This window comes from Anomaloglossus baeobatrachus, chromosome 4, assembly GCF_048569485.1.
Source record: "Anomaloglossus baeobatrachus isolate aAnoBae1 chromosome 4, aAnoBae1.hap1, whole genome shotgun sequence".
Taxonomy (NCBI): Eukaryota; Metazoa; Chordata; class Amphibia; order Anura; family Aromobatidae; genus Anomaloglossus; species Anomaloglossus baeobatrachus.
In genome coordinates this window covers 698,498,006-698,642,184 of record NC_134356.1, presented here as the reverse complement: position 1 = coordinate 698,642,184, position 144,179 = coordinate 698,498,006, and the positions used below count along the sequence as shown (strand labels likewise).

Sequence of the window (144,179 nt, the reverse complement as noted above, 5' to 3'; positions counted from 1 at the left end):
GTCCATTGTTCCCACATCATCTAATCTCCATATCACAGGAGATGGCCATGGAGGTGTAAGTGGAACACAGACCAGTTCCTTTGACACCTATCTGCTAAACAAACCGTTTATCCCTGTGGTAAATTTTCTGATTGAAGGAGTTGTGTGAAGGAAAGGGGGGGTGACACCAGGAGAGGGCTTCCTGACATAACTTGAATATCATGATTTATCGTCATATCTCCGGATTTACCTCACACCTCCCCCCTTTTGAGGGCGCTAGGGGGCAGCACACTCCGGTGTTCCCCCGTGCGCCCGTCCGCGACCTCTCCTTGTCGGGACAGCCCGTCTGCGTTACCGTGGTCACGGCCCCTTTTGTGTCGAATGGTGAAGTTGTATTGCTGGAGCGCCAGGCTCCATCGCAACAACCTGCCATTCGTCCCGGAGACAGTGTGTAACCAGCTGAGGGGATTGTGGTCCGTCTCCACGATGAAGTGGCGCCCGTATAGATAGGGTTGCAGACGCTGCAGGGCCCACACTATGGCCAGGCACTCCTTTTCCATCGTGGAATAGGCCACTTCCCTTGGTAACAGCTTCCTGCTCAGGTACAAGACTGGGTGCTCTTGGCTCGCAGAGTCCACCTGGCTGAGCACCGCACCGAGGCCGAAGTCACTGGCGTCGGTCTGTACTACAAACGGCCGCGTGAAGTCGGCTGCCTGTAGCACGGGCGGGCTGGACAGGGCGTCCTTTAGGGCCCGGAAGGCTGTCTCGCAGTCCATTGTCCAATCGACTGCAGAGGGCAGCTTCTTCTTGGTGAGGTCCGTCAAGGGCTTTGCCAGGCTACTATAGCATGGAACAAACCTCCTATAGTACCCAGCGGTCCCCAAGAAGGACATCACCTGCTTCTTGGTCCTGGGGGTGGGCCAGGACGCGATGGCCTCAACTTTCTCAGGCTCGGGCTTCAGTGTTCTCCCGCCTACCCGGTGACCGAGGTACTGGACCTCGCTCATGGCCAGCTGACACTTTCCCGGCTTGATGGTCAAACCTGCCTGGTGGATCCGCCTGAGCACCTGTGCTAGATGCTCTAGGTGATCTTCCCAGGTGGGACTGAAGACGGCAATGTCATCCAGGTACGCGGCCGCGTACCCTTCAAGTCCCTTGAGCAGGGTGTTGACCATCCGCTGGAAAGTGGCAGGGGCATTCCTCATCCCGAATGGCATCACCGTGGACTCGTACAGTCCAAATGGGGTAATAAAGGCAGAGCGTTCCCTGGCCTTTCGAGTCAGGGGGATCTGCCAATATCCCCGGCTCAGATCCATGATGGTCAGGTACTGAGCCCCGGCCAACTGATCGAGCAGGTCATCGATGCGTGGCATTGGGTACGCATCGGCGACCGTGACAGCATTGAGCCCCCTGTAGTCCACGCAGAACCGAGTGGTTCGGTCCTTCTTAGGGACGAGGACTACAGGCGAGGCCCAAGCGCTGTTGGATGTCCGGATCACCCCCAGCTTCAGCATCTCGTCAATCTCCTGGCGCATGTGTTGCTGCACCTCCAGGGAAACCCGATATGCTGAACGCCGGATCGGGGGATGATCCCCAGTGTCCACGTGATGGACAGCCAAGTCAGTCCTTCCGGGCTGGTTGGTAAACAACCCCCGGAAGGGGTGTAGGGTGGCCCACAGCTGGGACCGTTGGTCCTCCAAGAGCTGGTGGCCAACCTCCACATCCTCAATGGATCCGCCTGCCCTAACCTGGGCTAGCATATCCAAGAGGGTTTCCGCTTCTCCCTCCTCGGGCAGGTTGCACACGGGGAGCGCACATGCCTCCCGCTCATGATGTGCCTTCATCATGTTCACATGGAAGGGCTTCCGCCTTCCACGGGCAGGGTCCAGGGTGACCAGGTACGTCACGGGGTTGAGCTGCTGGTACACGAGGTATGGGCCTTCCCAGGCTGCCTGAAGCTTGTCCTGTGGTACGGGGACCAGTACCCACACCTTTTGACCCACTTGGTAGGTCCTCTCACAAGCGTTCTGGTCGTACCAACGCTTCTGATCGGCCTGGGCTTGAGCCATATTGTCGTGTACCAGTTGCGTCACGGCCTGCATTTTGTCCCGGAAGCGCATGACATACTCGATAACCGACACTCCAGGGGTGGCCAAATCCCCTTCCCAAGCCTCTTTCACCAGAGCCAGGGGGCCCCGCACACGTCGCCCGTACAGGAGCTCAAACGGTGAGAATCCCGTTGAGGCCTGTGGAACCTCCCGGTAAGCAAATAACAGGTGTGGGAGATACCGCTCCCAGTCACGCCCGTGGGAGTCGACCAACATCTTAAGCATCTGCTTTAAGGTGCCATTGAACCGCTCGCACAGGCCATTAGTCTGTGGATGGTACGGGCTGGCCACCAGATGTCGCACCTGGACTTGCTTACAGAGGGCCTCCATCAGCTGGGACATGAATTGGGTCCCCCGGTCAGTGAGCATTTCCTGGGGAAAACCCACTCGGGAGAAAATCTCCAGCAATGCGGTGGCCACCTTGTCAGCCCGAATGGACGACAAGGCCACTGCTTCTGGGTACCGGGTGGCATAGTCCACTACCGTCAGTATGAAGCGTTTTCCGGAGCTGCTGGGGATGGCCAGCGGGCCGACCAGATCCACAGCCACCCTCCTGAAAGGCTCATCGATGATTGGCAGAGATACCAGTGGGGCTTTGGGGTGTGGCCCCGCCTTCCCCACTCTCTGACAGGTTTCACACGAACGGCAGTAGGCAACCACATCGGCCCCCATTTTTGGCCAGTAGAAATGCTGGTTTAACCTGGCCTTGGTCTTAGCGATCCCTAGGTGTCCGGCCATCGGAATCTCATGTGCGATCCGCAACAACTCCGTCCGGAACGGATAGGGTACCACCAACTGTCGGTCCCTGGGCCACGCCTCCGGTGAACCCTGCTGGACCGTGACCCGGTACAGCCGTCCTTGGTCCCAGACCACTCGCTCCGGGTCCGAGTCCGAGGGAGGCTGTGCCGCCTGCACCTTTAGAGCTTTCAGGCTGTCGTCAGCTTCTAACGCTGCCTGAAACCCCTGACTAGATGTGGCCAGAATCGACGAGACTGTCACATCTTCGGTCAGTACCCCAGGACCTGTGTCCTGGCCTCCACCTGACTCGGCTGCCACTTGGTCAGAAGGGGAAGAGCTATCGGACCTCCGGGAGGCCCCTTGGCTTCCAGCACTCCCACTGCGGGTGACAGCGGCCACAGCTGCTGCGACCGTGGGTCGTGCCTGCTCCTCCTCCGTTCCTGACCAAGTCGCCGGTTCAGGCAGACCTACCTGGCTTCCTGACACCCCGGTTGTGGGGGAACCCTGCACCGAGATCTTACCTGGGAGCACTTCCGCTCCGGGACCGGCCCCAATCTCACCTGCCTGTTCCCCCCCTGCAGCAACAGAACCCCGCTGTGAAATCTCTGGGGACCCCACATTTGCTGTGGTAGCCCCCACCCCACACACTGGTCCTCCCCCTGCAGCACCCTGCTCTCTGCTTATCCCTGCAGAGGGCAACAGATCCCAGCTCACTGGCTGATCACTTGTAGAGGCATTGTCACACCTTTCTCTGACCCCCTCCCCTGTCACAGCTGCAGCTGAGTGTGTGTCTATGGTGTCTATGCAAGCAGAAATATCAGAGTTCACTCCCCCCTCCCTTACATCATTCATAGAGAACACATTAACATTGTCCGGAGGCACGTCAGTACTGGCTGAAGGTTCAGCCCTTGGGGGGGGCCCAAACTGGGAGGTTATCTGCCCCAAATCTGTCCCAAGTAGCACGTTTGCGGGGATCCGATCAGTTACCCCCACCTCTCTCACCCCTCGCCCTGCGCCCCAGTCCACATAAATGCCAGCAACAGGCAGCGCCGGGTCAATGCCTCCAATCCCGGAGACAGCGAGGGTTTTTCCAGGTATCAAGTCTTGGGGGGACACCATCTCAGGCCGCACCAGAGTCACCTCCGAGGCGCTGTCTCGCAGTCCTATGGTCACAGACTGGCCGACGGTGACAGGTTGGAAGCTGTCCAGGGACCTACCACCACCCCCACCCACACAATACACCTTGGGCGGCCCTTGGGACGGGGACGGAGCCGGGGCCTTGGGACGCTGAGGGCACATGGCCTTGAAGTGTCCAGGTAAGTTGCACTGGTGGCACCGTCTTGGCTCTGCCACGGGCCTGGAGAGGGGAGTTGAGGGGGACACCCCCTGCAGTCTAGGGGCAGGTGGGGCAGTCGTAGAATTCATCTTACCCCCTCTCCAGGTGCTGCTGGTGGCTGCTCTCCTGGCCTCAGGAGCCCGATTGTTGGTGTAGTCATCGGCCAGGGCAGCTGTAGCCATGGACCCCTTTGGCTTCTGGTCTCGGATGAACTGGCGGAGATCCTCAGGGCAGTTCCACAAGAGTTGCTCCGTGATGAACAAGTCCAGGATCTCCGGTCCGGTGGAAAGCTGCAGGCCTTGGGTCCAGTGGTCGGCAGCTCGGGCAAGTGCCCGCCGGTGGTCAGCCCAGGAGTCCTTTGGTCCCTTCTGTAGGCTCCGGAACTTCTTGCGGTAGGACTCTGGAGTGAGGTTGTACTGTTGGATCAGGGCCCGCTTGATGGTGTCGTAGCCCTGATCTGCCTCAGCAGGCAAGTCCCCAAGGATATCCAGGGCCTTACCCCTTAAACGGGGGGTCAGGTATTTGGCCCACTGGTCCTTGTCCAGATGGTGCTGCAGGCAAGTCCGTTCAAAAGCAGTCAAGAAAGAGTCCAAGTCTCCATCCTTCTCCAGCACTGGGAAGTCCTCAACACGGACCTTTGGAAGTTTGGTGTCTTGAAGGTCACGTGTGGCTGATGAGGGCCGGAGCTGAGCTAGCTGCAGCTGGTGGTCACGGTCTGCCTGTTGCCGTCGCTCCGCAGCCTCACGCTCTGCCTGGCGCTCTTCACGCGCTGCCTGCCGCTCTGCCCTGCGCTCTGCCAGGAGTTCCTTGTAGCCCTCCTGGTCTCCAGCCATAAGCCTGGCCAAGGCAGCTTGAAGGAGGGCCTCTGCACCTCTCAGGCCGGAGGGATTGGCAAGTGGTGATCTGCGGCACGCTGCAGAGCCAGGTGATTCACTGTCCATTTCAGAGCGGAGGACTGGCATCTGGCTCGTTGAGGACCCTTGGGCGAGCTCCTCCTCATCTTGTCCAGCAGTGCCAGGTTGTGCAATGTCCTCTGCAGAGCTGTTCTCTGGCGTCGGGCTCTTGGAGGGCTCGTGGACAACCTCCTCATCGTCTCTGGCCTGAGCATCGGCCATTCCTTTGGCTTTGCTCCTGGTGCCATCAGCCATTCTTGCAGACTTTTGGTCACTGACACAGAACTGACACCTGATGCACCCACACACCTTACAGTATCTGCACTCTGACACTCTAGTGTTGAGCTAGTCTGAAGACCCCAGCAGCCACAGCTGCTGCAGGCAGTCTTTAGTGTCTGGGAGTATGGGTCTCACACTCACACACACTATTATCTCGATCCCACCGCTTGCCACCAATATGTCACGAACCACCGGGAGGGTCACTCAGAAATCCCCCGCGCTGGCTACCAGTACGTCACAATCGGGGGGTAACAAGTGGGGGGTCACCCCTCCTTTATACCTCCCGACCGACAGACAGAGCACGTGACGCGCTCTCTAGCGCCCCTCTTATAGTCAGGCCAATTATGGAATTGCCCGACAATAAGCAAGGAGGCCGCTATACTACTTATGCCGATTATTGAAGGGTCCCCGGTGAGAGTAGGGTATATATTCCCCCGACCTCCGCGGGCGGACTATATAAAACCTCCCCGAATCTCACTGGCCTCCCCACAATAATCCTTGGCACAACTCGCTGCCACCAACCGCTTCACGGTAACTATTAGCCGAACACACAGACGTGGGATTCAAGATCGAGATAACAGAACAGCCCAAGATTAATTATATAATTTAATCAGCCTAAAGCACACTAGAAACTACAATATATACAATAGGGGATCTACAGAATATACATAGGTCAGAGTACAGTTACAGATAAAGCATGGTTTACAAACAGGCATACACAGTTCCAGCAGTTACCTTGTGCGTCTGGCCACAGGGGGGCGCTGTAAACCAGGTTTCCAGGATCTTTCCCACAGATGTTTCCTACACGTGACCCCCAGCGAAAGAACACTGGAAAATGGCCGAAGTAGGGTTATCAACCTGGGCAAATCCAGGTCCCCTCCTACCTTAGTGACCTCAGAGGGAGCACTGCTCCACCCCTGGCTGGAGTTATGGACAATATCCACAACATGGAATATGGGCCATAACTTTGCCTGGGAGCGTCGTAGGCGGACGCCAACGCTCTCATTGTGACAGTTATGAATTTAGCTACAGAACGAGAGGACTCATGACTTGTCTACTAGTTCCCCATTGGCTGATATCACGCCTGGGGTACTTCCCAATGTCCCACTTCCATAAAAAAGGTGTGCCAGCATCGTCCGCATGCGCAAACACCATTTTTATGGTTGCCATATTTATCGGAACTATGGCTTGCGAGATATGAACCATATTTTACTGGAGTCGTCCTGTCTGGATACTTCCATAGCCTTGCTAATTAGATAGCAGCCCCTACCACAGGGTCACGGCAGGGAGTCATCCTGTGTCCATTGTTCCCACATCATCTAATCTCCATATCACAGGAGATGGCCATGGAGGTGTAAGTGGAACACAGACCAGTTCCTTTGACACCTATCTGCTAAACAAACCGTTTATCCCTGTGGTAAATTTTCTGATTGAAGGAGTTGTGTGAAGGAAAGGGGGGGTGACACCAGGAGAGGGCTTCCTGAAATAACTTGAATATCATGATTTATCGTCATATCTCCGGATTTACCTCACAAAATAGCATTAGGAAAACCAAGGAACCCACCAGACAGGTGAGGGATCAACCAGCATCATAAAAACCAAGGGACTCACCAGACAGGTCATAGATCAAAGACGATCATGAAAACGAAGGAATCCAAGAGACAGATCAGGGATAAAGAGAAAAGGAAAGCTGGGTTAGATCATAGAAAAGAGCCCAAGTGCTGAACATCTCATGAGGTTCTGATCAAACCATCATCCAAAAATGGAAGGCATACGGCACAACTACAAACCTACAAGACCAAGATATGGCGTCCACCGAAACTGACATCCCAAGAAGGAGAGCCGCAATAAGAAGCCATGTAGGGGCCACAACGAGCAGTGGAGGAATGGGCTTTGGTGAGCAGAAACCTAACCTTGCACATCCCCCTGAGATCACCATCCCCACAGTCACATGGTGGAGGTAGCATCCTGCAGTGGGGAGGCTTTTCTTCAGCAGGGGCAGAGAAGCCAGTCAGAGGTGAAGATGGATGGAACTAAATACGGGACAATCCTGGAGGAAATCTGTTAAACACTGCAGAAGACGTGAGACCGGGGCGTAGGTTCACCTTCCATAATGACCCTAAACATCCTGCAGATCTACAATGGAGGGTTCAGATCAGCGCATAGTCCTGTGTGTGAGCGGCCAAGTCACAGTCCAGACCCAAATCCACCAAGATCACAGACGTCTCCGTCCAATCTCACCGATCACAGACGTCTCCGTCCAATCTCACCGATCACAGACGCCTCCATCCAACCTTACTGATCGCAGACCTCTCCATCCAACCTTACTGATCGCAGACGTCTCCGTCCAATCTCACCGATCACAGACGTCTCCATCCAATCTCACCGATCACAGAAGTCTCCATCCAATCTCACCGATCGCAGAAGTCTCCATCCAATCTCACCGATCGCAGAAGTCTCCATCCAATCTCACCGATCGCAGAAGTCTCCATCCAATCTCACCGATCGCAGAAGTCTCCGTCCAATCTCACCGATTGCAGAAGTCTCCGTCCAATCTCACCGATCGCAGAAGTCTCCGTCCAATCTCACCGATCGCAGACGTCTCCGTCCAATCTCACCGATGGCAGACGTCTCCGTCCAATCTCACCGATCGCAGAAGTCTCCGTCCAATCTCACCGATCGCAGAAGTCTCCGTCCAATCTCACCGATCGCAGAAGTCTCCGTCCAATCTCACCGATCGCAGAAGTCTCCGTCCAATCTCACCGATCGCAGACGTCTCCGTCCAATCTCACCGATCGCAGACGTCTCCGTCCAATCTCACCGATCGCAGACGTCTCCGTCCAATCTCACCGATCGCAGACGTCTCCGTCCAATCTCACCGATCGCAGACGTCTCCGTCCAATCTCACCGATCGCAGACGTCTCCGTCCAATCTCACCGATCGCAGACGTCTCCGTCCAATCTCACCGATCGCAGACGTCTCCGTCCAATCTCACCGATCGCAGACGTCTCCTTCCAATCTCACCGATCGCAGACGTCTCCTTCCAATCTCACCGATCGCAGACGTCTCCGTCCAATCTCACCGATCACAGATGTCTCCATCCAATCTCACCGATCACAGACGTCTCCTTCCAATCTCACCGATCACAGACGTCTCCTTCCAATCTCACCGATCACAGACGTCTCCTTCCAATCTCACCGATCACAGACGTCTCCTTCCAATTTCACCGATCACAGACGCCTCCTTCCAATCTCACTGAGAAAGAGAGGAGGAAAATGTCACCTCTAGATGAGCAAAGCTGGAGAGACTCCAAAAGACAAAGGAAGGTGGTCCTACAAAGTGCTGACTCCGGGGGCTGAATACTAATGCAAGACAGAGAAAGGTAGTCCTATAAAGTACTGAATCTGGGGCATGAATACAAACACAAGACAGGAAAATGGTCCTACAAAGTGCTGACTCTTGGGGCTGAATACAAACGCAAGACGGAGGAAGGTGGTCCTACAATGTGCTGACTCCAGGGGCTGAATACTATCCGGCAAACCAGAAAACCCGGCATCATTTCCTTACACCTCACAGATACTTGTCCTCCGTGTTGGTGTCACAGGAAATCTCAATGAATACATTTACATTTGTGGGTGTAACGTCATTACGTCATTACTGAATGGTTCCATCTCCACCACGTGCACCATTTTCTAGTTGTATGAAAAAATATTTACAGTCCTCTCCCCATCCCAAAAACCCTATTTGATGTAAACCATTAAATAAAGGAGGAAGAGGATTCAACTGCAAAACGATTGTCTGGGAGAAGGGGGATGCAGCTGCAGTATACAGTGTAATCATCAGCGGAGGGGACTTTTATGTGTGTGGATTCCTCCATCTTTGGCCAACAACCGAAGTGAGATATTTCCTCAGGTCCGCTGGTGGCCTCACCCAAATTCTGCTTACTGTCAAGGGGAGCATGAGGTTGTGGTATGGGCCACCATTCTCATTGTAGTCGCCTCTCACTGAGTTGTTGGGTTACATTCATTTTGGGGAGAAACCTCTAGGGCCAGTGAGCCCGGAATCCCAGTTGCCTCAGGGAGGTTTCTGCATGGTCTCTATGATCACCCGTTTCATCTCCTGGTCCGTAAGCTGTATATTAGACGGTTCAGCATTGGTATTCTGACCTAGTGGAAGATGGAGATCACCTTGTCCCATTTCCTAAAGGCTGTGACTGGAGGACAAAGATTCATGAAGACCTTCCCGTAGAAGATGAAGATGCATGTGAGGTGGGAAAACCATGTACTGAAGACCTTCCTCTGGCCCTCGGTGGACTTCATGCTTGGGATAGAGGAGATTAATCAGAGTGTAGGAAACCAAGATTGTAACCAAAGAGCTGATCACAAAGGAGCAGGTGAAGAAGATGGTCACCAGGTCATATAGTAGGGTCTAGAGCAAGACAGAGAGCCCAGTGGAAGGATGTCACACTTAAAATGCTCCAGAAGGTTCGGTCCATGGAATTGGAAATGGAAGATGCAGCCGGTTTGCACTGTTGACTGCAAGAAACCAATAAACGAGGCAAAGAGAACAAGACTGATTCATTATTCAGATGTAGTGGAGAGGAGGACAGATGGCCACATACCGGTTGTACAACATACTCGAGAGTAGTAGAGCTTCAGTGATCACTAGGGCGGCAAAGAAGATCTCTAGAGCTGCTGAACAAGATAGACTTCACCGAAGAAAGCAGGAAGAAAAGCGTCTTGGGAGTCACCACTGAGGAGTAGTGGAGGTCAACCATGGAGAGATTATACAGGAAGTAGTATATGATACACACTACAGTCACTGTGTAGACCACCAAGAAAGGCGTGAAGAAGAATGCGACACGCCTCTTGTCTGTCAGCCCAGAAAATAGGAAAATTACAATTGTGCCTGGTTGGAGGCGTCCATTGTCCTCTGTGATGGTGGGAAATACTCATCTATGAAGGACATACCTGTCTGTGTGGGTGATGAGCCTTGCAATTTTCCACTGTGCAGGTTACAGGCCGTAAAACTCATCAGGTTGGGTGGCGAGCTCTATGATTTCTAGCTAAGAATCACAGGGCTGTCGCCTACACTGTTCAGGGTCCCAGGGCCCATCCTACACTGCCAAGAGTCGTAAGGTCTAACAGCTACACCACTGATAGTCATAGTGCCTGTCACCATCACAGGGCTCGTGCCCCTTACCGCTAAGAGTCATAGGGGCCATCACCCACACCAATGACTTACAGTACTCCTCATCCATACCACTCACAGGGCCCAAAGTCAACAGCACCAAGAATCACGGCCTGTCGCATACACCTCTAAGTCATGACTGGCTGTGTGATTCTTCAAGTGTGGGTGACAGGCTGTGTGATTCCTCCTGTGTGGGTGACGGGCTGTGTGATTCCTCCTGTGTGGGTGACGGGCTGTGTGATTTCCTCCTGTGTGGGTGACGGGCTGTGTGATTCCTCCTGTGTGGGTGACGGGCTGTGTGATCCCTCCTGTGTGGGTGACGGCCTGTGTGATCCCTCCTGTGTGGGTGACGGGCTGTGTGATTCCTCCTGTGTGGGTGACGGGCTGTGTGATTCCTCCTGTGTGGGTGACGGGCTGTGTGATTCCTCCTGTGTGAGTGACAGGCTGTGTGATTCCTCCTGTGTGGATGACGGGCTGTGTGATTCCTCCTGTGTGAGTGACGGGCTGTGTGATCCCTCCTGTGTGGGTGACGGCCTGTGTGATCCCTCCTGTGTGGGTGACGGGCTGTGTGATTCCTCCTGTGTGGGTGACGGGCTGTGTGATTCCTCCTGTGTGGGTGACGGGCTGTGTGATTCCTCCTGTGTGAGTGACAGGCTGTGTGATTCCTCCTGTGTGGATGACGGGCTGTGTGATTCCTCCTGTGTGAGTGACGGGCTGTGTGATTCCTCCTGTGTGGATGACGGGCTGTGTGAATCCTCCTGTGTGGGTGACGACCTGTGTGATTCCTCCTGTGTGGGTGACTGGCTGTGTGATTCCTCATTTGTGGGTGGCGGGCTGTGTGATTCCTCCTTTGTGAGTGACGGGCTGTGTGATTCCTAATTTGTGGGTAATAGGCTGTGTGTTTCCTCCTGTGTGGGTGATGACCTGTGTGATTCCTCCTGTGTGGGTGACGACCTGTGTGATCCCTCCTGTGTGGGTGACAGGCTGTGTGATTCCTCCTGTGTGGGTGACGGGCTGTGTGATTCCTCCTGTGTGGGTGACGGGTTGTATGATTCCTCCTGTGTGGGTGACGGGCTGTGTGATTCCTCCTGTGTGGGTGACGGGCTGTGTGATTCCTCCTGTGTGGGTGATGGGCTGTGTGATTCCTCCTGTGTGGGTGACGGGCTGTGTGATTCCTCCTGTGTGGGTGACGGGCTGTGTGATTCCTCCTGTGTGGGTGATGGGCTGTGTGATTCCTCCTGTGTGGGTGACTGGCTGTTTGATTCCTCCTATGTGGGTGACGGGTTGTATGATTCCTCCTGTGTGGGTGATGGGCTGTGTGATCCCTCCTATGTGGGTGACGGCCTGTGTGATTCCTCCTGTGTGGGTGACTGGCTGTTTGATTCCTCCTATGTGGGTGACGGGTTGTATGATTCCTCCTGTGTGGGTGACGGGCTGTGTGATTCCTCCTGTCTGGGTGATGGGTTGTGTTATTCCTCCTGTGTGATTCCTCCTGTGTGGGTGACGGCCTGTGTGATTCCTACTGTGTGGGTGACGGCCTGTGTGATTCCTCTTAGGTTCTTAAGTGGCCTTGTCCTGACGATGTTAAGGCAATCCAGTGGTTTCTAGGATTCGCCAACTACTACTGCCAATTAATTCACATTTTTCATCCCAAACTGTTCCTATTACTGTCATTATTCACAAGGGGGCGAATCCGAATATGTGGACTCTGAGGGCTGAGAACACATTTCTCTCCCTGAAGCAGGCCTTCTCTTCGGCTCCGGTGCTGCATAGACCTGAGATCAACCAACAGATTTTTTTGGAAGTGTATTCTTCTTCCTTTGCGGCTGCTGTTGTTCTCATGCAGAAATCTCCTGACCAAATGGTAACCTTCTTTTCCAAGGCCTTCTCAGTCCCAGGGCACAACTAGCTGATTGGTAACCAAGAGATGTTAACAATTAAATGGTGTTGGAGGCGTGGTGGTATCTACTTGATGAAACAGTCCACCCTGTCGTCAATTAACCGACCATAAGAATTTTGGCCTACTACAGTCTGCACAGAGATTAAATCCGCACCAGGCTAGGTGGTCTCTGTTCTTTGGCCGCTTTGACTTCATGCTCTATTTTCAGATGGCGGACAAGAACGTCAAGGAGGATGCACTTTCAAGATCCTTTTTGTCAATTGACCAGGAGGAGGAGCCTCAGTTCATCATTGAGCCATCCAAGATGCTTACTGTGGCTCTGGTAAGCTTATCTTGGGTTTCTTACGGAAAGACCTTCATCGCAGAAGCTGACAGGAAGCTAGTTTTACAGTGGGGTCACTTGTCTAAGTTGGCTGGCCATACTGGACAGAAGAAAACTTATTTTCTCATCTCACAACATTACTGGAGGCAATCCCCACCTAAAGACATTATGGACTTTGTTTCTGCCTGCCCATCATGTGCCTGGAAGAAGACTCCAAAACAGCATCCATCAGGTCAGTTTACCTCAACCTGTGCCATCTGCTCCCTGGCAGCACACCAGTATGGACCATTAGGAAAGTCAGCCCTGGCCCACCCCACACAAGACTCTGTAGGAAGGAGTCTCTCGCACGTGTCCTGGTGGGACCTCGCGAATTGCAGCTGGAATATATAGAGCTTGTTCCCCCGGATTAACCCGTGAGGACCTATTTCTGCCCTTTGTGGACTCAGATAAATGGATGTTGTGCTTGGCCTGCGTGATCTCGACCTGCGTGATCTCGGCCTGTGTGTGAGCTCGGCCTGCGTGGGCTCGGCCTGCGTGGGCTCGGCCTGCGTGATCTCGGCCTGCATGGCTCAGCCTGCATGGGCTCAGTCTGCACGAGCTCGGTTTGCGTGTGCTTGGCATCTTGACTTTTTATGCTTTTTTTTATGTTGAACTACCTAGATTGCTCTGTGACATATACAATGGCGTCATTAACCCTATGAGCATTTTCTTCTTGCTTTTTGCGGCACCATTTGTCTCCTCTGGGGTTGGCACATCTCCGGATTTTTTGTACACCAGGGATAAGTATTCTATGTTTTCCTCATTCTGCAGGGGAAGCTTTGCTTCTGTATACACTGGGATTACCCCACTCGGCCTCTTCCTACATTATATTCTGTTTCTTTGGTGTAAATGCCTAATTACTGTTAGTATAATATGGGCTTAGTAGTTTCCGGTGTCAGTGTCTCGGGTGGGAGAGGACAGCCTCCATATTATAACTTAGCATCAGAGATTATACTATTCCCATACCTGAGAGATGTCCCTACCTGTAAAAGAATGTGGAGTTATTGTAGTCCATACTCCATTCAATCAAAAAATTTTTGGTGTTGACTAGTGATGAGCGAGCTCTTCCATGCTTCAGTGTTGAGTATTCGAGACGAGCAGGTCGGACGCTCGAACGGGCGGGACTCGAGTGCCAAGCATAATGGAAGTCAAAGTGAAGCTCAAGCATTTTTTTGGAAGATCTTCTGGAAAAATGTTTGAGTTTCTCATTGACTTGCATTAAGCTTGATGCTCGAGTGGTACCCGCCCGAGCATCCAACCTGCTCGTTTCAAATACCGAGCACCTGAGCTTGGTAGTGCTTGCTCATCACTTGTGTTGACTATGTGGACACTCTTGGGGGCTTAGGTTTTCAAAGTTTGATCTTTCTGGCCTAGAAGGATCTTCTAAGATCTAAACTAATGAGATAGGAGGCAGTGTCAAGATTCTGCGATTCAAAGCTCTTCTGTCCGGGATCTCTTTGGCTCTTCACAACTTGACTAATCTAGTGTTCGCTCTACAGCTCTGCACATAAGAGGCACCTGCAACTCACAGAACTTCTCTTTCCAATATATTTTTCCCTTACTCCTGTACTCTAGATAGGAACCTTGATAATAGGCTGTTCTTGGCTTTATGTCATGACATCTTTTTGGAATCTGCACCACTGCAAAATTAGTATCTTTGAGCACTCTGCCAGGACGGGAGCAGATTCCGCCAGACATGCTTAAGTCTATCCAGCTCCTATAATGATCTACTGTGCTCTCGGATAAGGTAAGTAGGTCCTTGTCATAGCAAGGTCTCAACCCACCAAGATGGCTTCCAGCAACATGGAGTTGTCTGTTCATCTAAATGTTCCTCTAAGAGAGTGATGAATGCAAATAACAAGATGGTAATTTTCATGCAAGACCATAAAGATCGAAACCTCAGCCCTGTCTGATTTTGGGTAGACTCTTGTGTAAGGCTCTTGGGGGAGGTAGCCTGAATCCATCTACTAGAAGAAGACTTTCCATCCTTAGACCTGTGGTAAGCTAGTACCTTGACTGAATCCTGAAAATGCATGCACTCCCTCTGAATCTCTGGAAGAATATGTTCGAATGGACCTTCTATCCCCATTCTTGTGAGGGAATAGACCTTTTCATTAGAGCCTTTGAGAAAACAAGTCTTGAAACAGTCTACTAAAGAAGCCCCATAAGCGTTAATGCACAAGCCAATATTGACTGGATTGGTCAACAGACTAATATTCATGGGGGCCATAAACAACTGATTGTCGGGGAATATGTCACTCGGGCATGTCTGATTTTGTGGTCCCGAAAATAAACTGTTGCCAGATATGTCAGCTTTCTTATAGAGGCTATAGGAGGTATCATCTGAATAGGAGCTCCTGTGTATGGGAGAGCCATCCAACTGATCGAACTAAGCTTTGTTTGGCCGACAGTCATCTAATATGTATGGTGGGCCTAAGGGCTCCCATAAACATTAGACTAGTGTTGGCTGAACCCAACAATATTGGCCAAAGTCTAATCTGTATTGGGGTCCCAGACAACTGATCGTCAGAGGACATGTCTGACTTCGGACTTCTGATCATATTGTCTCCCAGAGGTGATGTTTGGTGGCAGCTCTTTCATAGGAAGCACAGGAGAATTTGTTCCAGTGACGTTCTTGGTAATGCGAGAGGCGGCTGAGATGGCTGTCAGCTGTATGATCGGCCAAAGCTTTATTCGGCTAACAGCCATCTTTAGTCTGATCCCGCTGGATTAGATTTACTGTGCAGCTTGTCTTGACCAGTCTTGACTATATTTTCTCTGTAAGAATGGATTTTTGAGTTCCTTCAGTCAGAGAGCTGTCAGTGTGCAGTTTTCGCTTACTAAACCCCCATTGTTGTGCTGCTGTTAGGAACAAGTGAACAGATTAACATAAAAAGTCCACAAATCTGGATGGCTAATATTTGCATCAGATGTTAATGTGATAAAGGGGCTTTAGACCCCAAACCATTCCACCCACTGGTAGGATGATCGATAGGAGGGGCTGCATTACCCCAGCTATCATTCACATTTGTCACCACTTCACAAAAGTGACTACACTGGTCTGGTGGATCAATGATGAAATGCTTTTGTCCCTTAAACCTTTTAAATGACCCAATAAAACATAGGGCCAAACTCACAAAACCCTAAATCAAACAATGGGTCCATGAGCAACAACTACGTTCATCAAGTTCAACCAGAAGAGGTTGTCATGGGAAGTGAATCGTCTGCAATGGAGTCTTCTAATTGGCAAGTTTTCGAGTTCTTGGTGCTGCCCTCATGAGAGCCCTCTTCACCTCTTGGTTTCTCATACTGTAGATTAGTGGGTTCAACATGGGCATTATCACAGTGTAGAAAATAGAGACCACCTTGTCCCGCTCACCAAAGTTACTGGAGGATGATCGTAGGTAGACAAAAAAGACGGAGCCGTACAAGATGGTGACTGACGTGATATGAGCAGAACAAGTACCGAAGGCCTTCTGTCTGCTCGCAGCTGACTTCATATGAAAAATAGAAGGAGGCTGTGGACAAAAAAGTGCAAATAGAGTCTTACCCCGATATATGTGGGGTGGGGAAGGGGGAGTAAACTCACTCACCTGATGTAGTTGTGACAGTCACAACTACTATAAGTGCATGTAAAACAAGATCCACGGCTGCAGCCACCCAGTGGCAGACATCAGAGAGCAATTGAGAAGGGTGTTCAATTGCCGCGCCAACAGATCACTCATTCAGATGATGAAGACCAATGTCACTTTATTTTCATACAGGTCTACGCGTTTCTGGAGCACCTGCTCCCTTCCTCAGGACCATCAGGTAAAAATAACATCAAATCTGTTCCACAGAGATCAGACACATCATAAGTAGTGAAAATGACATCATAGGGACCACCCCCTTCAGAAAAAAACGGCGGGAAAAGGCTGCCACGTTGTCAGCTATGACGTTTACATAGAAACAAAAAAAAAAAAAACATCAAACACATGAATGTCAAAAAACACCTCTGTAAATTGTGAATCACACCCATTACATGTTGCATGAAAAAACGGGATGTGTGTAAAAAATAAAATACATAATGATAATAATTAAACCGTGTATATGCATGACATGTCCATATAATATGAAAAAATGAACATGAAACAGTGTAGAACCCGGAGAAGTACGGGTGCATGAAACATCAAGTGCATACTGTGCTTAAGCAGAGATGGAAGAGCGTCAGCATCAGTCTCTGCCGCCACCAAAGGGGAATGAAAATCAAGTGAAAACCGATGTGGATTGAACCTCAGGTAAGAGCAAGTGTAGTTGAGTGTGCAAAACATGGGAACATAGAAACCCCGACAGCAATAGCTCACGGGCAAAGGCTCATGACCGCAGTGTACTATAGGGCAAGAGCGTGGGAAAAAAAGGTCTGAGCATGCGCCCAGGATAAGTATCAGGAACCGACAGGTCAAACAAGTTCAAAACCGTGGGAACCAATCTACAGCGCATGCGTGGCAGCCGAAAAATAAAACAGATACCGAGAAATATAGATAAAAAGAGGGGAAAAAATCCCAGGGACACCAACAATACAAAAATAGAATTAATATATAAGGAATTGAAAAATTGGAGAAAAAGGAAGGAAGCAGAAGAAACCAAAAAATCCTTTGATGTCATGAAATCACAGATAGATCAATCTGTTGAGTCCCATCACCCAAGAGAAATCAACACCGTGAATAAGAGGGATCTAATCAAAAAATACCCTACAACCATATATATACACATAAAAACAGAAAAAAACAGAGAAAAAGAACGGGACAAAATGCATATATACATCTGACTGTATATATGAAAAACTATATAACCACAATAGTGTAAAAACATATGTACACCTATATAATTGCATATGTCATATAACACATACTATAATAAGAGGCCCAAATATAGAGCACATGGGCCCAGGTCCATAGAGGACAATGATAATGAAAACTATGATCAAAAATATGTATATAAAAATATATATATTTTAAATGTATAAAAATATATATAATAAAATTAAATAAATATTAAATAAATATTAATATCCCATATCTGAACGGCCAAAGGTGAGATATGTATAAATTATCGTAGATAAGAAAATACAAGATAAAAATAGTTAAAATTGCATAAAAGGAAGGGAGGTAAAAAAATCCATATGTATATATGTGGAAAATAAATACAGTTTAAAAACATGATAAACAATGTCAGTTAAATAAATCAGTTACCTCATTAAGGCCCCGAGGTTTTAAGGTGTTGAGTTTGTAGATCCAGTAGGTTTCTTTTTTATTTAAGATCTCCATCCTATTGGGATTATGGGTGGGTATCTGCTCGATTGGAGTGACTTTTAACTCAATTTTTTTGTTATGATATATAGTAGTGTGCCGGGATAATCCATGTAGCATATATCCCACCTTGATATTGTGCCTGTGAGAATTAATTCTATTATGCAGGGCTTGGGTCGTCCTCCCCACATACCGCTTATTGCAATCACACTCGATCAAATAGATAACATAATCTGATTGACAGTTAAGGTGTCCTTGTATAGGGAAAAAAGTATCTCCCAGGTCAGACCCAAAACTGACCCTACCATGTTGTATCGATTTACAGCATAAACAATTTTTAGCCATACATCTATAGCTTCCCAAAGGTTTACTGGTACTGATAATGTTGGAAGGACTCCTCAATCTACTTGGTGCCAACTGGTTCTTTAAGTTGGAGGCCCTACGAAACGTGATTCCAGGGAGGGGGGGTAAAACATTCTTGAGATTCTTGAGATTCCTCAAGAATGTTTTACCCCCCCTCCCTGGAATCACGTTTCGTAGGGCCTCCAACTTAAAGAACCAGTTGGCACCAAGTAGATTGAGGAGTCCTTCCAACATTATCAGTACCAGTAAACCTTTGGGAAGCTATAGATGTATGGCTAAAAATTGTTTATGCTGTAAATCGATACAACATGGTAGGGTCAGTTTTGGGTCTGACCTGGGAGATACTTTTTTCCCTATACAAGGACACCTTAACTGTCAATCAGATTATGTTATCTATTTGATCGAGTGTGATTGCAATAAGCGGTATGTGGGGAGGACGACCCAAGCCCTGCATAATAGAATTAATTCTCACAGGCACAATATCAAGGTGGGATATATGCTACATGGATTATCCCGGCACACTACTATATATCATAACAAAAAAATTGAGTTAAAAGTCACTCCAATCGAGCAGATACCCACCCATAATCCCAATAGGATGGAGATCTTAAATAAAAAAAGAAACCTACTGGATCTACAAACTCAACACCTTAAAACCTCGGGGCCTTAATGAGGTAACTGATTTATTTAACTGACATTGTTTATCATGTTTTTAAACTGTATTTATTTTCCACATATATACATATGGATTTTTTTACCTCCCTTCCTTTTATGCAATTTTAACTATTTTTATCTTGTATTTTCTTATCTACGATAATTTATACATATCTCACCTTTGGCCGTTCAGATATGGGATATTAATATTTATTTAATATTTATTTAATTTTATTATATATATTTTTATACATTTAAAATATATATATTTTTATATACATATTTTTGATCATAGTTTTCATTATCATTGTCCTCTATGGACCTGGGCCCATGTGCTCTATATTTGGGCCTCTTATTATAGTATGTGTTATATGACATATGCAATTATATAGGTGTACATATGTTTTTACACTATTGTGGTTATATAGTTTTTCATATATACAGTCAGATGTATATATGCATTTTGTCCCGTTCTTTTTCTCTGTTTTTTTCTGTGTTTTTATGTGTATATATATGGTTGTAGGGTATTTTTTGATTAGATCCCTCTTATTCACGGTGTTGATTTCTCTTGGGTGATGGGACTCATCAGATTGATCTATCTGTGATTTCATGACATCAAAGGATTTTTTGGTTTCTTCTGCTTCCTTCCTTTTTCTCCAATTTTTCAATTCCTTATATATTAATTCTATTTTTGTATTGTTGGTGTCCCTGGGATTTTTTCCCCTCTTTTTATCTATATTTCTCGGTATCTGTTTTATTTTTCGGCTGCCACGCATGCGCTGTAGATTGGTTCCCACGGTTTTGAACTTGTTTGACCTATCGGTTCCTGATACTTATCCTGGGCGCATGCTCAGACCTTTTTTTCCCACGCTCTTGCCCTATAGTACACTGCGGTCATGAGCCTTTGCCCGTGAGCTATTGCTGTCGGGGTTTCTATGTTCCCATGTTTTGCACACTCAACTACACTTGCTCTTACCTGAGGTTCAATCCACATCGGTTTTCACTTGATTTTCATTCCCCTTTGGTGGCGGCAGAGACTGATGCTGACGCTCTTCCATCTCTGCTTAAGCACAGTATGCACTTGATGTTTCATGCACCCGTACTTCTCCGGGTTCTACACTGTTTCATGTTCATTTTTTCATATTATATGGACATGTCATGCATATACACGGTTTAATTATTATCATTATGTATTTTATTTTTTACACACATCCCGTTTTTCATGCAACATGTAATGGGTGTGATTCACAATTTACAGAGGTGTTTTTTGACATTCATGTGTTTGATGTTTTTTTTTTTTTGTTTCTATGTAAACGTCATAGCTGACAACGTGGCAGCCTTTTCCCGCCGTTTTTTTCTGAAGGGGGTGGTCCCTATGATGTCATTTTCACTACTTATGATGTGTCTGATCTCTGTGGAACAGATTTGATGTTATTTTTAACCTGATGGTCCTGAGGAAGGGAGCAGGTGCTCCAGAAACGCGTAGACCTGTATGAAAATAAAGTGACATTGGTCTTCATCATCTGAATGAGTGATCTGTTGGCGCGGCAATTGAACACCCTTCATACGAAAAATGGAAGAAACAATAAATGTGTAAGAGACCAAGATACTTAAAAAGGACCCAACGCCACCTGAAGAGATGATGAAAATGGTCACCATGTCGCAGGTGAAAGTGTTGGAGCAGGACAGTTTGAGCAGGGGACGGACATCACAGTAAAAATGGGTTATGTGGTTGGACCTGCAGAAGTTCAGACTAAATACACAACTGGTCTGTGCCGATGACTGCAAGAAGCCGACCGTGAAGGAGATGAAGACCAGACACCAACATTTCTTCTTGGTCATTATGGTGATGTAGTGAAGCGGATGGCAGATAGCAGCATATCGGTCATAAGACATGCTGGAGAGAAGAAAAGCCTCGGTAGCTGCCATGGCGGCAAAGAAGAACTGGAGACTGCACCCAGTGAAGGAAATTGTCTTCATTGTAGAGATAAGGTCTGAAAGCATCTTGGGAGTTATGATTGTGGAGTAGAGGAGGTCCACCACGGAGAGGTATGGAAAAATATTGGAATATACAATGAAAAATGCTACTTGCTAATTTGAACATGTGAATAATGAATTGCATACCTGCCATGAATATTAGGAAAAAGGAGATATTTAGCAATCGCATTGATCAATGTAACTGAGCCCCAAGGCCTCGTCAAGGCATATCTCTATATTGGGGTCCCTAGCTCTGTGACCCTAACTGTGTGTCATCTCATTGCAATTAAAAACTGCTATGGGTGGAGAGGGGTAACTAAGGACTTTCTTATATAGGAGATGGAAAAAACATGGCCGAAAGGGGCGGAGCTGTGTTCACATTCAGAAAAAAACTACATATAACTGAATAGGATAACTGAAGTGAGCACTAATATACATATATATGAGTGCAAGCCAAAAAATACATACTATATAAGAATAAGGCTGCACATCAAACTTAGATAATGGTATAATGCCTCAAGCATATGGAAAAATATTGGAATATACAATGAAAAATGCTACTTGCTAATTTGAACATGTGAATAATGAATTGCATACCTGCCATGAATATTAGGAAAAAGGAGATATTTAGCAATCGCATTGATCAATGTAACTGAGCCCCAAGGCCTCGTCAAGGCATATCTCTATATTGGGGTCCCTAGCTCTGTGACCCTAACTGTGTGTCATCTCATTGCAATTAAAAACTGCTATGGGTGGAGAGGGGTAACTAAGGACTTTCTTATATAGTATGTATTTTTTGGCTTGCACTCATATATATGTATATTAGTGCTCACTTCAGTTATCCTATTCAGTTATATGTAGTTTTTTTCTGAATGTGAACACAGCTCCGCCCCTTTCGGCCATGTTTTTTCCATCTCCTATATAAGAAAGTCCTTAGTTACCCCTCTCCACCCATAGCAGTTTTTAATTGCAATGAGATGACACACAGTTAGGGTCACAGAGCTAGGGACCCCAATATAGAGATATGCCTTGACGAGGCCTTGGGGCTCAGTTACATTGATCAATGCGATTGCTAAATATCTCCTTTTTCCTAATATTCATGGCAGGTATGCAATTCATTATTCACATGTTCAAATTAGCAAGTAGCATTTTTCATTGTATATTCCAATATTTTTCCATATGCTTGAGGCATTATACCATTATCTAAGTTTGATGTGCAGCCTTATTCTTATATAGTATGTATTTTTTGGCTTGCACTCATATATATGTATATTAGTGCTCACTTCAGTTATCCTATTCAGTCACCACGGAGAGGTGACTCAAGAAGAAGTACATTGGAGTGTGGAGTTTGGGGGATTTCAGGACAAGGGCAACCATGCCAAGGTTGCCCACTATTGTCATCAAGTAGACCTTCAAGAAAAACACAAATAGAATCGGGACCAGAGTGACGTCATCAGTTATTCCTGCAAACGAGAACTCCTCTATGTGGGTCCTGTTAGTGGTGTCCATTGTGCTAAGGTTTCTGTAAGAGTAGATAGAAATGGTGTATAAATATCCGTAAACCTATCAACGTCTACAGCATAGGTGCACAAACTTCTCCGGGTCAACACTCCGAAGGAAAGGAAGTTTTCTAATCTACAGGATATAAAATCTGATGGATGTGGTTTCCTGCTCTAGGACCCAAGCTTACTGGTAGACTGGAGGTCCCCATTCCCTGTTCCGCTCTTTGAGGAGGAGGTAGCCGTGTCTGTTGTAGTTTAGAGGGGTTTTAGAGTACTCCGGAGACGTAAAAATTGAACCTTCATGTATCACTCAATTCTGGCTCTCTGTACATGTCTCATACTTATTTGAACACATGGATTACACCCCTGATCATGTTCCTTAGAGACAGTGTAGTGACTGTTATGGTGACGAGGGTCTGGTGGAAGGCTAATCTGCTGCATTCTTGGCAGGTTCTAATAGCTCGAGAAGCTTCAGATCTATTGTTGTAGGATATTTGAGGGGCAGGTAAGGGACCATTTAAAAGAGCATGTGGTGGAAAATGCACTGATCGAGAGACACTGAAACATCACAATATACAGTGACCACAAGTTACAGGGAAATCACCTGTCCACAGAGGAAGCAGAAGCATTTGTGAATCAATGTCACTGATTTTCGGGCAAATGAAAGTAACAATAGGCATCACAGAGAAGAAGAGCAAGAAGACCCCAAAAGGGAATGTGCAGGAGGTGGCCACAGACAAGTCCTCTCCTGATCCGTCCTGACTGATTCTGTTCTGCTTTTGCATTTTCCCAGTGTCCTTGTCACTCCTGCTAGTCAGTGGTGGGTCCTGCAGTCCATCAGTTCATACAGTTAGTCCGGTTCATGCTGACAGCTTATCCATACGTGAGGTCACACAAGAAGGTTTGCGGAGGCTCCCAGGCTCCCACAAGGAGAACAAGACATGGCTGTAGAGGAGCATCACTGAGCAACCGGACCAGGAGGAGCACATCCCAAGCCCTGCAAAATGACCACCAGCAACTACTGGTGGGCCACGAACTGTTAAAAAGAGACTCGATCAAGGTGGTTTAATGAGTCCTGAGATGACAGCCCGGTATGATTGGCATTCGGCAGAGAACAGCAGAATCCGCAGGTCGGCCATAGCTGTTCTCTTTACAGATGAGATTGTGGTATCCCACAAAATGGCCATCTCCATGGAATACTAGAAGTATATGGTGCTTCAAACAAATGTTGTCATTTTCTATGTATATAGTACACTGTAGAAAAAAAACTGTTCCTTTCCAAACCCCCACTAATTTTGGAATGGCACAGATTGCAAATGCATTTTTTTTTATCATCTGCATTTTCCTTAAAAAGGCGCGACACTGGGGAATACCTAATGCTTGGCCTGGGAACATTTTGCATGTGGGTGCTTTGGGGAATAGTTGCCCACCTTCTCCCTCTGGCCACCCCACTGCCTTTTGGATGCTGCTGTGCTGCAGATCAGTCCCCCTCTAAGCTGCTCTGCATGGCACCTTCCCAGGTTGGGTCAGTGACTTCATCGTCCACCACCTCGTCTTCCACTTCTGCACTATGGTCCTTCTGACATGGACAACCAAAAGCCAAATAGCGTTGGGATAGTCAAAAATCTGTTTTACCGTGAACAAAACAAATCCCTTTAAAACATCTTTATTTCAATCTTCAATATTAAAATTTGCCCAGGTGAACACCCGCCCACACATATATGTTTAATGAAGGGGAGTAGGTTATTTCGAAAGGTATTATCAATATCATAAAGGGATCATTATGATAGCCCTGTATAATTACCTAAGACTGACCCCTACCTGTCAACGGAGAGTATAACACCCTAACTTGACCGGGCGCCTCCGTTCCTCGTCGACTTGTAGCGCCCCTGACTATATCAGGGTGCTACAGGGAGCTGCATCCTTTCCCTAGGATGCAGGACATACCCCCCATGGTTCCAGGTTCCCAACAATCGGTGTCACCTCCATCAGCACCACAAATCCCAACCACACCTCACATCATGACCTGTCAGACACAACAGTGGGTTGGTCTAGCTGGAACAGGGCCACCCACCGAGGGGTCAGGCAGACTGGTGGGAGGGGACAAAGAAAGTCGAGTGAGAGCCCTCAAAGAGAGAGGAGCTGGTAGTAGTAGCTCCCAGAGAGCGAGACCAAGGTTGGGTTGCAGACGGTGGTCCGGGACCAGAGGAGTCGGGGACCGGTAGCAGGGACGTTGGACAGGGGTGTTACGAATATAGTCTTGGAGGACTGTCGGCACCAGAAAGCCCAATAACTAGACCAGTACCGAGCACGTGGGGGTACAGGACCCTATGTCAGGAGCCTTTTCAATGTCCTGGCAATTAACCTGCAGAGGCAGGAGACCTTCAGGGACCTTCTCAGAGCTCAGAGATTGAAGGCATCAGCACAACGCGGGGGACAGGATTTTCCAGCCAAAAGCAGCCCACTGAAGTCCCAAGTGCCAGCTCCCAAGAGCACAGCTACACTACACATAGTGAGCGGGGCCCTAACAGCTTTATAAACCTCATCCAGCACCACGACTGATCCCTGAACCCTGATCCCTGCTCCCTGCCTTCCTAAATAACCACCAAACACCCTGAGCCCGGGGCCTTCCCTACCTGCGGAGGGACTGATACCTTGCTGCCCCACACCATCTGCCCCGGTACTCCCTCCAGCAGCGGCGGTACTCCCATTACCGCAACCCGCAGGTGGTGTCACGAACTTTTCCCTTGTAAATAACCCCTTCTAAAGTTTTGAGTGCTCGCTGAGCCCGGGTCCGCACTCCTCGAGCCATGACCACCCCGGATCCGAGCACCCCGGTCGTCACCGGGGCGGCACAGACTCCCCCTCACTCACGCTTCACTTACCCTATCATGACAGACTATAATACGCTACTTAAATATTAATACAAATGACTATACCTATACCACAGCCAATGTACATAAATCATACAAAATCAATTGGAATAAATACTAAACCATCAGGGTGTGATCACAATGCACATTGATAAAACGCCCTAAATATTATTGGCTGCTATTAAATCCAAACAATAGCCAAATGTATGTGGCGTACACAAAAATCGGTCCTAAAACCGTCTGGCATTGTACAGATAAGATGCAGACATGAAACACAAAAAATCACTTTCCCTGAAAAATGGTGCATGCTGCGCTATCACTATGCACTGATCATAAGCCAGTCCAGTGTTGCATGCGTGGTACTTGAGCGCTCCTGTGATGACGATGTTGGTTCAGGTGATGGCTCCAAAGACGCAACATATTCCTTGAGAAAAGACCCGTGAAAAACATTATGGACTGATGTGCTCAAGACCAAAGGCCACAAAATTATTAACAGCGATCGATTGTACGGACCAATGAACCCAGGACCTAGTTTCCAAGAATAAATATTCAACTAAATATTTCTGGTGCATAGCCATACGTAATCATTCATACACAGGTCCCGACCAGCCATGCGTTTGTATCTGTCCCCCATAAACTTTAGGTTGTTCTTAACCCCTTGCCATACAGAGGAGAGTGACAAAGAAAATCGTTCCTGCCCCGGAGACCCCGAACACCCATCTCTACTAAAAGCACAGAACTGAGGGTGGAAGCCGTATGTGTCGGGGGCGGGGGCCAGTTTCCCCGTCGCGGGGGCTGCTTGGGGAGATCGCGCTCGGATCCAGTGCCTTCTCCTCGGTGGCTCGAGTGGGCTGGATCCGGGACTCGAGCAGCGCTCCTTGCCCACGAGTGAAAAAGAGGAGGAATTGGATTTTTGGGATATATAGAGTTCGTGACGCCACCTACGGGTTGTGGTGATGGTGGGCACCACCGCTGCTGGTGACGGGGTTCCCGGGAGGGATGGTAGGGAGCAGCTAGGTGTTGACCCCTCCGTGGGTAGGGGCTGTTGGTCCCGGGGCCCGGTAGGAGGGAGGGTTCCGTAGGATGGGTTTGCAGGGTGCAACGTTACGGTGCAGCGCAGCGCGGTGCCGGATGGCACAGGTGTACTCACTCAGACACAGATGGACAGAGTCTCTGGTAAACCAAACGGCTGGATGGACGGGGCCCGCAGCCGGCTGCAGTGTTCTCCCTGGATGGGTTGATGGTGGCTGTGTTCTGTATCTTGACTCCAATGCATGGGCACCGGTAGTCCGCTCCCCGGCGTATACGTGTCGGAGGAGCCCGTTTGCCCGCAGACGCTGGCCCTATGGATCTCTGGCCCTTGGCGGTGGCGCTTATCCGGAACGATTGAGCTGTTGCCTTCAATCGGGACTTGGGTGGGAATGAACCCCTGAGGTCCAGACCGCAAACAGTAAATTACACTAAAGGTCGGCTTCAAGCCTAGTCGGGGTCTGAGTACCCTGCCTGGTGCTTGGCTCCAATCGGCTCCCTGGTTCGGTACCGGTGGGCCACCGCCCGACCCCGGTCCTACAGTTCCGCTGACCGTCACCAACTCCTGCAGACGGCCACCACCGTCTGTCTACCTTGCTGGAAGTGCCTGGGCTCCGACCCAGACACCCACAGTTTCACTCCTCACTCTCTACCGACCACAACTGGACTCACTACTGTGTTTTCCCGTCTCCAGGCCTGTGAACTCCTCGGTGGGCGGGGTCAACCACCTGGCTCCACCCCACCTGGTGTGGACATCAACCCTGGAGGGTGGCAACAAGGATTTAATGTGTGACTAGTGTGACCTGTCCAGGGAAGGGGGGGTGTATGATGTTGTGTCTGTGACTACCTGGCTAGGCTAGGGCGTCACATATGCACCAAAATACGATAACCTACTAGTAGACTCAGTGCAACAACTGTTTACTGCAAACTCAGCCAAGGCTAAGTAAGATGCCCAAACTTCCCGGGTATCAGACACAAAGCAGCTAAACTACATCTCTAGACTTTAATTCTGATGTTCTCTCTGACCATTATGTGCCGCCCCCGTGCCAGCAGCCGAGCTACTAGGATCCGGGTTCTCAGTGGCTCGAGGGTCTCCGGACCTGGGGGTCGTGCGGCCACTCAAATGAAGGGGGGTATTTACAAGAGATAATAGAGTTCGTGACGCCACCTGTGGTGTGTGGTAATTTGGGAAGTACCGCCGCTGACGCTGGGGAGTACCCGGGGTAATGAAGTGAGGCAGCCAGGTGTGGTAACCCTCCATGGGTAGAGGGGATACCCCAGGACTCGGTGGTAGGGGAGTCGTGGGATGCAGGGGTCACTCTCGTACTCACTCAGTCCATTAAGCAGACACCGACAACTGGTAAAACAAGTCTCTGGACACCGCTGCCGCTGAGGGGAGCTTAGTTCGGGTCCCGTCCCCAATGGTGCTACCTGGTGATCTGTGACCTGCCTCCTGGCACTAAGTTTACTTCTCTGGTCCTGGTAGTGTGAAACTTGCCAGGTCCCTCTCCCCACTATGGCTAAGTGTGGGAGCTTGCACTCAGGGCTCACGCTTGGGATTTTCTGGACCGTTTTGGATGGAAAGTCATATCCCCCTCGTTGCGATAGTACCCCGATTTTGGAGAGGTTGGGAACTAATCTTGAAGGCTCCGTTCTCCTCGTGTAAATTATCGGGTTGCCTGAAGCTACTCCCCGACCTAGGGTCCACGTACCCCGTCGTGCCTCGGTCCGAACCAGTGATGGTCCAAGGCCGCCGGCTGTCCTCCTTGACAGATCCGTGCCCCTTGCCCCGATCCCCTGCGACCGGGAGTCCGACTCCTCTAGGCCCAGACCACCGTCTGCAACCTAGACAGCTTTCCAGGAGCCTCGCTCCCGACCTCCTCTCACTTTCACCAATCTCCACTCTACACTCCTACACTCCACTTACTACAGTCCTCACCTCCCCTCTCTAACCCCCCAGGTGGGCGACTTTAATCCACTCTAGCCGTCCACTGGTGTGTTTGGTGGGTGTGGGGTGTATCTAGGATTTGATTAGCTGATGGAGGTAACACCATATGGTTAGGCACCCATAACCAAGAGGGAGGTGGATACTGCACGGGAGGGTAGATTGTGCAATACCCTGTGACGACCCGATAGTCCAGGGGCGTCACACTTTAAATTCACTTCACTGAAAACCACAAATGTATTCCTCCCCCCAGAAAACCTGACAGGGAGGCCTACTGTATCTTGGGCTCTGCTTGAGTTTGGCTGCACAACCTGTGAACGCTACCCCATCACTTCCGGAGATATACTCTGCATCTGTTGTGCAAGAGCCATGACTGGATACATAACAAAATACTGACATTTTTTGGGATGGGCTAAAATGTCACAATGTGACTGTAGGTGTCATGCCAGGTAAGAGAAGACTCCCGGTGACCGGCGCAACACAGAGGGAAAACCAGGGAAGTGCTACACCGGAAGACGCCAGGTAGAGGTGTTACCTCCTAACTTTCACCTGAGGCTGATTCCTGAACTCCCTAACGTCCTTAGATGGGTCTCTCCTTCCATGCACTGTTACATGCCTAGGTGCCCTCACTGGCCCTGAACTCACCCTGACTAGTGAAGGCCAGGGACACATTAGTCTCGCCACTGCAATAAGACAACACGAGGAAGGAAAGACAAATAGGTGGGGAAAGACACAGCAAAAAGCACTCCACAGCTTCTCCAGCAGGAAACTTCCCAGCTGCAACAGAAGTGACACCTCAGCTTCTCCAAAGACTGGCTCCATCAAAGTGGACAGCACACAGAGACATGTAACAACTTGGGCACCCCTGATCAAAATTACTGTTATTGTGAACTGTAGCGCCCAGGGAATGGAGTACTCGGCCCCGGGCAGACTCTGCATGTGGGAATGTTACAGAACAATTAAGGAAGTTGAAGATTCTATTATTATTAATATTTATTTATAGAGCACCGTTAATTCCAGATGAAATGATCTATAAAAGGCAGAAAGTTACAGATGACACATTTCAATTATATTTTAGGCAAAAAAAATAATATTTTCATCCTTTAACAGCACAATGTCAATTGGCTGCTTCTAAAGCCGTCAACTGCCCGATCCACCCCAACTTTTTCTCTGTGGGCCGCTCCCACACATAAGATGCCGGCCAGCCTTTCTGGAATCAGTTGGATTGGTTTACCTTCATGTAATGTGTATAGGGACTTCAAGGTGAGCAAGAGATGCCATATTATACTAGAGGCATTAACTTGCAGGAAAGGGATGTAATTCACAAAGCGAAGAAGAGCCATAAAATTGGGAAGGGCCCCAAAGATCTATTTTATGTGGAAAAATTCAAAGACTTAAATCTATGCAAATTGTACACCCCCTTAACAACAATGGGGCGCTCCCACCAGCTGGAGAAGAAAAGTGTCCAAGAGAAGCAAAGAGCTGGTGGGTTATTGCCATCTGGGACACTTGTGGCACAACCACAGTATCAGCTGCACATAGATGTAGACGGGTCCTGTGAGCATCCACCAGAAGGACCTTATCGAGAGCATCTATGGACCATGCACCCCTGATCTACAGGATCCTACAGATGTGTCCTTCCTTAACTCTAATCCCAACATATTCTGAGATGTTATAATAAAATAGCGCCCCACCGATACGAGCTTCGGTAGACACCAACTGTTGGCCAATTGTGTAGCTTGATGAAAATCAAGAAGGGTTAAGGGTGAAGACATCTGTACTTACAGAATCATGGATGGAGGTCAGGTAATGCTCGGCTGAAATCTTGTGTAGCACCTGTTTGGTTCCTCTGTGTTGTTGCCGTTGTGCACTGTGGGGTTTACCTACTGAATCAGAGATTTTATCACACTGGATCATTTTGGAGAATGATAAGGTGGAAACATCTGCAGACAACGAGCTGGACAAGAAGCAGAGGATTGTCCAGTTTCTAGTTGTATGTGTGCACAAAGTTTTCTAAGGAGTTTTTGCATAACAGAAACTGAGCAGAAACTTTCCAAAACATCTACAAAAACTCAAAAGTCCTCAAAAAGTCTGTTTGCACATACCATAAACCGTAAGCAGGCAGTTTCGGGAGTTGTAGTTGACCAGACTATATTCTTTTCTTACCTCAGCCCATATGAATAGCTGCACAGGATTTTCTGAGGTTAAAATTGCCAGTGACTGGGAACCAATTTTGAGGCTTGGCCAGTAAATTTTCCATTGGACTTCCGGTGTTTTCTGGTTTTGGCAACTTTTGATTGGTACTATCTATAAGGTGCTCTACCCATACCCCCTCCTCCCGTCCTGGATATGTTATAAGCTCTGTACCATTTCTGATATACCGTGACCATAGAAATAGATGGGATCTGATTATGGCTCGGGTGATTTGACTCATGATGGATCTAATGATGTTGGATGGGACGATGTTGAATATGATGGGGCTAATGATGAGTGTGATGTTGGATCTGATTATGTTGGAGGTTATGTTGGATCTGATGTTGGGACCTAGATGGACCTAGGTCTTTTTTCTTTATGTAACTATGACTGATGATGAGACTGATTATAGACTTAATGATGAGTATGGTGATGTGATGTGATGATGGCTCAGATGATGGATTTAATGTTGGATGTAATAATGGGTCTAATGATGGGTTTAATGATGGATCTGATGATAGACTTGATGGGCCTGATGATGGATTTCGAGATGGGTCTGATGATGAATTTGATTATGCTGAATGTGATGCTGGGTCTGAGGATGAATTTGATGATGGGTCTGATAATTGATTTGATGTTGGATGTAATGATGGGTCTATTGATGGGTTTGATGAGGGATCCGATGGTATTGAATGTGATGATGGATATGATGGATCTGTTGAGATGATGGGTCTGATGATGGATATGATGATGCTGGATGTGATGATGGGTCTGTTGATGGATCTGATGATGGGTCTAGTGATGGATCTGATGATGTTGGAAGGGATAATGGATCTGATGATGTTGGAAGGGATGATGGATCTGATGGTGGATCTGACGATGCTGGATGTGATGACGGGTCTGATGGTGGATCTGATGATGCTGGATGGGATGACGGGTCTGATGGTGGATCTGATGATGCTGGATGGGATGATGGGTCTGATGGTGGATCTGATGATGGTGGATGTGATGATGGGTCTGATGGATCTGATGATGCTGGATGTGATGATGGGTCTGATGGATCTGATGATGCTGGATGTGATGATGGGTCTGATGGTGGATCTGATGATGCTGGATGTGATGATGGACCTGATGATGCTGGATGTGATGATGGGTTTGATGGTGGATCTGATGATGCTGGATGTGATGATGCATCTGACGATGCTGGATGTGTTGAGGATCTGATGATGGATCTGATGATGCTGCATGTGTTGATGAGTCTGAGAATGAATTTGATGATGGGTCTGATGATGGATCTGATGATGCTGGATGTGATGATGGGTCTGATGGTGGATCTGATGATGCTGGATGGGATGATGGGTCTGATGGTGGATCTGATGATGCTGAATGTGATGATGGGTCTGATGGATCTGACGATGCTGGATGTGATGATGGGTTTGATGGTGGATCTGATGATGTTGGATATGATGATGGACCTGATGATGCTGGATGTGATGATGGGTCTGATGGTGGATATGATGATGTTGGATGTGATGATGGACCCGATGATGCTGGATGTGATGATGGGTTTGATGGTGGATATGATGATGCTGCATGTGTTGATGAGTCTGAGAATGAATTTGATGATGGGTCTGATGATGGATTTGATGATAGGTCACATGATGGATCCACTTCTTCATTCTCATTTTATATTGGATGAACCAAGGGATCTTTGTACTACATAGATGGCACCTACCTAGCTGGCTGGACTTTACATTTCCAGGCTGTGTAATGTTCAGTCATACAATGCTCTTCTGTAGGAGCTTTTCTCTGTATCATCTCTCTCCTTATTTATAACCAGCGCTGTGTCCCAGGGGCAGGAACATCCACAGCTCCAGGGAGTTACTAATAATTGTAGAATGAATCCAATTAGTGACGCGATCCCTGTGATCATTAGATCATCTATAACTGGGAATATTCTCCTAGTTCCACTTTTACAAACCTCAGACAATGGTTGTTGAATTACTAGAAATTTGTACCCAAAGTTTAGAAAAGCTTTGGGTACAAATGGTATGCAAAGTGTGAAGTTGGGACAATCCTCCCACACCGTGGCTTCTGTGACCCATGGCTGTGTTTAGGTGATCAGTTCCGGGCACGTCCTGGAAAGTCAGAGACCACTACAACCCCATAGTGCACTAACATTGAGGACTAGGATCACTTGACCCCCCCCATAGTTACACTTCAGTCTGCTCTTCACCCTTTTACGTTTGGCATGGATAAGCTTAGGCTTATTTGATTTCCAAAGATGATCAGTACTCCGCAGCTAGTGCCTGGTTCCTGGGAAAAAGTTAGGAGTATGCAGTTCCTCAAAGCACCGGTCATACTGGCCCAGTAAGAATTTCCTCCAGGGAATGAGCCCGTCCCTCAGTTATACTGATTCAGCATTCAGTCCATGAACTAAGAGCCATAATTCAAGAAACTCCTCCCTGATAAAACCCATATGGTTTTGCAAAGCACCTAAAATTTGTATCCTCCCGAAACAACCTGAAGTGGACAGACCTGACTGCAGTGCCAGCGATACTCTGCAGGACAAGACTCAAAGGAGCCAAGTTCAGTTTTTCATCAGTGCATGTATGTTAAATGCCACTTTCAGAGGTTGACAGTGGCATTTCACAGGTTAACAGCTGTGGGCGGATCTCTGCTCTTCACAAGGATGGTAGAGGCAGATGATGGCTGATTAAATCAGCCATCATCTGCCAGGAAAGATGCTGGCTCGATGTGTGAGCCCGAATCAAAGTAAGGGACAAAACATTTGACTTAATGGTATGTCATATGTCCTAAAGGACATAAAAAGTGGATTCGGGAACCATTACGTATTTTTTACAATGACTTATATTAGAAAAAGCACCAGGTTGGTTAGCTTCTCTGTAAGGCCTTTATTCTTCAAAATAGTACAAACCTATTTCAGCAGGAGCGACCAACTGTCTACTATGTATGGTTCTCCCCATCCTCCCCTGATAAGAGGGTTGATTCACGGATCCTTTTTTACCCCCGATCTGCGGTGTTTGGCAGAGTTTACGCTCCTTGCGCCGTTCAGAACACACGCAATATATCATGGGCCCCAATAAGGATGTTCTGTAGTTTGGCTGAAAAGGATGTTACAGGATTATATGAAATTTTTTTTATAAGTGGCCTTATCTCTATGTTATCTGTAAGCCTCTTTTTTGTATTTCCAGGTGGGTCAGGGATTGATGGACTATGTGACCCCATCTGTAGGTTTATTGAATTTTATCTAAAACCTCTTTTGGAATTGTTACCGTCCTTTGTGAAAGGAACGGATGTCCTCACCAGGATTGACGACATCTTTATGGAGACTGATATGCTAATTGTCACCATGGATGTCAAGTCGCTTTATACCTGTGTTCTGCCCCCGTGTCAGCAGCCGAGATGCTCGGATCCGGGTTCTCAGTGGCTCGAGGGTCTCCGGACCTGGGGGTACGCGGCTTCTCAAATGAAGGGGGTATTTACAAGAGATAGTATAAAGTTCGTGACACCACCTGTGGTATGTGGTAATTAGGAGTACCACCGCTGCAGTTGGGGAATACCCGGGGTGATGGAATGGGACAGCCAGGTGTTAGAACCCTCCACGGGTAGGGGGGATACCCCGGGACTCGGTGGTTGAGGGGGATGCCGTTGGGTGCAAGGGGAGTCACTCTGGTACTCATTCAGTCCATTAAGCAGACACCGACAACTGGTAAACCAAGTCTCTGGACACCTCTGCCGCTGAGGGGAGCTTAGTTTGGGTCCCGTCCCCAATGGTGCTGCCTGGTGATCCGTGACCTGCTTCCTGGTACTAAGTTTACTTCTCTGGTGATCCCAGTAGTGTGAAACTTGCCGGGTCCCACTCCCCACTATGGCTAAGTGTGGGAGCTTACTCTCAGGGCTCACGCTTGGGATTTTCTGGACCGCTTTGGATTGGAAAGTCCTATCCCCCTCGTTGCGCTAGTGCCCCGATTTTGGAGCAGTTTGAAATGGATCTTGAAGGCCTGTTCTCCTGGGGTAAATAATCAAGTTGCCTGAAGCTACTCCACGACCTAGGGTCCACGTACCCTGTCGTGCCTCGGTCCCGGACTGGTGATAGTGCAAGGCCGCCAGCTGTCCTCCTCGACAGATCTGTGCCCCTTGCCACGATCCCCTGCGACCTCGGGTCCGTCTCCTCTAGGCCCAGACCACCGACTGCAACCTAGACAGCTTTTCAGGAGCCCCGCTCCCGACCTCCTCTAAGCTCCTCACAGCTCGAGGGTTACTTTCTCACTCCACCACTCCTAACTCCAACTGACTACTCACTCCTCACCTCCCCTCCCTAACCTCCCAGGTGGGCGACTCTATTCCACTCAAGCCGTCCACTGGTGTGTCTGGTGTGTGTGGTGCAGGGTGTATCTAGGATTTGATTCGCTGATGTAGGCAACACCATATAGTTAGGGACCCAAAACCAAGAAGAAGGTGAATACTGCACGGAGGGCAGATTGTGCAATATCCTGTGACGACCCGATAGTCCAGGGGCGTCACACCTGCATCCATCATGAGGATGACATTAATGTGGTTTGCTGCTGGACGGGACAGGGACTTGAGCGAACTTATTGTTGACCTGCTCCACTTTGCAACTGTCACACCATTTCTTCACCTTCAAGGATTTATATTACTTTCAGGTACACGGCACTGCGATGGGTGCGGCCTGTGCGCCCTTGTATGCTAACCTCATCTTAAGTTATAGGGAAAGGCAGATTATTGGTGATGGGGCGTGCAGGCCGTTGATCGTGTGCAGTGCTGACTTCGGTACATCGATGACATCTTGATGTTCTGGCATGGCATGGTGGAGCAGCTTGAGGTGTTTAATTAGTGTCTTAATTCCAACAATTACAACATCAAGATAGATACAGCAACAGTAGGATCAATTTCCTACATATAAATTTGGAGATTGATGCAAATTAATGGGTGCAAACCGATGTTTTCAGGAAAACTACATGGGTCAATGCACTTCTTGACACCTCCTCTGGTCATAACAGGTTTACAATTAATGCTGTCCCGACTGGTCAGTTCTTCAGGATGCAATGCATTTGCTCCTCTGACTAAATTTGAACTGCGGACAAACTATTGAAAAAACAGATTTGAAGACAGGGAATATAGCCATCACTGTATCAAGAAAGGGTATTTAAGAGCCCAAATTACCAATAGATCTCTCTTATTACATTGACCCTCAAAACCAGTTAGTAGGGATTCTAACCCACTCTTTATTTTTACTTTCAATCATGAGTGGCAGACCATGCGTTCCATTTTGCGGAGACATTGGTCTCTTGGTCATTCTTTCTAACTCTCCATCAGCATTCCCTTCGATAACCTCTAGAAGGGTGAAAAATGTGAAGGACTATTTAGTCCACAGCTATTTTATGACACGGCCATCCAATCCATTCAATTCACGAGGTTCTACCTTGGGCTGCTTTCCCTGCCGACACTGTCCTGTCTGCGCCAATGTCCTCTGCTGTGATTCCTTCACAAGCTCTAATGTCAAATGGAGTTTCATGATTAATCATCGTATCTCATGTAGCACTGTGAATGTGATATATTGTGCCACTTGTGATTGCCCGTATTTTTACATTGGCTTAATATCAAGAGAATGATGGGTGTGAATGAGGGAACACGTGAGGGACATTGGCGCGGCCAAGACAGTGGGCAATATTTCATTATTGAAAACACTACCCTGTCACTTTAGGAGACGTCATGGGTGTAACGCAAAGTCCCTGAAGATTAGAGGGATTGATGTGATCTATTGCAGGGTACATGGGGGTAACATCAAAAAGATGCTAGCCCAAAGAGAAACTAAGTGGATCTGTCAAGCTTCCACTAAGGGGCGCAAGGACTCAGTGGAGATTGAACTCCAAAGAGCAGTAATGCAAAATCCCACCGGAGGTTGCTAGCACAAGGGAAAGAGTAGTCAGAGAAGTCAAAGTCTAACCTGGATGTCATGTCAATACAGGGGAGTGAGCAAGCCGAAGTCAGATGGAAGCAAGGGGGTCAGAAGCCGAGAAATCATGTAAGGAGCCTAGAAGCAGCAGAGCGGTAGTCAGGGGATGATACCAAGGTCAGAGGCCGGGAGAGCACGTAAGTACAAAGGTGGGGGTGGAGGCAGAGACACGGGACGAGACCAGGGTTAGATAGACAGGGCAGACAGACAGTATAGGTTGAATGGAGGTCAGGGAAAAGGTAAGCTGGATAGCGGGACAGATCAGAGCTAGCTCACAGGAACCAGTGTGCACGCTGCAAAGCACGAACTATAACTGACGGCGTTCTCCACCTCTACCTTTGGTGGAGGTCTCCACACCAAAATAAAGTGGTGAGAGTCCTGGAACGAGGCTCAACCGAACAGACCCCTCACACCTGACTTAACCACATCAGAGCAAAGCAATAGTTATGACAGGATTGTTGCCTTGGATACCGTCGCTCCACATGGCCTTTATGAGGCATTAAGCCTCATTTCTGTGACCGGTTTTATTTTTATTGTTTTCCTACTCCTTTGATTTATTTCTTCCTGTGAATTTCTGTCATTTGTCATCTGGTTTATGTGCGTCTTGTCGTCTGTGCGGTGTAGTTGTCCGTGTGGTGTAGTTGTCCGTGCGGTGTAGTTGGCCGTGCGGTGTAGTTGTCCGTGTGGTGTAGTTGTCCGTGTGGTGTAGTTGTCCGTGCGGTGTAGTTGGCCGTGCGGTGTAGTTGTCCGTGCGGTATAGTTGTCCGTGCGGTATAGTTGTCCGTGCGGTGTAGTTGCACTTACTCATCCCCTGTGGCCCGAATCTGATGTTGCATTAATCATGTTACCATTTATCTTCTGACTGGCCTTCATGAGCAATTCTGAAGAGATATTTGACTATTCTCGCTGGATTGGATTTGTAATCATTCTGTTTTTTACCTTATACTAGACATAAGTGCTGTTTACTGTGGAAACTGAACTACTGCTGATCCTATATTTATACATATATTCGTCTTTTATATCTGTGTCCAGTGGCTCTCCTATTTTGTCTATGTCCCGCCGGGGTGACTGCACCTCTGTGTCTGTGGTGCCCCACACTCTGTGGTGCACTCCGGCATCTCCCATCGTATTTACGCACATGTCGGAGCCATGGTGCCACGTCCCTGCTCCTGCGCGTGCACCCTGGCGTGTTGATTGCCTAGTTTGCGTCATGTGAGCTGCTTTTTCTCATTAGACACGAAGGGAATGCAGCCAGTGTACTTCCAGCCGCGGCAGTACTTGAGGGCTACACACAGGATGTGTGCCTTGCCCTGCACCCTCCCCTGATGAAACGTGCGTTGGGGCACTTGTACACCGGATCCTGTGGGTAATACTCGCTTTACAGGTAATATTCTACATCATTTGTGGGATTCTTCTCTTTTTCAGCAATTAATTTTTCTGCTGGTCTTGCGATTTGAGCACCTGTCTTATGGCTGAAATGAAAAACAGCTCTTTGTTGTATATTGTATAGTGTAGTGTCGCGGGCGGAGGAGGGGACGCCGCGCTCTCCCACACTGCTCGGGTCCGGCTGCCGCTGCGGCTGCTGCGGCCTGCTGCTGCTGCTCGGTGGCTCGAGCAATGGGCCGGATCCCGGGGACTCGAGCGGCGCTCCTCGCCCGTGAGTGAAAGGGGATTGGGATTTGGGATAGTTTATTGTCCGTGACGCCACCCACGGTTGTGGTGATTTGTTGACACCATCGCTGCTCTGTATGGGGATCCCGGGAGTGATGGTATGCAGCAGCTAGATGTTAGTCCTCCCCTCCGTGGGTAGGGGGTTGGTTGTCCCGGGGCCCAGTGATGAGGTGGGAGATGCAGGGCTTGGTGGGGTGCAGGGACGCGGGGGGGCAGCGCTGTGCCTTGCGGCACTGTGGTATTCACTCAGCCTGAGACGATGACACAGTTCTCGGTAAAACACACGGCTGGAAAGACGGTTCCCATGGACGGCTGCACTTGCTTTCCCCAGTAGTTGACGGTGACGGTCCCTTTTTCCTGCACCTAAGATGATGATGGTTGCGATGGGTTCCCACCGGTAACCCGCTCCCCGGCTTGGATATGGGCCGGAGGAGCCCTACTTTTCCCGCAGACGCTGGCCCTGAGAAACTGGTGCCCTGGCGGTGGCGGTGTCTCTCTGTTACGGTTGGACTGTTGCCTTCAATCGGGACTTGCTTGTTGGGAGACCCAGAGGTCCCCTTCACTAACGGATTTGGCAAATTCACGGCGACTCCTAGCCTTGCCGGGATCCGAAAGGCCCCTGCCACTGGTGCTGACTGCTCTTCGTATACCGCTCCGGTACCGCCGTGCCACCACCCGTCCGCGGTCCTTCCAGCAACCTCCAAGCAGTCACCCCTGCGGACAGTCACCGCCGTCTGCTGACCTTGCTGTCTCTCAGTCCGGGGCACACACCCGGACCAACTTCAGGCTGTACAAACTGTCACTTTCCCTTTTCTCAGCTTCTCTCTTTTGCTCCTCTACCACTTCCTTCCACTTCCTTCTTCTAAACTCATCAGCTTGTTTACTCCTTCACTTCCCTAGCTGATCTGTTCAAACTCCAAACTCTATCTGCCTGGTTTTCCTGCCTCCAGAGCTGTGAACTCCTTGGTGGGTGGAGCCAACCGCCTGGCCCACCCCCTGGTGTGGACATCAGCCCCTGGAGGAAGGCAACAAGGATTTTTGGTTAGCCTAGGTGTTCCTAACTGGGGTGTAGGGTGTGGTGGTGTTATGACCTGTGACCCCTGGCTTGCCCAGGGCGTCACAGTAGCATATGATGAAAATCTGTTGACAGGCAGCACTCAGAGAGTTAAGCTTCCCATGTGCAGACAGCCAATGACTGCAGCTGTATGAGTCACATGTATGTGGGAGGAGATAACTCAGCTACAGTGAAGGATAGAGTCAGCTGGGAATCGGCAGTTGGAGGGAAAAAAAGGGAGGTGACAGCCTCGATTTTGAGAGGATTTCTAATACATCGCCAGAAGGATAAGTTGCCTTGGAGGTGAAGTACAACTCAGCCCAAAATAAGGAAAGTTTTCCCTCAGAATTGTGCCTGTCTGTATGTGTGGGAACCTTCACCTGTAAGTGTGGAAAACACCAACCAGCGATTGCTACCTGTAAATACGGTAGGTATCCATCTTGTTATCACCATTAAAGAGAATGTTCATTCATCACCACCATCAGATTCTACCTGAAGTGGCAGCGACTGCGCAAACCCTACATCCCACTGTTATATTCCATTTCTATTGGGGGACTTTGTGTGTGTGCAAGTTTGAGAGGACCCACTGTCACCGTAAACGCTCGGCCAACGTGAGGCGAATTACAGACCACCGGGAGCACAACATGAAGTTGCCACACTAGCTTTCTCGTGGCATCTTGCACTTTCGTGGTGATACAGGCTGAGATGGGTTGTAGGACCAGGTTTGCAGTGATCCCACAACCCAGAAGTTTCTGTCCAACTTTTTCCCTCTGAACGTTTTGGCAGTAATATATTTCGAAAAAAATCCACCAATTTTTTTAAACAAAAAACACAACTCCTCATTATTGATAGATCATCTTTAACTTAAATTGTCTTGATAAGAAATCCCAACAATGCAATTTCATATCGACATCATGAAGAACTGAACACAAGTCCCAAAGCTGGAGAGAATTTACATTCTTTTACTACATAGACCATGGAATATTTGGACAATGACGTTTCTCACCTCCTGGTTCCTCAGGCTGTAAACAAGAGGATTCAACATTGGCGTCATGACGGAATAGAAGATGGAAGCCACCTTACTTTGGTTATTGACGGAAGGAGGGTGTAAGTAAGTGAGGAACACGGACATAAAGAAGATGGAGGAACAGATGATGTGTGAGGAGCAAGTGCTGAACGCTTTCTGTCTGCCTTTGGCCGAATTAATCTTGAGAATGGCAATGATGATGAAAAGATATGAAATCAAGATGGCAGTCAGTGAACCGATACCGTACATTCCAATGAGGAACATGATGACCATGTCACACATGACAATATCCGAGCAGGACAGCTTTAGCAGTGGAGGGATGTCACAGTAAAAGTGGTCGATAACATTTGAGCCACAGTATTGAAGACTAAACATACAGCTGGTCTGTGCTGCTGACTGCAAAAAGCCAAGAGCAAAAGCTATGAGAACCATACACAGACATCTTGTCTTGGTCATCATGGACACATAATGTAGAGGATGACAAATAGCGGCATACCGGTCATAGGACATGTTCGAGAGCAGATGAACGTCGGTACTGGCCAAAGCAGCAAAGAAGTAGAACTGAAGTGCACAACCATGAAATGAGATGACCTTCCTCCTAGAAACAAGGTCCGAAATCATTTTAGGTACAATAACTGAGGAGTAGAAGAGGTCGACCACAGAGAGGTAACTGAGAAAAAAATACATTGGGGTGTGCAGGGCCGGCGTCTTATGGACAGTGATGAACAACCCAGCATTAGCAACCACAGTTATCATGTAAACCAGGAGGAAGAATACGAAGAGGAAGATGGCGAGAGCTGTGTCATCAGTCAGTCCGGAAAACTGGAACATTGTGGGTCGACTTTGATTTATCTGAGAAAACATTGAGAATGGTGTAAAATCAGGAAGAACACAACACAAACTCTTTTGGGGCAGGTAGAGGGTCATATCTGTGACAGTTTACCCAAATTATCCAGATCCATCCAAATCACCTCTGTATTGGCCGGTGTTGGCTGATTATGCAGGACTTTGAGTATTGTGGACCTACTACCATCATTGTATGGTAAGCAGTAGATGGAATATAAACCAAAGCCTGAATTTGATCAATTTTTATTGAATGTTTTTGGTAACAAAATAAAAATCAAACATTTAAAGCCCCATCAGCATAACACCATTGATATCAGTCTAAATGTTTATGGGGGTCGCTGACCAACCGATTGTCAGAGAAGATGTCCATCTAGTATGTCCGAATTCGTACTCCCAAACACATTATTACCCATAAGATGCGTCACTGGCCAATGAGTCAGCTTTCTAATAGAGACCAGAGGAGCACTCGGCCTGTGTATTATGCTTCACACAGAGACTCTGTAGGCTTCATTCAGGTGAACGGCTCTGTCAGGGTTTCCATCAGAAGACAGTTTCTTGTGGATTCCAGTGGAAACCCCAACATAATGTTTGGCGTAGAGACCTGTGTAGTGTGATCCAAGCCTCAGACAGAATTTCAGGTTCTCCCCAGAACTCATAGCCGATTGATCTGCCATTTTACATACAGTAGAAGTGACATTTCCGGTTGTCGCTCTACGATTGAAGAGACTGCAGTACCATTGGCCTGGAATAACTGTCCTACAGCTGTCAGACAATACTGTAATAATTTTTTTCTTATTGAAACCAAATAGATCGCTGGAGTATTGAGAGAACAACTAGACCAATATTTTTTTTATCATCTGTGAGTTAAGGAGTTGCTTATTTGAAAAACTTGGCTTAAAACCAGGGCATCTCCACCATACATGGGAAACTGTCCAAAAACACAACTCCGAGACATGGGGGAAGATCGCAGGTCATCACAAAGGGAACTGGTACCTTCTTCTTAGTGTTTAGAAGTTTTTCTTTTGTTGACATTTCATGGGTATATACAGTATAAAATATTTCTATCATGGCAGAAGAGAGATCTCCAAGCCCAGGTCCCTCTCCCGTGCCCAAATGTTCCCCGCATTACCACCATCTAATTCTCGAATAAGAAGAGAAAGAAATGAGTTGTGCAGGTGTAACTTCTGGTGATGTTTCTGCAGAACTGCCAGTCTTCTGTTTGGGTAATCAGATCTGATTATTTGTCAGGATAAGGCTGGAGCCACACAGGGACTTTGACCAAGACACAAGCTAAGGCCAAAGATGAAACCAAAAAGACTATTTTCCCAAAATTGGAAAGATAAAGCACAATTAGTAAACCAAAAGAAAAAAAAAATATGATGAAGGTGATGTGAAGAGGCAAAGACTCATTTTTGGGGTCCTCGTGCATTAGACTGTTGATCGCATCTATCGATATAGGCGAGTTCAACTGTCTGTAATGTAATGTGTATGGGGGCTGTACAGCCCTTGCAGTAATAACATACTGGGGTCATAGATGTTTATTGACTGTTCTATGTATCTATAGACCAATAATGTAACTCTGAACCCAAAGTCCAGGCTCGTGGTGTAGTAATGACTGTAGATGGACCTTGTTACAATGTCTGGCCTCATTCCTAATTTAATACATGAATATGTAGTCCAATGTGGTGATTCTCCCTAGTAGCACTGATGGATAAGAGTTTACGTGGAGTCAGAACCTTAATATTATCCTAAACACTGGGATCAGATAATCCTCTGTGGGCTGGAGAAGACAAGATGTTGGGTTGAGGTCCTCCTGATCTGTGAATGACTCTTTGTGGTCTTTGGGGTAGATAAGGGTAATGAAGGACTCTGTGGTGGGATTTTCTTACCTCTAGGACATGTAGACAGCCCATATCTGTTCTCTTCCACTCACTCTGTAAATCTAGACCATGATTTATACTAAATCTGGTGCCACTGAGGAAGGCACCCTGCTGTCCTGGAGGATAGGTGATTATTGTAGGATGGAGCTGAGACTATTCTCTTGGTAATTTCTACTTTACACAAGTGGATAAAATTACTCATCTGGAAACAAATCATAAATATTTGCTTATATAAAATAAAAATAATCACTTTCTATGCATGTAATAATTCGGGGATGTTGATCTGTTGGACATTTGTTGGATTGGTGCTGACCACCTTGAAGCCTTTTGTAAGGAGCTGGCGGCTGACTAAAGACTATTGGACAATGGACTTAGAGCTGAGTCCACGTCTCTAACTTCTTACTCCACTGAGCGCTAGTTTTATCGATCATATTGTTGTGTTTTAGAGATTTGTTTGCTTGTTAATTTAAGTTCACTTGTCTGTACACAATTAAAAGGGGAAGGAGTTGTAAGGCTATGTTCACACAGGGCTTTTTTGGTAAGTTTTTGCCTGGTTTTTAGCTGCACATTTGCCTTGGTTTTATGCAAATCCATGCTAATAAAAAGCTGCTTTTTACAGTGCCAGCAAAGTCTATGAGATTTCTGATATCTCATGCACACACACACAAACACCTGCAGATTTTTTCCTGACTATTTTGTCAAATACCTGCGTTTTTGCTGCAGTTTCAAAGAATGAGCATGTCAATTCTTTGCAGCGTTTTTGGGCTATGTTCACACAGGACGTTTTTGCAGTGTTTTTTTCCTGACCAAAACATGACCTTGTGGCAGGATGTCTCCTGGGAGTCATCTGCAGTGTCAAGACCCGCAAGGGTTCAAGAGTACCAAATTGCTGGGCCGGTCCGGTATTGACCTGGATCCGGTACTCGGGTAGTAAAAAAAAATAGTAGGGAAAAAAAAAAAAGTAAAGCAAGCGCACTATACTTACCAGTCTCTGGTAGATATTAGAGTGTATGGACTCCTTCCAGGTATGACGTCTTCAACAGGCCCCTATCACATGAGGGGCAGGGGGGTGAAGCCTGATTGTAGTGGAAGGAAGAAAACATGGTTAAACTCACTAACCGAGCTGGTTATGCCCAGTAACCAACCTGGTCATTCCCACTGTTAGGACCGGGAGGACTGGTAGGCCCAGGAGGTGGATCCACTGGGCTGAACACCTCACCGAGGGCGAGGTGCCCGGTAGCCGGAGCACTATGGGTAGCAGGACAGTCCGTTCAGAGGAGTGGAGTGAATAAGTCCCTGGGACCACGGAGTCTCTGCAGGCAGTCCGGCTGACGGAGCTCAGGTTCGGAGGCCGAGATGATGGCAGGCAGAATCCGGAACCAACGGAGCGAGGAGGTGGGTCACCACACGGATCCGGAGACGGTAGGGACTGACGAGACGGCGCACAGTCACCGTTCGTGGTTCAGGAATCGTCAGGAGCGGTTGGCGAGGCAGGAACGACTCTACAAGAGAGATATGTGAGTACGAGGCAAAACACAGGAAGACCTGACTCCTAGCTTAGGAAACACGAAGAACAGGCCCCGCCCACTTGGAAAGGAACCCCCTATATACTCTGCACCTGAATCTTCAATATCCTGTTGGAGGACGCTGGCCCTTTAAGAGAGGGTCAATGAACGCGCGCGCGCCCTAATGCGCATGCGCGAGGCCCGGGTGCCAGAAGCCAGAGCAGGGAGCGGTGCACAGGAGGCAAGAGCGTTCAGCATCGCAGATGGGCGCCGGGACCGAGGATCGGGTTGCCTGGAGGACGCAGGTGAGTATGCAGGGAGGCCGTGGAGCGGGGGACGCCTTGCAAAGGAGCCGGGGAGCGTGGCAGGGGAGCCGGGGAGCGTGGCCGGGGAGCCGGGGAGCGTGGAAGGGGAGCCGGTGAGCATGGCAGGGGGGCCGGTGAGCGTGACACCCACTAACCCAGCTGGTCACACCCACTAACCTGGAAGGAGCCCATACATTCTAGGATCATTCGTATCTGCTCCCGCGGCCCCTCCTACTTTCGGTGATGCTTATTAGCCTCATGCATATTCACTGCTCCCCTCTCTCCCACTGGAGTCTGCGGATCTATTGTACAGTACAAAATAAATAAATAAAAAAAATGACGTAGGGTCCCCCCACATTATGATACCCAGCACAGATAAAGCCTACAGCTACAGGCTGCAACCCCCAGCTGTGGGCTTTATTTTGGCATGGTATCAAAATAAGAGGGCCACACTCTGTTTTTTAATTATTTAAATAAATAATTAAAAATAAAACAGCGTGCGGTCCCCACAATATTGATACCCAGCCAAGATAAACCCCACAGCTGGGGGCTGGTATTCTCAGGCTGGAGAGACCCAGCCTAAAAATATGAGCCTGTAGCCGCCCAGGATTGTCGCATCCATTAGATGCGACAATCCCAGCACTTTACCCGGCTCTTCCCGAATTGCCCTGGTGTGTTGGCAATTGGGGTAATAAGGGGTAAATCGCAGCTCATAGTTGCCACTAAGCCCTAGATTGGTAATGACAGGCATCTATGAGACACCCGCATCACCAAACACCGGAAAAGTCCTTTATTTGAAATAAAATACAAAAGTCCCCTCTTTCACCACTTTATTAACCCCATAATCATCCCTGCAGGTCCGACGTAATCCATATGAGGTCCCACGACGATTCAGCTCTGCTACATCTGAAGATCACAGCGATTGGCCATAGAACAAGACTGCCCGCTGTGAGCTCCAGAGAATGAATGAGCTGCATGATCAGCGATCACTTCACTCAGGTGATTCCTGGTCACAGCTGACGACAACTGTGACCGGGAATAGTCTGAGTGCGGTCACCGCTGATCGAGCGGCTCACTCACGCTCTGTATAGACCCGCAGGCCAGGTCTGTGATTGGTTGCAGTCAGATGCTGGGGGCGCGTCTGACTGCAACCAATCACAGATGAAAGCAGTGAATATGGAATGAACGGGGAAATGGAGGAGTCGCGGAAGTCACCACCATTTAAGTGCCGGCCAGATACCGTGGATCAATTCCGGGTATCTAGTGACAGGTGGACTCGCAGGGTATCTGTGGGTACACCTGTCACTAGGGAGCAAACCGTAGCAAAAGCGCTGAAAAGAATTGACATGTTCATTCTTTTCAGAATGCAGCAAAACCGGAGGTAGTTCACAAAACCGTCAGAAAAAAATCCGGACGTGTTTGTGTGTGTGTGCATGAGATTTCAGAAATCTCATAAACTTTGCTGGAACTGTAATAAGTAGCGTTTTATCAGCATGGATTTGCATAAAACCAAGGCAAATCTGCAGCTAAAAAACGCTGTAAAAATGCCCAGTGTGAACATAGCCTTGCAACATTTTTTCATTGATACAAGCCATTTTGTAGAAAAAACGCACCAAAATGCAGCAAACATGTTCCAAAAATGCAGATGACTCAAAAGAGATTTCCTGCCACAAGATCAGGTTTTGGTCAGGAAAACAATGCACCAAAAAAGCCCTGTGTGAACATAGCCTAAGGGCGGCTTTGCACGTTGCGACATTGCACGTGCGATGTCGGTGGGGTCAAATCGAAAGTGACGCACATCCAGCGTCGCAGTCGATATCGCAACGTGTAAAACCTTTTTGATACGATGAACGAGAGCAAAAGCGTCGTTATCGTATCATCGCTGCAGCCTCCGACATTTCCATAATGCCGGTGCAGCGACAGGTGCGATGTTGTTCCTCGCTCCTGCGGCAGCACACATCGCTGTGTATGAAGCCGCAGGAGCGAGGAACTTCACCTTACCTGCCACCGGCTGCAATGAGAAGGACGGAGGTGGGCGGGATGTTTACATCCTGCTCATCTCCGCCCCTCCACTTCAATTGGCCGCCTGCCGTGTGACGTCGCTGTGACGCCGCACGACCCGCCCCCTTAGGAAGGAGGCGGGTCGCCGGCCAGAGGGACGTCGCACGGCAGGTATGTGCGTGTGAAACTGCCGTAGCGATAATAATCGCTACGGCAGCTTTCACTAGATATTGCACGTGCGACGGGGGCGGGACTATCGCTGCAGCATCGGTAACACATTGTTACCGATGTCGCAGCGTGCAAAGCCCGCCTAACACTTTGTCATCCTAGTTGGCCTCCTTGAAAGCTGAAGTTATCAGGCCTACAGTAGGATTCATTGTCCTGCATCTGGTTGGAGGTTGTGCATCTTTGTTCCTCTCTGCAGGAGGTTTCCCCAATACACATCTTTTCAGACTGGGCTTCTGGACCCTTCTGCATGCTTGAGTTACATGTGTCAATTGTTTAAAGGGGTGGGATGTGATCACCTCTTCTAAACCAGGGGGCTGATGTCAGAAGAGGTGGAAAAGTGAGCCACATGCTTAATTAGTAGTTGGTGCTGTGACGTGGAGGGGCGAGAAGTAGCCAGGTCCTGTTGACTATGAATGGACTATAGAGATTGGAGCTGGATACACATGCTATGGATGAGATATCTGTTGTTTGGATTTGAGGAGCTATCGTAAGGATTATTGTTCATATCCGTTGTCTGTATTTGAGGATCCTAATGAAAATTGTTCATATCCGTTGTCTGGATTTGAGGAACTATCCTTAGGACTATTGTTCATGTCCATCGTCTGGATTTGAAGAACTATCCTTAGGACTATTGTTCATGTCCATCGTCTGGATTTGAAGAACTATCCTTAGGACTATTGTTCATGTCCATCGTCTGGATTTCAAGAACTATCCTTAGGACTATTGTTCATGTCCATCGTCTGGATTTGAGGAACTATCTTTAGGACTATTGTTCATGTCCATCGTCTGGATTTGAAGAACTATCCTTAGGACTATTGTTCATGTCCATCGTCTGGATTTCAAGAACTATCCTTAGGACTACTGTTCATGTCCATCGTCTGGATTTGAGGAACTATCCTATGGACTGTTTTGAAATCCATCGTTTGGAGGAGCATAAGGACTATTGCAAATAAAATTTGTTGCATCGATAACCTGCCTAATTGATTAATACAACCCACAACCTCAGATCTTCCCATGTTTGTATACACCTGAATCTCCTGCAAAGAGGTTTTCAGTTTCCAGGGCTGGACGTCTTTGGAATGAGCCATAAGGAGCTCACTAGAACTGGCTGCACAATTGGGAAAGGAAGTAACAAGACAACCATAAGAAATATGGCAAGGTGGCCAATATTTGAAGAATGGTTGGGGTCACCTAAGTAAGATGATCATTGGCCTGAGCATTGTGACTGAGCTGGAATAATGGTATCTGCTTGACCTCAACTAAAAATGTGACCTTTTGCTTTGGCATATTGATTGTCCGTTAGACCAGGCCTGGGCACAGTGAGGCCTGCACGCCACATCCTGCCCTCTGGCTGTTCCAATCCGGCCCACGGACAGAAGATAGTTGAAAGGCTGAAAGTAGTGAATCACAGGTTGTACCATGCTGTCCGTTGCTGCTGCCTGCCACCCGATGTCACCACTATCTGCATCCTCAGGATGTGGACAGCCGTAAAGACATTGGTGGAGGAGGGGCTGCTGACTCTTTATTCCACCAATCAGTTTGTGAGACAGCAGTCGCGATGTCACTTCAGAGCACCTGCTATGCGGAGGGTCGGTGTAGCAGGGTGCTGAGGGAACATGAGTGAGTATGGGATGGTTTTTTTTCCATAGGTGTGTAGGAGGCTACACGAGTGTAACGTGGCGCATGGTAATAGTCTTGGGCAAGGTAGTCATCTGCCACATCCCAGCACACTACATGAAGATGGAGGTCTTGGCTGGGTGTGTGGTGCTGCACTCCGGAGCAGGGTGTGTGGTGCTACACTGCGGAGGCGATACACCTTAGTAGGCCACATGTTGCCGATGATTTTGGCCGGCCAGGACCAGATGGTGCATAATTCATTGAGGGAGAGCACAAGTTCATTAAAAATCTAGTTTTACTGAACATAAACTTGAATACGATGTACATTGAAAAGCGCACACAAATCTCCTCGTACTTTCATTGTCACAGGGCATCACATCAGTTTTTCCAACCTCCATTAGTCCTCTTCTTCCCAATACTACCAAGCCTAGTCCTACATCACAGTCTCTGAAAGTCATTCTCCTCCTCAATCAGTTCCATGCCAATGTGGCCGGAATGAGCTATAAGCTACTGAAGATGCCTCGGGGACACCCACTCAAGACACTCACTCCATTCCTTGTCCTGCTCTGTCGTGCACCAGGACTCGTCTCTCTCGGTATCTTCGGTCAGAGCGCTGACCAGGCTCCACTACATCACTCCGTGTCTGAGTGACCTTCTCTTTCTCAGTTGTTCCATCTTTTCCTCAGTCACACTATCCTCTGTAATGGTCTCCCTCTCTCCAGGACACCCACGTCATGTGGCTCTGCTGTAACTTAGACCTGAGGCCTATCTGTCTCTGTCACAGCCTGGGCCCTGTTTGTATTCCAAGCTGGAGTGTGTCCTTTCCCTAGGGGCTGCTCCCACAGATTAACTGTTTCTTGCCCTGTAGTCTGTTACCAGGCAGCCTATCTTACCAAAACATCCTACATACCTTTTACCTATATTCTTATAATGTCTGGCCACTAGATGGCGACGTTTACTTGCAGACACAATACATCAATATACATTGCTGAAGCAGCACTGCTACATCTATACATTACACTACATCTTATGCATTTCTTTACCGTACATTACATTCCTACATAACATTATTTTACATTTTATCACACCTATATATTTAAGATCACTTTATGTCTTCAGGGCATCTAGGAATTCACTGTGTTGAGCGCCTTTGCTGGCTGCTGGCAGTGTTTTCTCTGGATGGTCTCCCCGAGATCAGTGATTGTTTTGTCTTCAAGGGTAGGAACTCGACCACCATATTATTAGAGGGCTCATGCTGTATATAGGAGGCTATGTGGAGTCTCACTGTATATAGGAGGATGTGTGGGGGCTCATGTTGTATATAGAGGGGCTATGTGGGGGGTTGTATTGTATATAGAGGGTTATATGGAGTCTCATACTGTGTACAGGGGGTTATATGGGGGCTTATACTGTATATAGGGGGTTTTGTGTGGCCTCATACTGTATATAGGGGGTGTCAGCATACTTACCGTATTTTTCGGACTATAAGACGCACCTGACCATAAGACGTACCCTGGTTTTAGAGGAGGAAAATAGGAAAATAAAATTTTAACCAAAAAATATGGTCATGACACACTGTTATGGGGCGAGGATCTGCTGCTGACACTGTTATGGGGGTAATGTCCCCAAATTCTCTACTAAGGTACCCCATTCTGATAAGAATCCTGCTGCCTTGTATATGATCCTGCTCATATACCCCCCCCATCCTGCTAATAATATACCCCCCATCCATCCTGCTAATAATATACCTTCCATCCATCCTGCTCATGATATGCCCCCATCCATCCTGCTCATGATATGCCCCCATCCATCCTGCTAATAATATACCCCCCATCCATCCTGCTAATAATATACCTTCCATCCATCCTGCTCATGATATGCCCCCATCCATCCTGCTCATGGTATACCCCCATCCATCCTGCTCATGATATGCCCCCATCCATCCTGCTCATGATATACCCCCCATCCATCCTGCTCATGTTATGCCCCCATCCATCCTGCTCATGAAATACCCCCATCCATCCTGCTCATGATATGCCCCCATCCATCCTGCTCATGATATGCCCCCATCCTTCCTGCTCATGTTATTCCCCCATCCATCCTGCTCATGAAATGCCCCCATCCATCCTGGTCATGATATGCCCCCATCCATCCTGCTCATGATATGCCCCCATCCATCCTGCTCATGATATGCCCCCATCCATCCTGCTCATGAAATGCCCCCATCCATCCTGCTCATGAAATACCCCCATCCATCCTGCTCATGATATGCCCCCATCCATCCTGCTCATGATATGCCCCCATCCATCCTGCTCATGATATGCCCCCATCCATCCTGCTCATGATATGCCCCCATCCATCCTGCTCATGAAATGCCCCCATCCATCCTGCTCATGATATACCCCCATCCATCCTGCTCATGATATGCCCCCATCCATCCTGCTCATGATATGCCCCCATCCATCCTGCTCATGATATGCCCCCATCCATCCTGCTCATGATATGCCCCCATCCATCCTGCTCATGAAATGCCCCCATCCATCCTGCTCATGATATGCCCCCATCCATCCTGCTCATGATATGCCCCCATCCATCCTGCTCATGATATGCCCCCATCCATCCTGCTCATGATATGCCCCCATCCATCCTGCTCATGATATGCCCCCATCCATCCTGCTCATGATATGCCCCCATCCATCCTGCTCATGATATGCCCCCATCCATCCTGCTCATGAAATGCCCCCATCCATCCTGCTCATGATATGCCCCCATCCATCCTGCTCATGATATACCCCCATCCATCCTGCTCATGAAATGCCCCCATCCATCCTGCTCATGATATGCCCCCATCCATCCTGCTCATGAAATGCCCCCATCCATCCTGCTCATGATATGCCCCCATCCATCCTGCTCATGAAATGCCCCCATCCATCCTGCTCATGATATGCCCCCATCCATCCTGCTCATGATATGCCCCCATCCATCCTGCTCATGAAATGCCCCCATCCATCCTGCTCATGATATGCCCCCATCCATCCTGCTCATGAAATGCCCCCATCCATCCTGCTCATGGTATGCCCCCATCCATCCTGCTCATGAAATGCCCCCATCCATCCTGCTTATGATATACCCCCATCCATCCTGCTCATGAAATGCCCCCATCCATCCTGCTCATGGTATGCCCCCATCCATCCTGCTCATGAAATGCCCCCATCCATCCTGCTCATGAAATGCCCCCATCCATCCTGCTCATGATATGCCCCCATCCATCCTGCTCATGATATGCCCCCATCCATCCTGCTCATGAAATGCCCCCATCCATCCTGCTCATGAAATGCCCCCATCCATCCTGCTCATGAAATGCTCCCATCCATCCTGCTCATGATATGCCCCCATCCATCCTGCTCATGTTATACCCCCATCCATCCTGCTCATGATATGCCCCCATCCATCCTGCTCATGAAATGCCCCCATCCATCCTGCTCATGATATGCCCCCATCCATCCTGCTCATGTTATACCCCCATCCATCCTGCTCATGTTATACCCCCATCCATCCTGCTCATGATATGCCCCCATCCATCCTGCTCATGAAATGCCCCCATCCATCCTGCTCATGATATGCCCCCATCCATCCTGCTCATGAAATGCCCCCATCCATCCTGCTCATGATATGCCCCCATCCATCCTGCTCATGAAATGCCCCCATCCATCCTGCTCATGATATGCCCCCATCCATCCTGCTCATGATATGCCCCCATCCATCCTGCTCATGATATGCCCCCATCCATCCTGCTCATGATATGCCCCCATCCATCCTGCTCATGAAATGCCCCCATCCATCCTGCTCATGATATGCCCCCATCCATCCTGCTCATGATATGCCCCCATCCATCCTGCTCATGAAATGCCCCCATCCATCCTGCTCATGAAATGCCCCCATCCATCCTGCTCATGAAATGCCCCCATCCATCCTGCTCATGATATGCCCCCATCCATCCTGCTCATGATATACCCCCCATCCATCCTGCTCATGTTATGCCCCCATCCATCCTGCTCATGAAATACCCCCATCCATCCTGCTCATGATATGCCCCCATCCATCCTGCTCATGATATGCCCCCATCCTTCCTGCTCATGTTATTCCCCCATCCATCCTGCTCATGAAATGCCCCCATCCATCCTGGTCATGATATGCCCCCATCCATCCTGCTCATGATATGCCCCCATCCATCCTGCTCATGAAATGCCCCCATCCATCCTGCTCATGATATACCCCCATCCATCCTGCTCATGATATGCCCCCATCCATCCTGCTCATGATATGCCCCCATCCATCCTGCTCATGATATGCCCCCATCCATCCTGCTCATGATATGCCCCCATCCATCCTGCTCATGAAATGCCCCCATCCATCCTGCTCATGATATGCCCCCATCCATCCTGCTCATGATATGCCCCCATCCATCCTGCTCATGATATGCCCCCATCCATCCTGCTCATGATATGCCCCCATCCATCCTGCTCATGATATGCCCCCATCCATCCTGCTCATGATATGCCCCCATCCATCCTGCTCATGATATGCCCCCATCCATCCTGCTCATGAAATGCCCCCATCCATCCTGCTCATGATATGCCCCCATCCATCCTGCTCATGATATACCCCCATCCATCCTGCTCATGAAATGCCCCCATCCATCCTGCTCATGATATGCCCCCATCCATCCTGCTCATGAAATGCCCCCATCCATCCTGCTCATGATATGCCCCCATCCATCCTGCTCATGAAATGCCCCCATCCATCCTGCTCATGATATGCCCCCATCCATCCTGCTCATGATATGCCCCCATCCATCCTGCTCATGAAATGCCCCCATCCATCCTGCTCATGATATGCCCCCATCCATCCTGCTCATGAAATGCCCCCATCCATCCTGCTCATGGTATGCCCCCATCCATCCTGCTCATGAAATGCCCCCATCCATCCTGCTCATGATATACCCCCATCCATCCTGCTCATGAAATGCCCCCATCCATCCTGCTCATGGTATGCCCCCATCCATCCTGCTCATGAAATGCCCCCATCCATCCTGCTCATGAAATGCCCCCATCCATCCTGCTCATGATATGCCCCCATCCATCCTGCTCATGATATGCCCCCATCCATCCTGCTCATGAAATGCCCCCATCCATCCTGCTCATGAAATGCCCCCATCCATCCTGCTCATGAAATGCTCCCATCCATCCTGCTCATGATATGCCCCCATCCATCCTGCTCATGTTATACCCCCATCCATCCTGCTCATGATATGCCCCCATCCATCCTGCTCATGAAATGCCCCCATCCATCCTGCTCATGATATGCCCCCATCCATCCTGCTCATGTTATACCCCCATCCATCCTGCTCATGTTATACCCCCATCCATCCTGCTCATGATATGCCCCCATCCATCCTGCTCATGAAATGCCCCCATCCATCCTGCTCATGATATGCCCCCATCCATCCTGCTCATGAAATGCCCCCATCCATCCTGCTCATGATATGCCCCCATCCATCCTGCTCATGAAATGCCCCCATCCATCCTGCTCATGATATGCCCCCATCCATCCTGCTCATGATATGCCCCCATCCATCCTGCTCATGATATGCCCCCATCCATCCTGCTCATGATATGCCCCCATCCATCCTGCTCATGAAATGCCCCCATCCATCCTGCTCATGATATGCCCCCATCCATCCTGCTCATGATATGCCCCCATCCATCCTGCTCATGAAATGCCCCCATCCATCCTGCTCATGAAATGCCCCCATCCATCCTGCTCATGAAATGCCCCCATCCATCCTGCTCATGAAATGCCCCCATCCATCCTGCTCATGAAATGCCCCCATCCATCCTGCTCATGATATGCCCCCATCCATCCTGCTCATGAAATGCCCCCATCCATCCTGCTCATGAAATGCCCCCCATCCATCCTGCTCATGAAATGCCCCCATCCATCCTGCTCATGAAATGCCCCCATCCATCCTGCCCATGAAATGCCCCCATCCATCCTGCTCATGAAATGCCCCATCCATCCTGCTCATGAAATGCCCCCATCCATCCTGCTCATGATATGCCCCCATCCATCCTGCTCATGATATGCCCCCATCCATCCTGCTCATGAAATGCCCCCATCCATCCTGCTCATGAAATGCCCCCATCCATCCTGCTCATGATATGCCCCCATCCATCCTGCTCATGATATGCCCCCATCTATCCTGCTCATGATATGCCCCCATCCATCCTGCTCATGAAATGCCCCCATCCATTCTGCTCATGTTATTCCCCCATCCATCCTGCTCATGATATGCCCCCATCCATCCTGCTCATGGTATACCCCCATCCATCCTGCTCATGTTATACCCCCATCCATCCTGCTCATGGTATACCCCCATCCATCCTGCTCATGATATGCCCCCATCCATCCTGCTCATGATATGCCCCCATCCATCCTGCTCATGATATGCCCCCATCCATCCTGCTCATGAAATGCCCCCATCCATCCTGCTCATGAAATGCCCCCATCCATCCTGCTCATGATATGCCCCCATCCATCCTGCTCATGATATGCCCCCATCCATCCTGCTCAAGAAATGCCCCCATCCATCCTGCTCATGATATGCCCCCATCCATCCTGCTCATGATATGCCCCCATCCATCCTGATCATGGTATGCCCCCATCCATCCTGCTCATGAAATGCCCCCATCCATCCTGCTCATGATATGCCCCCCATCCATCCTGCTCATGATATGCCCCCATCCATCCTGCTCATGATATGTCCCCATCCATCCTGCTCATGAAATGCCCCCATCCATCCTGCTCATGATATGCCCCCATCCATCCTGCTCATGAAATGCCCCCATCCATCCTGCTCATGAAATGCCCCCATCCATCCTGCTCATGGTATGCCCCCATCCATCCTGCTCATGAAATGCCCCCATCCATCCTGCTCATGGTATGCCCCCATCCATCCTGCTCATGAAATGCCCCCATCCATCCTGCTCAAGATATGCCCCCATCCATCCTGCTCATGATATGCCCCCATCCATCCTGCTCATGAAATGCCCCCATCCATCCTGCTCATGGTATACCCCCATCCATCCTGCTCATGAAATGCCCCCATCCATCCTGCTCATGATATGCCCCCATCCATCCTGCTCATGATATGCCCCCATCCATCCTGCTCATGATATGCCCCCATCCATCCTGCTCATGATATGCCCCCATCCATCCTGCTCATGAAATGCCCCCATCCATCCTGCTCATGGTATGCCCCCATCCATCCTGCTCATGGTATGCCCCCATCCATCCTGCTCATGATATGCCCCCATCCATCCTGATCATGGTATGCCCCCATCCATCCTGCTCATGAAATGCCCCCATCCATCCTGCTCATGGTATGCCCCCATCCATCCTGCTCATGAAATGCCCCCATCCATCCTGCTCATGAAATGCCCCCATCCATCCTGCTCATGATATGCCCCCATCCATCCTGCTCATGGTATGCCCCCATCCATCCTGCTCATGATATGCCCCCATACATCCTGCTCATGATATGCCCCCATCCATCCTGCTCATGGTATGCCCCCATCCATCCTGCTCATGATATGCCCCCATCCATCCTGCTCATGATATACCCCCATCCATCCTGCTCATGAAATGCCCCCATCCATCCTGCTCATGATATGCCCCCATCCATCCTGCTCATGGTATGCCCCCATCCATCCTGCTCATGATATGCCCCCATCCATCCTGCTCATGGTATGCCCCCATCCATCCTGCTCATGATATGCCCCCATCCATCCTGCTCATGATATGCCCCCATCCATCCTGCTCATGATATGCCCCCATCCATCCTGCTCATGATATACCCCCATCCATCCTGCTCATGAAATGCCCCCATCCATCCTGCTCATGATATGCCCCCATCCATCCTGCTCATGATATACCCCCCATCCATCCTGCTCATGAAATGACCCCATCCATCTTGCTCATGATATGCCTCCATCCATCCTGCTCATGATATACCCCCATCCATCCTGCTCATGATATGCCCCCATCCATCCTGCTCATGATATGCCCCCATCCATCCTGCTCATGATATGCCCCCATCCATCCTGCTCATGATATGCCCCCATCCATCCTGCTCATGATATGCCCCCATCCATCCTGCTCATGATATGCCCCCATCCATCCTGCTCATGAAATGCCCCCATCCATCTTGCTCATGGTATGCCCCCATCCATCCTGCTCATGATATACCCCCATCCATCCTGCTCATGATATGCCCCCATCCATCCTGCTCATGAAATGCCCCCATCCATCCTGCTCATGATATGCCCCCATCCATCCTGCTCATGAAATGCCCCCATCCATCCTGCTCATGATATGCCCCCATCCATCCTGCTCATGAAATGCCCCCATCCATCTTGCTCATGGTATGCCCCCATCCATCCTGCTCATGAAATGCCCCCATCCATCCTGCTCATGATATGCCCCCATCCATCCTGCTCATGATATGCCCCCATCCATCCTGCTCATGATATGCCCCCATCCATCCTGCTCATGGTATGCTCCCATCCATCCTGCTCATGATATGCCCCCATCCATCCTGCTCATGATATACCCCCATCCATCCTGCTCATGATATACCCCCATCCATCCTGCTCATGAAATGCCCCCATCCATCCTGCTCATGAAATGCCCCCATCCATCCTGCTCATGATATGCCCCCATCCATCCTGCTCATGATATACCCCCATCCTGGTAAATGGCGTGTATCCTGTGGCACAGGAAAAAAAAAAAATAAACGTTTATATTTACCCTTCCTCACTCCCTGAAGCACCGATCTCTGTCTCAGCTGCAGCGCCGCTGTGTGGAGCCGTCACCGTGTGTGGAGCCGTCACCGTTGTCTGCAGCATCGCGTCTTCCTGTCTGTGCCGGCGGTCAGCTGATCTGGACACTAGCTGGTGGATACTAGCGGCGCGCACCGCGATAACGTCATCGCTGTGCGCGCCGCTAGTATCCACCAGCTAGTGTCCAGATCAGCTGACCGCCGGCACAGACAGGAAGACGCGATGCTGCAGGGGGGCGGCTCCACACACGGTGACGGGTGAGTACACTGATTCACTGCACCCCGCGCTGATAATGATGCACGGGGGGCAGTGAATACAGCCGCACTTGATCACTCCAGGCTGTAGTTGCCAGGGGTGATCACGGCCGGCTGCTAATTATGCACACCCCCCCCCTTCCCGCCCATCACCCCGCCCACCTGTCAGCGCCGGTTTCGCTGAGAGATGATGGGCGGGAGGATGGGCGTGCATATGTAATGAGCGGGCCCACGTGGTCACGGCAGGCTGCTACAGCCTGCTCGTGCCGCCGATGACCCGCTCCACCGCGGCACCCTCATTCCCCGCACCCGCAACCTTATAGTCAGACCATAAGACGCACCCCCCACTTTCCCCCAACATTTGGGGGGAAAAAAGTGCGTCTTATGGTCCGAAAAATACGGTAATTCTCATCAACATTAAGTGATATAATTAATATTTCTATACAATAATAATTATAATTAATATGTTAATATTAATATTGAGCAGAATTAATTTCAGCCTATTGGTTCTTCCCCACACCTGTCAGTGTCTCTCATATGGCCCCTCAGGAAAATTTATTTGCCCCCCCCCCCCCCCCGCTCTAGACCAATCATGGTCATTCAATGGTTGTTGAACCATTACTTATCAATCATGTATGGCTACCTTACAAAGGATTTTTTTGGAAGCACATGGCTGTACAAAGTCACATAAAGTGGTGTACCTGTCATTTATAGGAGCAGTTTGGTCCTGTGGAGGCATGGAATGGCCAACATGGCTATACGAAATATAGGCATATACCTTAGATAACTCTTTGCCCACCACTATCTCTCCTGACTCCTCCACACAAGTTTAGAAGTGAGAATTAATATCAGATCCCTTTGGTGGCAACTTACGAGCCACAGTCGGGGGAGACAAGTCAGGAAATGTTGCAGCCATGGGAGTCAAGTACAGAGACGCAGGAGCCATGAGAGACAGGTCTGGAGATGCTGAAACTGGGGGAGGCAAGTCCTGAGATGCTGCAGCTAATGGAGACAAGCTCAGAGACACTGCAGCCAGTGAAGCAAAATCGGGAGACGCTGCAGCCAGGGGAGACAAGTCCAGAGACACTGCAGCCACAGGAGACAAGTCTGGAGACATTGCAGCCATGGGAGACAAGTCCTGAGATGCTGCTGCCACAGGAGACAAGGCCAGAGATGCTGCAGACATGGCAGGCAAGTCCGGAGATGCTGTAGCCGAGGGGGCCAAGTCCGGAGATGCTGCAGCCATGAGAGACAAGTCCAGAGACACTTAAGCTGGGGGAGACAAGTCTAAATACGCTGCAGCCACAGGAGACAAGTCCAGAGATGCTGCAGCCACAAGAGGCAAGTCCAGAGACGCTGCAGCCACAGGAGACAAGTCCAGAGATGATATAGCCACAGGAGACAAGTCCAGAGATGCTGCAGCCACAGGAGACAAGTCCAGAGATGCTGCAGCCACAGGACACAAGTCCAGAGATGATGTAGCCACAGGAGACAAGTCCAGAGATGCTGCAGCCACAAGAGGCAAGTCCAGAGACGCTGCAGCCACAGGACACAAGTCCAGAGATGCTGCAGCCACAGGAGACATGTCCAGAGATGCTGCAGCCACAAGAGGCAAGTACAGAGACGCTGCAGCCACAGGACACAAGTCCAGAGATGCTGCAGCCACAGGAGACAAGTCTAGAGATGCTGCAGCCACAGGAGACAAGTCGGGAGAGGCTGCTGGTGTGCCTGTCTATTGAATTTGTTAAGTTCTGTGTTCTCATCATTTGTTTATCTTCCCTTTTCTAATCTACTTCCATTTTTTGGATTTTTATTCATCTTGTCTTTCATCTTTTTTGTTTTCATACATTGAAGTCAGTCATTTTGTGTATTTATTATTAAAATACATTTACATTTTACAGGGTTGTCTGGTTAGAGTAAAAGGAAAATATACATTTTAAACCTCTGTTCTAGGATCTATGGGGAACGGAACAGAACCTAGATGAGGTCTAGCTGCCACACAAACAACACATGATGACCTATTGTTACTGGTTGCAGTGTACCTATGCCATGCTAACCATCTTTCTTAGTTATAGCACCTTGACCAACAAGACAAACAATACCAAGAAGCTCAGGTATCAGGAAAAAGATATGTATCAGGTAGAAGAGGTGAGACAGCCATCTCCTGGTCCCAGGTCCGGCATCTTTTTGCAATGGAATGCATGGATCCATGTGAGTCTTCATTCAACTTTTTATAGCAGTGGTGGTCATCAGGACAACTTGGAGAGGCCCATCATATCTGGTTTCAGGGCTTGTCTGGTCTCCTGATGAGGACCCAGTTTCCTGGTTGGGTTCTGGTGGGAGCCATCTAAGTCTTGATGATCTGGGACGAAGGAGAAAACTCATGGACATATATTAGTTAAATGTTTAGTTAATTCAACAACAACTTTAATTATAGTGTCACACTGTAAAGTCAACTATTGTGGGAAGTACAACCCTAGTCTGGGGCACTTCCAAACAAAATCTCATAGGGACTCAATTTGGTGGTCCCTGCAGGGGTGTGTCGGACACTAAACAGAACAAGGCGAAGACTCTCATGCCATGGTTTCCCTGTTCCCTGCGCTGCCTCAACCTCTCAACCTTCCCACTACTCTGCAGATCTGCAGAAGGTATGGCGTGTGTAAGTCTAACTCTGTCCCCAAAGCCTGCCGTGTCTCTTTGGTTGGGGAGTGAAAGTAGTTACTTGATCACCTTCTATGGTCTCCAGGAGTCCATAGCCACACACTATTTCTGTGAGAAGTTTCTAGTTATGTATGGCTCCATCCTGGATCCACTTGTCCTTTTCTTCTTTTGAGACTTGGTTTTGGATGGTCAAGAACATGTTTTCCCAAGACTTTCCATCTTTTTCTTTCGTTTTCACATCGGGGTCACTTAAGGAGCACAGATTGACTGTTTTCATGGTAATTGGTTGCATTGCTGCTTCTTTGGCTGTTTTCTCAGCGAGGGCATTTCCTACTGCTTACCTTGAGGTTCCTCCAATGTGGGCCTCAACCCTGAACACCGCGACTCTGTCTGGCAATAGCAAAGCAGTTCTTCTATGGCCTTATGGTGAAGTACAGGTGTTCCATTTGCAGTGATGAAGTCTCTTGCCTTCCATACAAAGTGGATGTTGGCTGCTTTCTGCCAGCCATCTTGCAGGCTTCAGTGAGAGCACATACAGTACCTCTGCTTCTTGTGCTGACAGAGATATGGGTAGCGGCTGTGCTATCAGCACTGCCTCTTCTGTTATCATCGCCATACCTGTGTTTAACCGTCCTTCTTGATCTGCATATCTTTATCCATCCACGAAGAGGGTTAAGCTAGGGTCTTCCAAGGGTGTATCCATCACTGTATCAAATATAGAGGTTTCCTGCTTCATGAGAGAAAGGCAATCATGTAGGACTATGCCAGAGTCGACTACCTCTTCCACCAAGGTGTCAGAAGTGAGACATTCTCCCTTTGGAAGAGGGAGGAGTGTAGCAGGGTTAAGGACCGCACACCGGCAGATGGTGAATACTGAAGCTGGGTAGGATTCCGAGGAATCTTCTCCACTGCTGACTTCCTATCTTCAGTGAGATGTTTTGTCTGATGGGATATACAGTGTCTTATACACACAATTCTTTCCAGACAGGACTACAGCTTCTCTTTTGAGGCTTTGCACATGTTGTGTGCTAAGAACTGTAGCAATGCAATCAAGAGTTATGCTGGGCTTCTTCTAAAGAGTCTGCGTATGGGCTCTCGGAGACCTGAGACAAAGGATTGTACCTGGGTTTGTATAGAAAGGCATTGGGTGTAAATCGGGGTCAGGAAGACTACTCACTAGGACTAGAAAAAAAATACATAGAAATAAATTCTTATATGTAAAAAATCTGCTCTGAACTAAGGTATATCTGTATTTTCTATTTTTTTTTCATTTCTACTTACAGAATGGGAATATTCTTCAGTTAAAAAGTTGCAAAAAAATAGTACATAAATCATATAAATTTGCACAAAAGTAAGATAGATACTCAAAAAAACTCTGAAAAAACTCTATAAAACTCTGTAAAAATGTGGAGCCCCTTTTGAGAAAAGATAAAAAAAATTTTTGTTGAAGAAGGGGTTGAATGTTTTCTACAAATAAATGAATAAATAAATCCGGAGATGTCCAGGAGTTCCACAAAGATATGGTCCGTTCTAGTATCAAACAGTATAAATATTCTTTGTTATTATTGAAAATTCACAATAGAAATGAATGTCTTGCAATTCCTCATAAATCCTTCAAATATTGCAGTGAAACAAGCGCTCCACTTGAACCCCGCTCTCCTTGGTGGGTTTGAATCTTCCCGCACTCCTAGCGTGTTAACCCGCTGCAGTCACACAGAAGTGTAGCAGGAATGCAATGGTACACCGGGCGCCCAAGATGGGTGTCCAGTGCAAGTTACCTGATAAACGGCCCTCCTTGAGGAAGGGGATTGTTAATGCCTCTGAAACGCGCGTTGGATTAAGCTCAGCATACAGTTTCTATTCACTTGCGGTGAAGGCTTAATTGTCTGATTCATCTAAACTTCAAACTTGTCTAACGGGTGGACGACTAAGATAGCTCCTGCATCCGTGCCCCGGTAGGACCTCTAACCCCGGAACCTAACTACGTGTCTGACTTCCCAGAGCAGAACTGTGACCTGACACAACCATGTTGATATTCAAATCTCCAGGCATCAAGGGTTTTATACAGAGGAGACCTGGCGTAACCCTGCTAAAATTGCCGTGTTCAGGCACCAAGAATATATACTGTACAGCGCAGAGACCACATTGCTACTGGAATCTCCAGACTGGTGGCCGTTTATCAGGTAACTTGCACCGGACACCCATCACGGGCGCCCGGTGTAACGTTGCATTCCTGCTACACTTCTGTGTGACTGCAGCGGGTTAACATGCTAGGAGTGCGGGAAGATTCAAACCCACCAAAGAGAGCGGGGTTCAAGTGGAGCGCTTGTTTCACTGCAATATTTGAAGGATTTTTGAGGAATTGCAGGACATTAATTTCTACTGTGAATTTTCAATAAGAACAAAGAATATTTATACTTTTTGATACTAGAATGGACCATATCTTTGTGGAACTCCTGGACGTCTCCGGATTTATTTATTCATTCATTTGTAGAAAACATTCAAAAATGTTTTTTTATCTTTTCTCAAACAATAGGTGGTAGCTGCTGGCCGAGGCTCCACACTTTTATAGAGTTTTATAGAGTTTTTTCAGAGGTTTATTCAGTATCTATCTTACTTTTGTGCAAATTTATGTGATTTATGTACTATTTTCTTGTAACTTTTTAACTGAAAAATATTTCCATTCTATGAGTAGAAATAAAAATAATAATACAGATATACCTTAGTTCAGCGCAGATTTTTTACATATAAGAATTTATTTCTATGTATTTTTATTTAGTTCAACGCCAGGCAAATTAAGGGGTTTTATTGCCCTAAAAATCTAGCTGCAGAATTACAGTAACATTGGGTCTTAGCGCTGACCTCCATCCTTACGGATATATACCCATTTATTCACTAGGACTGCAGCTTCCTGGGCCTTCAATGTAATATATCTGGAAGGACCTTGTCTGGGACTGCCAGGGGCAGGGGTGGGCTGACATAATTGAATAAGGATAGTACTGGTGGGTTATCTTTGGAGGTTGTGGGCTTGGTATCTAAGCTAATTTGGAGGTTGGGTGTAGATGTGAGGTCTTTATCTTCATGCCCCTCCTCAGCAGCTTCTGCTGCACCAGCAATAAACAGACCAGTGGCTTTGGGTCCTAAGATGGCTGAAAAAAGGAACTATGTGTTGGCTGGGCTGAGGAAGTAGGTATTGACTGAGTTAAAAGGGCTGCCAAAGGGGAACTAGGTGTTGGAGGGGCTGAGGAAGTAGGTATTGACTGAGTTAAAAGGGCTGCCAAAGGGGAACTAGGTGTTGGGAGGGCTAAAATGGCCTTCAAAGAGGCTGGGGAGGAAGGAACATAGGGCGTTCCATCTACATTCAGGACAAGCAATAATGTGGTGGGCCGAGGTGGACGTGGGGCCCCACACACTGCACACGTTTCATGCTAGTCAGAAATTTAAGTTAGACAGACTTCGCAAGTCCAACCCTCTGCGGACAGCTTATAGGGTGGAGGGCGTTGCTTTCTAATGGGCCTGGGAGAAGCCATTTCTTGTGGTGACATTTTCACAGATGGGCAATATACATGTATTTAATAGATTCAGAATTACATTTCTTCAATCCATCTCTATCTCTTCACTTCCCTTAGCATTCTATACCACGCCTCAGCATCTTGTAAAACCCTTTTGCTCAATATCACATCCTTTCTATTTCTTCTCATCTTATCTCCCCCCGGGCAGCCATTCCTACCACCCTGAGGAGAATTTTCCATATTATCAACATACATACCTTCACTCTCACGTACTAATTCCTTCGTGCTAACCTTGCTGGGTATTGTCGACTGATTTGACCCCATCTTACAGAGGTGTGTAACCTAAGGCCAACGCCTCAATTTGTGCGATTTCAACGTATTTCTCAGGCGTTCCCATATTCCTTCCTTCTAGATTCGACCTTAGTAAGCAACAAACCCACAGCAATACATACAATACATACATGAACGTTGAGTCTGAACACCTTTGCTTCAGGAAAAAAAATACCAGAGTGTGTCACAAAGCCAGTATCACGTGGGTGGCAGAGAACTTCATTCACCCTCACTATACACCAACCATCTAAACCACCTACGGAGATTGCAAGTTCCAAAGTCTGTTTATACTGCAGACACCTCATAGAGATGAGACAGTCACAGCAATCTAATCAATTTAATGCTATCCTCCCTCCGGGTCTTGAAAGAACACATTCACTATTCACCAGGGTACAGCCTACAAACACAAACTCGATAACCGCTGAGAAACCAAAAACCTCAGCCTCCTCTTTTGAGACTGGAACCAGTTGTTGGACTGTCCCGCTTTCAATGCAGCAACAGTTAAACAGTTCTCCAAACCAGCACTTCAGCACTTTCACTTTATCTCTATGCAGCTGTTCACAGCAATAACTCAATAATTCAACACAGTTTACTTTCACTTTCCAAAGGCAATTATGCTCAGACCACAACACACAGAACAGATAAAAACCATTATGCAGATGTTTAAGGGATATTATGAATGGATTCAAACTAGGACTTATCTCACAGAGATCGGTATTCAGGTGTCTGGACTCTGGCAGCCGACAACTCACTCCCACATAGAGACACAGGAGGGTTTTTAAGAGACAAGATAAAGAATTTTCTTACCTCTTTTGATGGAGTTGCGCAATCTCCTCCCTTGTGCATGGTTCGCTTGGGAAATGGAGGCAATGTCACGGCTGTCCTTCGTCTAGATGTTTTGGTTTTGTCCTAGCCCCACATTAGGCGCAAACTGGTAACGAGAATTTGGAATGATGCAATTCACGTCTTAAATGTCTGCAGGTCAAATCATGAGTCAAATGTCAGGCATGCATGCAATATATCTACAGAGACCAGAGATGAACCATGGGTCCAAGTAGAAGGATGTCTACTTTATTTAAGGGAGTACAGGAATAATATAAAAAGTCACTTGGATAGAATCCATGAATGTGTACACTTCTTCTATTGGGCAAACAGCAAAAAGAGCTGATTCTGATATATATATATATATATATATATATATATATATATACAGTGCCTACAAGTAGTATTCAACCCCCTGCAGATTTAGCAGGTTTGATAAGATGCAAATAAGTTAGAGCCTGCAAACTTCAAACAAGAGCAGGATTTATTAACAGATGCATAAATCTTACAAACCAACAAGTTTTGTTGCTCAGTTAAATTTTAATAAATTTTCAACATAAAAGTGTGGGTCAATTATTATTCAACCCCTAGGTTTAATATTTTGTGGAATAACCCTTGTTTGCAATTACAGCTAATAATCGTCTTTTATAAGACCTGATCAGGCCGACACAGGTCTCTGGAGTTATCTTGGCCCACTCCTCCATGCAGATCTTCTCCAAGTTATCTAGGTTCTTTGGGTGTCTCATGTGGACTTTAATCTTGAGCTCCTTCCACAAGTTTTCAATTGGGTTAAGGTCAGGAGACTGACTAGGCAACTGCAACACCTTGATTTTTTCCCTCTTGAACCAGGCCTTGGTTTTCTTGGCTGTGTGCTTTGGGTCGTTGTCTTGTTGGAAGATGAAATGACGACCCATCTTAACATTCTTGATGGAGGAGCGGAGGTTCTTGGCCAAAATCTCCAGGTAGGCCGTGCTTTCCATCTTCCTATGGATGCGGACCAGATGGCCAGGCCCCTTGGCTGAGAAACAGCCCCACAGCATGATGCTGCCACCACCATGCTTGACTGTAGGGATGGTATTCTTGGGGTCGTATGCAGTGCCATCCAGTCTCCAAACGTCACGTGTGTGGTTGGCACAAAAGATCTCGATCTTGGTCTCATCAGACCAGAGAACCTTGAACCAGTCTGTCTCAGAGTCCTCCAAGTGATCATAAGCAAACTGTAGACAAGCCTTGATATGACGCTTTGAAAGTAAAGGTACCTTACGGGCTCGTCTGGAACGGAGACCATTGCGGTGGAGTACGTTACTTATGGTATTGACTGAAACCAATGTCCCCACTGCCATGAGATCTTCCCGGAGCTCCTTCCTTGTTGTCCTTGGGTTAGCCTTGACTCTTCGGACAAGCCTGGCCTCGGCACGGGTGGAAACTTTCAAAGGCTGTCCAGGCCGTGGAAGGCTAACAGTAGTTCCATAAGCCTTCCACTTCCGGATGATGCTCCCAACAGTGGAGACAGGTAGGCCCAACTCCTTGGAAAGGGTTTTGTACCCCTTGCCAGCCTTGTGACCCTCCACGATCTTGTCTCTGATGGCCTTGGAATGCTCCTTTGTCTTTCCCATGTTGACCATGTATGAGTGCTGTTCACAAGTTTGGGGAGGGTCTTAATTAGTCAGAAAAGGCTGGAAAAAGAGATAATTAATCCAAACATGTGAAGCTCATTGTTCTTTGTGCCTGAAATACTTCTTAATACTTTAGGGGAACCAAACAGAATTCTGGTGGTTTGAGGGGTTGAATAATAAATGACCTCTGAATAAACTTTTCACAATTTAAAAAAAAAATAAAAAAATAAATAACAATCTTTTTTGCTGCATTTCACACTTCCAGGCTGATCTACAGTCCAAATGTCACAATGCCAAGTTATTCCGAATGTGTAAACCTGCTAAATCTGCAGGGGGTTGAATACTACTTGTAGGCACTGTATATATATATATATATATATATATATATATATGTATTTTAGCATTTTATATTAAGCTAATTCAGCATGAATCACGAATGTCTTATGATGTCTGAGTACAGACATGGGTGCGGTACACAGTTCAAATGCCATTTTGAGTCCTGATAGACTTAGCATAAGAAGACCACCACGACCATCACCAGAATTGCCATTTGCTTCAATTTCAGGGCTCTAAAATGAATACGGTTAGAATGAAGTGTAAGGAACAAGAAATGTTCCATATTGTAGGACTGTGCCTTCAAAGCTCTGAAAACAGTGCCTCATGGCACTCCATATCTCTGGACTTACCAAAGAAGAATGGCTTAGGACAAATAGGACAGGTCTCACCCTGTCTACTGGGACATCCCTTGGTACTACCAGGATGTTATTAAATTTCTGGCCGTGTGAAAACCCAAGACTATCCACAATCCAACCCAAACAATGGTCTAAACCAAGTCTATTACTATTATCTAGTAGTAATGCATCTTATTGTTGGGTACTTTATGGACTTTTCCTTAAGATCCACACAAGATCCACACAATTGAGTCTAACTGATCAAATGGCCTTCTTCATTGTCTGTCCGGACAGGCTACGAGTCTTGGTGCCCCTCTGCTCTTTGTCTTGCATTTCCGTAAAGCTTTGGACCTCTAATCTCGCTTCTTCTCCTCTTTTCCCACCCCCATCACCCACTACTGAACTGCTGCTTTTTGATTAGCATGTGATCTATTATTTCCCATATAACTAGTGATGCCAACAGATATTCCCAATTTTATTTAAGAGTTTGGAGGACATTGACCTCCATGATTTCCAAAATATAATACACTGTAAAAGAGTAGATTACAAGTCATTGGCCAGGCGAGACGTGTCACACGTCTGCATTTATTTAGTGTTGAGATCTTCATTTCCAGTTGCTATTGGCCCTTTATACACTAGGACATCTATGACATATTAGATGTTTTACTGATATACGGTAACTGGTCATGTCATGGTTACTGAACATCAGACAGAGCGACCTTACGCTGAACAATAATTCCACCATTTTTTGATGTTGACAAAATTGTTTGAAGTATTTTAATATAGGAGAAATAAAATGAATGAAAAATAGAGAAATATTAAGTTACAGCTTACAAAGAACGACAAATTGTGCATCTCACCAATGGAGGCTGGAGACCGTCCTCCTCAACTAGAACTGTCCTGGTCAATCAATGTGATCTCATGTCCTAATAGTACTGGCAAAATCTAGGAAAATAAAGTTCATTGTTAACCATATTTTACTGGAGGGGTCTAGACCTGGAAAGTCGGCAAGGAACAGAACATCTAGTCATTAATGTATTGTCTAATATTGAAGGTTCGAATGTCCATCATCCTATTTTTTGACTCCTATAATAAGTGTTGTAGGTGGTTGAGGCCACACTTTTACTTCCTTCCATAACATGGTTGAAGAAGACCTGCAGAAAGACCTTGAACTTGGTAAAATGATTGTATTATGATTCCCCTCACACGTTGGTTCCTCAGACTATATATCAGGGGGTTCAGTATTGGAGTAACAGCCGTGTAGAAGATAGAAGCCACCTTGTCTCGCACAGTAAAGGCACTGGAATGAGGACGCATGTAAGTGAACAGCACAGTGCCATAGAAGATGAAGACACACATGAGGTGTGAAGAGCAGGTGCTGAAGGCTTTCCTCCTTCCTTCTGTGGATTTTATGTTTATAACTGAAAAGATAATTAGGGTGTAGGAGAAAAGGATAGTAATCAATGAACTTGAGGCCACAGAAGCTACTGTGTAAACAGTAACCAGGTCACAGGTAGATGTGTCCGAGCAGGACAGTCTGACGACCAGAGGGGCATCACAGTAGAAGTGGTCGATGAGGTTGGGCCCACAGAATCGAAGAGAGAATGCACAGCTGGTCTGTACTGAGGACTGTAAGAAGCCAACGGAGAAGGAAAGAAGAACAAGGCATAGACATTTCTTCTTAGTCATTGTGGAGACATAATGGAGAGGGTGGCAGATGGCAACATAACGGTCATAGGACATGGTGGAAAGGAGAAATGACTCTGTAGATGCCAGAGCAGCATAGAAGTAAAATTGGAGAGCACAACCTTCAAAGGAGATGATCTTAACCAAACACTTAAGGTCCACCAGCATCTTAGGGGTAGTGGTAGAGGAATAGAAGACGTCCACCAGAGAGAGGTAACTCAGGAAGTAATACATTGGATTCTGAAGGTTTGACGTGTTTCTGACAATAGCCACCAGGCCAACATTGGCCACTATGGTCACAATGTAGACATGCAGGATGAGTATGAAGAGGAAGGGCTTCAGCTTCTCATTATCAGTCAGTCCAGTAAACACAAATTCTGTGACTTTTGTCTGGTTTGTGATGTCCATGAAAATGATTTTCTTCACTGGTGAAATAAAGATAGAGGTCACATAGATCAAATAGATTCCAGTTCTAGAATATTCTCCAAGAACAAAGACACAACCTCAGCCTGGAAATATCAATCACCAATTCAATATTATGACATAGATAGTTTAGTAAGGATTCATAGTTCACCCTTGACACTTGACACCCTGTTTTGAGTTATGGACTTCTTTGTCAATTTATTTCGTCCTTCCTTATTCTACTGCTGTCCTTTAAAGCAGCCGATTGTCATTGAGCTAGTATGTGACCTTCTTTACCAGAGACTCTCCTAGTTTTTCTCTCCAGTGCTTCTCCTTGGTTAAGTTCTGTGTTTTTATCTAGAGATGTCTTACCTGATGTATGTAGAGATGTCTCTTTTGTATGCCACATAGCATGTCTTGAGATACCAGGATTAGCGTGGAGTTTCTTCTGTGTAAATCACGATCTTTTAAAAGAAAACCTGAATACCACAGAGAATGTCTCTCCTCTACCACATGGTCCCGAGGCTACTCATTATGGGAGGAGACCTCAGGGAATGACTTCTCTGTTGTTTAATTTCTATAGAGGTAATTATTTATTACATTTTTGTTGTTTTGCCCTGATTTCCCGTATAAGCCACACTTTCATTTGGATCAGCGTCCACAGGTTGTTGATACAGTTGAATCCTATAGGCAGTCAGTTGACATTTTTTTCTGAGTTGGGCACTGTCTTCCAACAGACTTGAAAGAGTTCCCAGAGATGCTTAGCATTTGTTGGCCCTTTTGCCTTCAGTCTGTGGTCCAGCTCACCCCAAACCATCTCGATTGGGTTCAGGTCTGGTGACTGTGGAGACCAGGTCATCTGGCGTAGCACCCCATCACTCTCCTTCTTAGTCAAATTGCCCTTACACAGCCTGGAGGTGTGTTTGGGGTAATTGTCCTGTTGAAAAATAAATGATGGTCCAACTAAATGCAAACTGGATGGAATAGCAGCCGCTGCAAGATGCTGTGGTAGCCATGCTGGTTCTGTATGCCTTCAATTTTGAATAAATCCCCAACAGTGTCACCACCAAAGCCCCCCCACACCATCACACCTCCTCCTCCATGCTTCACGGTGGGAACCAGGCATGTAGAGTCCATCCGTTCACCTTTTCTACAAAGACACGGTGGTTGGATCCAAAGATCTCAAATTTGGACTCATCAGACCAAAGCACAGATTTCCACTGGTCTAATGTCCATTCCTTATCGTCTTTAGCCTAAACAAGTCTCTTCTGCTTGTTGCCTGTCCTTAGCAGTGGTTTCCTAGCAGCAATTTTACCATGAAGTCCTGCTGCACAACGTCTCCTCTTAGCAGTTGTTCTAGAGATGTGTCTGCTGCTAGAACTCTGTGTGGCATTGACCTGGTCTCTAATCTGAGCTGCTGTTAACCTGCGATTTCTGAGGCTAGTGACTCGAATTAACTTATCCTTCGCAGCAGAGGTGACTCTTGGTCTTCCTGTCCTGGGGCGGTCCTCATGTTTCTTTGTAGCGTTTGATGGTTTTTGCCACTGCACTTGGGGACACTTTCAAAGTTTTCCCAATTTTTCGGACTGACTGACCTTCATTTCTTAAAGTAATGATGACCACTCGTTTTTCTTTACTTAGCTGCTTTTTTCTTGCCATAATACAAATTCTAACAGTCTATTCAGTAGGACTATCAGCCGTGTATCCACCAGACGTCTGCACAACACAACTGATGGTCCCAACCCCATTTATAAGGCAAGAAATCCCACTTATTAAACCTGACAGGGCGCACCTGTGAAGTGAGAACCATTTCCGGTGACTACCTCTTGAAGCTCATCAAGAGAATGCCAAGAGTGTGCAAAGCAGTAATCAAAGCAAAAGGTGGCTACTTTAAAGAACCTAGAGTATAAGACATATTTTCAGTTGTGTCACACTTTTTGTTAAGTATTTCATTTCACATGTGATAATTCATAGTTTTGATGCCTTCAATGTGAATCACCAATTTTCAGAGTCATGAAAATAAAGAAAACTCTTTGAATGAGAAGGTGTGTCCAAACTTTTGGTCTGTACTGTATATAAAATTACAGAGACAACAACTCCTATGAGGGGACACAGCTAATACCCAGATATAAAAACAACTCCATCGCATGGTCCACCTATTGACCATTTATACCCATGCAACTGACATTTATAAAATACAGCTGACTTTCCCATGCATACTATATCAAATAATTAGACAAAGCCATAAGATATATAAGTGCTCTAGTACAACTGCTTATTATACCGTGATCTACATGTATGTTTTATGCTATGCAAAGATCCCTATAGTGCATGGGAAAAAAAAACAATAAAGCTCAGTTTGATGTCAAAAGTTAATCTACTTTACTGCTGTGAATGAATGTTAGGAGCTCCGGGAAGTGTGTCACCTCCATCCTGACATACATTTTGACCTGCTTCTTCCAAGGGCGAAACGCGCGTCAGGGTTGAGATGACATGCAGCCTAGAGCTCCTAATATTCATTCACAGTAGTAAGGTAGGTTCATTTTTGACATCACACTATGATCTTTGCTGTTTTCTGTTCCCATGCACTGCATCCGTACTGCGTTGTTCAAGGTTATGCCTCATGACATAGTGCACAAGGGCTTGCTGCTGCCACAGTCACTGCTACATGTGCAGAGTGGAATTCAACCATTTCGGCACATCGCATATCAATCGATCAAATGGTAGGCCAAAAGACCTTTGCAGTGTTGCAAGTTGATTAGCGAACGGTGGAAATGAGCACACAGTGACCGTGCCTTCTGCAGCAGCGCATCCAGGCCAGGATAGTGAGCTAGAAATTTCTGTTCTGTACAACTAGGCTCAGAATGTGAGCCATGCAAGGCACATGTGTGATGTCGCCCAGGTGTAGGGCCGCTAACAGGTTTGCACCATTATCGCACATGGCCTTCCCTGGCTCCAGGTTCAGTGGAGACAGCCATTGATGAAACTCGGCCCGGATAGTGGTCCACAACTCTTCAGATGTGTGACTGCATTCTCCGGTGCAGATTAATTTCAGCACTGCCTGATCGCGTTGAGCCCTGACCGAGCTGTACGGAGATGAGGGATTCTATTTACACTCTTGGAACGTGTGTTACATTAAGGGGGAGATTGAGGGCCCAGGTGGAGGCCCTAGAGGAGATGGAGGAAGTAGAAGCAGTGGAGGAAGCGGTAGATCCAGAGGTTTGTCCCACAAACCTTGGGGATTTCAAGACTTAGGAAGCAGCCCCTTCCCTCCTGCCCCTGCAGCCACCAGAGAAACCCAGTTCCCAGTCACTGAGATATAACGCCCCTGCTCATGCTCACTGGTCCATTTGTCAGTGGTGAAATGCACCCTGGGAGACACAGAGTTTTTCAAGGAAAAGGTAATGTTGTCTGCGACATGATGGGGTAGCGCAGGCACAGCTTTATAAGAGAAGTAATAGCGACTGGGCAACTGGTACTGGGGGACTGCAACGGCCATCAGGTTTCGTAAACCTTCTGTATGCACCAGGTTGAAAGGCAGCATTTTCGTGGCTAAATATTTAGATTAGGTAAAGTTCAAGCTCTTCACTTTGGCATGTGCTGGAGGAAATGATCTTTTATGTGACCAAAACTGTGGGACAAAGGGCTGGCTGCTGTACTGAGAGAGAGCGGAGTAGGGTGTACGTGACCATTCGGTGGACTGTGAGCGAGTTGTAGAGGGAGATGTAATGCTGGATTGAGAAACGTGTGGTGTGCTCAATGTCTCACATGGGTCAAAAACACCGGGCATGGTCACTTCCGTAACAGTTGATGGGCTCTCACTCACCCCGACTGTAGTGGGCAAACAAGTGGAGGTTCTGTGGTCGGAGACCTGTGTGAGAATAGTTTTGACAGTGATACAGGAGGAGGAAGAAGCAGCAGATGATGTTGATTTGTTGGCCGGTGGTTGGGTTGGCCCAGTAGTCCGCATTTTAGCGCAGTAAGATTCCCAAAGTAATGCATGTTGGTTGCGCATGTGCCGGCTCATGTATATAGTAGTCAAATTATTTGAATTTTGCCTCTACTGAGTCGTTCTTTAAAACATTGGCAGATAGCGAAAGTTGGGTTATACTTTGCGGTCTCAAAAAATGTCAAAGCTAGGCAACCTTCCTGCAAACTGCAGACCCGTGACCACTGCTGGCCACAGCCAGAGTTGTGGATGTGGATGCAGTGCTTCTCATGGTTGCATCACTACGTGTTTCTGCAGGAATCGCCAATGTAACATTCTCACCTTCGTCCTCCTCATCTGCTGAGCTACACAGCTGCGTGTCTCTGGGTTCACACCAAGTGGGATCTATAACTTCATCGTCAGGCTCTATGTTACGAACCGGCACCGTCATAGCCCCAGGCAGACTGCTGCGGTTCCTGTTGTGCCCAGGCACCGGCTGCCATTCTTGGCCATGCCTCGGGTCGTCCAGCTGACTGTTTCTTCCACCTTGTCTAAGTGTGGAGAGGCGGCTGGTGCGCATGCGCGCGTCGATGCACCCCAGTTAGAGCCTAAGTCCAGTGTTTCGCCTAGTGAGCATGCTTAGCCTGATTGTGTCATTTCTGAGACTAAGTCCTCAGTTCAGGCTACTGAGCATGCTCCCACAATTAACCCTAACAGCCTCTTTGCACAGGTACTTGGACTTCGTGCTGTGTGTAAGTTCTGTGTTGTGCCTACTGAGCATGCTCAGGCAGATAGTCTGATTTCTGGGTCTGTTGTTCAGGTTACTGAGCATGCTCAGGCACTTAGTGCATCAGAGGCTAGGTCCGGTAAGGACCTCACTGAACATGTCCGTGAGGTGGCAGGCAATGATAGGGCAGAGGATGTCAGGTGTCCTGATGACGTGGCCACTCCGGACTGGCTCACAGAGGCCCGCCCCTATGATCTGGCACCTCACCATTGGTCATCAGACGATGACTGGTGAAGTGTTTGGGGCTTGGCTGCAATGAGATCATCAATGACGTGGCGGTTCTGGATAGGCCGCTGGTGACATCACTGCTGACATGACACTCTGCTATTGGACCTTGGTGGTTCCACCCTAGGTTTGGGGCGGACCCAGGTTATAAAAGGGGCTGGAGACAACATGGAGAGGTGCAGTCTTCTTATATTCACTTAGAATTCATGGTGGCATAGGCTTTGTTGGAAGCGGTAGGTAGGGCTAGGCGAACAGTACCTGTCACGCCAAGATTCGTGGCTCAGCACATGAGGGTCAGGTGCCGTGCTTCTTTGCTACCGTTCCTGTTGTGCTATAGCAGTCCAGTGGCGTTAACTGGGCTGCGGATGCTGCGTCACCTGTCCGGTTGTGTCTCCTATGCACACGGACAGCATGCTGCGTCACCCGTCCGAGAGTGCCCTCTACGCACACGGACAACGCACCTGTTGCGCCACCTGTCCGGTTGTGCCTCCTACGCGCACGGACAGCGTACCCCAGGACCACTGTTGAGTTAACAGGGTGTTCCAGGATTAGGGATCTCATCTCTTTTTATCCTCCCTTTTGCAGCTGCTGCCTGACATTGAGTGCTGCTGCTCAGTTACTTGTACCGAGAATCCCCCGCTCTTTCTCCTGTTCTGTAGTCCCGAGATTACTTTTTTTTATTATTATTATTATTATTATTATTTATTTATAGAGCACCATTGATTCCATGGTGCTGTACATGAGAAGGGGTTACATACAGGATACATATACAAGTTACAGTAGACAGACTAGTACAGAGGGAAGAGGGCCCTGCCCTTGCGGGCTTATATTCTAAAGGATTATGGGGAGGAGACAGTAGGTGGGGTGTGGGTGGGGCGGCAGCTCCGTACGATGGTGGGGTGGCAGCTCTGCACGGTGGTGGGGCGGCAGCTCTGCACGGTGGTGGGGTCATTGAAGATTATAGGCATTTCTGAACAGATGGGATTTCAGGTACCGTTTGAAGTTTGCAAGGGTAGGGGATAGTCTGACGTGTTGAGGCAGCGAGTTCCAGGAGACTGGGGATTCTCGGGAGAAGTCTTGGAGGCGGTTGCATGAGGAGCGAATGAGAGAGGAGGAGAGAAGGAGATCTTGGGAGGACCGGAGATTACGTTTTGGAGTGTAGTGAGAGATTAGTTCAGAGATATAGGGAGGAGACAGATTATGCACAGCTTTATAGGTCAGTGTTAGTAGTTTGAATTGGATACGATGGAAGATTGGGAGCCAGTGGAGGGACTTGCAGAGGGGAGAAGCGGGGTGGTATTGAGGAGAGAGGTGGATCATTCGGGCAGCAGAATTAAGGATGGACTGAAGAGGGGCGAGTGTGTTAGCAGGGAGGCCACAGAGGAGGATGTTGCAGTAGTCGAGGCGGGAGATTATGAGGGCGGCACTAGCATTTTTGTAGGTTGAGAGTTGAGGAAAGGACGGATTCTGGAAATATTTTTGAGTTGAAGGCGGCAGAAGGTGGTGAGGGATTGGATGTGTGGTATGAAGGACAGGGCAGAGTCAAAGGTCACTCCGAGGCACCGAACTTTGGGTGCTGGGGAGAGCGTGATGTTATTTATTGTAACAGATAGATCAGGTAGAGCATGTAGGTGAGATGGAGGAAAGATGATCAGTTCAGTTTTGGTCACATTGAGCTTTAGGAAGCGAGAGAAGAAGGAAGGTATAGCCGATAGGCACTCTGGGATTCTGGACAGCAGAGAAGTGACATCTGGACCAGAGAGGTAGATCTGAGTGCCATCGGCATATAGGTGGTACTGGAAGCCGTGGGACTTTATGAGTTGTCCCAGGCCAAATGTATAGATGGAAAAGAGTAAAGGGCCCAGGACAGGGCCTTGAGGGACGCCAACAGAGAGATGGCGGGATGAAGAGGTTGTGTGGGAGTGGGAGACACTAAAAGTGCGGTTGGAGAGGTATGAAGAGATCCAAGAGAGGGCGAGGTCTCTGACACCAAGGGAAGAGAGGATCTGTAGTAGGAGGGAGTGGTCAACAGTGTCAAAAGCTGAGGATAGGTCTAGAAGTAGGAGTATGGAGAAGTGCTTGTTAGCTTTGGCAGTAAGTCATTTGTGATTTTAGTCAGGGAAGTTTCGGTAGAATGATGTGGATGGAAGCTGAACTGTAGGGTGTCAAAGAGAGAGTTAGAGGAGAGGTGGGAGGAAAGTTCAGCATGGACGTGCTGTTCCAGGAGTTTTGAGGCGAATGGGAGTAGTGATATGGGGCGATAGCTGGTAGTAGATGTTGGGTCGAGGGAAGGTTTCTTTAGGATGGGTGTGACTGTTGCATGTTTAAAGGCAGAAGGGAAGGTACCAGTTGTTAAAGATAGGTTGAAGAGATGGGTTAAGGCTGGAATAAGGATAGTGGTGAGGTTGGGGAGGAGGTGGGATGGGATGGGATCAAGTGCGCAGGTAGTGAGGTGCGATTTTGAGAGAAGATGTGCAAGCTCTCCTTCGGTGATGGTGGAGAGGACGTTTATGGGGGAGGGGCAGTGGGCTGTTATGTGAGTGGGTTGTAGTGGTTGAGCAGAAAAGACTTGTCTGGTTTGGTCGATCTTTTCTTTGAAATGTGTGGCAAATTCTTCTGCGGAAATGAGGGAGGTTGGAGGGGGCAGTGGTGGGCGAAGGAGGGAGTTGAAAGTATTGAATAACTGTTTGGGGTTGTGTGTTAAATAGGATATGAGGTTTCTGAAGTATTCCTGTTTAGCAGAGGTGAGGACAAAACGAAATGTGTGAATTGCATTTTTGAATGTGGTGAAGTCTTCCTGGGAGTGCGTTTTCTTCCACCGCCGCTCTGCAGCCCTAGACACTTGCCAAAGTTTTTTAGTGAGGTTGTTGTGCCAGGGTTGTCTATTGATTCGTCTCGCTCTGCCATGCACAAGAGGGGAGACTGAATCAATAGCTGATGTGAGAGTGTTGTTGCAGAAAGTGGTGGCACTGTTTGTGTCGTGGACTGAAGATATGGAAGACAGTAGTAGGATAGAGTCAGAAAGGGTGTGTATGTTGACGTGTGCGAGGTTTCTGCGAGGGTGTGATAGGTGCTGGACAGGAGGGGCAGGTGAGGAGGACAGAGCAGAGAAGGTCAATAGATGGTGGTCAGATAAGGAGAGAGGGGAGGTTGTGAGGTTAGATAGAGAGCAGAGACGGGTGAAGATAAGGTCTAATGTGTGTCCATCTTTATGGGTGGCAGAGGTGGACCACTGAGTTAGACCAAAAGATGAAGTGAGGGAGAGGAGTTTGGAGGCAGCTGACTGGTGGGTGTCGGTGGGGGTGTTAAAGTCACCCATGATGATAGTGGGACAGTCAGCAGAGAGAAAGTGTAGAAGCCAGGCAGAGAACTGGTCAATAAAGGCAGTGGCTGGGCCCGGGGGTCTGTATATGACGGCCACTTGGAGGTTGGAGGGAGAATAGATGCGGACAGAGTGTACTTCAAAGGAAGGGAGGACAAGGGAGGGTAGAGGTGGGATTGGATTAAAGCTGCAGTTGTTACAAAGAAGGAGGCCCACTCCTCCACCTTGTCTATTGCCAGGGCGAGGAGTGTGGGTGAAGTGGAGGCCGCTGTAGCACAGTGCAGCAGGGGAGGCAGTGTTAGAGGGTGTCAGCCATGTTTCGGTGAGACCCAGAAAGGATAGATTGCTAGAGGTAAAGAGGTTGTCGAATGATTTGCAGTTTGTTACAGACCGAATGGGCATTCCAGAGCGCTCCAGAGAGAGGGGGCGGCGGAGTGGGTGAGAGGGGAATGGGTTTTATATTGGAGAGGTTGCGGTAAATACAAGTAGATGGGGAGCGATAGGGGGGTGATAGAGAGGAGTGTCCCATCTGTGGGGGTCCAGGATTGGGAGATATGTCACCAGCAGTGAGAAGTAGAGAAAGGGAGAGCAGGTGGGAGGAGAGTGCATGGCCTGGTCTGCGTGATAGTAGGAGAGATCTGAGATTTAGGAGCAGGTCAGCAGATGAGGACAGGTGGGGAGGTAATAGGGAAGGGGAGATGAATATTTGTTTGGAGAGTGTTGGCGTTTGGGGATAGCGAAGGAGAGTGAGGAGGAGTGGAGCAAAGACTGTGAGGGCATAGGTGAACATGGTGAGTTTAAGGTTTACATATGGGAATATGAAAAAGTGTAGTGGAAAAAAATGCAAGCGACAGACACACAGTTATAGGGGTAGCGCTCACCTTCTGGTCACTTCTGGGACATTTCTGGAAAATTTCTGATTGCCCACTTTACTTCTATTTAACTTATATGTAGCTATAGGATTACTCTCTCTTCGGTGCATTACTCCACATTCATCACCATTACATCTCCTCAGTCCAGTATCTGCCCATTCTGACATCTTATCCAGATCGTTCTGTAATTTTGTATCAAGGTCAGATTTTAGTATCCTACATAGTTTGGTGTCATCAGCAAAGACTGACACTTTTTATCAATCCCATCCACAAGGTCATTAATAAAGAGATTAAAAAAAATTGGTACTAGCACACATCCCTGCGGTCCTCACTACTCCCAGTTTAGATCCCTGCGCTACTTACTGCTCCCAATACATATTCCTGCAGTCCCCACTGCTGACTATAGCCCATTTAGAGAATGTACCATTTATGACGACTCTTTGTTTCCTCTTTTAGCCAATTCCTTACCCATCTGCTTATAGTTTCCCCTGGTTGTGGCTTCTGGAGCTTCAGTATAACGCTGTTATGTGGCACAGGGTCAAATAAATCACATCAGCTGCATTACCAATATCCAGGTTTGCACTTACCCCCTCATAGAACCCCAACAGGTTGGTTAGACATGACTTATCTTTCATGAATCCATGCTGTCTGTCAGTTATTATATTATTTTCTGCAATATATTTTTTCATGTCATCTCTTAAAATGCTCTCAGAAACTTTGCATACTACTGATGTCAGGCTTACTGGACGGTAGTTGCCTGGATCTACCCTCTTACCTTTCTTAAAAATCAGTACCACGTCAGCAATCCTCCAATCCTGAGGCACCAAGCCTGTTACAAGCGAGTCTAAAAAGATGAGATACAGCGGTCTGTCAATTACTGAGCTCAATTCCCTCAATATTTGTGGATGAATGCCATCTGGCCCAAGGGATTTGTCATTATATAATTTCCTCAGATGCAGACGTACTTCTTCTTGTGTTAAATTAAATCTGGGGGGGGACTTTGATTTTTGACTTGTTGAATGATCCCTGGAATAGTCAGTTTCTTGGTGAACACCAATGAAAAGTGCCTGTTTAATATCTCAGCCTTTATCCTCTATAATAATCCTGTTATCTTTTATGAGGCCATTACCAGCCTTAGGGTTTTTTTTTGGCATTGATGTATTTATACATTTTTGGGAATTATTTTAATGTCTTTGGCAATTTGTGTCTCAGTAGCTAATTTTGCTAGTTTGATTTCTTTTTTACCTTTCCTATTGATATCTTTATACTCCTGAAATGCTATTTCTGTATTCTCAGCCTTCAAGATTTTGAGCGCCCTTTGTTTTATTATACTTTGTACTGCCTTATTTATCCATAGCTTTTTCGTTTTATTCCTGGACATTTTATTACCAGACGTTTTGTACAGGACTGTGGTAGTGTATTCTTAAACTTGTCCCATTTACGTTTGGTATCCCCAGTTATGCTGAGACTACCTTGGAAGATGTTTTAATAGAACAACCACTCCCAGTCTCTTGTTTAGCACAGGAGGTGGAGCTGAAGGTGCTCACCGCAGCGAGTACAACGGTGGAAGGTAGGACCGCAAACATTTATACCAAATCTCAAAATTGTTTTGGAGTGGCACATGACTATGGTCCCACCTGAAGGAGTAGCGATTTCATTGGGTCCTCAGATAAACCTATATATAATGCAGAAAGTATCAGGCAACTTTTTAGGGCTTTAGAGTTACCCAAGCAGATAGCTATTATTAAAGTCCAGGCTCATACTAAGGAAAAGGCAAATTAATCTCAGGGAAATGCCCTGGCAGATACTGCTGCTAAAGCAGCGGCTGTTATGCTGCTACCAGAGAACTTTGTGTGCAGTGTACAACAGGATACTGTTGAAGACTGTTGCTGCTAGATAAGTTGCAGCAACAGTCTTCAACAAAGGAAAAATAATAATGGAAATATAAGGGAGCAACGTGTGTGTGATGTGTGGAGTTCAGGTAAGGCCGGTTTCACACATCCGGCTTTTTGCCGTTTTGCCGGATCCGGCGCTCTACCGTACAGTTAATACAGTACAATGACAGGGCAACAAGCGCCGGTCACATGCTATCATGTAAACAATAGGATAAAGAGTTGCACACCAGTCACAATGTATAGGGGAATAATGAAAAGCATAACTGCTATATGAATACTAGACTGAAAAATACAATGGACTATCTGAAATAAGTGAAAAACATGAAAATGGTATCTGCATAACTGCTATGAAAAATAGAAATGAGAGATATTTAGCCATTGTATTGATCAATGCAAAGGAGCCCCAAAACCAAACGCCAAGGTAATCTCTATTTTTGGGGTCCCTAACCTATGTGTAACCTCACCTGCAGTTAAAAAACTTGCTCTGTATGGGAAGCAAGGGACCAAGCTATATATGTGTGAAATAAGAGACATGGCTATGGGTGGGGCAGGGTTCTCAGACAGTTATGCAGATACCATTTTCATGTTTTTCACTTATTTCAGATAGTCCATTGTATTTTTCAGTCTAGTATTCATATAGCAGTTATGCTTTTCATTATTCCCCTATACATTGTGACTGGTGTGCAACTCTTTATCCTATTGTTTAGTTGTATATTTTTGAGTCTTGCACCCTGTTCACACCATTGGTGTTCCAGACATACATTCTTTAGTTAGTAGGCACTTTTTGTCTGAGAACCCTGCCCCACCCATAGCCATGTCTCTTATTTCACACATATATAGCTTGGTCCCTTGCTTCCCATACAGAGCAAGTTTTTTAACTGCAGGTGAGGTTACACATAGGTTAGGGACCCCAAAAATAGAGATTACCTTGGCGTTTGGTTTTGGGGCTCCTTTGCATTGATCAATACAATGGCTAAATATCTCTCATTTCTATTTTTCATAGCAGTTATGCAGATACCATTTTCATGTTTTTCACTTATTTCAGATAGTCCATTGTATTTTTCAGTCTAGTATTCATATAGCAGTTATGCTTTTCATTATTCCCCTATACGTTGTGACTGGTGTGCAACTCTTTATCCTATTGTTTAGTTGTATATTTTTGAGTCTTGCACCCTGTTCACACCATTGGTGTTCCAGACATACATGCTATCATGTGACCGGCGCATGTGACCCGGAAGTTACAGCGCTGTCATTGTACTGTATTATCTGTACGGGAGAGCGCCGGATCCGGCAAAACGGCAAAAAGCCGGATGTGTGAAACTGGCCTAAGAGGTTCTGTCTTCCCAGGTCACTCTTCCTAATGATGACTCAGTTGGTACATGGTCCAACTCACTGTGCTAAAGAAACTGTTAGTTAAGTTTGGTGAACCAACACTGGTTGGCACCAGGATTTACTCAAGCTGCTTCTGTATGTTTCTGCCTGTACTGTCTGTGCCCTCCATTATCCAGGAAAAACAAGGCAGGTTACACAAGGCCATTGTACCCGTTCCAGTGACTGCAGATTGATTTCATACAACTTGTTCTGTGTAATGAGGCGATGTTTGGCTCTAAACTCGCCAAGTATCATGGCAGCATCTGACACTGTTCACACTGGAGAATCTGACACTCCGCTCTATGCCTTTTTTTGTGCTTCTGAGTTACACAGACAGGCCCGGGGTCGACCAGCTGTGTTCTCATTAGTAGTCGGGCATGCAGGAGTTAATTTCTGCTAGCCTGCTGGCTACCTCTTAGATGACATGTTGTGGGAGACCTATCACAGTTACTCCCCGCCTTTTTAAGATGGTGGAACCTGTCTTCACATGCTGACTATAGCTTTTTCTAAATTGATCTGTGTGATGTTTTATCCCAGTTCTGCTGGTGATTGTATTACTTTGTGTGTAGAGTAGTTGTGGCGTTCTCCCGTTGTCTTGTTGTTTCCTCTCTGCTCTTATTTTCCTCTTAAGCTCTTTTTGTCTTATACCTCTGAGTGTCATGAGATAGAGATTTGATTTCCCCTGTTTGTCTATTTCTGTTGGTTTTTATCCCTATTGCCCCGGTCCTCCCCAGGGGTTGGGAGATAGGGGTATAAGATCAGGGCTGGTCAGGAGCAGGGCAAAGAGGGTGGTCCAGATATTTTCCCCATCAGAGATAACTCTGGGATTAGGGATAGCTAGGATCCTCTTGCCTGAGGGCCAGTCTAGAAGCCCTTGCCCCCCTCTCTCCACCTACACTGTTACATGAGGTCCTGCTCATGTTACCACTCTCCAGACCATCATAACCATCACCAGAATTGTCCTTTGCTTCAATTTCAGGGTTCTAAAATGAAGTGTAAGGAACTAGGATTTGTCGTGCCTACAAGACTCTGAATACAGTGCCTCACTGGGCTACTCCATATATCTGGACTTCCAAAATAAGAACGGCTTGGGACAAATAGTACAGTTCTCACCCTGTCTACTGGGACATCCCTCAGTACTACCAGGATGTTCTGACATTTGTCACTGTGTGAAAACCCAAACACTATCCACAATCTAACTAAATAAATGGACTAAACCAAGTCTATTGCTGTTGCTGTTACCTAGTAGTAATGAATCTTATTGTTGAATCATTTATGGACTTTTCTTTAAGATCCACACAATTGAGTCTATCTGATCAGAGGGCCTTCTTCATAGTCAGTCCGGACAGGCTAGGAGTCTTGGTGCTCCTCTGCCCTGGACCTCTAATCTCTCCTCTTCTCCTCTTTTTCCACTCCCCATCACCCACCACTGAACTGCTGCTCTTTGATTGGCATGTGATCCATTATTTCCCATATAACTAGTAATGTCCACAGTTATTCTCAGTTTTACTGAAGAGTTTGGAGAACATTGACCTCCATGATTTACAAAATATTAAAAACCGTAAAGGAGTAGATTACAAGTCATTGACCAGGCGAGACGTGTCACATGTCTGCATTTATTTAGTCTCGAGATCTTCATTCCCAGTTTATATTGGCCCTTTATACACTAGGACTTCTATGACATATTAGATGTTTTACTGGTATAACTGGTCGTGTCATGGTTACTGAACACCAGACAAAACGATGTTACGCTGCACAGTAATTCCACCATTTTTTGACGTCTACAAAATAGTTTGAATTGTTTTAATATAGGAGAAATACAATGAATGAAAAATAGAGGACTATTAAGTTATAGGTTACAAACAATGGCAAATTGTGCATCTCACCAATGGAGGCTGGAGACCGTCCTGCTCAACTAGAACTGTCCTGGTCAATCAATGCGATCTCATTTCTGAATAGTACTGGCAAAATCTAGGAAAATAAAGTTTGATGTTAACCATAGTTTACTGGGGTGGTCTAGACCTGGAAAGTCGGCAAGGAACAGAACATCTAGTCATTAATGTATTGTCTAATATTGAAGGTTCGAATGTCCATGATCTTATTTTTTTTTTTTTTAAATTCTTTATTTATACAACAGACTCTTGCAAACCATAAAGCGGTCAGTTGACATAACAGACAAAAACAGTTAAACAGAGTTTGGGAGAATACATCTCAATACAAAATCACTTACAACTGTGCCAACCCCACAAATTGACAAACGGGTCCGTTCTTTTCCAATTTTTATCATATACAAGAAGAGAAGTACCGAAAAGGAGGCAAGAGTGCATAAAGATGACTCAGACAATTCTGAGCAGTGAAGGGTTCGCACCAGCTGAGAAAAAAGAAAAGGGGGGAATATAGAGGAAGAGTGGAAAGGGAAAGGGATAAGGCAGAGCGGAAGGAAGGTGGGAAAGGAGGAAGAGAGAGGAAAAGGAAAGAGAAAAAGGGGGATAAGGTGAGAGAAGGGAAGAAGGAGGGGAGAGAGTATGGGGAGGGGAGGGGAGAGAGAAAAAAAACAAAAACAAAAAAACAAAAAAAAAACCAAACAACCCCCCTTTTAATTTGAGGGGGTGGGTTTGCCAGGGGGAAGGGCCAGCGATAGAGGGGGTACGCTCATCCTACGCATCACGCAGCAGGAGGTCGTACTCACTAGAAAACTTAAATTGCAACCAGGGAAGCCAGATCCCGCGGAAGCGCTCATACCGATCATGCAGGGAGGAGGTCAAGTCCTCCATCTGTAGAAGCTCATTGACCCTGGAGGCCCAGAGGGACAGAGTAGGGGGGGCGTCCGACTTCCACTTCAAGGGGATGCATGACCTGGCCGCCATCACTAGAAAGTGCAGAAGCGACTGTTTGTATGCAGAGACGGACATCTCAGTCAGTTGAAGAAGGAACAACTCCGGACCCAGGGTCTGCGTTGTTCCAGTCACGTGTTTGATCACCTCCCCCACTCCGCTCCAGAACTCTCAGAGGGCCGGACACGACCAGAATATGTGCGCAAAGTCCCCCTCAGCCGTCCCACATCTCCAACAGTAAGGGTCTACGCCAGGGAACATCTTGTGTACCCTGGTTGGGACCCTATACCACCTCGACAAGAGTTTGTAATTGGATTCCTGGAGTCTGGAGCTTATTGAGGTCTTATGGGCAAGCGTCAAAATTTTGTTCCTTTGCGTATCTGTCAAGGAGAGGCCCAGGTCTTGTTCCCAGTGTGCGAGAAATGTGGGGGGGGGAGGTCGCCAGGGTCCGTCAGCATCCTGTACACCAGGGACAGAGAGTGCCGAAGCACTCCCTCCCGGGTACACAGCGCCTCAAACTCCGTGGGGCGAGCTGTATATAGCAAGTGGTCAGGGAGGGAGCTGATGTAGTGTCTGAGTTGCATGGACCTCCAAGCTCCCAACTGTCTCGGGGTCTCGCATTCTGTAAGTGTCCCGAGTGAGGGCCAGCCCCCGTCAGTTATTAGGTGACATGCCCGAAAGCGCCCCCCTCTATCCAGCGACGAAAGACAGGGTCCGTCAGACTCGGATACAAATCTGGGGAGCCAATTATGGGTGAGAGAGGAGAGGGGACTGGAAGTAGTAATCTGCGGACCTGTCTCAGGGAACAGCACTCCAGGGTGGCGCCAATTGTGGGATGGTGTCTCAGACTAGCGGGAAGAGGGCTCGATATCCAAGGGGCTGCGGTAAGACTAATCGCAGAGAAACTTTGTTCCAATGCCACCCAGGGTTTCGTCTTGGCGTGGCGACACTAGTCGATAACTCTGACCATATGTGAAGCCCAGCAGTATACCTTCAGGTCTGGGATTCCCATCCCCCCCCTCCTCTTGGGTCTACACAGTAAGGAGCGGGAGATTCGAGCTGGCTTGTTGTCCCAGATGAACTTGGTTTGTAGAGAAGCCAGCTCCTTAAAAAAGGAGCTGGGAATCCGTATCGGAAGAGCCTGGAGAAGGTAAAGGATGCGAGGGAGGACATTCATTTTAAAGATGTCACATCTACCAAACCAAGTGAACCAGCCTTTCGCCCATCTCGTACAATCCTCTCTGATAGTCCCAAGGAGGGGAAGAAAGTTCAATTTGAATAGCGAGTTAGTGTCAGCCGCCAACCGAACCCCCAGGTACCCAAGAGAACCAGAGGCCCATTTAAAGCTAAAAGATGATTGGAGTGAAGTAACCGCACCCGGAGGCAGGTTCACGTTCAGAGCTTCAGACTTGGTCATATTTATTTTAAAATTGGATAGGCAGGAATAAGTCTCGAATTCCCGGAGCAGGTTGGGCAGGGAGACCAAGGGGTTCGTGAGGAAAAAAAGGAGATCATCTGCGTAGGCTGCAATTTTGAATTTGTGAACCTCAGTGAGAGGGCCAGTAATGTCGCGGTTTCTTCTAATATGACACAGAAGGGGCTCCAGGGTCAAAACAAATATTAAAGGAGACAGGGGGCATCCCTGCCTGGTCCCATTATTAATCGGGAACCTGTCGGAAAGAAGACCATTCACCCTGACCGCTGCGGTAGGACCACTGTAGAGAGAGCCAATCCAGTTCAACATAGACCTGCCTAACCCAATCGCTCTCAAGGCCTCCGTCATGAAAACCCAGTTAACACGATCGAAGGCCTTTTCAGCGTCTGTGGAGAGGAGCATCAGCGGCTGCTTCTCCAGACGGGCTTTATGAATCAGGTTTAGCGCTTTGGTCGTGTTGTCCCTGGCCTCTCTCCCTCCCAGAAACCCAACCTGGTCCGGGTGAATAAGGCCTCCCATCAGAGGTGAGAGCCTGTCCGCCAGGATCTTCGCAAAGAGCTTTAAGTCCGTATTTAACAGGGAGATGGGTCGGTAACTCGCGCACTGAGAAGGGTCCTTACCCTCTTTCGGGATGACCACTATGGTAGCCGACAGAGTGTCTCTAGGGATGGGGGACAAGCCGCTTGTTGCAACGTTATTAAAGGCCTGAAGAAAGGGGGTATTTAGCGTTGATCCCAACTTTTTATAATAGGCTAGGGGAAGGCCATCGGGGCCCGGGGCCTTACCCGTTGGGGAGTTTTTGATAGCCTAGAGCAATTCTAGTTCTGTGATGGGTCTCTCCAGGCCTTCTGCATCCTCCACTCGGAGCCCTTGCATTCCTGAGTTACTAATATATTTCCTGATCTGCAGGCGTAAGTCTGCTCGGGCAGAATTGGTTTTATCTCCATCAATGGAGTAAAGGGAAGCATAGAAGTTACCAAAGGCCGTGGCGATATCCCTGGGCAAAGTCGCTAGCCTCCCACCCGGATTTTGGACCCGCTGGACATAACCCCGCGTTCTTTGTAAACGTAGCGCTCTGGCCAAGGTTCTGCCACTCTTATTCCCGAACTCATAGAAATGTCTCCTGCATTTAACCATGGCACTCTTTGCCTTGTGAGTCAATAGGGTGCGCAGCTCTTCCCGCTTTTGGGTCAGACGAGATCTGGACCCAGGGTCACAGGATCTCGTATGCAGGACCTCTAGTTGGTGAATTTCGGAAAGAAGAGCAGCCACCTCCACCACCCGCGCTTTTTTCAGACGCGAACCATGCTTGATAAAAAGCCCCCGCGCGACACATTTGTGAGCTTCCCATACCATTTTGGGTGACACCTCCCCAGCTGCGTTTTGCCCAAAATATTCCGACAAAGCCGATTGGATCTCATCCATGACCGTCGGATCATTTAGTAGTGAGTTGTTCAAAGTCCATTGGCACTGCCTGTCGACGGGATAGTCCAAGGCAAGTGAGATCATAATCAACGCATGGTCAGAGAAATGAATGCTTTCAATTGTCGCTGCCAGCAGGGCGTGGAGGTCCCTGTGGCGGACGAAGAGGTGGTCGAGGCGGGAGTAACTATCATGAACTGCAGAGTAGAATGAATAGTCCTTGTCTGAAGGATGGAGAAGCCTCCAAGTGTCTATCAGCTGAAATTCAAGCAGCCCTCGTTTGATACGTTGTGTTGCCCTTTGTGGTAGACAAGAAACTCCCCCAGAGTTGTCTATTTTAGGGTCTAGAGTGAAATTGAAGTCCCCTCCTATCACTAAAGTGCCTTCAGCAAAGTCATCTATTATGTCAAGAAAGCGTAAGAACGTTGTGCATTGTCCTGTGTTTGGCAGGTATAAGGCCGCAAATGTGTATAATTGGGAGGCGATGCGCCCCTTCACCAGTAGAAGTCTCCCCTCCCCCTCAGTCCTTGACTCCAGTGTCTCCCATTGCAGTGAACCTGCTATTAGTATACTGGTTCCCCTGGATCTGGGGTCAGGAGAGGGGGAGTGAAACACAACCGGGTACCTTTTGTCCTTGAGCTTATATGGTTTCTCTAGGCTGTAGTGAGTCTCCTGCAGGAAAGCAACTTGTATGCGGCTCCTCCACAGGAGGTTCAGGAGAATTGAGCGCTTCCCAGAATCATGCAGTCCCCTCACATTTAATGAGCCAATGCGTAACTCAGAGCACGTCTTTTTCATCACTGTCCGACCTTAGCCCCTGGGGGGAAAAAAGGGAGGACAAAGAAGAGAAGAGAAAAAAAAAAAAAAAAGGGGGGGGGGGATGGGGGGAAGGAGGAGTAGATTTGGATGAAGGAGAGTGAGCAAGGGTTTAAGGAGGAGGTAGAAGGGGGGAGAGTGAGTCCGCCCTGCTAGAGGGAGAAACGTGAACTAACAAGGAGTCAGGGGGTGGAGAGAAACAGAAGTACAGCCGAGACTAGGGAAAAAGAGAGAAGAGAAAGAAAGAAGGAGAGAGAAGCACACAGGGTATAGAAGCTCACACAAAGCTCGCAGACCTGGGACCAGCCGCGGGTCCACAAGGAAAATAGGAGAGCGGGTACGAGTATGGAGTCACGGAGGGGCCAAAGTCCGGGCCCAGCTATAGAAAGACCGGACTTTACATCCCGGCGCTCCAACTGGCGCCAGGAAAAGTTCCCCCCCCCGGCCGCACACAACACGAAGATAATGACATATGAGAGAAACGACCTTAAACTTTGAACCCTACAGCACCTAGAAAGTAGACATTGTGCACATGTCGACATACAATACTGTATAGGTACCAAGGGGCTCTATGATCAAGCGGGATCAGCCCCGCTCATCCGACGAGGAGGAAGGGCCACCCCCCCGCCCCTCTCCCTCCGCCTCACAGGGGTCGGGGGGTCCCAGGCAAGCCAGTCCGGGACAGACATCTCGTCGATCCCCAGGAATGTAAACAGACCCGTTAGATCTGAGGGTCTCCTCAGAAAATAGACGGCAGTACCTTTGCGGGCTATAAGATGGAAGGGGTGTCCCCAGCGGTAGGTGGCGCCCGCCTCTTTGATTCGGAGTAAGAGCGGTTGAAGCAGCCTTTTCATATATAGGGTGCGACTGGAGACATCTGGAAACAACGACACAAGTGCACCATCCATCTCCATTGGGCCATGAGCCCATGCCCCTTGGAGAATCCGCTCCTTATCTCCATAATAGTGGAGACGGCAAAGAACGTCTCTGGTGTTGGAGGATGCCCTGGTGTTCGGGCGGGCCACCCTGTGGATCCTGTCGAAGAGATAGGTCGCGTCAGGAGGTCTGCCTGTGACAATATTAAAGATAGCCAGAACGTTGGAGCGTAGGAGTTCAGGTGACCAGTCCTCTGGAATGCCTTTCAGTCGGACATTGTTTCTCCTGCTTCTGTTTTCTTGGTCGTCCAGAAGCAGGGCCATGTCTCTGATACGTAAGGTATAAGCTTCCCAGCCTTTCTCCAGACGCTCCAGCCTGCCCTCCATTGATCCCTGGACCTGCTCAGTGGCCGTGATCCTGTCCTCCAGAACCCCCATCTCCTCCCTCACTGAGGACAGTGCTGCCAGCTGGGCCTGTTCTATTCTGGAGGCCACCTCATCCAAATCCTTTTTGCTGGGGAGGGCTGCAATGAGCTCCCTCAGGGTCTGAGTGTCCAACATGTCAGAGGGGGCATCCAGGTTCCCAGAGTCACCGACCCTCAGGCTGGGGGCACTAAGGGGCCTGGAAGTGGCCTGCGGCTCCATTATGAGGGTGCCTCCCGGGGTCTGCTCCCCCTCTTTTCTCTGTGGGGGCCCCGCTGATCCAGAAGTGGCAGGGCTCCCTCTATGAGCGGCATTGCTTCCAGCCACCTCCTCCCCCCTCTCCCCTTCACTTAACTGGCGCTGCAGCCGCGCCGCTTGCGGGGACTTTCCCTCCACCACGCTCCCAGCTCCAGCCGTCGCCATCTTGCCTGTGCTCGCGCTGAGAGGAGCCGCTGCTGATGAGGAGAGAAACCTTGCCAGGCCTCCGGAGGGTCGTCTGTCAGGTGCCGGATCCGATGCTGTAGGTAGTCGCTTCTTTGGGGGCATTGTGTCGGCGTGCAGCCGGAGGGGGAGAGTATGTAAGATTTTGGGCCCAGGAGCTCCGGCTACGAGCGTCCTCACTCCTCCATGTCCAGGACACGCCCCCATGATCTTATTTTTTGACTCCTATAATAAGTGCTGTATGTGGTTGAGGCCACACTTTTACTTTCTTCCATAACATGGTTGAAGAAGACCTGCAGAAAGACCTTGAATTTGGTAAAATGATTGTGCTATGATTCCTCTCACCCGTTGGTTCCTCAGACTATATATCAGGGGGTTCAGCATTGGAGTCACAGCTGTGTAGAAGATAGAAGCCACCTTATCTCGCACAGTAAAGGCACTGGAATGAGGACGCATGTATGTGAATAGCACAGTGCCATAGAAGATGAAGACACACATGAGGTGTGAAGAGCAGGTGCTGAAGGCTTTCCTCCTACCTTCTGTGGATTTTATGTTTATAACTGAAAAGATAATTAGGGTGTATGAGATAAGGATAGTAATCAATGAGCTTGAGGCCAAAGAACCTACTGTGTAAACAGTAACCAGGTCACAGGTAGATGTGTCCGAGCAGGACAGTCTGACGACCAGAGGGGCATCACAGTAAAAGTGGTCGATGAGGTTGGGCCCACAGAATCGAAGAGTGAATGCACAGCTGGTCTGTACTGAGGACTGTAAGAAGCCAACGGAGAGGGAAAGAAGAACAAGGCATAGACATTTCTTCTTAGTCATTGTGGAGACATAATGGAGAGGGTGGCAGATGGCAACATAGCGGTCATAGGACATGGTGGAAAGGAGAAATGACTCTGTAGATGCCAGAGCAGCATAGAAGTAAAATTGGAGAGCACAGCCTTCAAAGGAGATGGTCTTATCCAAACACTTAAGGTCCACCAGCATCTTAGGGGTAGTGGTAGAGGAATAGAAGACGTCCACCAGAGAGAGGTAACTCAGGAAGTAATACATTGGATTCTGAAGGTTTGACGTGTTTCTGACAATAGCCACCAGGCCAACATTGGCCACTATGGTCACAATGTAGACGTGCAGGATGAGTATGAAGAGGAAGGGCTTCAGCTTCTCATTATCAGTCAGTCCAGTAAACACAAATTCTGTGACTTTTGTCTGGTTTGTGATGTCCATGAAAATTATCTCCTTTACTGGTGAATTAAAGGATAGAGGTCACATAGATCAAATAGATTCCAGTTCTAGAATATTCTTCAAGAACAAAGACACAACCCCAGCCTGGAAGTATCAATAACCAATTTAATATTATTATGACATAGTTCATCCTTGCTTTGTTTTTTCGTCCTTCCTTATTTTACTGCTGTCCTTTAAAGCAGTTGATTGACATTGAGCTATTTAGTCTGTGACCTTCTTTACCAGAGACTCTCCTAGTTTTTCTCTCCATTGCTTCTCCTTGGTTGAGTTCTGTGTTTGTATCTAGAGATGTCTTACCTGATGTATGTAGAGATGTCTCTTTTATATGCCATATATCGTGTTTTGAGATTAGCGAGGAGTTTCCTCTGTGTAAATCCTGATCTTTTAATAAAAAAGCCTGAATTCTTTAGAGAATGTCTCTCCTCTACCACACGGTCCCGAGGTTACTCATTATGGAAGGAGACCTCAGGAAATGATTTCTCTGTTGTTTAATTTTTATAAAGAGGTAATTATTTATTATATTTTTGGCCTTTTGCTGTGATTTCCCATGTGAACCACACTTTCAACTGGAAAGGTGTTGTCACGGGGTATGTACAAATGGAACAGGGGCTCCTAGGCTGACCCTAAGGTTGGGCTCCCTGCGCTGTTTGTTATCTCGAAGGTAAGCTTGATGGTAGCAAGGCTGAAGCCCCGAACTTGACCCTGTGTCCTGTCTGAGCTCTGATACTACTCTCCACCACCCTGGGAGAGGGCTGGAAATCCAGAAACCAAAACCCCAAAAAATGGGCACAGACAAGAGTAAATGAAAACTTGCACACACTGCATTTAAACATGATGGAGAGCCAGTATGTGAACAAGGAGTAACGCAAAAGGGGGTAGGAATTAACACACAACTGGAGGGTTTACACATCACAGGAAACTGCAACTTTTAGATTACTCTGTAACTGGATTACCACAGGAACCAGGAAGCAAAGCTATATCCGGCATTGCGATCCAATATCCAGAGTCTTATAAAGGGTGAAGGCAGCTTGTGATCAGCAACTTGAGCCCCCAGCAGATGATCACAAGTCAGCAGGACTTAACTTCTGCTGAACTGGAAAGCAGTGAAGCCAGTGCCAGCTGCTGCCCATGATTGGCTGTGCAACTAAGTGATACCAGGCTATTTGTCAGACTCTGCAGTCTGAACTGAGTCTGATGCTGCCATAACACCCAACGAGTGAAATGCTGAACACCGCACGACAGGCGTCCACAGGCTGTTCATACAGTTGAAACCTGTAGGCACTCAGGTGACCATTTTTGTATGTTTTGAACATTTGACTGAACTCCTGAATATTCTACTGATGGAAACCCATGGTTTGATGCTCCTGAAAGGCAGCTGATGTTTTTTCTTGAGACAGCTTGAAGCATCTTTAGCGAATTATAGAATAGAAGATGAAGGATAGGAGGTATACAGGTCAGGCAATACATTCTCCTGAGGGGCCATGTTCTAGACTATGACTGTTGTGGAGAGTCAAACCAATACACAGTGTAACGTTCTCACACATAGTATTTATCTCCCACCCAGTATGATGGTCAGTACAGCCACATAGCCCCCCACGCATTATGGGTGTCTCCCAAAGACCCCCACACAGAATGATGTCCCTGTAGCACCCAGGAATATGGGGTACTCGGTTCTGGGCAGTGTACATCCTGGGGATGTCACGATGGTGGCCGTTACCCGGTTCCGTGCCCTGGGCCCTTTTTGTAATGGGGGATATTTACAGGGAATTTGTGAATAAAGTTATTCGTGACGCCACTTGCAGTGTTGTGGCTAAGTGTAGGGAGCCGCGGCTGCAGAATATCCTTACTGGGGCTGATGGTATGAGCAGCTAGTATGGTAGTCCCTCTGCAAGTAGGGTATTGCCCCAGTGGGTGTATGGTACAGTGAGCGTCGGAAGAAGGAGTCCAGACAGGTATTCAGTGCAACTGGTTTACTCACTATTTGGGTGTTAACTGGTTGCCCGAGGCCGGCTGGTTTCACCTCCAGGTCCCCTTCATCCCAGTGCCAATCTGGTTCTCTGGTACCTTCTTCCCCTACACCTGTGTCTGGTAAGTGGGTCCCCATGGTATGGAACACTGGGGGTGTCCGTTCTGAGGTTTCTCCACCTCTGTCCGCCTGATGGTAGCGTGAACCCTGTAGGGTTGGAGTCTCTGGTCCTGTCCCCGGTTCTCCCTTTGCTACTGAGTCTTTAGATTCTTTAGGGTCAGCGAGGTCCTTGATGGTCCCCTCTCTGTGCAGGTTTTAACAGGTTGTCATGAAGCTCTTTCCTGTCCTAGGGTCCTGTACACTGTCGGTGCGCAGTTCCGGGAGTACTCCACCGGCAACTACCTCTCCTGGGTACCAGGTCACCGTCAACCCGAGTCAGGACGTTGCTCAGTCACCTTTCACCTCCACTGTCTGACACTTTCTGACTACTCTCCACAGTCTGCCCCTCTCACCTGGTCAACTAGGCGGCCATCCATTGGTCCCACCCTAGCTGGGTACCATTGTATGGGGGAATTGTTGGGGAAAACTGGGATTTCCTAGGTTCTTGTTGGTACCGGCACTGGGGTTCTGAGTACCTAAGGGAGTAGGCCCTGCATCCTTGTGGGGATGCAGAACATTGTAGCACCCTAAGGTGTTCAGGGGCACTACATCCCCATAACCCCTCCAAAAAATAAGTAATGCCTCTACAGCTCCCCACACATTATGATGATTCCACATCTCCCACACAGTATGATCTTCTACAAGCCTCCACAAAGTATGTCCATCTCACAGCTCAAAAAGCAGTATGATATTCTCACAGATCAAAACACAGTACGATGCCCCATCACCCCTCACACATAGTATGATGTCCCCATCACCCCTCACACACAGTATGATGCCCCTATAACCCCTCACACATAGTATCATGTCCTCATCACCCCTCACACACAGTATGATGTCCCCATCACCCCTCACACACAGCATAATAGCCACTACAGATCTCCAAACAGTATCATATAGATACACAGGGCCCCTGTTCTCAGCCTAACACCTGGAAATACCCTTGAAGGTAGGGAGGTCTGGACCTCCAACCTAGGCCCTACCTCCTGTCCATGGTTAGAGCAAAACGGCCGTAATCCTGGGGGAGCTTGCACCCAGCTCTGCCACTGCCTTTTTTATGCACACCTTTTTGTATTAATAAATCCCGTTCACGAATCTTGGAGTGGAACCACTTTTTTTCTTTCATGGATTTGTGACGCCCTGGACACCCAGGGGTCACAGGTCACTACACTCACCACATACACCCCCACCCCAGTAAGGTATCACCAGTCAACCAAAAGACCTGATTGCCTCCTCAGAGTCAGACAGGCACACCAGGTGGGCGGAGTCAGGTGGAAAGACACGCCCACAGAGGAGTCTGCTGGCCTGAGGCAGGAAAACACAAACAGTGAAAGGGTTTAGAGTTTGAGGAGAGAGGAGGTCAGTTCTGCTTGGGGCCTGGGTTGGAGCCTAGGACCACAGATCAGTCAGGCAGGCAGACGGTAGTGGCCGCCTGCAGGAGACCGGGAATACGACCAGCGGAACCGTAAGGGACCGGCACAGGGTAGTGGCCCGCCGGAACCGAACCAGGGAGCTAACTGGATACCGGAGCACCAGGCAGGGTACTCAGACCCCGACTAGGCTAGAAGCCACCACCATAGTCAAATTAACTGATTGCGGTCTGGACCTCAGGGGTTCATTCCCACCTAAGTCCCGATTGAAGGCAACAGCCCAACCCGTCCGGATAGTAGCCACCGCCAGAGGCCAGAGATCCAAGAGCCAGCGTCTGCGGGCAAACGGGCTCCTACGACACATACACGCCGGGGAGCAGACTACCAGTGCCCAGGCACGGTAGCCACCATCACATAAAGGTGCAGGAGAAAGGCGGACATTACCAACCTATCTGGAGAAACTGCAGCCGGCTGCAGGCCCCGTTCGTCACCCCGTTTGGTTTACCAGTGACTCTGTGTGGTTTAATCGTGAGTACATCAGTGCCATCAGGCGCTGCACCGCAACCCTGCCCCTGCACCCCGGCCTTCACCACCGGGCCCCGGGACCAACATCCCCTACCCACGGAGGGGTCAACACCTAGCTGCGCCCCTACACCGCTCCCGGGATTCCCCGTACCTTTACCGCAGCGGTGACACAAGGTTCAGGTTGCTTGGGTGGGAATGCGGAAGGACATGGACCCGTTCCTCGTATGTTTAATAAAAATGTTCCCGTTTGTAATGGCTCAAGTGATGTGCCTCCCGTAAGGGAAGAAATGAAAAAAAAAATGCTTTTGACTGTTTTTTCACCTGTTTATATCTTTTCAGAAAAATAAAATCGGTGATGGACGGGCAGCCCGCGGACGGTCTGCATTACCTAGCTGCGCCCCTACACCGCTCTTGGGATTCCCCGTACCTTTACCGCAGCGGTGGTGTCCACCATCACCACAACCCGTGGGTGGCGTCATGAACTTTCCCAAAAACAACCACCCCTCTACAACCCCTGCATGCACCGCCACTACTCCCTTCCAGAGCGACGTGATCCCCTGGTCCGGAGGCGCTCGAGCCACCGACACCTGCGAGCCCGGACCCGAGCGGCTCGGCGGTCGCAGCCGAGGCCGCGGGGCGGTACAGATTACTTACTGGACATCTGCCTCCTTTAAAGTGTGATTGATTATTGGATCTGGAGCAGCTTTCCTCCGGCCACCCAACCATGAAAGGTAAACCCTGGTAGGGCAGGATTAAATCTTTATTCTCCTGAACTTTAATATCTCCTGTCCTTGTCCCTAATGATAAGACCTCCCTCCACAACCCACCATGGGGGAAAGGGGCAAGAACGGAAGTCAACAATTTGGTGCAGAAATCTGGTGCAGACATTTCAGTAGCAGATTTGCATCTTCTGGCAGAAAGCTGCACATAATCTGTTTTTTTGTGCCAGGAGATGCAGTTGTGGTGCTGGAATTTACTCCCTTCCTGTAAAATTGTGACGCCCTGACAAAATCAGGTTGTCACAGGAGACTGCATCCATCTTCCAGATGCAGGATTGCTCTCCTCATTGTCTTACCAACACAACCACACACACAGGTACAAACACCAGCCACAAGAGCCTAGTCACCCCCCAGGACAATAGGGACACACCAGTGGGCGAGGCCAGGCAGATGGTGACGCCCACCTAGGGGTCCTGAGGTGTTCGGGGAGGGAACAAGTCAGTTTGAGTCAGACAGAGAAAGAGTGTGTAGTAGAGAGGAAGTGAGAGGAGTGAAGTGGTAGTCGGGGGTTGTAGCTCCCGGACTACCGGACTACCTGAGCTGACTAGGTGACAGACGGCAGAGCAGGGCCACAGGCGACGGAGATCCAGTCACGGGAGACTTTAAGTGGACCGGGGCAGGCTTGTAGCCCGCCGGTGCCGACAGTGGGAATCCGGTCCGGAGGCCGTGCACAGTCAGAGTACCTGGACCCCAGGGCAAGGACAGCTGCAAGCACCTTTCCAATCAACCAGCAGGGGACAAGATTCCAAGTCTTGTCCCACTAGCAGCCCAGATAGAGCGAGACGGAAGCCTAATGCGGGGATAGGGCGTCTGCAAGTGCCTGTTAAAAACCCAAGGATCAGATTTCGCGGGCCACAGCTCCCACAGCAAAGACACCGGGAGTGGACTTTCCCCGTTTCATGCGGACTAGTCAACACACAAGACAACAGCACAGAAGTGCAGGAGTAAGGGCCCCTGTCCTGTCTACCGGTTTACGGGACCCGAGCACACCCCTCCGGAGGCTACCGGTATCCGACATTTGGTTTACTATCTGGACTCTGTGTGACTTTATTCAAATAATGACTACATGGGTATCATCCGGTCCAGCCCTGCGGACTGCATCCCAGCACTCCACCTACACCTGGGCCCCGGGACAACACATCCCCTACCTGTGGAAGGGATATCATCCTGCTGCCCCGCTCCATCAGCACCGGGCACCCCATAACAAGGCAGCGGCGGTGTCACCAACCATCACCGCAACCCACGGGTGGCGTCACTGACAAACTCTCCCCTGTAAATAACCTCCCTATTCAGTTGTGGGCGACGGACTGCTGCACGAGCCCGGGTCTGGCTGTCACTCGAGCCACAGCAACCGCCCGGATCCAAGCGTCTCGAGCAGCCCCCCCTGCCGTGGTCTGTCCCCCGCCTGCAACAGAGAACTTGGCATCACGAACAGCATACTTACCCCATCCACTAACCTGGGTGAAGTGCGCCTTTCCTGGACTGTTAACCCTTGAAACGCTGACATTTTTCGGACCGCCGCCATCTTACCCGCTATATTTGACGCCAAAAACAACAATCTCACTATCTTCATCCCTGAAAAGAACGCGAGTCTGAATCTCCGCCCACCTTCCTGTGAACGCAGCCTGAACCCGGTGACCTCCAGAACAGGAAGCAGCAAAGGACAGTGGGTCCCGCGAGATTGCTGTTGATAAACCAAGGCGGAAGGTGAGGGAGTGGCATGTGACCAGAGCTGATAAAGTGCAGGGACGCCAGGACTCTGCAGAAATCCGTTCCTGGACACCAACGTGGCAGGATGTCACAGCAGCCTGGCAGGAGGTGCCTGGAAAGTCCTGTTCCCAGAACCGCTGACTAGATCGAGGAGCTGACTGAGAGGATGTGCCGGAGGATCCAGGCCCAAGCCCAGTTCATGCTGGCGAAAGGGATGTCGGAAATAAAGGGCCTGGCTGCAGCCGTCCTGGCGTGCGAAGTGGAGATGGCCTCTGAGGATCGGGTAAGCGGAGACCCACGCCCCTATGTTCCCCAGGAACTGACCTGCCCGGCTGAGGGGTCCGGCCTGCTCCCGTCCGCCACGCCACCTCCCTCGTCACCCGTGCCCGCGGTCAATGCCCCGACTGACCCGTTGCCCCTTCCCGTGGCAGCGGAAACCGCCGTGGTGTCTGCGGGGGAGAACCCAGTCACTGGGTCCTCGGGCCTTACTGTCACCACCACTCCAGCACCACTGATGACGTCTGACCCGGCCGCGAGCAAGGCCGCACCGCCGATGACGTCCGTCCCGGCCCCGAGCCTGGCTGCACCACCGATGACGTCCATCCCGGCCCGAGCCTGGCTGCACCACTGATGATGTCAGTCCCAGCTCTGAGTCCGGCCGCTACGCAGGCGGCACCCATTCCTGTTTCTACTCCGGCTGCCGCGCCCAAAGCTTCCGGGCTTCCCGTTCCAGCTGAGGAGCAGCTGGTGTGCACTTGCAAAAGTGAGGAGCAACCCGCTGATGGATGGGGCCCACGACAACATGAGAGGCCGGTTGGAGCCGGCGCCTAGGGCATCCGAGCGGGCTTGGCTCCTGAGCAGGAGGAGGAGCACGGGAACAGTGCCCCATACTGGGAGCGGCAGCAGCAGCAGCTCCGCAGAGAGATAGCTGCTCTGGAAACCGCAATCTGCAAGTTTTAAAGTTATGTGTGGACTGCTACCCTTGTTGAACGTCCTCGTGTTCCATGGAGGAGGCCATCTGGATCCCAGGTGGAGGGTGGCAGGTGAGCTAAAAAGTTAAAGAAGCGCTGTTCTTGTTAAACCTCTTCACCCTGCCTGTTAAAGATGAAGAGGCCATCAGGAACCAGAGCAGCATGCCACAAGGAGGTGGTATCAGGAGCCCTAGGTGGAGGATGGTGCAGTAGTTACCCGGTTAGAAGTTGAAGAAAGGGAGGCAGCTGCACCTGTTACCGCAGGCAACTCGAGGGGGTTCCAGGACAGTGCGGCACCGTGAGTGAAGGTGGCACTGGGGACCCGTGTTGTTTGGGTGGCGGGTTGTGAGGGGAGAAAAGCTGCAACAGGCAGTAAAATGTTGTCGTTTATGAACCATGGCCTCAGGACTGGCAGAGGCCACCCAAAGACTTTCTTGGGTTATTGTACATACCCCACATTTACCTTCTTGTTCCTCTACCACCAGGACTGTGACACCCACTGGAGAGGACTGGTTGGAGGAAGGGCCTGCGGTAGAGTCAGCCGAGGCCCAGCCAGTGCCAAAACCGGTGGCTAACCTCCAGGCCAGAGGGTTCTGGACTTTGGGACTCTTTGGGGTGGACTGGTGGGAAAGGGACTGTGTTACGTAACGTTCAAGAAATGTGCCTCCCTGTAAAGGGGTGAAATGTTCAAAGTTTAATATGTTATGTTTTTACCTTTTTTTACGTTTTACAGAAGCAGAAAAAAATAAAAACCGGTGCCGGACAGCCCGAGGACGGGCTGTGTTCTACCAAGGGGGAGTGTGACGCCCTGACAAAATCAGGTTGTCTCAGAAAACTGCATCCATCTTCCAGATGCAGGATTCACTGCTCCTTGGCCTTCCAACACAACCACACACAGGTACAAACACCAGCCACAAAAGCCTAGTCACCCCCCCAGGACAATAGGGACACACCAGTGGGCGAGGCCAAGGAGATGGTGACGCCCACCTAGGGGTCCTGAGGTGTTCGGGGAGGGAACAAGTCAGTCTGAGTCAGACAGAGAAAGAGTGTGTAGTAGAGAGTGAAAGTGAGAGGAGTGGAATGGTAGTCGATGGTTGTAGCTCCCGGACTACCTAAGCTGACTAGGTGGCAGATGGCAGAGCAGGGCCACAGGCGACGGAGATCCGTTCACGGGAGACCTTAAGTGGACCAGGGCAGGATTGTAGCCCGCCAATGCCGACAGTGGGAATCCGGTCCGGAGGCCGTGCACAGTCGGGGTACCTGGACCCCAGGGCGAGGACAGCTGCAAGCACCTTTCCAATTAATCAGCAGGGGACAAGATTCCAAGTCTTGTCCCACTAGCAGCCCAGATAGAGCGAGACGGAAGACCAACGCGGGGGATAGGGTGTCTGCAAGTGCCTGTTAAAATCCCAAGGGTCAGATCTCACGGGCCACAGCTCCGACAGAAAAGTCACCGGGAGTGGACTTTCCCCGTTTCATGCGGACTAGTCAACACACAAGACAACAACACAGAAGTGCAGGAGGAAGGGCCCCTGTCCTGTCTACCGGTGTGCGGTACCTGAGCACACCCCTCCGGAGGCTACCGGTATCCGGAATTTGGTTTACTATCTGGACTCTGTGTGACTTTATTCAAATAGTGAGTACACCGGTATCATCCGGTCCAGCCCTGCAGACTGTGTCCCAGCACTGCACCTTCACCTGGGTCATCGGGACAACACCTCCCCTACCCGTGGAGGGGATACCATCCTGCTTCCCTGCTCCATCAGCCCCAGGCACCCTATACCAAGGCAGAGTCGGTGTCACCAAAAATCACCGCACCCCCACGGGTGGCATCACTGACAAACTCTCCCCTGTAAATAACCCCTTTATTCAGTTGTGGGCGACAGACTGATGCACGAGCCCGGGTCCGGATGCCACTCGAGCCACAGCAACCACCCGGCTCCGAGAGTCTCGAGCAGCCCCCTGCCGTGGTCTGTTCCCCGCCCGCAACAGAAAACGACCAAGACCAGGTAATCCACGTAACCCGGAAGACCCCCAGGACACCCTGGAATATCATTTTAAAGGTTAGGATTTTTTCCTTGAGGGTCCAAGAGCTGGTTATGGATCGCAATGAGCTCACTGAAGGACTTTCATGTTTTTTTTCTGATGTATGCTCATTTTGTGAGAGGTGCTGAGCTATATCTAACCACATCCTAGCTTGTTCTAGTTTGTTCTTTTATCTAAGTCAACCTTCCCAATTACAAACACACTATAGAATAGAGGTCCCAGCAGTGCCATGCCTAAAGGCCCCTGCGCAGACTGAGACAGCCGTAACTGGATGACTCAGATGATCACGAAGACCTTCCTTTCCTAAGTGGCCATCAAGGGTTCCATGTGCTAGCTGCTGGAGGAGGGATAGAATTGTATTAGTGGTATAAACGCAAGGATTAGAGCTCTACAGTCCTTGCTGCTTCAACCTAAAACCAAATATCCTTTGTCAGAGCTCCATCCATTCTATTCCCTGTTACTATCTCTATAACCTGCGGTCAGTGTAGGGATAGCTGCTGGAGGAGGGATAGGTTTGTATTAGAGGTACTGTATATAGTCAGGGAATAGATTGTTACAGTCCTTGCTGCTGTAACCTTAAACCAAATATTCTTTGTCAGGACTATATCTACTCTATTCCCTATTAATACCCCTTTTTGTTGCATTCATTGTGGGGCTAGCCACTGCAGGAGGGATAGGTTAGGATTAGAGGTATATAGGCAGAGATTATAGCCTTACAATCATTGCTGCTGCACCCTAAAACCAAATATCCTTTGTCAGAGCTCCAACAATTCTATTCCCTATTAATATCTCTGTAACCTGCATTCAGTGTAGGGATAGCTGCTGGAGGTGGGATAGTTTGATAGGTTTGTGTCGCGGGCAGAGAGGGCGCTGCGCTCACCACGCTGGCGCTGCTGCTGCTGCTGCTCGGTGGCTCGAGCGGTGGGCCGGATCTGGGGACTCGAGCGGCGCTCCTCGCCCGTGAGTGAAAGGGGTGGTTTGGTTTGGGGATGTAGTCCATGACGCCACCCACGGTGTGTGGTGAGGTTGGGGCCCCACCGCTGCTCTGTACGGGGATCCCGGGAGCGATGACAGGGAGCAGCTGGGATGTTTCTCTCCCCTCCGTGGGTAGGGGGATTTGGTAGTCCCGGGGCCCGGAGTTGTTGACTGTAAGGTGGATTGCGGGGCTTGGCCGGGTGCAGGGTCGCGGGGCAGCGCAGTGCCAGACGGCACGGTGGTACTTACTCAGCCAGTAACGTACACGGAGTCTCTGGTAAAACAAACGGCTGGATGGACGAGTCCCACAGACCGCTGCGGCGGTCACTCCCGGTAGGTTGGCGGTGACTGTCTCTCCCTGCACCGGTGTTATGTTCTCGGCCCCGATGGCTTCCCACCGATAACCCGCTCCCCAGCGGTATATTTGCCGGAGGAGCCCCTTTTGCCCGCAGGCGCTGGCCCTGGGAACTCTAGCTGTGGCGGTAGCTGTATTTCCCTTCACGGTTGAGCGGTTGCCTTTAGTCGGGTCTTTACTGCTGGGAAACCCCGGAGGTTCCCGTCGCTGATGGATTTGACCGGTTTAACGGTGACTCCAAGCCTAGTCGGGGTCCGTAGGCCCTGCCGAATGGTGCTGGCCTCTCTTCGCTCCCCGGTCCGGTACCAGCGGGCCACCGCCCGTCCCCAGTCCTTACGGTTGTGCGTCAATCGGCCTCGCCTGCAGACGGTCACCACCGTCTGCCAACCTTGCTGTTTCTGTGCCCGGGCCACGTACCTGGACACAGCCAGTCAGCTCCTCCACTACTACTTCCTCAACTCCACTCCAAAACTCAACTCAACTGCCTTCCGTTTCCCGCCTCCAGGACTGTGAACTCCTCGGTGGGTGGAGCCAACCGCCTGGCTCCGCCCCACCTGGTGTGGACATCAGCCCCTGGAGGGAGGCAACAAGGATTTTGTGTGGGCGGCTGATGTGCCTAACCGGGGTGTGGGGTGTGTTGTTTCAGTGTTTTTTCTGTGTTTTTAAGGGGTAATGATTTTTTTACTGTGTAATTCTTGATATCCGTCTCTAATCATGTGCTATACTTTGTTGTTGGTATCATGTTAATAAAATTTGTATACTTTTTTGAAATCTTGTGTAATTGTTTCTCTGATGCACTACGTGATTACGCAGGTCTAATGTAGGTTTATGTGTTGTTTCAGTACCTGTGACGTCCTGGCTTGTCCAGGGCGCCACATTTGTATTAGAGGTACTGTATATAGGCAAGGAATAGATTCTTACAGTCCTTGCTGCTGTAACCTAAAACCAAATATTTTTCTGTCAGGACTATATCTACTCTATTCCCTAATTATACCCCTTTTTGCTGCATTCATTGTGGGCTAGCTGCTGCAGGAGGGATAGGATTAGAGGCATATAGGTAGAGATTATAGCCTTACAATCATTGCTGCTGCACCCTAAAACCAAATATCCTTTGTCAGGGCTACATCTATTCTATTCCCTGTTAATACTGTGAAGTTTGCAGATCTATATCATCTACCTAATGTAATATGTGCAGCCGGTGCGGTAAGGGACATGGAAGTTGACGTGCTGCTGATGGTGCACACAGAGACCGAGGCCTTCTGCCGAGCACAAGAAACACTCTCATTCTCAAGACAGCTTTCACGAGTACATCCTTCTAATTTTTGTCAGTCCTTGCACATAGTGCATAGGCTCTACTAGTCTAAGAGTACAACTCCTTAATGGGATAAATTGTTTTCTGAGGCCCTTGTCGAAGTGTCTTCAAGAGTGTATTTCAGTCCATCCTTCTAATTTTTGGCGGCCTTTGTACTTAGTGAATAAGCTTCATTAGTGAAGTCACACTTACTAACCATTATAACAGAAAGTGTATGAGGCCTCCTCTATGTGTAATACAGGGTGTATCGGAGTCCCTCCTCTATGTGTAATACAGGGTGTATCGGAGTCACTCCTCTATGTGTAATAGAGTGTATCGGAGTCCCTCCTCTATGTGTAATACAGGGTGTATCGGAGTCCCTCCTCTATGTGTAATACAGGGGGTATTGCAGCGTCCCCTCTATGTGTAATATAGGGTGTATTGGAGTTTCTACTCTATGTCTAATACAGGGGGTATCGGAGTCCCTCCTCTATGTATAATACAGGGTGTATTGAAGCCCCCCTCTACATTTACTACAGGGTGTATTGGAATTCCTCCTCTATGTATAATACAGGGTGTATTGCAGCCCCCCCTCTACGTGTAATACAGGGTGTATTGGAGTTCCTCCTCTATGTGTAATACAGGGTGTATCGGAGTCCCTTCTCTACGTGTAATACAGGGTGTATTGGAGTTCCTCCTCTATGTGTAATACACGGTGTATCGGAGTCCCTCCTCTATGTATAATACAGGGTGTTTTGCAGCCCCCCTCTACGTTTAATATAGGTTGTATTGGAGTTCCTCCTCTATGTATAATACAGGGTGTATTGCAGCCACCCCTCTACGTGTAATACAGGGTGTATTGGAGTTCCTCCTCTATGTATAATACAGGGTGTATTGCAGCCACCCCTCTACGTGTAATACAGGGTGTATTGGAGTTCCTCCTCTATGTGTAATACAGGGTGTATCGGAGTCCCTTCTCTACGTGTAATACAGGGTGTATTGGAGTTCCTCCTCTATGTGTAATACAGGGTGTATTGCAGCCCCTCCTCTATGTGTAATACAGGGGGTATTGGAGTTCCTCCTCTATGTGTAATACAGGGTGTATCAGAGTCCCTCCTCTATGTGTAATACAGTGGGTATTGAAGCCCCTCCTCTATATGTAATACAGGGGGTATTGCAGCACCTCCTCTATGTCTAATACAGGGTGTATTGCAGCCCTTCCTATGTATGTAATACAGGGTGTATGGGAGTCCCTCTTCCTTCTATGTATTGGCAGTTTTTGCATTGTGAGGTTCAGAGTCCGTCCTTCATACATTACACAGGAGGTATCTGACATGTCACACACACCACAGGCCCAGATAAGATGGTAAAATCTTATTTCGTTTCCCGGTGACTGCCGATGGGTGCAGTTTTATTTCCCTCTATACTATGTAATCTACTGTAGTCACAGGCGACGGGGAAATACGGTGAGCGATGGTTCGGCTATTAAGGCTTTGTTCACACATTGCATTTTTGCTGTTTTTTTTTTTTGCAGCTTTTGTATGAGCGTTATATAAATTAAAAGCTGATGTTTACAATCCCAGCAAAAGCGGTGAGATTTTATAAATTTAATGCACACAATTGTTTTTTTCCCTGACTTAAATAAAAACTGGTGTGACTCTTTCAGTGTTTTTGCAGAGTTTTTCAACATCGAGAGTAATAAGAAAGTGCAAAAACGCAAGGTGTGAACATAACCTGAGGGATGGAAGAGGCTTTTTTTGTTTTCTGTTTTATTTCCCCTTATACAAGTCTTTACACAGGAAAGAATGTTTCTTAACATTTTTGCCTGGAAAATCAATTTTATCTTTAGTTTTGTTAGTTTTATTGTCACTCCATAAAAGTTGCGTAATACTCTGACAACATTGTTCCCAGTCAGAGATGATGAAGGGGTATAGCCCCTACGATATGGTTTAAGGTACTGTGACTTTAAGCGACTGTGCACCCTTCAAGGTTATAGACTGTCTGGCTCAGCTGACGCTTCCCCTCTAGAACTGTGAACTTGGACTACCCCACCCAAAAAGTGCAGGGAAAAGAGAAAGAGCGGGAGAAGAGTTTAGGCGGGAACTAGAGTAGTCAGATTGTCTTAAAGAGGGAGAGAAGATCATTGTTCCCTGTTCTGTCTGAGAGCGGCGGTTTGGGTAAAGGCATGATGCCATCTTCAAGAGATACTGCGAGCTGGACCATGAGAAAGCCCTGATGAAAGACGAGTGAGCACCGATCAGACGTTCCTGAGGATGGCGAATCTGAGGAAGAAGAGAGTTTGCCCCCTGGCCTGGAAGGAGAGGTGTGCACTAATGAGCATCACAGCACCGGACTCCCGGGAGTGGACCTGTTCCTTCTCGACTGGACCTTGAGTCTGTACTGTGGTGCGCACTTTGTATGGGCATAGCGTAGGCCTTGTTGTGATAGCTGGGGCGACTGATGTTTGGCGCATCCCATCTAGGAGTTTCTGATTATTAAAATTTACTGTTCACAGTATAACTTCCCCTGTTTACCTGCAAAACATCTACCGTAATTCCTGTCTGTTAATAAACCTACCCTTGGTTCTGCAATCTCGACTTCAGTGCTGTATTTGAACCCTGCACAGTGGTGGTTCCTAAGCCACCGCTACAACGCGTCCAGGCGTCTTCCCCATGCGGTTCTCATTCCTCTTGTTACTGTTTCCTCCCTTTTCAGTGGTTTTATGCCCTCTTTAGTCCTCCTTGAAGAGTTTTCTGGAAACATGCTCCATTTCCCCATAAACTTCATTACTTGAGCCGAGCCCGTCCGAGCGTCCGACCTGCTCGATGTATCAAGCACTTGAGCATTTTTGTGCCCTCTCATCACTAACAGGTTCTCTTTAAGTCATCTAATAATGAAAAAAATCACAACAATGTTCTGAAGACAAACAGTTTATTTCAGTTTTATGCAATTATCATATCGACATAATGAAGAACTCAACACAAATCCCCAAACAGGAGAGAATTTACATCCTTTTACTACATAGAATGTGGACATTTTGGACAATGACGTTTCTCACCTCCTGGTTCCTCAGGCTGTAGACAAGAGGATTGAACATGGGCGTCATAACAGAATAGAAAATAGAAGCCACCTTACTTTGGGTATTGACGGCATTGGAAGGAGGCTGTAAGTAATTGAAGAGCACAGACACATAGAAGATGGAGGAACAGATGATGTGTGAGGAGCAGGTGCTGAACGCCTTCTGTCTGCCCTTGGATGACTTGATCTTAAGAATTGAAATGATGATGAAAAGATATGGAATCAGGATTGCGATCAGTGAACCAATACCGTAAATTCCAATGAGGAACATGATGACCATGTCACACATGACAATATCCGAGCAGGACAGCTTGAGCAGTGGAGGGATGTCACAGTAAAAGTGGTCGATAACATTTGAGCCACAGTATTGAAGACTAAACATACAGCTGGTCTGTGCTGCTGACTGCAAAAAGCCAAGAGCAAAAGCTATGAGAACCATACACAGACATCTTGTCTTGGTCATCATGGCCACATAATGTAGAGGATGACAAATAGCGGCATACCGGTCATAGGACATGTTTGAGAGCAAATGAGCATCAGTACTGGCCAAAGCAGCGAAGAAGTAGAACTGAAGAGCACAACCATGAAATGAGATGACCTTCCTTCTGGAAACAAGGTCCAAAATCAGTTTAGGTACAATAACTGAGGAGTAGAAGAGGTCGACCACTGAGAGGTAACTGAGGAAATAATACATCGGGGTGTGTAGGGCCGGCGTCTTATGGACAGTGATGAACAACCCGATGTTAGCAACCACAGTTATCATGTAAACCAGAAGGAAGAATATGAAGAGGAAGATGGCGAGAGCTGTGTCATCAGTCAGTCCGGAGAACTGGAACATCGTGGGTTGACTTTGATTCATCTGGTCCTTGAATGAACATTAAGAAGACATTGAGAATGTTATCTAAGTAGGTATAGGGTCATACAGGTCACAGTGTACCGAAATTATACCGATCCATCCAGATCACCTGTGTACTTGACCGGTGCTGGTGAATTTGGGTGGACTATGGATGTTGTGGACCTACCACCATCATTGCATGGTAAACAGATAAAATATAAACCTAGGCCTTAGATTGATCAATTTTTATTGAAATATTTTTGAGTAAAAAAAGTAAATCTTATGCCTAAGTCCCCCATAAACATTACACTGATGTCGACCTAACCCACCGATATCGACAGGTTCATCCGACATGTATTGGGGCACCAGGCGACTAATTATTGGAGAAGAGCATGGCCAATTTCAGACTACCAAGCCATTGTAGACCTGGAAATAAGCCACTGGCCATCAAGTCAGCTGGTGGCTTTCTCATAGAGAACATAGGAACGCTTGGCCAAACAATCACTCTTGTGTATGGAAGAGTAGGTTGACGTTACGGTCAGTCGGAACATCATTCGGCTGGCAGCCATCGAATGTATATGGCTAGCTCTAACTATGGGTTTCAAAGGAACAAAGACAAAAACACTACGTTGGGATTTCCCTTGGAATCACTGAAAAACTATACTAACAAAGCCCCCCTTTATCTATCCTCTGTGTCTAGCTACCGCCCCATATTAATTCTCGCCTATACCTCAAAACCACTGGAACAGCATGTCCATCTTGAACTGTCCTCATTCCTCTCCTCCTGTTCCCTCTTTGACCAGCTACAATCTGACTTCCGACCGCATCACTCTACTGATACTACATTAATCAAAGTCACCAATGACTTACTAACCGCCAAAGCCAAGCAACACTACTCTGTCCTTCTCCTCCTGGACCTGTCCTCTGCCTTCGACGCAGTAGACCACTCCCTTTTACTACAGATCCTCTCATCTCTGGACATCACAGACTTGGCCCTGTCTTGGATCTCCTCATACCTAACCGACTGAACTTTCAGCGTCTCCCATTCTCACACCACTTCTTCATCTCGCTCCCTATCTGTCAGTGTCCCCCAAGGTTCAGTTCTTGGACCCCTGCTGTTCTCCATCTACACCTTCGGCCTGTGACAGCTCATAGAGTCCCACGGCTTTCAGTATCATCTCTATGCCGATGACACACAGATCTACCTCTCTGGACCTGACATTACCTCTCTACTAACCAAAATTCCACAATGTTTGTCTGCTATTTCATCCTTCTTCTCTGCGCGATTCCTAAAACTTAACATGGACAAAAAAGAATTCATTGTCTTTCCTCCTCCAAAAAGTCTATTCATCAAAGTTTATGGCTGCTCACTCTCCCCTGACTCACATGCTCGTTGCCTTGGAGTAACCCTCGACTCTGCTCTATCCTTGAAGCCGCACATCCAAGCCCTCTTCACCTCATGCCGACTACAACTCAAAAATATTTCCCGGATAAGTGCTTTCCTTAACCAAGAATCTGCAAAAATATCAGTGCATGCCCTCATCATTTCCCGCCTCGACTACTGCAACCTCCTGCTCTGTGGCCTCTCTTCCAACACACTTGCACCCCTCCAATCTATCCTAAACTCTGCAGCCCGCTTAATCCACCTCTCCCCTCGCTACTCCCCAGCCTCGCCACTCTGCCAATCCCTTCACTGGCTTCCCATCGCACAAAGACTCCAGTTCAAAACATTAACCATGACATACAAAGCCACCCACAACCTGTCTCATCTTTACATCTGTGACCTAGTCTCCCGGTACCTATCTGCACGCAACCTCAGATCCTCACAAGATCTCCTTCTCTACTCTTCTCTTATCTCCTCTTCCCACAATCGCGTACAAGATTTCTCCCGTGCCTCCCCCATACTCTGGAACACTCTACCTCAGCATATCAGACTCTCCACTACCGTGGAAAGCTTCAAGAGGAACCTGAATACCCACCTCTTCCGACAAGCCTACAACCTACAATAGCCCTCAGTCCAGTAGACCACTGCGCAACCAGCTCTGTCCTCACCTATTGTACCATCACCTATTCCCTGTAGACTGTGAGCCCTCGCGGGCAGGGTCCTCTCTCCTCCTATACCAGTCTGTTTTGTATTGTTAATGATTATTCTACGTATACCCTCTTTCACTTGTGAAGAGCCATGGAATAAATGGCGCTATAATAATTAATAATAACAATAATACTTGCTCCGATGAGAACCCCAATGAAGCTGGTCACATGAGTGAAGCTGACAGAGTTTTTGGAGACACTGTCCGGCCTCTGTACTGGCAGCATTCATCTTTATCAGATATGCATGAGAATTTGGTAAATCATATTATTGTGCATGTCTGAAATACATAAATATGATCATGGTAGAGGCCAGAGAGCGTCCACAGTGACTCCGTCAGAATACTGTTTCTTGCGGACTCCCACAGAAACCCTGACATAGTGTTTGGCATAGAGACCTGTGTAGTGTGAACTGGACCTCAGAAACTATTTCCCTTTCTCTCAAAAACTCTCGGATGATAGTGCTTCCATTCTTCCATTCTATATAGAAGCGGTCTCCGGTTTCCTCGCTGCCATAGAAGAAGCTTCAGGGCAGCTCATGTGTGGTGGAGTAAGTGTCCTAGCAGCTGTAAGAATATACTGTAATGGTGTTTTGTTTCTGAAACCAAATACAGCTAAGGCAGATTTTGGGCATGACTACTTGTGGGGAATTTTGGACTGGTAACTGGTGGCTGACCATTATCGCTTCCGAGAGGGAGAAAGTCACAAACAGACCCCTCTGATGGCGATGTCTCTCTTAGGAGAACAAATAGATCAGGCATTGATCCTTCTGTCACCTGATATCATCTTTCAGGGGACAGCGGGGAGTCAATCAATAGACATTAGGTGGGTCGATCCAGCCAAATTGTTAGGTTACTTTGAAAGCATAAATGGGGTCCATTGGGTCAACAATAATCAGATGGAAAGGCCCACCATGATGTTCTGCAACTCGCGATTTCATCATCTGCTCAAGGTCCTTTAAAAGATGTAAATATATAATCAACACCTGAAAGGTACAAGGTTGTGCTTCCAGAGAGTCACTGAGACTATTTGCAGAATTTCTTTTGGATTGAGCATATCGAAGTGAGGATACAACTGAGTGCAGCCTCAATCGAGTGAGAACCACATCCCCTTCAATCAGCTGATCGGATTGTTTAGTTTGCCTCAGCCAATCCTCTGCAGGATTGCTTCCCCGAGGTGGCACCTAAGAGATTGAGTTTTGCCTCCATGGGCAGACATTTTTTGCACACTTTTTAATGAAACAATTGACTTAAAGACTCCAACTCAGCTAGATCTCTGTACAAATAATCAGTTCCTTCCGAGATCCAAAAATCCAACCAGAACCTCATTGTGTACTGCATAGCATTAGCTCTGCCACTGCGCTGTCTTAGGACCAATCATTGATCAAAGTCAACCGGACGATTGTAAAGAGAGAAAGTCTTATTCTGTGTATTAAGGTCCTGCTTTTGCTGCACATCCCTGACCTTCTCATGTCACCACTCACCAAACCATCACCAGAGTTGTCTGTTGCCTCAATTTCAGGGCTGTAAAATGTATATGGTTAGAATGAAATGAGAGGTACAAAGACTTCATCTCTGTTGAAGGACTGTGCCTTCAAGACTCTGCAAGCATCTGAGTGTGACTCGGTGGGTAACTCTAAGTCTCTGGACAAGGAAAAGGATGGCTTGGTGAGTTCCAACCCTAACTACTAGGACATCCCTTGGTACTATCAAGATGTTCTCTAATCTGTGGTTGATTACCAAAAAAGACCCCAAGCAACTGTGAAAAACGAAGACCATCTACCAGCTAATCCAAGCAATGGTCATCCCCGGGCTCCCTGCAGCCACAACTGGGACTGGTAGGAAGAACTTAGCTTCTATAGTGTTGACCAATAGGAAAATAAAGCCAGACAAGTCTGATCATTTGTGTGAGCCGTGCCCACTTATTAGCAGAAACACTCTTTCATCATTTCTTTCATGGATTGAAAGACTCTGTACCTAGTAGTAATGCATCTTATCATTGGATACTTTATGAACCTTCCCCTGAGGTCCACACAGTTTGATCTATCCAAAAAGTCTGAGTTTTATAAGCTATTTTATGGAGGTGAGGGAACGTCTGATCGGAGGCTCTCCTTCATGATCAGTCCGGACAGGCTGTCTTCCTTTTCTGTGAAACTTTTGTCCTCCAATCTCTCTTCCTTTCCTATTTTTCTGTCTCCCCATCACCCACCATTAAATTGTTGACTGGTATATGATCCGTTATTTCCCATATAACTAATGATGCCCACAGATAGTCTCAACCTTATTTAGGAGTTTGGCGGACATAGACCTCCATGATTTCCAAAGTATGATAAAATCTGAAGTTGCAGATGAAATGACTGCCAGGGAGAGGCCCTCACGTCTAAATTTATGTAGTCGTGAGATTTTAATTCCCAGTTGTAATGGCCCCCAGTAATCCAATGTCTTATTAGAGGACTGCAGTGCGTAACCTCAACCTGGAAAATATCAATATCATGGCAGGACAATGTAGAGAAGGAATCATACTTCACCCTTGCTGTGTTGAGTTATGGGCTGCTTCCCCAATTTATGTTTTTATAATTTTGCTGTATTTCTTTAGAGCAGCAGATTGGCATTGAGCTATTTACAGTTCTTTAGCAGAGACTCTCCTGGTTTTTCTCTCCAGTGCTTCTCCTGGTTAAGTTCTATGCGTTTACAGTTAGGTCCAGAAATATTTGGACAGTGACACAAGTTTTGTTATTTTAGCTGTTTACAAAAACATGTTCAGAAATACAATTATATATATAATATGGGCTGAAAGTGCACACTCCCGTGTTACACCTCGTGGCTCTCCTGTTGCAAGGAATGAGGTGGTCTCCCATTCCTTGTCTGCCACGAGCCCTCCTGCTCAGCAGCACCAAAGGTCTGGGAGACTGCGCAGTCTGCAGGAGCTGCCTCCTTGGAGATGCAGCAGAAGGGTGACACTTAGTGGTTCTCCCCTTGTAAGGAATGGAGTGGTCTCCCATCCCTTGTCTGCCACGAGGCCTCCTGCTCAGCATCACAGAGGGTCGGGGAGGTTGCGCAGTGTGCAAAGGATGGATACTCAGGGAAGCAGCAAGACTTCCCTTATCTCTGCACATTGTGAAACCGGGGATCCCGCCTTTATGACCCAGAGGCAGGAAGATGAGTATGTGCCCCACGTGACGTCTTCTGATTCGCTCACTGATATCACACGGCCCGATAACGAGGCTGGTGGTGTGCTGAATCTTGACTGGCCGGGCCAAGACGTCACGAATCCTGATTGGGTCACGTCCATCTCGCGCCCGCCCTTGGGTGGAGCTACACCTCCTTAAAAGCTCCCCCTGCCATCATGGCGGCGCGCGACCGTCCTTCTATGTTTGGATGTCTGGCAGCGTGCTGCCACGCCACTGCTCAGGCATTATTGTCTTTTGTGGGCTTTGCCCTTGCTGCTCAGGCAGCACCTGGTTTGCAGGCCGTGTTCCTGCCTTGCTGCTCCGGCAGTATCTCCTTTAACAGGCCGTGTTCCTGTCCCAGGTGAGCTCCTCGAGTCTCCACTGGACTCACCTGGTTATTGAAAGCACACGTGCGTGGGCTCCTCTGTGCTACCCTCGTGCCATATCCTGTGACTCCCGCTGGCACACGTGCGTAGGCACCTCTGTGCGTCCCCGTGCAACAGGTACACCGATCGAGAAGCCCCGAGCCATACAACCCTCACGGGTTAGGGCGGACCGGTGTACATAGATCGTCTGTGACATTCCAGACGACCACTAGTAGCAACCCGCTCACTCTTTCCTGACCATAGCAGCGGTCCCTTACACCGCACAGTGGACCTTGACCGGCGGAAGCTGTCCATTTCCCATCTTGGCACGCTTCCCCGGGTCCCCCTCGTAACACTCCCGGCTGCAATATGAGAGTTTTCACATCCAAATCGGAGAAAGGGTTTAGGAATCATAGCTCTGTAATGCATAGCCTCCTCTTTTTCAAGGGACCAAAAGTAATTGGACAAGGGACTCTAAGGGCTGCAATTAACTCTGAAGGCGTCTCCCTTGTTAACCTGCAATCAATGAAGTAGTTAAAAGGTCTGGGGTTGATTACAGGTGTGTGGTTTTGCATTTGGAAGCTGTTGCTGTGACCAGACAACATGCGGTCTAAGAAACTCTCAATTGAGGTGAAGCAGAACATCCTGAGGATGAAAAAAAAGAAAAATCCATCAGAGAGATAGCAGACATGCTTGGAGTAGCAAAATCAACAGTCGGGTACATTCTGAGAAAAAAGGAATTGACTGGTGAGCTTGGGAAATCAAAAAGGCCTGGGCGTCCACGGATGACAACAGTGGTGGATGACCGCCGCATACTTTCTTTGGTAAGAAGAACCCGTTCACAACATCAACTGAAGTCCAGAACACTCTCAGTGAAGTAGGTGTATCTGTCTCTAAGTCAACAGTAAAGAAAAGACTCCATGAAAGTAAATACAAAGGGTTCACATCTAGATGCAAACCATTCATCAATTCCAAAAATAGACAGGCCAGAGTTACATTTGCTGAAAAACACCTCATGAAGCCAGCTCAGTTCTGGAAAAGTATTCTATGGACAGATGAGACAAAGATCAACCTGTACCAGAATGATGGGAAGAAAAAAGTTTGGAGAAGAAAGGGAACGGCACATGATCCAAGGCACACCACATCCTCTGTAAAACATGGTGGAGGCAACGTGATGGCATGGGCATGCATGGCTTTCAATGGCACTGAGTCACTTGTGTTTATTGATGACACTAGAAGGTGGCCCGATTCTACGCATCGGGTATTCTAGAATTTACGTATTGTGTAGTTCATGTATGATTTTTGTTATATATATATATATATATAGATGTTGTTGTGTGTAGTTACCAAGTGTTTGTGTAGGGGCTGTACATGTTGTGGGTGTTGTCTGGGTGTGACGGGGGGTGAGAGCGGTGTTGTATGTGTGTTGCGTGTGTTGCGTTGTTTGTGGAGCGCTGTGTGTCTGTAGCGTTGTGTGTGTGTTGCGCGGTTTGTGTGTGTGTGGTGTGTTTTGGGGGAGGTATGTTTTGTGCAATGTGTGTGTTGTGCGGTATGTGCGTATATTTGTGTGTGCCGCGGTGTTTGTGTGTTGGGTGCTGTGTGTGCGCAGCGTTGTCTGTATGTGTGGGTGTCTGTGTAGGGCAGTTGTTTGTGGTTCCCAGTGTGTGTGTGTGTGTGTGGTGTGTGGTGTGTGGTGTGTTGTGCAGTGCGCGCGCGCGTGTGTGTGTGTGTGTGTGTGTGTTTTGGGGGGAGGTGCGCACTCCCAAACGTGCTCCATCCCCCATGCAGCGCACTCCCCATCGTGCTCCATCCCCCATGCAGCGCACTCCTCATCGTGCTCCATCCCCTATGCTGCGCACCCCCCATCGTGCTCCATCTCCCATGCTGCGCACTCCCAAACGTGCTCCATCCCCCATGCAGCGCACTCCCCATCGTGCTCCATCCCCCATGCAGCGCACTCCTCATCGTGCTCCATCCCCTATGCTGCGCACCCCCCATCGTGCTCCATCTCCCATGCTGCGCACTCCCAAACGTGCTCCATCCGCCATGCTGCGCACTCCCAAACGTGCTCCATCCGCCATGCTGCGCACTCCCAAACGTGCTCCATCCGCCATACTCCGCACTCCCCATCATGCTCCATCCCCCATGCAGCGCACTCCCTATCGTGCTCCATCCCCTATGCTGCGCACCCCCCATCGTGCTCCATCTCCCATGCTGCGCACTCCCAAACGTGCTCCACCCGCCATGCTGTGCACTCCCAAACGTGCTCCATCCCCCATGCTGTGAACTCCCCATCGTGCTCCATCCCCGATGCTGCGCACCCCGCCATCATGCTCCATCCCCGATGCTGCGCACCCCCCCCATCGTGCTCCATCCCCCATGCTGCACCAGCATCAGCCTCTCTGCCCCCAGCATCAGCTTCTCTGCCCCCAGCATCAGCCTCTCTCCTCCCAGCATCAGCCTCTCTCCTCCCAGCATCAGCCTCTCTCATCCTAGCATCAGCCTCTCTCATCCTAGCATCAGCCTCTCTCATCCTAGCATCAGCCTCTCTCCTCTCAGCATCAGCCTCTCCTCTCTGTCCCCAGCATCAGCCTCTCTCCTCCCAGCCTTCCCCAGCATCAGCCTCTCTCCTCCCAGCCTCCGTCCTCCCACCGTCCCCCAGCATCAGCCTCCCTCTCCCAGCCTCCCCCAGCACCAGCCTCCCCCAGCATCAGCCTCTCTTCTCTCAGCCTACCTCTCCCAGCCTCCCTCCTCCCAGCCTCCCTCAGTATCAGCCTCCCTCTCCCAGCCTCCCAAAGCATCAGCCTCCACCAGCATCAGACTCTCTCCTTCCAGCCTCCCCCAGCATCAGCCTCCGCCAGCATCAGCCTCTCTCCTTCCAGCCTCCTCCAGCATCAGCCTCCCTCTCCCAGCCTTCCCCAGGATCAGCCTCTCTCCTCCCAGCCTCCGTCCTCCCAGCCTTCCCCAGCATCAGCTTTCCCCTCCCAGCCTCCCTCAGCATCAGCCTTCCCCAGCATCAGCCTCTCTCCTCCCAGCCTCAGCCTCTCTCCTTCCAGCCTCCCCCAGCATCAGCTTCTCTCCTTCCAGCCTCCCTCAGCATCAGCCTCCCTTTCCCAGCCTTCCCCAGGATCAGCCTCTCTCCTCCCAGCCTCCTTCCTCCCAGCCTCCCCCTCCCAGCCTCCCTCAGCATCAGCCTTCCGCTCCCAGTCTCCCCCAGCATCAGCCTCCCCAAGCATCAGCCTCCACCAGCATCAGCCTCTCTCCTTCCAGCCTCCCCAGCATCAGCTTCTGTCCTTCCAGCCTCCCTCAGCATCAGCCTCCCGTTCCCAGCCTTCCCCATGATCAGCCTCTCTGCTCCCAGCCTCCTCCAGCACGCCGTGCTCCTCTGCCGACACTCACACACCCGATCGCATCCACTCACACACACCCGATCGCATCCACTCACACACACCCGATCGCATCCACTCACACACACCCGATCGCATCCACTCACACACACCCGATCGCATCCACTCACACACACCCGATCGCATACACTCACACACACAGACACTGACGATATCGCACATACGCGCTCACAGTCACAACATCCGGACATACCACATGCTTCTGGCCATGTGATCCTCCGGCAGGTCCTGGAAGCTCACAGCACAGTATCGAGGCCGAGAAGCAAGCGATATCGCCGGATGCTGTGAGTGTGTGGATGCGATGTGTGTGTGAGGTGTGTGTGAGGTGTTTGTGAGAGTGAGTGCGATCTGATGTGTGTGTGTATGCGTGTGTGTGTGCTGTTATGTTTGTGCGTGTGGAAGTCCTGCCGCTGCAGGACCTTGATTTACTGGTAACTATGCAAGCATGGTTACCAGCGCAACACGTCCCCTGCTCGCACGGGAGCCAACACCAGCATACGGCGGCGGCGTACGCTGATGTGGGCTCCCGTTGGTGAGGGGGGAAAGGGGGGGGGAGTACAGTACTCACCTGGGATTCGTGGCTCCGTGACTGTGTCAGTTCGGGCAATGCGGGGGGGGGGGGGGGAGCGAGAGCTAACGTCTATTGCGTGAGGGGGGCGGGGCGTGGCGTGGGCGAGTTGCCAATGCCTGCAGGGTGCCGGGGCGAGAGGCCAATCTGTGGGGGGGGGCAGAGCCTGGGCGAGCGGCTGGCCAATCCGTGTGGGGGGGCGGGGCCATGGCGAACCCAGCGGCCAATCAGCTTTGTGTCACCGTAAGGACATGTCACGGTGACACAATTTTGGAGCATGACAGACAGACAGACAGAATAAGGCAATTATATATATAGATAACAGCAGACAAGAGTAGCCGGATGAATTCTGAAGTGTACCGGGATATACTTTCAGCCCAGATTCAGCCAAATGCCGCAAAGTTGATCGGACGGCGCTTCATAGTACAGATGGACAATGACCCCAAGCATACAGCCAAAGCTACCCAGGAGTTCATGAGTGCAAAAAAGTGGAACATTCTGCAATGGCCAAGTCAATCACCAGATCTTAACCCAATTGAGCATGCATTTCACTTGCTCAAATGCAGACTTAAGACGGAAAGACGCACAAACAAGCAAGACCTGAAGGCTGCAGCTGTAAAGGCCTGGCAAAGCATTAAGAAGGAGGAAACCCAGCGTTTGGTGATGTCCATGGGTTCCAGACTTAAGGCAGTGATTGCCTCCAAAGGATTCGCAACAAAATATTGAAAATAAAAATATTTTGTTTGGGTTTGGTTTATTTGTCCAATTACTTTTGACCTCCTAAAATGTGGAGTGTTTGTAAAGAAATGTGACAATTCCTACAATTTCTATCCGATATTTTTGTTCAAACCTTCAAATTAAACGTTACAATCTGCACTTGAATTCTGTTGTAGAGGTTTCATTTCAAATCCAATGTGGTGGCGTGCAGAGCCCAACTCGCGAAAATTGTGTCACTGGCCAAAGATTTCTGGACCTAACTGTATCTAGCGATGTCTCTTACCTGATGTACGTAGAGCGGTCTGCTTCCGTCGCCATCTATCGTGAGTTTGAGTTTCCAGGATCAGAGTGAAGTTTCCTCAGAGTAAATCCTGATCTTTTAATAAGAAAACCTGAATTCCTCAGAGAATGTCTCTTCTCTACCACACGGTCCCGAGGACTCATTATGGGAGGAGACCTCAGGGAATGTTTTCTCTGATGTTTAACTTTTATTATGAGGCAATGTTTTATTAAATGTTGTATTTTTCTGTCTCAGAAAAAACACTTAAAAAAAATGAAAACTTTAACACCTGAATGTTCTGATGACTCTGGATCATGGATCATGTGCTTTCTTCCTAACTCTACAGGCAACAGATGGAGCTGCTGTCCTGGTTCTGTGCTGCCACCATGCACACAAAATGAGTTCATCATCTCCTCCACAAGACCAGAGGCAATGCATTTTATGGGTAGCGTTCTTCAGGCATCCACCAAACCTATTAGATCGCCAGTGGTTCATCACCTCAGAGAAGACATTTCCATAGCTCTTGAGTAGAGTTGAGCGCGGTTCGTGGTTCGTGGTTCTCCAGTTCGCGGCTCGAGTGATTTTGGGGCATGTTCTAGATCGAACTAGAACTCGAGCTTTTTGCAAAAGCTCGGTAGTTCTAGAAACGTTCGAGAACGGTTCTAGCAGCCAAAAAACAGCTAAATCATAGCTTGGTTTCTGCTGTAATAGTGTAAGTCACTCTGTGAATCAAACTATTATCACATTTCAGTGTATAGTGTGCGTGAACAGCGCCTTCAGATCACTGCTGTTTCTATAATGGCGATCGCCATTTTTTTTTTTTTTTTTCTTGTCTTCCTTCCCTAAGCGCGCGCGTCTTGTGGGGCGGGCCAGCATGTCAGCCAATCCCAGACACACACACAGCTAAGTGGACTTTGAGCCAGAGAAGCAACGGCATGTGTGATAGGATCTGCATGTCACATGTCCCTGCATTATAAAACCGGACATTTTCTTCACGGACGCCATTATCTGCCTTCTGCGTCTTTGGTGTCAGACATCACTGTCGCAGCTCCGTCTTCCTGAGTCCTATCGCCGATACAGCTGTATGCGCTGCATACACAGCGTTAGACAGCTTAGGGAGAGCACTTTATAGCAGTCCTTTTAAGGGCTCCAACCGGCAGGGTCAGAGAGCCATAGGTGACAGGTCCTGCAAACAGCAACAGCGTCTGTGTAGCCCAGGTCAGGGATTTCCTACCTGCATTTCACCATTAGGAGGGAATAGAAAGGCAGGCTTCCATTCCTCTACCCAGAGCACCACAATCCTGCCACTGTACCCTCTTGTCCTCTGCACACTCCAACTGATAACTAAGCCATTATACTAGCAAACACTCAGTGTACCTAGTGGCATCCTATACGTGGCTATTGGACTTTGCTATAGTCCCACTAGTGCAAAGACATTTGCAGAGCGCGTCTGCCTGCATTGCACACTACAACTCATTCTAACCAAGCCATTATACTAGCAAACACTCAGTGTACCTAGTGGCATCCTATACGTGGCTATTGGACTTTGCTATAGTCCCACTAGTGCAAAGACATTAGCAGAGCACATCTGCCTGCATTGCACACTACAACTCATTCTAACCAAGCCATTATACTAGCAAACACTCAGTGTACCTAGTGGCATCCTATACGTGGCTATTGGACTTTGCTATAGTCCCACTAGTGCAAAGACATTTGCAGAGCGCGTCTGCCTGCGTTGCACACTACAACTCATTCTAACCAAGCCATTATACTAGCAAACACTCAGTGTACCTAGTGGCATCCTATACGTGGCTATTGGACTTTGCTATAGTCCCACTAGTGCAAAGACATTAGCAGAGCACATCTGCCTGCATTGCACACTACAACTCATTCTAACCAAGCCATTATACTAGCAAACACTCAGTGTACCTAGTGGCATCCTATACGTGGCTATTGGACTTTGCTATAGTCCCACTAGTGCAAAGACATTTGCAGAGCGCGTCTGCCTGCATTGCACACTACAACTCATTCTAAACAAGCCATTATACTAGCAAACACTCAGTGTACCTAGTGGCATCCTATACGTGGCTATTGGACTTTGCTATAGTCCCACTAGTGCAAAGACATTAGCAGAGCACATCTGCCTGCATTGCACACTACAACTCATTCTAACCAAGCCATTATACTAGCAAACACTCAGTGTACCTAGTGGCATCCTATACGTGGCTATTGGACTTTGCTATAGTCCCACTAGTGCAAAGACATTTGCAGAGCGCGTCTGCCTGCATTGCACACTACAACTCATTCTAAACAAGCCATTATACTAGCAAACACTCAGTGTACCTAGTGGCATCCTATACGTGGCTATTGGACTTTGCTATAGTCCCACTAGTGCAAAGACATTTGCAGAGCGCGTCTGCCTGCGTTGCACACTACAACTCATTCTAACCAAGCCATTATACTAGCAAACACTCAGTGTACCTAGTGGCATCCTATACGTGGCTATTGGACTTTGCTATAGTCCCACTAGTGCAAAGACATTTGCAGAGCGCGTCTGCCTGCGTTGCACACTACAACTCATTCTAACCAAGCCATTATACTAGCAAACACTCAGTGTACCTAGTGGCATCCTATACGTGGCTATTGGACTTTGCTATAGTCCCACTAGTGCAAAGACATTAGCAGAGCACATCTGCCTGCATTGCACACTACAACTCATTCTAACCAAGCCATTATACTAGCAAACACTCAGTGTACCTAGTGGCATCCTATACGTGGCTATTGGACTTTGCTATAGTCCCACTAGTGCAAAGACATTTGCAGAGCGCGTCTGCCTGCATTGCACACTACAACTCATTCTAAACAAGCCATTATACTAGCAAACACTCAGTGTACCTAGTGGCATCCTATACGTGGCTATTGGACTTTGCTATAGTCCCACTAGTGCAAAGACATTAGCAGAGCACATCTGCCTGCATTGCACACTACAACTCATTCTAACCAAGCCATTATACTAGCAAACACTCAGTGTACCTAGTGGCATCCTATACGTGGCTATTGGACTTTGCTATAGTCCCACTAGTGCAAAGACATTTGCAGAGCGCGTCTGCCTGCATTGCACACTACAACTCATTCTAAACAAGCCATTATACTAGCAAACACTCAGTGTACCTAGTGGCATCCTATACGTGGCTATTGGACTTTGCTATAGTCCCACTAGTGCAAAGACATTTGCAGAGCGCGTCTGCCTGCGTTGCACACTACAACTCATTCTAACCAAGCCATTATACTAGCAAACACTCAGTGTACCTAGTGGCATCCTATACGTGGCTATTGGACTTTGCTATAGTCCCACTAGTGCAAAGACATTTGCAGCACGTCTGCCTGCGTTGCACACTCCAACTAATTATAACTAAGTTGCATTGTCAGGGATATTTATTCTTTATTATTCTGCTGTTAATAAAGCTAGACCACCACTGCAATCTTCACCACCTCTCAATTTTTACTACCACATTTTCAGTCCACAATCTTGTCGCAATCAACATGAGTGGCAAAATGACAGATGCTGGTGGAAAGGGGAAGAGGCGTGGTGTAAAAGGCAAAAAAGGTTTTGTCCGTGGGGAAGGTGGCAAAGCTCCATTATCATCTGCTGAAGATAGACCATCTACCAGCAAAAGTAAGATGTCTACTACTTACCGTGGACAATCCGATGTGCTCCCTTTGTTACGGACACGAACAACAGGAACAAAGGTAGATGATGGGCAAAAAAGGAAAATGCTTGAATGGATCTCAAGTGGTCCAACAAGTGCCCTCTCTGCCACTTCAAGTACCGCATCCAAAAAACACCAGTCCTCTGAGTTGTCATCCCAATCAAACTTGCTTTCTCCCAGCTCTGAAGTCTCCATCAGCCCTGCACAGTATGGTGGAACTGAGATGGCTGAGTCTGCAGAGCTGTTCAGTCACACTATAGCCTGGGAATCAGAGGTCTGCTCCCAAGCTACAGTGAGTACAGAACAGGAAATGGTCTGCAGTGATGCCCAGAACCTTTGTGACTCAGATTCAGGCCGTGAGGACCAAGTTTCTGAGCATAATGTTGACCCTTTGTCACAAACTGTAACACCTGTGGTTATAGACAATGAGGAACATACTGATGAAGATGAGACGCAGATACCCGATTGGGATGACAACTTAAATATTCGTTCAGGGCAAGAAGAGGCTCGGTCTGAGGGGGAGGGGAGTGCAAACACAACAATTGATGATGACGTTCTAGATCCCACCTACTGTCAACCCCCAGTCAGGCACTCGAGGAGGTCAACAGAGGCGGTGGAGGAGGATGCAACCGACGACGAAGTTACCTTGCGCCTTCCTGGACAGAGTCGGAGAACTGGTAGCACGTCTACAACTGCATCCTCAGCCACCACTCTGCCTATGAGCATTATTCGTGGTGGATCAACAGGTCGCATGGCCTCTAAGCCTTGCCTAGCCTGGTCCTTTTTTCACATCGAAAAAGATCGCCCAACTCATGTGATATGTAACATTTGTCATGATTCTGTTAGTAGAGGTCAAAACCTCAGCAGTTTGACAACTTCTTCCATGAATCGTCACATGACTAAATATCATAAGTCCCGGTGGGAAGCTCACCGTGCTGCAATGCGGCCTAGTGGAGCGAACCATCCACCGCCCGCCCCTTCCACTGCATCCGCGCGCTCTTCATCTTCTAGGACTGTGGGGACAGCTGCCACACCTGTTTTTCCACGCAAAACTTCCACCACTGTAACCGCAACAGGCAGTTTGCTTGTAAGGTCGTCAGTTGGTTTGGAAGGGGAAACAAGTGAGTGTGTACAGCTCTCTCAGACATCGATAGCACCAACGTTGGATGAAGGCAACATCATGTCTCCGCCTGCACTTTCCTCACAAACCTGCATTTTTCCAGGGACACCCTACTCAACACCGTCTACACACAGCAGCCAGATCTCTGTCCCTCAGATGTGGTCAAATAAAAGGCCACTTCCTCCGACCCATGACAAAGCTAAGAGGTTGACTCTATCCCTCTGTAAGCTGTTGGCTACCGAAATGCTGCCTTTCCGCCTAGTGGACACACAGGATTTTAGAGACCTTATGTCTGTCGCTGTGCCCCAGTACCAGATGCCTAGTCGCCACTACTTCTCTAAGAAAGGTGTGCCCGCGCTACACCAGCATGTCGCACACAACATCACCGCTTCCTTGAGAAACTCTGTGTGTGAACGGGTGCATTTCACCACCGATACTTGGACCAGTAAGCATGGACAGGGACGTTACATGTCGCTGACTGGGCACTGGGTAACTATGGTGATAGATGGTGAAGGGTCTGCTGCACAAGTCTTGCCGTCCCCACGACTTGTGTGTCAATCCTCTGTCTGTCCAAGTTCCGCCACTGCTTCTGCATCCTCCACCTCATCTGGGTCCTCCACCTCCGCCCCAAGCCTGCCTGGTCAGGCCACCAGCGTTCTCACTGCGCAGAAGGAATCACGCACCCCTCATTACTATGCTGGCAGCAGAGCGCAACGGCATCAGGCGGTCTTTAGCTTGACATGTCTTGGTAATAAGAGTCACACAGCTGAGGAGTTGTGGTCAGCTTTGCGGTCCGAGTTTAATAAATGGTTGTCTCCACTCAAACTGCAGCCTGGTAAGGCCGTGTGCGACAATGCTGCAAACCTGGGTGCGGCACTTCGCCTGGGCAAGGTGACACACGTACCTTGTATGGCTCACGTGTTGAACCTTGTCGTGCAGCAATTTTTAACACACTATCCCGGCCTAGATGGCCTTCTGAACAGGGCACGAAAACTGTCAGCTCACTTCCGCCGTTCAAGCGCCGCAGCAGAGCGACTTGCATCGCTCCAGAAGTCTTTCGGCCTGCCGGTTCATCGCCTGAAATGCGATGTGGCGACACGCTGGAATTCAACTCTCCACATGTTACAGCGACTGTGGCAGCACCGCAGAGCCCTGGTGCAATACGTCATGACGTATAGCCTGGGCCAACGAGATGCAGAGGTGGGGCAGATCACCCTGATGGAGTGGTCTCAGATCAAGGACCTATGCACCCTTCTGCACAGTTTCGACATGGCGACGAATATGTTTAGCTCTGACAATGCCATTATCAGCATGACGATTCCAGTCATTTACATGCTGGAGCACACGCTAAACACTATTCGGAGTCAGGGGGTGGGACAACATGAAGGGGAGGAACTACAGGAGGATTCATATGCGCAAGGGACAACAACATCACGAAGGTCCAGACGTTCATCATCACCAACGCAGCAGGCATGGGACCATGGGGGACAGGGATCGACAAGGGCGCATAGTAGCAGGCGAAATGTTGAGCAAGGTGCAGGAGAACATGAAGAAATGGAGGACGAACTGTCCATGGACATGGAAGACTCAGCGGATGAGGGAGACCTTGGTCAAATTTCAGTTGAAAGAGGTTGGGGTCAGATGTCAGAGGAAGAAAGAACGGGTAGCACCTCTATGCCACAAACACAGCATGGACTTGGTCCGCATGGCTGCGCAAGACACATGAGTGCCTTTTTGTTGCACTACCTCCAACATGACAGTCGTATTGTCAAAATTAGAAGTGATGATGACTACTGGATTGCCACACTATTAGATCCCCGGTACAAGTCCAAATTTTGTGACATAATTCCAGCCATAGAAAGGGACGCACGTATGCAGGGATATCAGCAGAAGCTGTTACTAGATCTTAGCTCGGCTTTTCCACCAAACAACCGTGCAGGTGCAGGGAGTGATTCTCCCAGTTGTAACTTGACAAACATGGGACGGTCTCGTCATCTTCAACAGTCTACCCGTACCAGTAGGACCTTTTCTGGTGCCGGTAACAGCAATTTTATGGAATCTTTTCATAATTTTTTTAGACCCTCTTTTGCAAGGCCACCAGAGACAACAAGTCTGACACATACTCAACGGCTGGAGAGGATGATACAGGAGTATCTCCAAATGAACATCGATGCCATGACTGTGCAACTGGAGCCTTGCTCCTTTTGGGCTTCAAACATAGAAAAATGGCCAGAGCTGTCCAGTTACGCCTTGGAGATTTTGTCGTGTCCAGCTGCCAGCGTTGTCTCTGAACGTGTATTCAGTGCTGCTGGGTGTGTGCTGACAGATAAGCGCACGCGTCTGTCCAGTGACAATGTGGACAGACTGACGTTCATCAAAATGAACAAGTCATGGATCCAGAAGGAATTTACTACCCCGGTGTCATCCTGGGGAGAGTAAATGCTTGTGGATTTGGAATGTGCTTGATGCAAATCAAAACATCCTGTTTGCAACTAGGGCCCAAGTGCTGCCACTGATGTGGTGGGTGTCTGTGTGGCCCAATTTTTGGAAAAAAGGGAGACTCCGCTTGGAGTAACCCTTGCTTGCTGTGTTTTTAAAAGAAGCCAAGATGAACAGAGCTGGGATCAGGAAAGACTTTGCTACCTACCCCGGTGTCATCCTGGGGACGGCTAAGAATAGCGTATTTTTGAATGTGCTTGATGCAAATCAAAACATTCTGTTTGCAACTAGGGCCCAAGTGCTGCCACTGAATGGGTGGGTGTGTGTGGGGCCCAATTTTTGGAAAAAAGGGGAGACTCCGCTTGGAGTAACCCTTGCTTACATTGTTTTTAAAAGAAGCCAAGATGAACAAGTCATGGGTCAGCAAAGACTTTGCTACCTACCCCAGTGTCATCCTGGGGACGGCTAAGAATAGCGTATTTTTGAATGTGCTTGATGCAAATCAAAACATCCTGTTTGCAACTAGGGCCCAAGTGCTGCCACTGATGGGGTGGGTGTCTGTGTGGCCCAATTTTTGGAAAAAAGGGAGACTCCGCTTGGAGTAACCCTTGCTTGCTGTGTTTTTAAAAGAAGCCAAGATGAACAGAGCTGGGATCAGGAAAGACTTTGCTACCTACCCCGGTGTCATCCTGGGGACGGATAAGAATAGCGTATTTTTGAATGTGCTTGATGCAAATCAAAACATCCTGTTTGCAACTAGGGCCCAAGTGCTGCCACTGAATGGGTGGGTGTGTGTGGGGCCCAATTTTTGGAAAAAAGGGGAGACTCCGCTTGGAGTAACCCTTGCTTGCTGTGTTTTTAAAAGAAGCCAAGATGAACAGAGCTGGGATCAGGAAAGACTTTGCTACCTACCCCGGTGTCATCCTGGGGACGGCTAAGAATAGCGTATTTTTGAATGTGCTTGATGCAAATCAAAACATCCTGTTTGCAACTAGGGCCCAAGTGCTGCCACTGAATGGGTGGGTGTGTGTGGGGCCCAATTTTTGGAAAAAAGGGGAGACTCCGCTTGGAGTAACCCTTGCTTACATTGTTTTTAAAAGAAGCCAAGATGAACAAGTCATGGGTCAGCAAAGACTTTGCTACCTACCCCAGTGTCATCCTGGGGACGGCTAAGAATAGCGTATTTTTGAATGTGCTTGATGCAAATCAAAACATCCTGTTTGCAACTAGGGCCCAAGTGCTGCCACTGATGGGGTGGGTGTCTGTGTGGCCCAATTTTTGGAAAAAAGGGAGACTCCGCTTGGAGTAACCCTTGCTTGCTGTGTTTTTAAAAGAAGCCAAGATGAACAGAGCTGGGATCAGGAAAGACTTTGCTACCTACCCCGGTGTCATCCTGGGGACGGCTAAGAATAGCGTATTTTTGAATGTGCTTGATGCAAATCAAAACATCCTGTTTGCAACTAGGGCCCAAGTGCTGCCACTGAATGGGTGGGTGTGTGTGGGGCCCAATTTTTGGAAAAAAGGGGAGACTCCGCTTGGAGTAACCCTTGCTTACATTGTTTTTAAAAGAAGCCAAGATGAACAAGTCATGGGTCAGCAAAGACTTTGCTACCTACCCCAGTGTCATCCTGGGGACGGCTAAGAATAGCGTATTTTTGAATGTGCTTGATGCAAATCAAAACATCCTGTTTGCAACTAGGGCCCAAGTGCTGCCACTGATGGGGTGGGTGTCTGTGTGGCCCAATTTTTGGAAAAAAGGGAGACTCCGCTTGGAGTAACCCTTGCTTGCTGTGTTTTTAAAAGAAGCCAAGATGAACAGAGCTGGGATCAGGAAAGACTTTGCTACCTACCCCGGTGTCATCCTGGGGACGGATAAGAATGGCGTATTTTTGAATGTGTGAAGCCCCACAGGTGTTGTATCGGTGCATACCTTCAGGGACTCCACGTAGCTGGTACTGGTCACAGGTAGGGAATCTTCAGTTTTGATCGTGACGCCACTCTCAGTATTGCGGTCAGTGGGGACCGCCACTGCAGGTTAGGGGACGCCTGGGGCTGATGGTGGGTGCAGTCGGATGTAGTAGCCTCCTGAGAGTGAGGCAAGCCCCAGGGCCCGGTGTGGGGTTTGTAGTACCACAAGTCGCAGAAGAACTCAAACACAGTCTAAAAGTCTTTCAATGTGTTTACTCACTGTTGGGAGGTCACGGTGAGATGCCCGGGCGACACTGTGATAACCAGGTGGAACCAGGAATTCCAGGAGGCCGTTCTGAGGGTAGCTGTCCACTCGCCTTCCTTGCACCCCTTCTGTTTTGGGAGGGTCCTTTGCTTGAAGCGTGGTAGGACCCCTCCAGGGAAGCTGTTACCACCCTGCTCCCCTCTCTCTGGCTCGTCCGCCGGCAGCGTGGCCTTGGTGGGATGGCTTCTGGCCCTATCCCCTTATGGGCCTGCTGATTGCTGCTTGGCCCGAGCGCTGCGTAGTAGTGGTGAGGGCATGGAGTATCCCCACCTGTAGATTGAGCAGCTCTGACTGGTTTGCTGCCTGTACTGGGGATCTAGTTCCCCTTCGGTGCTCGGATACCGGGATCTCCGTACTCAGCCACCCCTCTTTCTCTGGATGCTCTTCAGGCCGACCCACAGTACTCCGTTCTCCTCCGCTTTCAGCTACAGCACTCCTCAGGACCTGTCTGCACGGGAGCTTCTCTGCTCCCCCTCCATACACTTCAACTTCTTCCTCTCGACTCCCTCACTTCCTCTCTCTCTCTCTGCCCTGCTTCCTAGCAACCAGCCCCTGAACACACCCCCAGCTGGGAATTGAAAGTTAACTCCTTCTGGCTACTCAAGGGTCCCCTCTGGTGATGTGGGAAGCCTGATCACTATATGTTTGTGTGTGCACCTCATCCTGGCCTTTGGAAATTACCTGGAAGCATTGTCCCCGCATGGGTGCAATACTCTGTGGTGCCTGACCAGGTCAGGGGCGCCACATTCCCCCTTAGTTATCATCAGCACGTCCTCGGGCTGCAAAGACAAGAGAAAAAGGTAAATACAAACTTTTCCCACACAGGGGGAATTATTTACATTTAAACATGCCAGGTACCATTCCACCACCAACCACCCACATGTCCGAACCCACCCAAAAACCTCCAGGAGGTAGGTCACCGGTCCTTTTGGTAACCAGGTCTGGGCCATCACATTCCCCAGACCTTTCCTCCAATCTTCCTCTCCTGAGGGGAGTGGTGTAAGGTAGGCCCCATAAACAGGCGTACCCGCTTCCGAGTGTTGGAGGGCAGGCCCCATAAACAGGCGTGCCCCCTTGTTGGTGCAGAGCCATGCCCCTCAACAGGCAGACTCTGGGGTTGGTACCAAGAAGGCAACTTTTTACAATGCAAAGTTTGTGGTTAAAACCAGTTCATAACCAATGGTCTAACATTTTAAGAAGGTCTCACAATAGTCCTTGTGGGCACATTTCGCTTAAACGTTGCTTAACTATAAACAGGTTAAACATTACATTTCATACAGTCACTTTGAACTAAACTGTACTTTGTCTATAGCGTAATGGGAGCTGACCAAAGTTGCTGCGGGTTGATCTACGCAGTACTATACTGTCATCTGTCTGAGGTTGTGTCCTCCCACCCGATGTATGTGTCTCAATGTGAATTCTGGGTGTACTGGGTACTGATACCAATGCGTGGTTTTCTGCTTCAGCTACATTTGGCACTTCTAGGTTCTGAACAGGTGCTTCTAGGTCTCCTACTTCTCTAGATTGAGTGAATGTAATGACTGGAATAACAACTGCTCCATTGTATTGAGGCCAACTTGCTGGAAAATCTCCAAGCGCAGTATGGATCATCCTTTCTTTTGGTTCCTGAACTGGCAAAGGGTTGGGACTTTCTTCAGGGGTTCTTAGTTGTTCAGGACATTTCTTTAGGCGATCTCTAGAAACGACAGCTGTTGTTTTTCCTCCATCTTTGCTGATAAGGCATGTCTTTTCATTGCTAAGCGTTGATGGTAACACAGTATAGGGTTCTTCTTCCCAGTGATTGTCAAGTTTATGATGCCTTCTCTTTCCCTTGAGAACTATATCTCCTGGCATCAAAGGAACAGCAGGTGCTTTTCGATTGTAGGCCTTTTCTTGTTTCTCACGCTGCTGAGTCAGGCTTCGCTCCACACACTCTTGTACTTTCTTGTATTGGGCTTGGCGGTTGGAATCCCAATCAACACCTTGTAGATGGTCTTCAGGGGTCTCAACTCCCATTTCCAGATCTACTGGCAATCTCCCTGGTCTGGCCCTCATCAGGTATGCCGGTGTGCAGTTCGTGGAACTCACAGGGATGTTGTTATACATGTCCACTAGATCGGGTAGTTTTTCTGGCCACTGACTTCGTTCCTCCAATGGGAGCGTCTTCAGAAGATCGAGAATGATGTGGTTCATCTTCTCACACATGCCATTGGTCTGAGGATGGTAAGGCGTAGTTCGGATCTTCTGGCAGCCGTATAGGTTACAAAACTCCTTAAACACTTCAGCTTCAAAGGCTGGTCCTTGGTCAGTGAGCACTTGATCTGGATAGCCATGTGGTCGACAGAAGTGTGTCTGGAAAGCTTTGGCTGCAGTTTGACCTGTCAAGTCCTTGACTGGTACTACCACCAGGAATCTGGAGTAGTGGTCAACCATAGTGAGAGCGTAGTTGTAGCCTTGTCTGCTGGGTGCCAACTTTACATGGTCCAGGGCCACGATCTCCAGGGGCCGTTTAGTTTGGATGGGCTGGAGTGGTGCTCTCTGGCGGTGCTGGTCTTTTCTTCTAAGATTGCAAGGCCCGCAGTTTCGACACCACTTCTCTAGGGCAGATCTCATGCCCACCCAGTAGAATCTTACTTTAAGTAGGGCCTCCAGTTTCTTCCAACCAAAATGGCCTGCACCATTGTGATAGGCTTCTAGCACCATCCTCGTATCCTTCTGTGGTACAATCACTTGCCACACCTTCTCATGCGTCCTCGGGTCAATGATGCTCCTGTAAAGTTTGTCTTGATAGATGAATAATCGACCCCTCTCCTTCCATAGGTACTGTGCCTCAGGTGGGGCTCCTTTGTCAAGGCTGGCGCCAGGCTGGCTGATCAGTTTCTTTACCAAGCCTACCGCTGGATCATTTTCCTGGGTCTCCTTCCAGTTGTAATGAGGTAGTGGGTTCAGGGTCACCTCTTGGCGGTTGGCACGCGACTGCCGACACTGTTTTGCTCCATGGCGATGGAACGCTGGCAGCTCAATCTCTTCCAGATCATCTTCATCTTCACCCTCGTCTGCTAGGTGAGGCATCCTGGACAGAGCATCTGCGTTGCCGTTCTTGCGGCCAGCTCGATACTTGACAGTAAAGTCATAATTCGCCAGTCGGGCTACCCAACGCTGCTCCATGGCACCCAATTTAGCAGTATCCAAGTGGGTCAGGGGGTTGTTGTCCGTGAAGACAGTGAATTTGGTGGCTGCCAAGTAGTGCTTGAACCGCTCTGTGATAGCCCATACCATGGCCAGGAACTCTAGCTTGAATGAGCTATAATTCTCCGGGTTTCTTTCAGTAGGCCTGAGCTTCCTGCTGGCGTAAGCAATCACACGCTCTTTGCCTCCCTGCTCCTGTGAAAGCACTGCTCCCAGTCCCACATTACTGGCATCGGTGTACAGTACGAATGGCAGACCGTAGTCAGGGTAGGCTAGGATCTCTTCACCCGTCAAGGCCCCTTTCATTTGTCTGAAGGAGTGTTCTTCTGCTTCTCCCCAGTGAAATGGCGGGCCGGAGATCTTTCCTCTCTTCTTTGGGTGGCCTACCAGGAGCTCTTGCAAAGGCGCTGCCATTTTCGTGTAGCCCTTGATGAACCTTCTGTAGTAGCCTACCAAGCCAAGGAACTGACGTACCTCCCGGACGGTAGTAGGTGTGGGCCATTCCTGGATGACTGTGACCTTCTCTGGGTCCGGTGCTACTCCTTCTGCACTGACCACGTGACCTAGGTACTGGACCCTTGGCTTCAGTAGATGGCACTTGGATGGTTTCAGCTTCATTCCATATCGGGATAGTGCTTCAAAGACTTCAGCCAGGTGTTTCAGGTGGTCCTCATAGGTCTTGGAGTACACGATGACATCATCCAGGTAGAGCAGGACGGTTTCAAAGTTGAGGTGCCCTAGGCAGCATTCCATAAGCCTCTGGAAGGTCCCGGGGGCATTGCAGAGTCCAAATGGCATGCTGTTGAACTCACAGAGGCCCATTGGGGTGGTGAAGGCCGTCTTCTCCCGATCTTCTTCTGCTACAGATACTTGCCAGTAGCCACTAGTAAGATCTAGGGTAGAAAAGTAGTTAGAGGCTTTCAAGGCAGCGAGGGATTCCTCTATCCTTGGCAAAGGGTAGGCATCCTTGTGTGTTATCTGATTTATCCGTCTGTAATCCACACACATCCTCATCGTGCCATCCTTCTTTCTTACCAGGACTAGGGGAGCTGCCCAGGGGCTGCAACTGTCCCTTATGACTCCTGCCTCCTTCATGTCCTTCAGCATGTCCTTTGTGCGCTGGTAATGGGCTGGTGGAATAGGCCTATGTCTTTCCTTAATGGGAGGATGACTGCCTGTGGGTATGTGATGTTGCACCCCTTTGATCCTACCAAAGTCTAGTGGGTTCTTACTAAAGACCTGCTCGTATTCCTGCACGACCCTGTAAACCCCATGTTTCTGGTAGTCGGGTGTAGAGTCAGTCCCCACGTGTAGTTTCTGGCACCAGTCCTCTAACTGCTTTTGGGAGGTCTCGCCCTCTTTTGAGTCAGCTTGTGTCAGGGGACCTACAGGTGTTATGGCGTCATCTGAGCATGTAAACAGTTTGGCTATGGTAGCGTACCTTGGTAGTCTGGCTTCCTCCTCCCCACAGTTCAACACTCGTACAGGCACTCGTCCCTTGTGTACATCAACTACCCCCCTGGCTGTCAGAATCGTGGGCCAGTGGTCTGAATGAGTGGGCTCTAGTACAGCCTGGTAATCTTGTCCTTTGAGACCTACCGCTGCTCTACACCACATCATCATTTCACTCCGTGGGGGTATCACAATGGGGTTAGCATCCATCACCCGTACACTACCAATCTCACCGCCAGTCTGTTTTACCTGTTGCTTCCTCAGAATGATTCGGATCTCCTTTTGCAAGGCTCTTTGCGACCTGCCGTCAGCACCTTCAACAATCTGGTGAAGCAACAACAACACTTCCCCTAGGCAATTTTCTATGACATTAGTGCCTAAAATCATTTGCGGGTTCCTTTCTCTAACATCAGTGTCCACAACAATCAGTCCTTGTCCCTTCATTTCCTGCCTTCCCACCTTTATGGTTACCTCTTTGACCCCGATCTGGTCTATAGGTTGTCCGTTGGCAGCATAGATGGTGAGGGAGGGGTCCGGTGGTCGGAGATCGTCGTCCGACCAAAACCTACGATACAGGACATACGGGATCGTGGTTACCTGAGAGCCGGTGTCCAATAACGCCGGGGTAGGGATCCCGTCCAGGACGATGGACAGGACAGGACGTCCACCCACGTACTGATCACAGCAGCGACTTGGGCCTGATCTTCTTAATCCTGAGGACTGGCCCTCGGCCCCAGGTTTGACTCGTTTAAAGGACAGGCCCTTGCATAGTGACCTGCCTTCTGGCAACGACGACAGATGGGTTGTCCAGCTGAGTCATAGCGATCACTGCTCCTGCCTCGAGTTGGGGGACCCCTTCTCCTCCGCATCCAAGGGACGTCCTCTGGGTTGTCGGCTAGCAGGGTCTGATGAGGGACTTTGGTCTCTGAGGGCAACTGCATTGCTTTCAGGATTTGTGCGACGTCCTTAGTGAGCTGCTGCACTTGGGAGGATAGAGTACTTATGGTCTCTGCTGGCGCGTTGAGTCCTTTTGCAGTCATCAGGGCCTGCGTGGAGGATTCCGCTCCTGCAGCCGTGGAACTGGCAGGGTCTGTGTCCACAGGGGGTTGGAGTGCTTTCACTGCCCGGTCTTTCAGAATGGCAAAGTCCACGTCGGGGTGTTCTAGGGACCACAGCTTCATCTGCTTCCCATCCTCAGGAGAGCGCAGGCCCCGCAGGAATTGTTCCTTCATCATCCGGTTTCCTTCCTGGTCACTGACAGGGTCCACCAGCTTGAGAGCCCGTAGTGCCGCCTGCAGCCTGAGGGCATAGTCTCTTATACTATCTTGGGGCTTCTGACGGCAGTGATAGAAGTCCGTTCTCAGCTCTCCCTCCGTGCGGTGTTCAAAAGCAGCTGCTAGTTTGGCAAAGATGGTCTCAACAGAGCTCCGGTCATCATTGGCCCAGGACTCAGCTTCCAATTCTGCTGCTCCAGTCAATTGTCCCAGCACCACAGCGGCCCTCTGTTTACCAGTCATCGCGTGCATGTCTAGCAGGGTGTTGATCTTTTTCTTAAACCCGGTCAGCGTGTCTATTTTACCGGCGTATTGAGGCAGCCATTGCGCCCCTGGGGCATACAACAAGGACACTGGCATTATGGGGGCGACCTCGGCCGGCGCAGCTGCGACCGCGGCACCGGCACCAGGCGCTGCGGCGTCCAGCGCGACAGGGGCTGGCATCGCTTGGGCTGCGTCGCCCTGACCAGGGGCATTACCTCCTGCAGCGTCCATTTTTCTTCAGAAATCCGCGCGCTCCCTTTCCACTTCCTGGGTCAGAACGCTCTCTGAATTGTGGGGATTCTGGGGCGGCCACACCTCTTCGTGGGCGGTGCTCTTCTCCCTCGCGCGGGCTGCAGCGCGCGCTTTTGAAGATGGCAATATGGCGGCGGTTCAATTTTTGCGGTCGGACCTCTGAGGCACACGGTCACCTGTCTGAACAGGTCTAGTCCTTATCCTGTTCGTGACGCCAGAAGATGTGAAGCCCCACAGGTGTTGTATCGGTGCATACCTTCAGGGACTCCACGTAGCTGGTACTGGTCACAGGTAGGGAATCTTCAGTTTTGATCGTGACGCCACTCTCAGTATTGCGGTCAGTGGGGACCGCCACTGCAGGTTAGGGGACGCCTGGGGCTGATGGTGGGTGCAGTCGGATGTAGTAGCCTCCTGAGAGTGAGGCAAGCCCCAGGGCCCGGTGTGGGGTTTGTAGTACCACAAGTCGCAGAAGAACTCAAACACAGTCTAAAAGTCTTTCAATGTGTTTACTCACTGTTGGGAGGTCACGGTGAGATGCCCGGGCGACACTGTGATAACCAGGTGGAACCAGGAATTCCAGGAGGCCGTTCTGAGGGTAGCTGTCCACTCGCCTTCCTTGCACCCCTTCTGTTTTGGGAGGGTCCTTTGCTTGAAGCGTGGTAGGACCCCTCCAGGGAAGCTGTTACCACCCTGCTCCCCTCTCTCTGGCTCGTCCGCCGGCAGCGTGGCCTTGGTGGGATGGCTTCTGGCCCTATCCCCTTATGGGCCTGCTGATTGCTGCTTGGCCCGAGCGCTGCGTAGTAGTGGTGAGGGCATGGAGTATCCCCACCTGTAGATTGAGCAGCTCTGACTGGTTTGCTGCCTGTACTGGGGATCTAGTTCCCCTTCGGTGCTCGGATACCGGGATCTCCGTACTCAGCCACCCCTCTTTCTCTGGATGCTCTTCAGGCCGACCCACAGTACTCCGTTCTCCTCCGCTTTCAGCTACAGCACTCCTCAGGACCTGTCTGCACGGGAGCTTCTCTGCTCCCCCTCCATACACTTCAACTTCTTCCTCTCGACTCCCTCACTTCCTCTCTCTCTCTCTGCCCTGCTTCCTAGCAACCAGCCCCTGAACACACCCCCAGCTGGGAATTGAAAGTTAACTCCTTCTGGCTACTCAAGGGTCCCCTCTGGTGATGTGGGAAGCCTGATCACTATATGTTTGTGTGTGCACCTCATCCTGGCCTTTGGAAATTACCTGGAAGCATTGTCCCCGCATGGGTGCAATACTCTGTGGTGCCTGACCAGGTCAGGGGCGCCACAAATGTGCTTGATGCAAATCTAGCTGTGAAGTGTACAACTGGGGCACAACTGCTGCCACTGAAGGGGTGGGTGTGTGGGGCCCAATTTTTGGAAAAAAGGGAGACTCCGCTTGGAGTCACCTTGCGGTGTTTTACATGATTTTAGAAGGGCGTGCCATGCCTATATCTGTGTGTCCTCCTCTTTTTCCTTGTCCAGCTGTTTTGTTTTCGCATGAGTACATGTCCTTGTCACTTTCCCATGTGTTTGTGTTGTGTTGTGAGTTGTTTGTCACCTTTTGGACACCTTTGAGGGTGTTTTCTAGGTGTTTTACTGTGTTTGTGATTGCCTGCCATTGTTTCCTATGGGCTCGAGTTCGGTTCGTCGAACGTTCGACGAGCCGAACTCGAGCCAGACCCCCCGTTCGGCGAACCGCCTCGAGCCGAACCGGGACCGGTTCGCTCATCTCTACTCTTGAGTCCAGTGATGATGTGCTTTACATCTACATCTGACAGTTGGCATTGCTTGTGCCGATCTTAGGTGGGCTTTACACGTTGCGACATTGCTAGCATCGGCTAGCGATGCCGAGCGCGATAATACCCGCCCCCGTTGCACATGCGATATGTGGTGATTGCTGCCGTAGCGAACATTATTGTTGCGGCAGTGTCACACGCACATACCTGCTCGGCGACGTCGCTGTGACTGCCGAACTATCCCTCCTTCAAGGGGGAGAGCGTTCAGCGTCACAGCGACGTCACTAATCGGCCGGCCAATAGAAGCGGAGGGGCAGAGATGAGCGGGATATAACATCCCGCCCACCGTCTCCCTTCCGCATTGCCGTCGGGACGCAGGTAAGGAGATGTTTGTCACTCCTGCGGGTTTACACACAGCGACGTGTGGAGCTGCAGGAACGACAAACAACATCGTACCTGCGGTCAACCCGACATTATGGAAATGAACGACGCTACACATATCACCGATTTTCGATGCTTTTGCGATCGTTTATCATCGCACCTAGGATTTACACGTTGCGACGTCGCTACCAGCGCCGGATGTGCGTCACTAACGACTTGACCCCGCCGATATTTTGGAAGTGATGTCGCAACGTTTAAAGCCCTCTTAGACTTGTTTGTAGATGCTCCACCATGGAAACCAGAAGAGTAACTAACAGAGGGTGGTGGCCACAGCTCAATTACAAGGTGGTGCTCACCCATTCGGCAGAGCATCACTACCACTAAAAATGTTTGGCCTTGCCCCAAAGTTTTGGCCTGTTGCTCTGATTTCCCTTGTGAGCCACACTTTAAGCTGTATTGGCATCCACACCCTCAGGATACAGTTGAAACCTAGACCTATAAGCACTCTGGTGGCAATTTTTTTTTCATGTGTTGGGCACTTAACCGAATGCCTAAATAATGATATGATGGAAACCCATTTTGTGATGCTCCTGACATTCCACTCATGTGCTGATGTCATTTTAAAGGACAGATAAGACATAGATATTAGATATAGGCTATGAGATATATAGGGTGGACAATTAATTTTCCTAAAGGGCTACGTGATTGATTATGACTATTTTGGAGGGTCAAGCCAAAACCCAGTGTAATGTCCTCATACACAGTATAACTGTGATGCGCTGGCCGGGCCAGGTAGTCACAGATAGGCCCCTGCACTACACCTTTCCCTCACAGGTGACATCAGCCGACCTTAAAACCCTAGTCACCTCCCTCAGGGCTAGATGGACACACCAGGGGGCGAAACCAGGCGGCTGGAAGACGCCCACCAAGGAGTTTAGACAGCCTGGGGCGGGAAAACAGTGAGTCTTCAGACACATCAGTTTGAGAGTTCAAGGAGAGTGGAGGTCAGGCCTGTGTGTCAGGCCTGAAGTAAACTGACAGGTACCAGGGTAGGAGCCCTGGTGCCTTTGGCTAGGAGGCAGACGGCGGTCTCTGTCTGCAGGAGCCGGGAAGACGGCTCGGTGGAACTGAGGTGGACCGGGACAGGGTAGTGGCCCGCCGGTAGCGACCCGGGGAACCGACTTTGAAACCGAAGCACACAGAGGTGGGTACTCAGACCCTGAAGCTAGGTTCAGAAGTGACTGGAACTGGTTAATTAACTGATTGAGGCCAGGACTAGAGGTCCTGTCCCACCCAAAGTCCCGAAAGAAGGCAACAGCCCACCGAGGGGGATAACCGGCCACCGCCAGGGCTCAGAGATCCCACGGGCCAGCGTCTGCGGGCAAGGGCTCCTTAGGCCACAACCAGCCGGGAGCGGACTCCTGGAGTTGCATGCACAGGCAGTCCACCATTACACAAAAGTGAAGGAGAAAGACAGAGACCACCATCCGGGTGGGGGACCAGAACGCAGCCGGCTGCACGCACCGACCACCATCACCTTGGTTTACCAGAGACTCGTGTGTTTTTTTCACTAGTGAATACACCAGTACCCTGCGGTCGCCCATCTCCCTGCACCAGCGAATCCTAATGGGTCCCATGGAGGGGTTAACAACTTGCTGCACAACATCTCCCCCCGGGTGCCCCGTAACTGCAGCGGTGGTGTCAAAACTCATCAAATACCGTGGGTGGCATCCCAAACCTAGTACGGCCCAGCCCGTACATATACGTCCTACATCCACCACCCCCAAACCCTATTCATTCGGAGTGTCTGTGGGATCCCCCGGGTCCGCAGACCCTCGAGCCACCCACCGGAAGGCCCGGACCCGAGCAGCGGCAGGCTGCCGGTACGGGGCGGCACATAATTCCTCAAACCCCCCACACAGTATGATGACCTACATAGCCCCCCACACAGTATAATGTTCCCACAGTCCCCCCACACAGTATGATGTCACAAAAAAAGTAATCATGCCTCCACAGCCCCCACACAGTGTGGTCCTCCACAGCCTCCTAAAACTATCATGTCCTAACAGTTGAAAAAATAGTATGATGCACCCAAAGCCCCCTATACAGTATGATCCCCACACAGTATGATCCCTACACAGCTCCACACAGTATGATCCCTACACAGCTCCCCACACAGTATGATTCCCACCCAGCTCCCAACACAGTATGATTCCCACACAGCTTCCCACACAGTATGATTTCCACGCAGCTCCCCACACAGTATGATCCCCACACAGCTCCCCACACAGCATGATTCTCACACAGCTCCCCACACAGTATGATTCCCACACAGTATGATCCCTACACAGCTCCCCACACAGCTCCCTACACAGCATGATTCCCACACAGTATGCTTTTGACTCGCCCACCCCAGGGCTATGGGACACCCGGTGCCGGGCCGGACTAGTCTGGGGGACGTCAGTGGTGGCTGGGCCTGACTCCGTACCCTGGTGGGGTCAATTAGTATGACTGCAGTGTTGGGGCTGCAGCACACTGGTGCCTTTAGACTGCTGGAACCCCGTGTCAGGGACCTCCGCCGATCCTGGGTAGATCCTGGAGTGAAAGCCGGTGCACCCCTCTATGTGTTCCTTTTCTCAGCCGTCTTCTTAAGCCTTGCCCTTGTTGGCTGAACCTGGCTCGACCTCCACTACAGCCTCCGGGCCAGGGGCTCGCCTGTCAGTTATTTGCCCCCTTTCCAAAGGTTCTGCTGTGGGCTGTGGCCCGGGGAGCTTGCAGCTTTCCCTGGGCCTCGGTTTTTACTGTTGGAGATGATTTTTCCTCCTCCGGTTTCTAGGGACCGTCCCCTGTTTGCAGCTTGATCCCTCCACCGATGTTCCTGTGGAACAGTCCATGAGCCGAAAAGCTATCTGTGGCCTTGGAATCCCTTCTTTTCTCTGCTTGGTGTCACCTGGACCCTCTGAGTCCCAGGGTCTTCACCAGGAAGCGTCACTTTCTTCTCTTGCTCCTGGCTGACTAGAGCACTACTCTTCTCTCTCTTCTGCCTCCTGCAGACTGTCTGTCTCCTCTGCCTCCCGCAGACTTCTCTCTCCTTCCTCTCTCTCACACTGACTAAACTTGACCTTCCTTGTCTACTCTACACTCGGCTGGCTCCTCCCACCCACCCAGTTGCTAAGCTACCACCCTACGGGAGCAGGGATGGGTCTTAAGGCCCCTCCCAGCATGCAGCATGGGAGGGTTGCTGCCACTGTCCCTGGTCCCTGTGTGTACCTAACAATGGGTGTAGTGTGAATTTGCCTGTGGACCGGCGTTCACTCCTTTCCTTACCCAGGATGGGACATCACACCTCCGGCTGGGGTGCAATGTCTCTGTGGCCACCGAAGCCTCAGGGGCACCACACTCCCCCACAGCGAATCCCAGCATGTCCGCGGACTGAAACAACAGAAATGTGGAAGAAACTGCAAAATACATTTTTACATGCATGTAACAAAAACATGTTTAAAACTTTTCATCCCTTTATGGGAGGCACATTTTCTTGAACGTTGCAGAAATTAAAACTAATAAAACTTTAGAGTCTTTTTAAGCTATAGCAGACCAGCCACATTACGTCCAGTGGCCTGGTTACACATCAACATACTTCACATATAAACACATGTAACTGCGGACCACTTTCAAGTCCAGTGGCCCGGTAACACATTAACAGTGGGGGGTGACATCTTCAAAAAGAACAGGGGCCATGGATTCAGGAATAGGGTGTCATCTTTGAAAAGAACAATGGGCAGACATACAGGGGCTATTTACAGTTCGGCATCTTCTTTCTTTTTAATTGCAGAGGTCCTCTTCTGGCTCAGCTCCCGGTGACATGGAAGCTGCAGCCAGGTTGGTCTGGGTCCCCTGGGAGCTTGTGCTGGGACTGTTGCGGGGTAATGGTATCGGAGCTGTGTCCTCCTCTGGCTGTTCAGGAGTCTGCTCTTCAGCCACGACAGTTGCTGGGATAGACGGTGTTGCGGCTTGGTCTGATCTGGCCGGATAGGGTGTTTCTGCGCCGGACGTCTCAGCAGGGACTTCAGTCAGGATCGCAGAATGGATCACAGCTTGGATCTCAGCGGGCATTGCAGCATGGATCCCAATGGGCATCGCAGCATGGATCGCCTCCGGGATCGCAGCAGGGATCAGATTCGGGAGCGCAGCAGGGATCACATTCGGGAGCGCAGCAGGGATCACATTCGGGAGCGCAGCAGGGATCGCTGCGGCCTCCGGTAGTAACGCCGGCGGGGTCAGCACACCCGATCGGGCAGGGGCAGTGTGGGACTCACACAGGGCTAGGCCGGAGGTGTTCTGCAGCAGGATCGCCATCGCTGGTGTGGGCTCCGGATGGTCGTGGGCGGCACCTCCACACAGGCCTTGCTGCACAGACACCTGCAGATTCCTCATGGCCAGCACCATCTCCTTCCCCCACACGGCTGTCTCCCGTCCGCTCTGCTCGTTCATCCTGTCAGCCGTTCTCCCAACTTCAGCCTCCAGCTCAGCGGCGGTCACAGGCCTGATCCAGGTGAGCTCCTCCTGGCCTCCGCTTGCAGGAGCCATCTTCTTTCTTCCTCCTTACAGCAGCATGCACTGCCAGGGATTGTCTTTTTCTAGCGCGCCATTTTTCATTCTCTGCTCTGCATAGCAGACACGGTCTCAGCTTCACGCTCTTCTGCAAGACCAAGGGGGCGGGGCTTCTCTTCGCGCCCTTTCCTCAGGCACGCCCCCCTTCTTCCCTCTCTTTGCAAGCTGTAATGGCGGAGGTTCTCACAGTAAAACAGTCTTTCAACGCAGTTTTGTCACACGGTTCTTCAGGCGCACAGTACCTGGTGAGTCCGGGCACGAAATCCTGTTCGTGACGCCAAAGTTGACTCGCCCACCCCAGGGCTATGGGACACCCGGTGCCGGGCCGGACTAGTCCGGAGGACGTCAGTGGTGGCGGGGCCCGACTCCGTGCTCTGGTGGGGTCAATTAGTATGACTGCAGTGTTGGGGGTGATTAAAGTTTATATTTGTCGTGACGCCACCTGTGGTTTGCGGCTACTAAGCCACCGCTGCTGTATGGGGCCTCCGGGGCTGATGAAATGGCAGCTTGGATGGTCCTGCTCCCCACAGGTGGAGCGGTGCCCCGGGGCAACAGTTGGTGTTTGTAAGTGTCCATGCAGTGATGGAATAGTGCAGGCGGAATAACGGAGACAACACCAGGGGGTGCAATTTCAAGATGTTTACTCACTGGTCCTTGGCTGCAGAACACTGGTGCCTTCAGACTGCTGAAACCCCCTGTCAGGGACCTCCGCCGATCCTGGGTAGATCCTGGAGTGAAAGCCGGTACACCCCTCTATGTGTTCCTTTTCTCAGCTGTCTCCTTAAGCCTTGCCCTTGTTGGCTGAACCTGGCTCGGCCTCCACTACAGCCTCCGGGACAGGGGCTCGCCTGTCGGTTATTTGCCCCCTTTCCAAAGGTTCTGCTGTGGGCTGTGGCCCGGTGAGCTTGCAGCTTTCCCTGGGCCTCGGTTTTTACTGTTGGAGATGATTTTTCCTCCTCCGGTTTCTAGGGACCGTCCCCTGTTTGCAGCTTGATCCCTCCACTGATGTTCCTGTGGAACAGGCCACGAGCCTAAAAGCTATCTGTGGCCCTGGAATCCCTTCTTTTCTCTGCTTGGTGTCACCTGGACCCTCTGAGTCCCAGGGTCTTCACCAGGAAGCGTCACTTTCTTCTCTTGCTCCTGGCTGACTAGAGCACTACTCTTCTTTCTCTTCTGCCTCCCGCAGACTTCTCTCTCCTTCCTCTCTCTCAGACTGACTAAACTTGACCTTCCTTGTCTACTCTACACTCGGCTGGCTCCTCCCACCCACCCAGTTGCTCAGCTACCACACTACGGGAGCAGGGATGGGTCTTACGGCCCCTCCCAGCATGCAGCATGGGAGGGTTGCTGCCACTGTCCCTGGTCCCTGTGTGTACCTAATAATGGGTGTAGTGTGAATTTGCCTGTGGACCGGCGTTCACTCCTTTCCTTACCCAGGATGGGACATCACACCTCCGGCTGGGGTGCAATGTCTCTGTGGCCACGGAAGCCTCAGGGACACCACACTTTCCTACACAGTATGGTTCCCTACACAGTATGATCCCCTACACAGTATGATCCCCATACAGTATGATCCCCACATAGTTCCCCACACAGTATAATCCCCAAACAGCTCCCACACAGTATGATTCCCACACAGCTCCCCACACAGTATGATCCTCACCCAGCTCCCCACACAGTATGATCCCCACACAGTTCCCTACACAGTATGATCCCCATTCAGCTCTCCACACAGTATGATCCCCATATGACTCCCCACACAGTATGATCCCCACACAGCTCTCCACACAGTATAATCCCCATATGGCTCCCCACACTATGGTCCCCATATGGCTCCCCACACAGTATGATTCCCACACAGCTCCCCACATAGTATGATCCCCACACAGCATGATCACCATATAACTCCCCACACAGTAAGATCCCCACACAGCTCCCCACACAGTATGATCCCCATTCAGCTCTCCACACAGTATGATCCCCATATGACTCCCCACACAGTATGATCCCCACACAGCTCTCCACACAGTATAATCCCCATATGGCTCCCCACACAGTATGATCCCCACACAGCTCCCCACATAGTATGATCCCCACACAGCATAATCCCCATATGACTCCCTACACAGTATGATCCCCATCAGGTGTGTGGGTCCATGGGAGAACTAAGAACGCTCATTCTCACACCATCATGCTAGTGAAGTCACCGAATGATTGGTGGAGGAAAGTTGAAGTAGACGGACCTCGGTCTTTTTCAACCTTTTAAACTATGTAACTAAGTTATATTTATTTGGGCAGTAAATAGATCAATACATTTTAGATGTTATTTCTGTATTTGGTGGTGCCATTGTAGTAAGTGACCAGAAGGTGTCAGCAAAGTCCCTGTAAGAAAAACTAAGAAAATCTAATATCTTAAATTATACACACAGAGTTTGGCTATATGTAATAAATAAATATATATATATATATATATATATATTCACTTATATAGTGCCATTAATTCCACAGCATTTTACTGTACATATAAGGCTATGTGAGGGCTCATACTGCATATAGAAGAATAAGTGGGGTTAATACTATATATATAGGTGTTATGTGTGGCTCATACTGTATATAGTAGTCTATGTGTGTCTCATACTGTATATAGTAGGCTATGTGGGGCTCATATTGCATATAGAAGGCTATGTAGGGGTCATAATGTGTGTAAGAGGCTTTGCAGGGCTCATACTGAATATAGCAGGCTATCTCTGGGCTCATGCTGTATATATTTGACAAAGTGGGGCTCATAATGTATATAGGAGGCTATGTGAGGTTCGTACTGTATATAAGAGGCTATGTGAGGGTTCACACCCTATATAGGAGGCAATGTGGTGCTCCTGCTGTATTTGGAGGTTATTTGAGGATCATACTGTTTATAGGAGGGTATGTGAGGGCTCATCCAGTAAGTAGGAGGCTATAGGGGGGCTAATACTGTATATAGGAGGCTATATGTGGGCTCATCCTATATAGAAGGATATGTGGGGTCTCATACTGTTTATAGGGGCTATGTTGGGGCTCATACTGGAGGCTATCTGGGGGCTCATATTGTATGTTAGGCGCTTCATGTGGGCTCATGCTATATGTAAGGGCTATGTTGAGGCTCATATTGTATTTAAGGAGCTGCTGTGCGAGACTCAGTCTGTATATACGGCACACATATTGTATGTAATGCGCCTTGTGTGTGCTCGTACTGTACAGCCCCTGACAGAAGTTCTGTCGCTTATCCGTGTTATGTAAATAAAAGCTTATAACCTGACTTTAAATTCATCCATTGGTTTTATAAATTACTCTTTTGAAAGCTGAAACCCTCCCA

General features: G+C 48.9%; 5 protein-coding genes across 5 annotated transcripts; all 5 read right to left on the bottom strand.

Moving 5' to 3' along the window:
• Positions 1 to 16,023: 16,023 nt before the first annotated feature.
• Positions 16,024 to 22,575, bottom strand: LOC142302178 (olfactory receptor 5B12-like). Its single transcript, XM_075343262.1, has 3 exons — positions 22,383 to 22,575; positions 20,674 to 21,140; positions 16,024 to 16,302 (listed from the first exon to the last, which is right to left on the bottom strand). Exons 1-3 carry the CDS (start codon positions 22,573 to 22,575, stop codon positions 16,024 to 16,026), a joined length of 939 nt encoding a protein of 312 aa, XP_075199377.1.
• Positions 22,576 to 40,286: 17,711 nt separating this feature from the next.
• LOC142303061 (olfactory receptor 5AR1-like) lies at positions 40,287 to 45,770 on the bottom strand. Its single transcript, XM_075344154.1, has 2 exons — positions 45,762 to 45,770; positions 40,287 to 41,213 (listed from the first exon to the last, which is right to left on the bottom strand). Exons 1-2 carry the CDS (start codon positions 45,768 to 45,770, stop codon positions 40,287 to 40,289), a joined length of 936 nt encoding a protein of 311 aa, XP_075200269.1.
• A 22,861-nt stretch (positions 45,771 to 68,631) lies between these two features.
• On the bottom strand, positions 68,632 to 69,603 carry LOC142303060 (olfactory receptor 5B12-like). Its single transcript, XM_075344153.1, has one exon. It carries the CDS (start codon positions 69,601 to 69,603, stop codon positions 68,632 to 68,634), a length of 972 nt encoding a protein of 323 aa, XP_075200268.1.
• Positions 69,604 to 69,650: 47 nt separating this feature from the next.
• On the bottom strand, positions 69,651 to 91,476 carry LOC142303059 (olfactory receptor 5B12-like). The gene is made up of 4 exons (XM_075344152.1): positions 90,574 to 91,476; positions 86,141 to 86,239; positions 85,823 to 85,972; positions 69,651 to 69,704 (listed from the first exon to the last, which is right to left on the bottom strand). Exons 1-4 carry the CDS (start codon positions 91,474 to 91,476, stop codon positions 69,651 to 69,653), a joined length of 1,206 nt encoding a protein of 401 aa, XP_075200267.1.
• A 15,169-nt stretch (positions 91,477 to 106,645) lies between these two features.
• Positions 106,646 to 107,578, bottom strand: LOC142303058 (olfactory receptor 5B12-like). Its single transcript, XM_075344151.1, has one exon. The coding sequence runs from the start codon at positions 107,576 to 107,578 to the stop codon at positions 106,646 to 106,648; it is 933 nt and encodes a 310-aa protein (XP_075200266.1).
• Between the last annotated feature and the right edge of the window lie 36,601 nt (positions 107,579 to 144,179).

Bases quoted from the DNA above. Each gene is read 5' to 3' on its own strand.
- LOC142302178 (XM_075343262.1), bottom strand. From the start codon at position 22,575: ATGGACACCACTAACAGGACCCACATAGAGGAGTTCTCGTTTGCAGGA. The intron at 21,141-22,382 runs ACCTCTCCGTGG...ATATTTTTCCAT, and splicing joins AATGTACTTCTTCTTGAGTC to ACCTCTCCGTGGTGGACCTC. The intron at 16,303-20,673 runs GTTTCTTCCATT...TTTTGTCCACAG, and splicing joins TGGTCTCTTACACATTTATT to CCTCCTTCTATTTTTCATAT.
- LOC142303060 (XM_075344153.1), bottom strand. From the start codon at position 69,603: ATGGACATCACAAACCAGACAAAAGTCACAGAATTTGTGTTTACTGGA.
- LOC142303059 (XM_075344152.1), bottom strand. From the start codon at position 91,476: ATGGACATCACAAACCAGACAAAAGTCACAGAATTTGTGTTTACTGGA. The intron at 85,973-86,140 runs GTTCGGTTGGCG...TACCTTCTCCAG, and splicing joins GTTCTCTTGGGTACCTGGGG to GCTCTTCCGATACGGATTCC. The intron at 69,705-85,822 runs GTATACTGCTGG...TGATATTTCCAG, and splicing joins TGGGAATCCCAGACCTGAAG to GCTGAGGTTGTGTCTTTGTT.
- LOC142303058 (XM_075344151.1), bottom strand. From the start codon at position 107,578: ATGAATCAAAGTCAACCCACGATGTTCCAGTTCTCCGGACTGACTGAT.